Raw genomic sequence first — 121896 nt, forward strand, 5'->3', positions numbered from 1 at the left:
TTTCTATTCTCCCCCTGCAATCTACATGGTCCTCTGACAAAACAAAAACTCTCCATCACTTTGTCATTGTTAATCTTCGGATCAAGCAGCGCCCTAGTTAATTTGTGTTGTATCCTCTCTCAAACCTCAATACGGTTCCCTTATTGTGAAGCTCAATACTGCTCACAATACCTCTAACTGAGGTTTCATGTAGCCTCATTACCTCTTGGCATTTATATTCTATACCTCTGAGATAAAACGCAGAATGAAATTAGTTTTTGCAGCCTTATCAATCAACCTGAGGGAGCTGCCTTTACAAGTTCCTTTCCTCTTCTATCTTTCTGACCCTAGTTCCATTCAGAATATAATTTTACTTAAACAAAATGGACGACCTCGCGTTGATGTTGAATTCCACCTGTCAATTATTTGCCCAATTCCACATGCGGACAGTTTGCACAAATTTCACTTGTATTCCGGTGAGTTTAGAAAGTTCAACAGTTATCTCACCAACATGTTTTGCATGATAAATTCATTCATTAGGCAGATAGAGAAATTACTTCCTCTGGTGAGGGAGTCCAGAACAAAAGGTACGCAGTTTCAAAATTGGCGTGAGATTAGAAAAAAATGACTTTCTGCATCGGGCCAAACCAGAGATGCAAGGTAGGAGGCTGGAGGAAAAAGGATCTGCACTCGACCTGGCAAAACGTGAACCTTGATCTCCCCAAGAGGCCTGCACTGGGATGGTAGCATTTCATTATATTTTTATATGACTTGGCAGACAACTAGAGAGTTACATATCTAAGTTTGTTGATGGCGTTAAGATAGGTGAAATAGCAAATAGTGTAGAGAGAGCAGTATATTTCAAAGCAATATTGAGATCAAGTGAGTGGGCAAAACTGGCAACTCGACTTCAATATGGAAAATTATGGCCACCCACATTGGACCAAGTAAAGATGGGTCAGAGTATTAAATAGTGAAGAGTTAGTGCCAATGGATGAATTAAAAAACATTCTCTATAAGCTACTGGAAAGGTGCCAAAATAATTAAAAGCCTAATCTTATCTTAAGAGCTAAAGTAAAAATGGGACAGAAATTGTTGTGCAGCTGTACAGCGCTCCTATGATACTCCTTTTGGAGTAACATATTCTGCACTGCATCGCAAGGAGGGACTGTCTGTGTGGAGTTTGCACATTCTCCCCATTTCTTTGTGGTTCCCTCTGGGTGCTCCAGTTTCCTCCCACACTCCAAAGATGTGCGGGTTAGGTTGATTGGCCATGCTAAATTACCCCTTAGTGTCAGGGAGACGAGCGGTAAATATGTAGAGTTATGGGGATAGGGCCTGAGTGGGATTATTGTTGGTGCATGCTCAATGGGCTGAATGGCCTCTTTCTGCACTGTAGCGATAAGACCACAGATCCACCAGGGTGATATTGGGATATATGGAATAATTTAAGAGGCTAATATTCATAGACACCATTTGTACCCTTGAGAATATAGAAGATTAAGGGTTTAACTAATTTAAGAATTTGAAAGTGCAGATTGAAAAACTATTTCCCCGAATGAAGGAGTCTTAATCTTAAGATCAGAGCTATACTATTCAGGGGTGATGTTAGAAAGTCCTGACTCAAACAAGGTGTAGTGAAAATCTGGGACTGTCTTCTATCAAGAAGCTTTTGAGGTTAGGTCAATTGAATACTTCAAAGTAAAGTAAAGTAAAATAAAGTTTATTTATTAGTCACAAGTAAGCTTACATTTACGCTGCAATGAAGTTATTGTGAAAATTCCCCAGTCGCCACACTCCGGCACCTGTTCGGAGACTGAGGGAGAATTTAGCATGGCCAATGCAACTAACCAGTACGTCTTTCGGACTGTAGAAGGAAACCAGAGCACCCAGAGGAAACCCACGCAGACACATGGGAAGAACTCCACACAGACTGTGACCCAAGCCAGGAATCAAACCTGGGTCCCTGGCACTGTGCTAACCATTGTGCCACCGTGCCACCCTGGACCTAAATACATAGATTCCGTTTAGACAAGAGCATTGAGGGTTATGGAACCAAGATGGGAAAATAGAATTAAACCAATTAGCACACAGGCTCTGTTAAACAGATCCACGCTGGTTACTGAAATTAAAAGCTAAGACATAGTCGCTTTCTTTACTGGAGAGAGTTTATTGATTTAGGTCACAGGCGACTCTATTCTATCCCCGCCCAGTGTCCCAGTTATTCCCATTTTACTATTTTGGGTTAAACCAATTCAGCCAAATTCAAGAAACTGAAAGGTAAATTCAAGGAGCATCTCCTCAAAGTGGTACTGCATCAAACAAAAAGAAGTTGCAAAAGAAACATTATCTGAAGTTAAAATGTGATTAATAGGGTCAATACTATCCTCATTAGAAAGTATTGCAGTGCAGTGGAAGTATCCCTACAGCTGGACCAGAAGCTTTGGGTTCAACTGCAGTAACACAGAAGAAGTGTTCAACATGGTTCAATGGGTTGATAATCAGCTCGGGAATCGTTCCCCCACTATTAATCTGGAATTTAATCCAGATGAATGCAAAGTGATGCATTTCGGTAGATCTAATTTAAGGGGGAGCTATACAATAAATGGCAGAACCATCAGGAGTATAGACACACAGAGGGACCTGGGTGTACAAGTCCACAGATCCTTAAAGGTGGCAGCACAGGTGGAGAGGGTGGTCAAGAAGGCATATGGCATGCTTGCCTTTATTGGACGGGGCATAGAATATGAAAGTTGGCATATGATGTTGCGGCTGTATAGAACGTTGGTTAGGCCACATTTGGAATACTGCGTCCAGTTCTGGTTGCCACACTACCAGAAGGATGTGGAGGCTTTGGAGAGAGTACAGAAAAGGTTTACCAGGATGTTGCCTGGTATGGAGGGTCTTAGCTATGAGGAGAGATTGGGTAAACTGGGGATGTTCTCCCTGGAAAGACGGAGGATGAGGGGCGACCTAATAGAGGTGTATAAAATTATGAAGGGCATAGATAGGGTGAACAGTGGGAAGCTTTTTCCCAGGTCGGAGGTGACGAACACAAGGGGTCAGAGGTTCAAGGTGAGGGGGGCAAGGTTCAACACAGATGTCAGAGTGGTGGGGGCCTGGAATGCACTGCCAAACAAGGTGATTGAGGATGACAGGCTGGGATCGTTTAAGACTTATCTAGATAGCCATATGAACAGACTGGGAATAGAGGGATACAAACGAATGGTCTAGTTGGGCACATGAGGGGCGCAGGCTTGGAGGGCCGAAGGGCCTGTTCCTGTGCTGTATTGTTCTTTGCTCTTTGTTATTCCCCTAAAGGTAAAAACAGTGCGGGTGTGGAAATATGCTACCCCTGTTTGTAGGTGTGCAAATACCCATCATCTGTTTAACAATGTAATTGCCATTCAACCTTAACAATGTGATTGATAAGACATTCATAAGACAGGCTCAGGGAACTGAAAGTCTTTCTCAAGATCGATAACAATATTAACTAGTTGAACCTTGAGAAAGAGTTTAGTGTGGCCTTGAGCACATCAGTGAGAGATCCTGAGATGAAGCTCAGAAGGGGCAGGGTGAAAGCAGCAATCAGGTATATGTTGATATCTGCAAGTAATGGATATTGTAACTAGTATTACTCCGCATTTGAAATTTCTAACAGTTGCATAAAGGAGATGAAAGAAAGGTTGCAAGTGTGGTGAGCTTACACCTGAGGCAGAGGCTGATGTTTGAAATGGAGACTAATAAACATTAAGATGTTAGACACAGATTTGGTGAGTAAATCCACTGAGCATGTAAGCAGTGAATTGTGTATTATACTTTTTTGTGTGCTAGGTCAGGATGCACTGAAATATTCTATCATGTAGTGAGGGATCGCTGCACCGCCTTGTATGTGAGATCAGAGGATAAAGAGAGGTCCTACCTTCCTCCTCCGTTCCACATAAAAGATCCTGTGGCACGATTGGAATTAGAGCAGGAAGGTTCTCCTTGTGTCTTGGCCAATATTTATTTTGAGCTAACATTACTAAAAGAGACTATTTGGCTATGAATCTCATAACTGGGGTAAAAAATGGTCCCGTCATGATGAGGGAGGGGCTGGAAAATACAGCGAGCCATTAGAAAGCCCATTGACTTCGGCAGGACTGGAAAATCCCATTGGCGGGAGTGACCATAAAATTCCACCCCTGTTTGTCGGTCTTTATTGTGGGCATTGACTGTCACCTTCCCTTGATATTAACTACACTAAACAGTAACTACATGGACAGCACGATGGCACGATGGCACAGTGGTTATCACTGCTGCCTCACAGCGCCAGGGACCCGGGTTCAATTCCGGCCTTGGGTAACTGGCTGTGTGGAGTTTGCATGTTCTCCCCGTGTCTGCGTGGGTTTCCTTCATATGCTCCGGTTTCCTCCCACAGTCCGAAGATGTGTGATTTAGGTTGATTGGCCATGCTGAATTGCCCCTTCGTGTCAGGAGAATTAGCAGGATAAATACGTGGGGTTACGGGGATAGAGTGTGGGTGGGATTGTTGTTGGTGCAAGCTCGATGGGTCAAATGGCTCCTTCTGCACTGTAGGGATTCTATAATTCTATGATACTTCATTGGCTGTAGGATTTGTTGGGATGTCCTGACGTCATGAAATATGCTATATAAATGTAATTGTTTTTGTTTCCTGCCCTTACAGTCCAATGAAATTTTCTCAAAGTATCAGTGACTTCAGATACTCCCATGAAGATATGCCCGTCTACAAGGGCTGTGCGGGTAATTGTGGGAAGTCTGCCCCTGGTGTCAGCTCACTTCCATTGCATTTCTCATCTACATAGAACGCTACTTGCAAAATCTTTCATATTAACATTTCCATGACCATCCTTTTAAGAATGACCATCTGAACCAGCCCTAAAAGTGACAGCGCCACGATCCCCAAAATGTCAGGCAAGTCTTTCACAACGTTTTCTGTTGGAATAAAAGCTGAAAATGCTGGAAATACCCAGCAGATAATGGCAGCGAAGGATCACAGGCCTGAAACCTTTGTCCAAATTTTACACACTGAAATTGGGACGGCAGTAATCCTGATGAACCACAATATCCGGCATGTCGGGTCATGAAACATGCAATCTGTGAAAAGCTATAGACCGCGTGACTCCACTCAAGTTTCCCTGTGGCCTGAAGTGACCCTCAGGTGAAGGAGTTCAGCACAGCTGTGAATTTTAATGCCACAGGTATCGGGTGGACACCCATTTAATTCGATGCTGTCTCAGCGGCAACATAGGGAGGTACGCGGTTCACGAAAGATGAAGCCTCCAGAGAAACTGATGTTCATTTGCAGAAGTGACATTCACACGCTAAAAACACGACTGGTAGTGTACAGCCTCCACCTGGATCAGTGCACCTGCCGCAGCCTGCCCTTAGCAAGCCCTCGACCCTCAGTAGGTTGACTGGGTTACTAGTCCAGTGACAATACCACTACGGCATTGCATCCCCTTTATATGCCCGTAACTAATTCAGGGTTGTAATGTGTCTTCATGACAATGGTCAGGTTTGGCACACTACCTCTGGATCTGCTTCCCTCCCTTGCATTGCGCGCTCTCATCTCCTGCAATCAAAGTGCAAGATTATAATGACGATGATTTTCTCATATGATCTTTCCTCCCCGTGTATGGCCAATGCAAACCCTATCAGCATCATACCCTATCAAACTCTCAGCATTACACTATTGTCAAGGTTGCGCACCAACTAACCCAACTGAGGCTTTCACACCTCTGCCTTCCCCACCTCTTCTAGCCCCAGTGCCATGCAGAGTGGAATGTGTGTGTATCACACATCAGGGCAACACATGAGACAATCCCCTAATGGAACCATCATACAACCTTTCACCTACATCCATCTTCAGACTGGGGACGCACTCATACTTGCAGATCTCATAAGGTTATTGAGTCAATTGTAGCACTGAAACCAGGTTTGTTGGAAGCCCAAAGCTGATCGTATCTGCCACAGGCCAGACTGTTTTGGTCAGGCTGCGAGGTCTCCTCCTCCTGTCAGCATTAGGATCTTTCACTGTCACTTACAGCCTGGACAAGGGCTCACAGGGACTCATCCTCAAACATTAGAAGTTCCTGTGCTGTAATTTTCTTTGTTCTATAGAGGGATTATGATCCCCAGAAGGGTAGGGGGTTTTAGTTAAGTCGGGCAGCATGGTTGGTGCAGGCTTGGAGGGCCGAAGGGCCTGTTCCTGTGCTGTAGTTTTCTTTGTTCTTTGACTGTCCTTCACTTTCTGCCCATCACACCCCCCGCTCCCTTTTCTTGCTATCTATGGAGAGACACAAAGGGTTGACAGCGCAACGTTCTATAGAATCCCTACAGTGCGGAAGGAGACCACTCAGCCCATCGAGTCTGCATCGACAATGATCCCACCCAGATCCTATCCCTGTAACCCATATATTGACCCTGCTAATCCCTCTGACACTAATGGACAATTTAGCATGGCCAATCCACCTAACCCGCATATCTTTGTGGGAGGAAACCAGAGCACTGGAGGAAACCCACGCAGGCATGGGGAGAATGTGCAAACTCCACACAGTGACCTAAGCTGGGAATTGAACCCAGGTCACAGAATCACAGAATATTACAGTCCAGAATAGGCCCTTTGGCCCATCGAGTCTATACCGATGATGAAATGCCCTGACCTGCCCATCTAATCCCACTTGCCAGCACTTGGCTCATAGCCTTGAATGTTATGGCGTGCCAAGTACTCATCCAGGTACTTTTTAAAGGATGTGAGGTATCCCGCCTCCACCACTCTCCCAGGCAGTGCATTCCAGACCCTTCACCATTCTATGAGTAAAAATGTTTTTTCTCAAGTTCCCCCCTAAACCTCCCAACCCCTCACTTGTAACTTGTGTCCCCTCATTACTGACCCTTCAACTAAGGGGTACAGCAGTTCCCCGTACACCCTGTCCATGCCCCTCATAATCTTGAGCACCTTTGACGCTGTGAGGCAGCAGTGCTAACCACTGTGCCACCGTGCCGCCCTCACTGAATATTCTTCAGGGTAATGTTCTCACTTGAGCGACGGAGATTGAGGGGAGACCTGATAGAAGTCTACAAGATTATGAGTGGATAGTCAGAAGCTTTTTCCCAGGGTGGAAGAGTCAATTACTCAGGGCCGTAGGTTTAAGGTGCGAGGGTCAAGGTTTAAAGGAGATGTACGAGGCAGATTTTTTATGCAGAGAGTAGTGGGTGCCTGGAACTCATTGCCGGGGGAGGGAGTGGAAGCAGATACAGTAGTGGCTTTTAAGGGGCATCTTGACAAGGACATGAGTAGGATGGGAATAGAGGGATATGGTCCCCGGAAGGGTAGGGGTTTTAGTTAAGTCGGACAGCATGGTCGGTGCAGGCTTGGAGGGCCGAAGGGCCTGTTCCTGTGCTGTAATTTTCTTTGTTCTTTGTAATGCGTCAGCTGCATTTCAATTATATTTCTTTCCTGACAAAGTCCCACCTGTAAGAACAGTCATACTTGTTTAAAATTGCTGACTTACCCTTTGCAACAATTGAAATCAAATCAGATTCGCCAACACAATGTTCAGATTTGTCAGAACAGACTTTCCTGGTGCAGCTGCCGCAGTCTCTTGCTCAGGGCCCCTTTAAATGAGTGGCCGTGACCTCCATCTCAGTCACACCCTCTTGTGCAGGCTCATTTCTCCTTCATTAGACACCCAGCCCGCCACCCCAGAAGCTGCTGGCTGGCGAACCCGCTGGCCGCCCATTAATTGAACCATTTAAGCCATATTGAGCACCTTTCAAATATACTGTTGAATTACACGGCCCAGCCCCAGATTTAGTAACAGTTAGTGGATCACAGACATGGCGCTCATGAGAGGCCTTTAAGATTATAACAGGTTCTGGTAGGGTAGGCACAGAGATGTTTCCAATTGTGGGCAGGATATCAAGTGATGGTTGTCAGCGAGCCAATCGCTTCCAGAACAGACCCCGCCGTCACCAAGGTGCGTCAAATTTACACCATTAATACCGTGGCTGGAATCTTTCAACCATTAACGCCAGTAGAATCTTCCCAACCTGCTGCAATGAACAGAGATTTGGCTTACCGCCACAGGTGTGAACGGATGGTGAGATCGCATCCTGTTTCTTTGCCCACTGATGCACCACAACATAGATAACATAGAAACTAGAAACAGGAGGAGGCCATTTGACCCTTCGAGCTGCTCTGCCATTCATCATGATCATGGCTGATCATCAAATCCAATATCCTGATCCCGCCTTCCCCCCATATTCCTTGATCTCTTTAGCCCCAAGAGCGATATCAAATTTCTTCTTGAAATCACACAATGGTTTGGCCTCAATTACTTTCTGTGGTAATGAATTCCACACATTCACTGCTCTCGAGGTGAAGAAATTTCTCCTCACCTCAGTTCTATCCTCAAACTATGAGCCCCAGTTCTAGACTCCCCCACCATTGGGAATATTCTCTCTGAATCTACCCTGTCTCACCCTGTTAGAATTTTATAAGTTTCTATGAGATCCCCTCATAATCTCCTAAATTCCAGTGAATACAATTCTAACTGACTTAGTCACTCAGCATATGACAGTCCTGCCATGCCAGGAATCAGACTGGCAAACCTTTGTTGTACTCACTCTATAGCAAGGACATCCTTCCACAGATAAGGGGCCCGATTTTACCAACAATTTGCGCCCATTTTCGGGCGCGAAATCATGGTAAATTCGGGCGTCGGGCCTTTAACACGATCTGCACCCGAATCCGAGCAAATCGCAACTTTACCGACACCCGATTCGGGCGCCGATCCGGTCCGCGCCCGGATCGGGCGGCCCGACGATTTAAATGCATTAGCATGCATTTAAATCGATTTAATGAACCGCGCGCCCAACTCTACCACCAAATCCCACTTTACCTTCTGGTCCGTTCCAGATCCGCGCTGTAAGCGACCTGCAAAATAAAAATCTGAAGCGGTTTTCTATTCTGCAGGGGAACCTCCGAAGCTCTCTCTGCCCTTGTGAAGTCTGTCTGCGGCCACCATCCTTCTCGACCATCCTTCTCAGAGCGCCCCGATATCCAGCCCACGCACCCCCAGCAGTGGCAATCCCTCCACCCCCCTCACCCTGGCAGACCCCCCTGCTAACCAACCCCCCCTCCCCTGGAGGCAGATCCCCCCGACGGGAGGCAGACCCGACCGGCAGAGCACCCCACCCCCTGCTGACCCCCCCCCCCCCCCCCCCCCCCACCCGCGGGATCAGACCCCCCCCCCCACCCCCGGGATCAGACCCCCCCTGGGAGGCAGGCCCCCCTCGGCAGACCACACCCCCAACCTGCAGCTGGTCTCCCTCCACCATCCTTCTCGACCATCTTCAGTCCTTCAAGAGCCTGCAGCACCTTTCTGGCCACAGACTTGGAGCCACGGCTAAAGTGACCGGGCTTCACACCCTTCCGCTGGCGTCCGCCGGAGGGCTCAGATGGATCTCTGGTTGGGGGGGGGGAGGAGGGGGCTCAGATGGATCTCTGGTTGGGGGGCGGAGGAGGGGGCTCAGATGGATCTCTGGTTGGGGGGGGTGGAGGGGGCTCAGATGGATCTCTGGTTGGAGGGGGTCTGCCAAGGGGGGCCTGCCTCCCAGGGGGGTCTGTATTATTAAACTGGCCAAAAGGTAGGTGTCCTGGGTCAAGTGACCGTGCTTCTCCACAAAACTTCAGAAGGGACGTTTATCTAATGTCTGGAATAGGGGGCATAACTCGAAAGACTGAACGCACATATATCACAGCGTGAAAAGCCAGCATTCTTTTAGATGAAATATACAGTCACCGTAGACTTTTCTTCAACTGCAGTAATGACTGAAGTGGCCACCTTAGGACCAGTTGGAAGAGAGCTGACAGCCTCCAGTGTAAAGTGCAGCAAGACATTTCAGAGTCCGGTGAATGGTGAGATTTTTATTTCAGCATCAAAGGCAAAAAAGATAATTTATTGACCAAATTCAGTTGTTCCAGATGTGACTTGACGATTTCCAGGCAGCTGGACAGGGATATTGGTACAGGATGGATCAGTGGGAGCACTGGCTGACAGACTAGTCCATCTTTCGGCACCCACTCATTTTCTGTGTTTAACAACACAGATTTGTGGCATCATGGAAATATTAAAAGTTACTTCTGATCAGCAAGAATGATGCAAATTGCAAATGTAGTTCAATACACGCAGCTGTGTTTATTGCTTCTGAGCGGCTTGCACAAGAACAGGTTATACGTTTAAACTAACAAATAATTGTCATTCTGAGTGAGAAATTTACTCGCAGGTATGATTCTAAGTCAAGGCATCATTTCTACTCCTCAGATCTGCGATCTGACACGGGCGCGCTTTTTTAGATTTTTTTCGAACTGCGCATGCGCAGTTCAGAGCTCCGATCGTTCCGGCAGCGCTAAGGCCCGCCCACTGCGCAGATCGGACTGGAGCCGGTAAAAAGCGTATGGGTGCTCTGGAAAGAGGATTCCAGGCTCGGATCTGTATTACGCCCAGATTCGGCACTTAGACTCAAAATGGTAAAATCGGGCCCAAGGACACTAAAACTGCACACAATACTCCAGGTGTGGCCTCACCAATGCCCCATACAATTGCAGTAAAACATCTCTAACATGCCGAGTCTTTGTGGCACTTTCTATTTTTATTTCAGATTTCCAGCATTTCGATTTTTCATTTAAACCATCGTTGGTTCCCACTGTGGGATTGTTCTAATGTTGTTGTTGGGTTGTTCTAATGTTGTTGTTGGGCTAGGGTGGGATTGGTACACCTGTGGTTGTTACTGTTGTGGCACATCCCAGTCGGGCTCCGCCTCCTGGGAGAAGTATAAGACCCCCTGCTCGGGCGGGACCTCTTCAGTCTGGGATAGTGTGTTAAAGTTCTATTAGTTCCATTGTTAGTTAATAAAAGCCTTCTTTTACCGAAGCTTCGTGCCTCGTGTCCAATTGATGCGCATCAAATAGTGAAAAATGTGAAAATGTAATTCCTTTTTAACAGCATTAATAACTAGATCAACCCAAGGTGACAGATGTCTGACTGGGCCAGTTCTGCATTGTGTTGTAAATCATTAACGTTTCTTAAAGTTCCTGTTACTTATTTAAGCTTCAGACTGTAAGGAAGGATTTATTGTGCCACCATAAAGGCAAAGTGAACAAGTAAAGACAACCTTTTCTGCATTCAACCTTAAAGAGTTATGAGGACATCCTTAATTTTCACGAGTAACTATTTTCCCAAAGAAATACTGCATGCAGCAAAACTAAGAACAGCAAATACATTCATATCACATAAGCAACCTTTGCACTGTCAGACCTCCGACCCGCCCACGGCTGGAATTCTCCAGTCCCACTGCAGTGAATGGAGTGTTGGCTGAGCATCAAATTCTCCATTCTCACTGGCAGCGGGGCAGGAATGAATGAAATCGGAGAATCCCGCCCTTAATATTTGCACAATGTATCTCAAAATATGCATTGATCGCAATTTGAGTTCCAAGCATATCACTGATGAATGTTACCTCGAGCTTTTTTTCTTTTTTTTAAGTGTGATGTTTAAGTGCATTTTTCCACTTAGTGGCTGGAAGTTTACCATCCACCTCCCACGGGAATTGTAGCAGACGGGACACAGACCGTGCAAAGGTCCGTTGACCTCGGGTGGGATTTTCTGACCTTGGGGATGAACGTGGCTGGAAAATCCCACCCTATGTCTGAGCAGCGGAACCCTGACAAAGAGGGAAGGTGTCATAACCTTGTCTAAATAAGTCCTGATTGGATATACTTATGGGGAAAAGTTGAGCAGGCTGGGATTATTTTCTCTTGTAGGTGGGCGGCACGGTGACACAGTGGTTAGCAATGCTGCCTCACAGCGCCAGGGATCCGGGTTCGATTCCCGGCTTGAGTCACTGTCTGTGTGGAATTTGCACGTTCTCCCCATGTCTGCGTAGGTTTCCTCCGGGTGCTCCGGTTTCCTCCCACACTCCAAAGATGTGCGGGTTAGGTTAATTGGCTATGCTAAATTGCCCCTTAGTGTCGGGAGGGGTTAGTAGGGTAAATAAATAGGGTTAAAGTGGGATTGTGGTCGCTCCAGACTCGATACTGTAGGAATCCTATGACCTAGTGGAGGTCTTTAAGATTATAATAGGTTTCGATAGGGTACACACAGAGAAGATGCTTCCACTTGTGGGCAGGACCTAAATGATGGGCCATCAATGTAAAATAGGCATTAGCGCATGTAATAGAGAATTCAAGAGAAACAGCTGTAGCAAAGAGCAATAAAAACATGGCGAATCACATAAATATATTTAAGGGAAATGTGGAGAAATAAATGAGGGATAAAGGAATAGAAGAATATGTCAATGGGATTAGATGAAAAGAGTGTGAGGAGGCTCATGTGGAGCATAATAGACCTGGTGGGCCAAACGGCCTGATTCTCAGCTGTAAATTCTTTGTAATACATTGCAAGGATTTTGGATGCGATCTTACAATTCGCGCCACAGCGAAGATGGAGAGTTTGGCGACAAGCCAAATCCCTGTTTGCTGCAGTGGGATGGGAAAATCCCGCTGGCGTGAACAGTTGGAAAATTTCGGCCTTCATGTGAAACGAATGAGTACAGACTCAGCGCAGTTCCCCTGTGATCACAGGCCACATAGTCTTGTGATTAAATGGCCTCTCTGACTAGTGCCCTGGCTATGATCCATTAACCATGATAAAATCAGGGACTGGGCTGTTTACTTCAATGGTACATGCATCAACACAGCACAGGCCACACGGTGGCACAGTGGTTAGCACTGCTGCTTCACAGCGTCAGAGATCCGGGTTTAATTCCGGCCTCGGGTGACTGTGCGGAGTCTGCATACTCTCCCTGTGTCTGCATGTGTTTCCTCCGGGTGCTCCGGTTTCCTCCCACAATCCAAAAGATGTTAGGTGCATTGGCCATGCTAAATTCTCCTTCAGTGTACCCAAACAGGCGCCGGAATGTGGCGACGAGGGGATTTTCACAGTAATGATTGCAGTGTTAACATAAGCCTACTTGTGACACTCATAATTCAGTTTCAATGCTGGAATGGTAGTGTCTCAAACTCTTGATATGATGCAAAACAAAGGGGGGAAATTTTCACGACCCATCTGTCCTGTTACGATATATCTGTCTGCATTAAGTTAACATGCTGTCAATTACATCAATATTGTGTCACATGCATCTTTCAAAAACAGCTTGTGCACAATGAATTGATCCATCAGCAAATCTTTAAGATTTGTTCAATTTCATCATGGAGTCTGTGGTAATGATTTTTTGTGGTTTCTATTTTTCAATTTTCCAGATTATCCTTCCTGAATTGAGGAAACATAAAGTCACAATGTAAGGAGTCTGTGGAGATGGATCTTTTCCGCAATATTTGTGTTCACAGAAGCAAGCTGCTGACAACTTATTTATTATTGTGCTTCATAGGAGCTATCCTATACTACCCATGGTTCAGATACAAAAACGCACCAGCCAAATATCCCCGACCGTTTGAAAATGTAACCATGAAATTGGAAAATGGAACAAAGAAAGTCGCTGGAATGGAACTAATCCATCCCCCACTCAGGCTCACTCCACCCTCAGATTCCCCACTCAGGATCCCTCCTTCCTCAGACCACCCACTCAGGCCCCCAGTCCCCCTTCTACCCCCTACTCAGCCCCCAGAACCCTCGGACTTCCCACTCATTCACTCACATCAACAGCATGGAAAGTCGCTAATTGGAACTAAATCAAAAGGAATTTGGACATTTAAATCTGATGGGCGACTTGGCAACCAGATGGGGGAGTACGCAACACTGTACGCATTGGCAAAATTGAATGGGCACCAAGCGTACATCTTGCCTGCCATGGCCAATTACCTGTCCCCAATCTTCAAAATTACCCTACCAACCCTCCGTGATGATGAGAGATACATAATGCTATGGAAAGAATATCATCTCAATGACTGGATGGAGGATCAGTACCACAGTATTCCAGGAGATTATGTTATGCTCTCAGGATACCCGTGTTCTTGGACCTTTTATCATCACATCTGAGAAGAAATTCTCCGTGAGTTCACCTTTCATGACTTCATCAAAGACCAGGCCAATGCATTCCTGAGACGCATTGGAGGGGAGCGAAAGAATGTGACATATGTCGGTGTGCATGTTCGAAGGGGCGATTACATACATGTCATGTCAGATATGTGGAAAGGAGTCATAGCTGATAAGAAATATTTAGACACAGCAATGGCTTACTTCCGAAATAAATACAAAAACGTCGCCTTTGCAGTGACGAGTAACGGGATGGATTGGAGTAAACAGAACATTGATAATTCCAAAGGAGACGTTTTCTTTTCAGATGATCCAAAGCAATCCAGTCCGGCTAATGACATTGCTATCCTTGCTCATTGTAACCACACTATAATGACAATAGGGACATTTGGTTATTGGGCTGGTTACCTGGCAGGTGGGGAGACAATTTACCTCGCAAACTTCACTCTGCCCGAATCACCATTTCTAAAGTTATTTAAGTACGAAGCGGCTTTCTTACCTCAGTGGATTGGAATTCCTGCTGACCTCTCACCTCTTCTGGCCAAAAATAATTCAAATTAGCCCAATAGCTACACATCCTATCGTCTTCAAAGCTCATCTGTATGCCATTTGTATTTGATTACTTTTTAAAAGTCCGAAATACCAAATTGTGGGAAGCAAATTCCATCAAAATCACTCAGAAATGTCCACAGAAAGTTCATAAAATGTTAAAGAATTTTGTCAAAGCTTTAGCCTAATATATTTCAATTAATCACAGTTATGCTGTTGATGTGAGTGAATGAGTGGGAAGTCTGTGAGTTCTGGGGGCTGAGTGGGGGATATAAGGGGGGCTGGGGGCTTGAGTGGGTGGTCTGAGGAAGGAGGGGTCCTGAGTGGGGAATCTGAGGAAGAGAGGGCCTGAGTGGGGGATGGATTGGGGGAAGAGGGGCTGAGTGAGGGATATAAGGGGGTGAGGGGAGGAGGGGGCCTGAGTGGGGAATCTGAGGGGGGAGAGGGCCTGAGTGGGGGGTGGATTGGGGGAAGAGAGGCTGAGTGAGGGATATAAGGGGGTGAGGGGGGCCTGAGTGGGTGGTCTGAGAGGGGAGGGGGACCTGAGTGGGATGTCTGAGGGGGGAACACCCCAATCATCAACTTCTGCAAGCTGAGGAATTTCTCTTGACATAAATTTGACTTCATTACCTTTAGTATTTTCTTGATGCTGTTACATTTGTAAAAATGTGAAAGTGCAGAATCTAATTCTCTCAGCATCATTAGCGGCAATCCTATCTTGTGAAAATGGCAAAAAATGGAAGCCTTTGCCTGTTAACTCGAAAAGAGAGCTTCAATTCATAACATTTATCAATCTTTCCTTAATCATTCAAAAGCTAGTCTCGTCACAATTCGCTCCTAAAAATAAGTCATCTTTTATCAATGGTGTCGAAAACTAGCAAAATGGATTATTCATCCAATGCAAATGTAATACAGTACAAGGGGGTTAGAAATCATTGCAGCTATCGTAGCGTAAGTAGCACAATGATGAAGCCTTAAATCACAACGGTAATTTATTGAAGGGAAGTGTGGTGAACCATCGTTGGTTCCCACTGGATAGTGCTGAGCCAGGGGCTGGCCAGTCGGGCTCCGCCTCCTGGGAGAGGTATAAGAGTCCCTGCTCTGGCCGGGACCCCTTCAGTCTGGGATAGTGTACATAAGTTCTGATAGCTTCATTAATAGTAAATAAAAGCCTTCATTTACTGAAGCCTCGAGCCTCATGTCTAAATTGATGTGCATCAGGAAGATAAACTATCGATAAGCAAACTCAGTACAGATAGAGGTCCAGTACTGCCAACTCTCTCCCTGGCTAACACTCAAGGTTCCCTCCAACTAGAATCTGAGCATTAACACCCAATAAATGACTGTGTGCTTCCTCCTGATAGGCTGCAGGATGATTATGTGACGCACAAACACCCCTCATCCTCTGCTTTAAAATGGGCCACGCTCGCAAAGCAGCTATTGTAAAGCCCTGGTTAGACTAACCCGCCCCACACTGGGCGGCAACCCGATAATTATGCAAACCCACTAATTTGGATATTATTAGTGGGTTTAACAAGCCATTCACTCAGCCCGCAGCGGGAACAGCTGCGTGTGGGCCTTACATGTGCTACGGATAAGCGGGGCCAGTGGCGTGCTGGACTCAGAGGATCCAGGGGAGTACTACCAACCCTTTAGAAAATAGGGCAGCCTCCCCCACCACTCATATCGTGGGACATTCCCCCCCCCCTCGCCCCCGCCCTCCACACTGCAGTTCAGGCATGAGGGTAACCCAAGCTCACTCAGCCTGCCTCCCCTCCCCTCAGGCACCCTGCTGAGAGCCCCTCCCCCCCTCATGCACCCCACTGAGGGGCCCTCCCCCCCTCAGGCACCCACTCAGCCCCCCCTGATTCCCCCACCCCCACACTCAGGCCCCCCTCCCTCTTTATATCCCCCACTCAGCCCCCGGTCCCCCTCAGATTCCCCATTTGCAATCCTTCTCCCCTCAGACCTTCCTCTCAGCTGAGTCAGGTTGGGTCATCCTTATGCCTTCATAGTGTGGGACAGTGAGTTGCCTGTTATTTGTGGGTGGTGGTAAGGATGTCCCTCTTTGGTGAGGGGTTGCTGGTCCTCCCCTAGTCAGTGGGGGGAAAGATTGGAATATGGAGTTTGTTCATGAAGTCTATCAGCCATGATCTCACTGTATCATTGAACAAGCTCGATAAATGACATGCTCCTGTTTTTCATAATCATAGAATCCCTTCAGTCTGGTCAGACCCCATTTGGAGTATTGTGAGCAATTTTGGGCCCCATTTCTAAGGAAGGTAATGCTGGCCTTGGAAAGGGTCCAGAGGTGGTTCATAAGAATGATCCCTGGAATGAAGAGCTTGTCGTATGAGGAACAGTTGAGGACGCTGGGTCGGTACTCGATGGAGTTTAGAAGGATGAGGGGGGATCTTATTGAAACTTACAGGGCACTACGAGGCCTGGATAGAGTGGGAGTGGAGAGGGTGTTTCCACTCGTAGGGAAAACTAGAACCCAAGGGCACAACCTCAGGCTAAAGGGACGATCCTTTAAAACAGAGATGAGGAGGTATTTCTTCAGCCAGCGAGTGGTGAATCTGTGGAACTCTTTGCCGCAGAAGGCTGTGGAGGCCAGGTCATTGAGTGTATTTAAGATAGAGATAGATAGGTTTTTGATTAATAAGGGGATCAGGGGTTATGGGGAAAAGGCAGGAGAATGGGGATGAGAAAAATATCAGCCATGATTGAATGGTGGAGTGGACTCGATGGGCTGAGTGGCCTAATTCTGCTCCTATGGTCTTACAGTACAGAATGAGGCCATTCGGCCCATCAAACCTGCACTGACAACAATCCCACTCAGACCTTACTCCCGCAACTCCACACATTTACCCTGCTAACCCCCCTGACACTAAGGGGCAATTTAACATGGCCAATCCACCTAATCTGCACATCTTTGGACTGTGGGAGGAAACCGGAGCACCCAGAGGAAACCCACGCAGACACGGGGAGAAACGTGCAAACTCCACATGGACAGTCACCCGAGGCCAGAATTGATCCCGGATCCCTGGTGCTGTGAGGCAGCAGTGCTCACCACTGTGCCACAGTATTATAAACCAAATAGAAATAAAGATTGGTTAGATTCTATAGCTCCCAATAATTGATAAAACTGTAGTATGAAAGTGCAACAATATCTTCAAAAACTAATGCCAGACAAGAAAACTGCTGTATTTCAAAATTATTCGGAGTACACTATTCATATTTGTAATATCTTTGTGCAGAGAAACTGCATCGCAAATTGCTTATTAAATTAGTTAATATTATTTGGTAATGTATTATGGATATTATTGGCCACGAGTACACATGTTGTGAATCTCCTTCTGGGTGATCCTTCAGAAACCTTTCAATAGATTATCATGAGACTTACAGCGAAATCGTATCAAGAGAATATTTATATTTAGTTTGGATAAAACAACTGAGGAAGTCTCTTCAACATCCACCAGCAGCAGTGAGTCTAAGCCACAACTGTCAAGTTTAAAGTTAAAGCTTATTTATTAGTCACAAGCAAGGCTTACATTAACGCTGCAATGAAGTTACTGTGAAATTCCCCTAGTCGCCACACTCCGGTGCCTGTTTGGGTCAATGCACCTAACCAGCATATCTTTCAGACTGTGGGAGGAAACCGGAGCACCCGGAGGAAACCCATGCAGACACGGGGAGAACGTGCAGGCTCCGCACAGGCAGCGACCAAAACCGGGAATCGAACCCGGGTCCCTGGCACTGTGAAGTCATGACCATATTGGTTGAATCCCATGAGTTACGCAACAAGATCCTTTCCCGCTTACATATCCAATGATTCCAATGGACTGGGGACATTTGCATAACAAATGCTCAAGTCGCACAGGTAGTTATTTTATTATTATTTTGCACAGTGCAGTAAGGTGGAATATCCTGTTTAACAGCCCCCAGCATTCTGAGGTGCAGTATCTGTGAGCCTTGGGCAGTCTTCTGTATTTTCCTGTTCTCCAACTGACTAACATCACCCTTCCCCTCCTTGGCACCCCCTCCCCCACCCCCATTCACCAACAGAATCCACAAAGATATAGATGTGTTGTCAATGTGGGAGACAGCACCAGCTTCCAATCCTCTTGCATAACCTTTGTGGGCGGCACGGTGGCACAGTGGTTAGCACTGCTGCCTCACAGTACCAGGGACCTGGGTTCAATCCTGGCCTTGGGTGACTGTCTGTGTGGAGTTTGCATGTTCTCCCCGTGTCTACATGAGTTTCCTCTAGGTGCTCCAGTTTCCTCCCACACTCCCAAAAATGCGTGGGTTGGGTGGATTGGCCATGCTAAATTGCCCCTTAGTGCCAGAGGGATTAGCAGGGTTACAGGCCTGGGTGGGATTGTTCTCAGTGCAGGCTCGATGGGCTGAATGGCCTCCTTCTGCACTGTGGGGATTCTATTCTACTCTATTCTATTCTATCCTAACCTACTTTATTACTGGACTGCAGTTGAACACTCCGATGGGTTAGAGTGTTGAGGTGAGTGAAGCCTGTATCCAGTTGCACTTTCAGCTTGGCCACACAAAGGAGATAGCTGCACCAGCATAGCTCCAATCATTCATCCTCCCACTCCAGTGAAGAGAGTGCTATTAATTAACCATGAACAAACGCTGTCTGAGATACTCACAACTATGAATAAGAACAACTTGGAAACAATGGTATTGAATACAAATTAATAATTAAATTTGCCTTGTCTGAGATACAAGTTATTCATTTGACACTTGCACCAATGTTGTAAATTTAACCCTCATTTTGATCAAATAAATCATCTTCACCTTAATTCCTGATGAACAGAAATCGTTCCTTACAGTCTGATCATCAGCAGTTAATAATAAGTATCTAAGAAGATAAGTGGGAGCAGTAGCCCATTCAGCCCATCAAGCCTGCTTTACCATTTAGTATGATCAAGGTCGATTAGCTGTCTCAATTCCAGCTTCCCTGACTATCTCGATATCTCTGTATTCCCTCAATTTCCAAAACTTGATTAGCATCTGACTTGAACTTGATCAACGACTGAGCCTTCTCTGGTGAAGAGAATTTCAAACAAAGAATTTCGCAACCCCTTAAGTGAAAACTAATTCTCCTCATCTCAGTCCTAATGGGCCAAGCCCTTATCCTGAAATAATGGCTGAATGTTCCGGCCCTTTCCCGCCTTCCGGATCTTCAGGTCCCACCGATGACGACCCTCCAAGACGGAATCCCCGGCAGTGCGGCCGGCAAGCAACACAAACCGCATTTGATGTTGGTGGGACGGGAATAATATCCCACCGGCCAATGGTGAGCCACATCCATCGTGGAAAACCCGCCATTAGGGGGAGGGGGAGGAATTCCACTCAATGACTTCTATTGACATAGATTCACTTTGAACTGAAGGGATAGATTCTGAAATTAACATTACCAGCAAGACGCAGCACACATGAAATACACTACCCACACCATACAGGCATGTGGGTGACCCAACCCGAAGCCCTACTTAGACCCCCATTCAATTTCCCTCTCCCCTCAGGCCCTCTCCCCCCCTCCCCCCTCAGACTCCCCCTCTACCACTCAGCCCTGCCCTCCCCTCCCCATCAGACACCCCACTCAGCTCCCCTCTGCCCTCAGTTCCCACACCTCTCAACCCCCCACCTCTCAACTCCCCCTCACCTCTCAACCCCCCCACCCCCAGACCGCTCACTCAGGCCCCATTCCCCCTCAGACCGTCCCCACTCAAGAGACCTCCCCCCCCAGTCCCACCCTCTCTACTCAGGTCCCCTCCTCCCTCAGATCCCTGACTCAGGCTCCTTCCCCCTCAGACCCACCCCCTCCCCCACTCAGGCTCCCTCCCCCCCCTCAGCCACCCCACTCACAAGCTCAACTAGGCAGGCATTCTACTTTGTCACAAATAATAACAGCAGTGCAAGACACACTCCCAATAGACAAGCATATAGAATCATAGAATCCTATAGTGTAGAAAGAGGCCATTTAGCCCACTGAGTCTGCACCAACTACACTCCTACCCAGGCCCTATCCCCATAACCCCATGCATTTACCCTACCTAGTCCCCCTGACAGTGAGGGTCAATTTAGCATGGTCAATCCACCTAACTCGCACACCTTTGGGCCATGGGAGGAAACCAGTGCACTTGGAGGAAACCCATGCAGACACGGGGAGAATGTGCAAACTCCACACAGACAGTGACCCAAGTCTGGAATTGAACCTGGGACCCTGGCACTGTGAGGCAGTAGCACTAACCATTGGGCCACTGTGCCTTTTCTATGAAAAGAAGGTGTTGGAAATTGATCTGCAGTTGCCGCCTCGTGGTGACAGTTTTCTTCTAATTAATCCAGGCAGAAATCACTCAAGTTTATACTTCACCCTGCACACTACAGGCAGCATTTAGAGGGTTCGCACACATCTACCCCCATCCCCACCACCCCACCAGAAACAAAGTTGACATAGAAGCGACTCGCTGAACAACAGCTCGCCTCGCAGCCATAATGCACTGCGAGTAGCCTAAGTGGGCTGAGGAAACTTCCGTCCCTCACTGAGGAGGACGTCCCACCCTCAGGAGCTGCTGGCCTACCTGACTGGCTAGCAACTCCAACAGTCCTGGCAAGAGCGCATTCCTAGGCACTGCCTGGTTTGCAAGCAAGCCCAAGGAGAAGGCCCCTAGATATTGGAGACAATTAAGTCCAAGATATTTGGACGGGGAGGGATTGAGAAGTTTAGGGAGGGGGATGGTGGATAGGAGTGATGTGTCTTATAGAGTAAGTGGGTAGGAAGAAAGGGAGGGCGTTATCTTCAGAAGTGTTCTCTCAGTATGCTCCGAAGATCGTATCCCCCTTTCTCTCCACCCTTTCAGAAGATATTTTTATAAATATTTTTATTGAAGATCTTTCATTTTACAAGTTGCTATGTTGCAACACAACCCCAAAATCCAGTACAGCAGCATAAATTGCTTTTTTTTTAATATTTAAGGGGAATGTTGAAAAATTCAACTTTATGCTACAGGAAGTTGGCATGTCTGGCAGGAACGCAGCTCAGATTTTGGGATAGCAAGATAATCATTTCAACCTTGCAAGTGTTTATTTTAAGTTGAACCAATGGACTTTTGTTTACTTAAGTTCCGTTCAATTTCTGAATAGAGTGGGATGGTGCAGGAGGGAGGGTTTCAGATACGTGGACACTTGGGGCTCTTTCTAGGGTATGTGGGACCTCTACAAACAGGATGGTCTGCACTTGAACCAGAGGGGTACCAATATCTTGGGGGGTAAATTCGGGAGGCTCTTCGGGAGGGTTTAAACTAATTCAGCAGGGGGGTGGGTACCTGAATTGTAGCTCCAGTGTACAGGAGGTTGAGAGTAGTGAGGTCATGGATGAGGTTTCAGAGTCGCAGGAGTGTACTGGCAGGCAGGAAGGCAGTTTGAAGTGTGTATACTTCAACGCCAGGAGCATCCGGAATAAGGTGGGTGAGCTTGCAGTGTGGGTTGGTACCTGTGATTTCGATGTTGTGGCCATCTCAGAGTGCAGGGAAGGTGGTAAAAGAGGGGGAGGTGTGGCATTGTTAGTCAAGGACAGTATTACGGTGGCAGAAAGGACATTTGATGAGGACTCGTCTACTGAGGTAGTTTGGGCTGAGGTTAGAAACAGGAAAGGAGAGGTCACCCTGTTGGGAGTTTTTTATAGACCCCGAAAAGTTCCAGAGATGTAGAGGAAAAGATTGCAAAGATGATTCTGGATAGGAGCGAAAGTAACAGGGTAGTTGTTATGGTTTTTAACTTTACAAATATTGACTGGAAAAGCTCTAGTTCGAGTACTTTAGAGTGGTCAGTTTTTGTCCAATGTGTGCAGGAAGGCTTCCTGACGCAGTATATAGATAGACCAACAAGAGGCGAGGCCACATTGGATTTGGTACTGGGTAATGAACCAGGCCAGGTGTTAGATTTGGAGGTAAGTGAGCACTTTGGTGACAGTGACCACAATTCAATTATGTTTACCTTAGCAATGGAAAAGGATAGGTATATACCAAAGGGCAAGAGTTATAGCTGGGGGAAAGGAAATTATGATGTGATTAGGCGAGATTTAGGTGGCATAGGTTGGGGAAGGAAACTGCAGGGGATGGGCACAATTGTAATGTGGAACTTGTTCAACGAACAGCTACTACTCGTCCTTGATAAATATGTACCTGTCAGGCAGGGAGGAAGCAGACGTGTGAGGGAACCGTGGTTTACTAAGGAGGTTGAATTTCTTGTGAAGAGGAAGAAGGAGACTTATGTTAAGATGAGACGTGAAGACTCAGTTAGGGCACTTGAGAGTTACAAGTTAGCCAGGAAGGACCTAAAGAAAGAGTTAAGAAGAGCCAGGAGGGGACATGAGAAGTCTTTGGCAGGTAGAATCAAGGAAAACCCTAAAGCTTTCTATAGGTATGTCAGGAGTAAAAGAATGACTAGGGTAAGATTAGGGCCAGTCAAGGACAGTAGTGGGAAGTTGTGCGTGGAGTCTGAAGAGATAGGAGAGGCACTAAATGAATATTTTTCGTCGGTATTCACACTGGAGAGGGACAGTGTTGTCGAGCGGAGTACTGAGATGCAGGTTGTTGGACTGGATGGGATTGATGTTCATAAGGAGGAGGTGTTAGCAATTCTGGAAAGGGTAAAAATAGAAAAGTCCCCTAGGCCGGATGGGATTTATCCTAGGATTCTCTGGGAGGCTAGAGAGGAGATTGTAGAGCCTTTGGCTTTGATCTTTGTGTCGTCATTGTCTACAGGAACAGTGCCAGAAGACTGGAGGATAGCAAATGTTGTCCCCTTGTTCAAGAAGGGGAGTAGGGACAACCCAGGTAACTATAGACCGGTGAGCCTTACTTCTGTTGTGGGCAAAGTATTGGAAAGGATTATAAGAGATAGGGTTTATAATCACCTGGAAAGGAATAATTTGATTAGAGATAGTCAGCACGGTTTTGTGAAAGGTAGGTCGTGCCTCACAAACCTTATTGAGTTCTTTGAGAAGGTGACCAAAGAGGTGGATGAGGGTAAAGCGGTTGATGTGGTGCATATGGATTTCAGCAAAGCATTTGATAAGGTTCCCCATGGTAAGCTTTTGCAGAAAATACGGACACGTGGGATTGAGGGTGATTTAGTGGTTTGGATCAGGAATTGGCATGCTGTAAGAAAACAGAGGGTGGTGGTTGATGGGAAATGTTCATCCTGGAGTTCAGTTACTAGTGGTGTACCGCAAGGATCTGTTTTGGGGCCACTGCTGTTTGTCATTTTTATAAATGACCTGGATGAGGGCGTAGAAGGATGGGTTAGTAAATTTGCGGATGACACTAAAGTTGGTTCAGTTGTAGACAGTGCGGAGGGAAGTGGCAGGTTACAGAGGGACATAGATAAGCTGCAGAGCTGGGCTGAGAGGTGGCAAATGGAGTTTAATGCGGAAAAGTGTGAGGTGATTCACTTTGGAAGGAGTAGCAGCAATACAGAGTACTGGTAAGATACTTGGTAGTATGGATGAACAGAGGGATCTGGGTGTCCATGTGCATAGACCCTAAAAGTTGGCACCCAGGTTGGTAGGGTTGTTAAGAAGGTGTACGGTGTGTTAGCTTTTACTGGTAGAGGGATTGAGTTTCGGAGCCAGGAGGTCATGCTGCAACTGTACAAACTTTGGTGCGGCCGCATTTGGAGTATTGCGTACAGTTGTGGTCGCCGTATTATAGGCAAGATGTGGAAGTGTTGGAAAGGATGCAGAGGAGATTTACCAGGATGTTGCCTGGTATGGTGAGAAAATCGTATGAGGAAAGGCCGAGGGGCTTGAGGTTGTTTTCATTAGAGAGAAGAAGGTTAAGAGGTGCCTTCATAGAGGCATACAAGATGATCAGAGAATTAGATAGAGTGGATAGTGAGAGCCATTTTCCTCGGATGGTGATGGCTAGCACGAGGGCACATAGCTTTAAATTGAGGGGTGAGAGATATAGGACAGATGTTCGAGGTAGGTTCTTTACTCAGAGAGTAGTAAGGGTGTGGAATGCCCTGCCTACAACAGTAGTGGACTCGTCAACATTAAAAGCACTCAAATGGTTATTGGATCAAAATATGGATGATATTGGAATAGTGCAGATTAGAGGGGCTTTAGATTGGTTCCACTGGTCGGCACAACATCGAGGGCCGAAGGGCCTGTTCTGCGCTGTAACGTTCTATGTTCTATGTTCTATGTTTGACGGGCTCATGTGATGATATGGTTCAAGTGCAGATTAGCTCCCTGGATGGTGTATCAGAGATCATAGAGGTTTACAGCACGGAAACAAACCCTTCAGCCCTACTTGCCCATGCTGCCCTTTTTTTATAACCCACGAAGCTAGCCCCAGTTGCCCGCATCTGGCCCATATCCCTCTATACCCATCTTACCCATGTAACTGTCTAAATGCTTTTTAAAAGACAAAATTGTACCCGTCTCTACTACTACCTCTGGCAGCTTGTTCCAGACACTCACCACCCTCTGTGCGAAAAAATTGCCCCCCTTTTATATCTCTCCCCTCCCACCTTAAACCTATGCCCTTTGGTTTTAGACTCCCCTACCTTTGGGAAAAGATGTTGACTATCTAGCTGATTTATGCACTTCATTATTTTATGGATCTCTACAAAATCACCTCTCAGCCTCCAACACTCCAAGGAAAACTTCTCAGTCCATCCAGCCTCTCCTTATAACTCAAACCATCAAGTCCCGTAGCATCCTAGTAAAGCTTTTCTGCACTCATTCTGGTTTAATAATATCCTTTCTATAATAGGGTGACCATAATTGTACACAGTATTCCAAGTGTGGCCTCACCAATGTCTTGTACATCTTCAACAAGACGCCCCTACTCCTGTATTCAATGTTCTGACCAATGAAGCCAAGCATGTTGAATGCCTTCTCCACCACTCTGTCCACCTGTGACTCCACTTTCAAATAGCTATGAACCTGTACCCTTAGATTTCTTTCTTCTATAACTCTCCCCAGCGCCCTACCATTAACGGAATAAGTCCTGCCCTGGTTCGGTCTACTAAAATGCATCACCTCGCATTTATCTGAATTAATCGCCATCTGTCATTCATCAGCCGACTAGCCCAATTGATCAAGATCCCATTGCAATCCTAGCTAGCCTTATTTACTTTCCACTATGCCACCAAACTTGCTGTCATCTGCAAATGTACTAACCATGCCTCCTAAATTCTCATCCAAATCATTAACATAAATGACAAATAACAGTGGGCCGGGTACCAATCCCCGAGGTACACTGCTGATCATAGACCTCCAGTTTCAAAAACAACCCTCTACAGTCACCCTCTGTCTTCTGTCATCAAGCCAATTTTGTATCCATTTGGCTACCTCACCCTGGATCCTGTGGGATTTAACCTTATGCAGTACCTTGTCAAAGGCCTTGCTAAAGTCCATGTAGACAACATCAACTGCACTGCCCTCATCTACCTTCTTGGTTACCCCTTCAAAAACTCAGTTAAATTTGTAAGACATGATTTTCCACTCACAAAGCCATGCTGATTGTCCCTCATCAATCCATGCCTCTCTAAATGCCTGAAGATCCTGTCTGTCAGAATGCCTTCTAACAACTTACCCACTACGGATGTTAGGCTAACTGGCTAGTAGTTCCCAGACCTTTCCCTGCAGCCCTTCTTAAACAAAGGCACAACATTTGCCACATTCAAATCTTCAGGCACCTCACCTGTGGCTGTCGATGATTCAAATATCTCTGCTAGGGGACCCGCAATTTCCTCCCTAGCCTCCCACAATGTCCTGGGATATATTTCTCGGGGATTTATCTACCTCAATGCGCTTTAAGACTTCCAGCACCTCCTTCTCTGTAATATGTACACTCCTCAAGATATCACTGTTTATTTCCCCAAGTTCCCTAACATCCAGGCCTTTCTCAACAGTAAATACCAATGAGAAATATTCATTTAGGATCTCACCCATCTCTTGTCGATCTGCACACAGATAACCTTGTTGATCTTTAAGAGGCCCTCCTCTCTCCCAATTACTCTTTTGCCCTTTATGTATTTGTAGAAGCTCTTTGGATTCTCCTTTGCCTTATCTGCCAAAGCAATCCCGTGTCCCCTTTTTGTCCTCCTGATTTCTCTCTTAACTCTACTCCTGCACCCTCTATAAACTTCAAGGGATCCACTTGATCCCAGCTGCCTATGCATGTCATGTGCCTCCTTCTTCTTCTTGACCAGGGCCTCAATATCCCAAGTCATCCAGGGTTCCCGACTTCTACCAGCCTTGTCCTTCACTCTAAAAGGAATGTGCTTACCTTGAACTCTGGTTAACACACTTTTGAAAGCCTCCCACTTACCAGCCATTCCTTTGCCTGCCAACAGACTCCCCCAATCAACTTTGGAAAGTTTCTGTCTAATACCATCAGAATTGACCTTGCCCTAATTTAGAATTTTAACTTTTGGATCAGGCCTATCGTTCTCTATAGCTTTCTTAAAACTAATGGAATTATGGTCACTGGTCCCAAAGTGATCCCTCACTAACACTTCTGTCAGCGCCCTTCCTTATTTCCAAAGATGAGGTCAAGTTTTGTCCCCTCTCTAGTCGTGCCATCCACATACTGAATGAGAAATCCCTTCTGAATACACTCAACAAATTTCTCTCCATCCAAGCCTCTAATACTATGGCTGTCCCAGTCAATGTTGGGAAAGTTAAAATCCCCTACGATTACCACACTATTTTCCTTGGAGCTACCTTACATATTTGCTCCTCAATTTCCCGCTGACTATTTGGGGGCCTATAGTACACTCCTATCAAAGTGATCTCCTTATTTCTCAATTCTACCCATATAGACTCAGTGGCTGAACCCTCAGAAATATCTCCTCTCAGCACTGCTGTGATGTTTTCCCGAATCAAATGTGCAACTTCCCCTCTTCTCTTACTTCCTGTTCGATCTTGCTTACAGCATCTGTACCCTGAAACATTGAGCTGCTAGTCCTGTCCCTCTCTTAGCCATGCTTCAGTAATAGCTATAATATCCCAGTCCCATGCATCCATCCATGCCCTCAGTTCATCTGCCTTGCCCGTCAGGCCTCTTGCATTGAAATAAATGCAGTTTAATCGGGACTTCCCTTGCTCTCTGTCTTGCTTTTGCCTGATCTGTCTAGTACTGGGATTACTGACACTGCCTGTACTATTTAATGTGCTCTCTTTAACTTCCGTGCTGTCCTCAAATTTCTCTTCTGCCTCCCTACTGCTTTGTGTCCCACCCCGCTGCCAAACTAGTTTAAACCCCCCTGAGTGGCTCTAAGAAATCTCTCCACCAGGATATTAGTCCCACTCCAGTTCAGGTGTAACCTGTCCCTCTTGAACAGGTCACCCTTTGCTCAGAAGAGATCTCAGTGGCCCACAAATCTAAATCCCTTCCCCCTGCACTACCTCACAAGTCACGCATTCATCTGCCGAATCTTCCTATTCCCATTGTCACTAGTACGTGGCACCGGCAGTAATCCAGAAATTACTATCTTCGAGGTCCTGCATTTTAGCCTTCTGCCTAATTCTCTTTATTCACACTTCAGGACCTCATCCCTTTTCCTACCTTTGTCGTTGGTACCAATATGTACAACGATCTCTGGCTCTATTATACTGCAGTTTTTCATAATCTTCAACTTTGTTCCTTGTGAGTATAATACATATATATATTATATATATAAATACACTGCCATCATCACAAATCATCAATCAACCAAAGACTTAGCAATAGCTATAAACTAATCAATCGATTTACTTGATGAACTAAAATTTATCAACTGACTTGTAACGAAAGATTCAGGTGAAATATATTTATCAACAATTCTATAGGCTGGTTTCTCTGACCTCTCCCGCAGCCGGATTCTCCAGTCCCACTTCAGTGAATAGAGATTTGGCTGAGCGCCAAATCCTCTATCCGCACTGGCAGTGGGGCGTGAATGGCTGAAGAATTCTGACTTACAACTTGACACTTTCAAATAGGTGATCAATCCCAAAGAAGAAATCAATGACCGTGACTCTCACACAAACAGGGAAACTCTCAATTTTCTCCAAGGTGCACTACACCTTCTTTGGGGTCCACTCTGACAAGGAAGTGCTCAACTGCCCAGTTCCAGTCCTGAAAATACTGGGCTGGATTCTCTGACCTCTCCCGCAGCCAGGATTCTCCTGTCCCGCTGCAGTGAACGGAGATTTGGCTGAGCGTCGAATTCATGAACAGCCGTAGAATTCCAGCCACTGGGCAGGATTCTCCGACCTCCCAACTGCATGCGTCTAGGCAGAGGGAAGTGACGCACCATTTACTGGCGGCAGGATTCTCTGGTTCCACTGCTGTCAATTGGGTTTCCCATTGAAGCCACACCACCGGGAAGCCCGCGGGCAGGGGTATGATGTCGGCGGGACCAGTGAATCCCATCACCAGAGAACGGCTGGAGAATCCCAGCCATTATCTCTGTACTGACAGGGCAACTCTTAAATGTTCCTGAAGATCTAAACCAGTTTCTCCTCACTTAGCACATACAAAAACTGTCCCTGCAACCCTTTTTTATATCCTAATCCACCTGAGCCAAGTTGTTGAAAATAGTTAATTGGTGATAACAATGTCAGTGATTGTAAGCATCAACTTCATTGGTTCTAGCTAATTGTAAGCATTGCCTTTACACCTAAAACAATGTTTGTTTTAAACTGTGTTCCTTAGCTCAGTGTCTTTACAGAAGTCCCATGCAGTACATCTGAATCTCAGCAATCAAGGTCGGTATGTTCCTGATGAGGTGGATCCCATGGAGTTCAGAATTTCCTCATATGACAGCATTTTTAATTCTTTCATATCTCAAAACCTAACGCAGGAATATTGGGTGGCACGGTGGCACAGTGGTTAACACTGCTGCCTCACTGCGCTAGGGACCCAGGTTCGATTCTCGGCTTGGGTCGCTGTCTGTGCAGTGTATGCGTGGGTTTCCTCCAATTGCTACGGTTTCCTCCCACAGTCCAAAAGACATGCTAGTTGGATGAATTGGCCATGCTAAGTGTACCTCAATGTACCTGAACAGGCGCCGGAGTGTGCCGACTAGAGGATTTTCACAGTAACTTCATTGCAGTGTTAATATAAGCCTACTTGTGACAGTAATAACATATGTATATGTTAAGAAATATAGAAGTAACCAGAATCTGACTCTATTGACTGCTGATTATTAATTATTTATGTTTCAATTGTAGGTTAATTTGAGGCATTTTCTTCTAATGAAATTACCTGTTGCTACTTCAGAGTGAGTTTGGATTAGCTTTTGTTACAAACTATAACATCAGAGTGGCATCTTAACTGTTCAAACGTGTTATGGCCATGGCAAGTGTGATTTGCTGAGCATATCAAACTCCAAAAGGCTTTGGGGCACAATGGTAGCACCCATGCCTCTGAGCCAGACGATGTGTGTTCGAGTCCCACCCCAGGACTTGATGGCCAAGGAAAGTGCATTCATAACGCAGTCAAAACAGGTTGAGTGTTATAACAATTCCAAGAGTCGACTGTGAAGGAACCATGTTTTTATTGCACGAATGAAAATAAACAATTACCACAAGCCTGTCGTGAATACAACAGGTCCCAAACAGAACTAAAAGGCTATTGGACGCTCTCAGGGTCTTGCTTTATATAGGGCTTGATATACAAGCTGGTGGGCTAATTACCAGTCCCCAGGGAGCTCATGTTCAATGAACCCCACTGGGAGGTAAATTAGTAATTTTCCATACAGATCATGGGGTTATCACAAGTATGAACCTTCAAAATCCTTTCAACATGCCAATGGCAGTCGTGAAGAGCGGGAGAGACTCCTGGTCAGCCATACTTGATATGGAGTGACGCCCCACAAATTATAAGCCTTTAACAACCTGTCCCAGGAAGAAAATTGGATTGGATGGATCACAAATCCCAGAGGGAAACTTGACTCACTTTTTTTTGGTATTGTGTAAATGAGAAGAAAAATATTGATTTTAGCAAGAAATCCACTTTGGGATTTTAAAATTTTAAATTAAAAGGTTTATTAACAAGAAGAAAAGAAAACTTCAGTGCACAAGATTGCAGTTACACTGGTAAAATTAGTCTTACAAACATTCCCCCAAAAGACTCCCTACTTGGTCAGATGTACAAGTAAGCACTTTCCAGGTGACACTCCCTTACGGATGTTTAACTAGTAATATTACCAGAGGTAAAGTTGCTATCAATGTAATAATGGGATGCTGCACAGCCTCTCAAACTCATTTCCACTCTGATGTGGAAATCATAGAAACCCAACAGTGCAGGAGAAGTCATTCGACCTATCAAGTTTGCAGACTCTCTGACAGAGTGTTTTAGCCCTCTTCCCACCCTATTCCTGTAACCTCTTATATTTACCATGGCTAATCCATATAACCTACTCATCTTGGGGCATTAAGGGGCAATTTAGCACAGCCAATCCATCAAACTTGCATACCTTTGGACTGCGGGAGGAAACCAGAGAACTAGCGGAAATGCACACTCCACACAACCAATCAGAATTGAACCCGGGCCACCTGGCACTGTGAGGCAGCAGTGCTAACCACTGTGCCACCGTGCAGAAAGCCTTCAGAAATAAGACTGATTTTCGCAACACAGGACTTTTCGGGTGGGTTTGACTGAATGGCTGATTTAAGCAGTACCTTTTCCTAGATGAGAGCTGTTTCTATCAGGATAACTTCCTCACACAGCCAACTCCTAAGCTCTCCACAATAACTCTAAAATATAAAATACCATTCCCCACCCCCCCTCCCCACATCCCCAACCCCCCCCACCCCCCGCACACCCCCCCTCACACCCCCCCCACACACACCCCCACACACACACCCCCACACGCACACCCCCACACACACACACCCCCACACACACACACCCCCACACACACACACCCACACACCCCCACACACACACACCCCCACACACACACATCCCCACACCCCCCCCCACACACACACACCCCCCCCACACACACACATCCCCACACCCCCCCCACACACACACACCCCCCCCACACACACCCCCCCCACACACACCCCCCACACCCACACCCCCCCCACCGACCCCCCACACCCACACCCCCCCCACCAACCCCCTCCCCCACCACCTCCCCCCAGAATGGAACACTGGTTCAAAGGACATTTTTTGTTAGAAAACTTGGAGAAATAGTCAGAGGACTGCCAATTAGCTTTTAACAACAAAATAAAGCATTTATTAAACATGAAAAGTTTGATTTTAGTATAATACTCCTTTGCTCCCACTTATCTTCACAAATATACACAGATTTTAAGACTAGCACAGGTAACAAAATGTAACTTTTGTTATAAGGTTTTCAGTAAAATATGCAGTCCTTGCAAACCAACAGGCCATCTGTAGTCAAACGCACCCCAATTTGGAACCAAGTGGTAGAGGTCATCCAATTGAACTCCTGATGATTTCTCTTCAAAACCCCCAAGTGATTGTCACACAAGTGTTTCCAACCTTCACTTTCATGAAGACATGCTTTGTTAACTCCTTTCAAACAATGCTTTCCCTCAGCTGTTTTAGCAATGATCCGTCTCCAGTTTTTCCAACTCTCCTTTCAGTATTCCTTTTTTTGAATAGCCAGGAGCTTTCAAACTTTCAGACAGTCTCTCAGGTACTCAGTCCCCAACAGAATACTATTGATTCAAATACTGGAAAATACGGACACTAAACCTTATGATTGCTTCAGATATCTGGCTTTTCTCTAGCTACCTCATCATTTCTGCTCTTCTCAGTTGTGTCTTTAATGAAAAATACCCTGTTCCAATGGTTGTTCCTCTTTTTTCCTTTTTACTTCAATCTCCCCGGAAACTTTTCTTCCTTCTCTGGTTTCTAGAACTAACTGTCCTTTAGCTTCTGGACTTGCTCCTTGCCCATTACTCCATGGTATGTCTTTTCTGTTTTGAGCAGGGTTGTAAGAGCTACTTCCTCTCTCACTGCTAAGCTCCAACTGCCAGGGTTCAACTAAACTAAATTCAAAACTCCTTCTGAACCTTGGCCCTTGGTTACTAAGCAACATCTCAAACCTTCTCCAGGCTTTTGATAACTTTTCAAGCCATAAACTGTCTAAGCACAATACATGCGCAGTTTGAACTGAAGTTAAAAAACCTTCATACATGCAAACACATTTGTCTTGGGTCAAAATCCTGGAACTTCCTCCCTAATGGAATTGTGGGTCAAACCACAGCACATGGACTGCAGCATTTCAAGAAGGAAGCTCACCACCACCTTCGCAAGGGCAACTAAGGATGGGCAATAAATGCTGACCAGCCATCAATGCCTACATCCCATGAATGAATAAAAAAAGTAATGAAACATGCTATATAAATGTAAGAGTTTTTGTTTCTTGCACTTCCTATCCAATGAACTTTTTCCAAAGCATCAGTGACTCCCATGCAGATGTGTTTGTCTACAGGGTAATAGTGAGATGCCTGCCCTTGGTGTAAGCATACCTCCATTGCATCTCTCACCTTCCATATCTGAAAAGCGCAACTGCAATGGAACACCATTGGAAAATCAATGTATCAATACTTTTAGAATGACCATCTGAACCAACCCAGAACTGATGATGAAGCAATACTCAAAATATCAGATAATATCTTTCCAACATGAAGTGATGGTTACAATTATTACAGCAATTAAATTTTGAAATATATGACTAGGTAATCCTATTTTAAAAGCATCAATGATGATTAATTGCTTGAAGGACACTAAAAGTACATCAACCTAAGCTTGAGAACAATTTGCTTCCTTGTCGGGTGTAATTGCCAGCTGTCCTATTGGAACCAGTCTGTGCTCCCACTGTAAATCATTAACACTTCTTAAAGTCACCAACATTCACTTAAGTCTCGATTGCAAGAAATGATGTTATATATTGTGCAACCATAATGGCCATGTGACCACAAATTTCAAAGTCAATGCTTATTGCCATCACCGTCAGTGTGTGAAGAGGATATTCTTAATTTCCCTGTGAAATTATTCTCCCAAAGAAATATTGTGTGCGGCAAAGGCAAGAGCAGCAAAAATGTTGGGATCATATAATTAGCTTTAGTATTTATTCAATTATGCCTCAAAATATGATTCTGTAAAAAAGCAAAGTTACATAAATACAACAATTCTTGTTTTATTTAACCTTTTTCAAGTCTGTTGCTTAGCATAACTTTTTCTAACAAGACTAACAAAGAGATTGGGTGTTGTAAGAACTTAGGCTTAGTTTGGAAGATGAAACTGGTGGAATGGGATCTTGCATCTAACAGACCTTGTACATTTACACTGCTATTAATTTTACAGTCAGCAATAATTGTCTGATTTTGTTTAGTTTCTGTGTCTTAATTGTATTGAAACGTTGCACAATGAACAGTACCCTGATCAATTGGGGGACAGTCTGTGTACAAATTTTCTGTAACTGGTGAGAGAGAGAGGCCAGGGTGTCTGTGCACGGGATGGGCTGTGTAGCAGCAGATAGCTGGCTAAGAGGAAATGAATTGCCTGAGCTTGATCGTATGTTTGAGCCGACAGTATTACAGCAAAATGTTACAGACCATTTGATTTGATTTGATTTGACTTGATTTGACTTGATTTGATTTGATTTGACTTGATTTATTATTGTCACATGTATTGGTATACAGTGAAAAGTATTGTTTCTTGCCCTATACAGACAATGCATACTGTTCATAGAGGAGAAGGAAAGGAGAGAGTGCAGAATATACTGTTATAGTCACAGCTAGGATGTAGAGAATCCTAATCAACTTAATATAAGATAGATCGATTCAAACGTCTGACGACAGCAGGGAAGAAGCTGTTCTTGAGTCAGTTGGTACGTGACCTCAGACTTTTGTATCTTTTTCCCGGCCGAAGAAGGTGGAAGAGAGAATGTCCGGGGTGTGGGGGGTCCTTAATTATGCTGGCTCCTTTTCTGAGGTAGCGGGACGTGTAGACAGGATGGGAGGCTGGTTTGCATGATAGACTGGGCTATGTCCACAACCCTTTGCAGCTTCTTGCGTTCATCAGAGTGCTTGGGGAAAATGACCTGCTAACATTTGTGAAAGAGTTTTGTGACACCTGAGTGAGGGATGGCTGGTATATCTGAGGGAGCCACAGTCCAGTAGCACTTGACAGGGGGCAGCTAGCATTGCTGGGCGATTAAGCTTCGGAGTACTTGTCAGTTTCAGGTGGATAAGGCACGAAAAGAAATTAATACTGAAATCAGAACTGAAATGCCTGCAGTATGGCTTGTTTCTAAATTTAGATGAGGAAAAAGGGGTTCCCAAACAGAAAAAACAGTTAGTGAGTGAGACGCCTCACTCAGCTGAAGAGCCACAATGGAGGACAACAGGAGCTGAACATTCACTTGGGGGCCAAAAGTGTTTCAGCGGACATGGAACAAGTTAGCCGAAGCCAAAAGAGTGACTTAATGAGCCAATGATCTGTTTAGCAGATATCGTCATAGCAGATTTAAATTGGGACCATGGAAGTCCCCAAATTGTCCAAGAGTGAGAATGATGCTTCACTTAGAACATAGAACATAGAACAGTACAGCACAGAACAGGCCCTTTGGCCCACGATGTTGTGCCGAGCTTTATCTGAAACCAAGATCAAGCTATCCCACTCCCTATCATCCTGGTGTGCTCCATGTGCCTATCCAATAACCGCTTAAATGTTCCTAAAGTGTCTGACTCCACTATCACTGCAGGCAGTCCATTCCACACCCCAACCACTCTCTGTGTAAAGAACCTACCTCTGATATCCTTCCTGTATCTCCCACCACGAACCCTATAGTTATGCCCCCTTGTAATAGCTCCATCCACCCGAGGAAATAGTCTTTGAACGTTCACTCCAACTATCCCCTTCATCATTTTATAAACCTCTATTAAGTCTCCCCTCAGCCTCCTCCGCTCCAGAGAGAACAGCACTAGCTCCCTCAACCTTTCCTCATAAGACCTACCCTCCAAACCAGGCAGCATCCTGGTAAATCTCCTCTGCACTCTTTCCAGCACTTCCACATCCTTCTTATAGTGAGGTGACCAGAACTGCACACAATATTCCAAATGTGGTCTCACCAAGCTCCTGTACAGTTGCAGCATAACCCCACGGCTCTTAAACTCCAACCCCCTGTTAATAAAAGCTAACACACTATAGGCCTTCTTCACAGCTCTATCCACTTGAGTGGCAACCTTTAGAGATCTGTGGATATGAACCCCAAGATCTCTCTGTTCCTCCACAGTCTTCAGAACCCTACCTTTGACCCTGTAATCCACATTTAAATTAGTCCTACCAAAATGAATCACCTCACATTTATCAGGGTTAAACTCCATTTGCCATTTTTCAGCCCAGCTTTGCATCCTATCTATGTCTCTTTGCAGCCTACAACAGCCCTCCACCTCATCCACTACTCCACCAATCTTGGTGTCATCAGCAAATTTACTGATCCACCCTTCAGCCCCCTCCTCTAAGTCATTAATAAAAATCACAAAGAGTAGAGGACCAAGCACTGATCCCTGCGGCACTCCGCTAGCAACCTGCCTCCAATCCGAAAATTTTCCATCGACCACCACCCTCTGTCTTCGATCAGACAGCCAGTTACCTATCCAATCGGCCAACTTTCCCTCTATCCCACACCTCCTCACTTTCATCATAAGCCGACCATGGGGGACCTTATCAAACGCCTTACTAAAATCCATGTATATGACATCAACTGCCCTACCTTCATCAACACACTTAGTTACCTCCTTAGTTACCAACTTAGTTGAAAAGCAACAGGAGAGTACGCTAGCAGCTGAACATTCAGCCGAGGGCAGTAGTCGTCCAAAGGGTTTGAAACAACTTATGGGAAAACACATTCCCAAAACAAAAGAGGAAGAGAGGAACAATAAGGGATGCAGGGAGACATGGGTGAGACCCACCTTGTACCTCCTATTATCCAACTAACAAACATAAAAACTATAGCAAAGTTGGATTCCATAAACACAGACCTAAATATAAAATAGCGAGGAGACCTGACAGGGCTGCTCAGTGCATTTAAAAGCCTCTGAAGAGACAAGCCAGGCTGCCACACCGTGGTTCCACTTGCTGTGAATGTGGCAGAGACCCTTCCCATAAGGCAACATCCTTATCACCTGGGCCCAGAAAAGCTGGCCCAGGTTTGGGAGGAAATCAACTTCATGTTTCAGAACCAACTAATGAAGCAGTACAGCAGTAACTGGAGCACCCCAGGTGTGCTTGCACCCTTGGTGGATGCTTTGGGTGGCATGGTGGCACAATGGTTAGAACTGCTGCCTCACAGTGCCAGGGACCCGGGTTCAATTCCCAGCCTCGCGTCACTGTCTGTGTGGAGTTTGCATGTTCTCTCTGTGTCTGCGTGGGTTTCCTCCGGGTGCTCCGGTTTCCTCCCACAGTCCAAAGATGTGCGGGTTAGGTTGATTGGCCAGGGTAAATTGCCCCTTGGTGTCAGGGGGACTAACATGATAAATGCATGGGGTCATGGGGAGAGGGCTTGGATGGGATTGTTGTCAGTGCAGGTTCGATGGACCAAATCGGCTCCTTCTGCACTGTAGGGATTTCTATGATTTTATTTTAAACGGGAGCCCCTACGGGAAGCAAAAAAAAATCAACTCATTAGTCACCAATTGCCTGGCAATCAGATTGATAAATGTGCCTGGGTTCAAGTAGGAACATTCACAGGTTACAAAGGTGAACAAGCAAGAGTTAAGCCTGATGAGAGAAGCCCTGCCCTACAGTTTAAAGAATTTGCATTAATGTTGTGAAAGACACGGAACTGCCCAACAAATAACCAAGAGCAGTTTGATTGTTATTAGCAAACTGAGGGCGAACCACAAAATAGAAAGCAAAGACCCTTTAGACGGCTGGCACGGTAGCACAGTAGATAGCGCTGCTGCTTCACAGCTCCAGGGACCTGGGTTTGATTCCCGGCTTGGGTCACTGTCTGTGTGGAGTTTGCACATTCTCCCCGTGTCTGCGTGGGTTTCCTCCGGGTGCTCCGGTTTCCTCCCACAGTCCAAAGATGTGCGGGTTAGGTTGATTGACCATGCTAAAATTGCCCCTTAGTGTCCTGGGATGCATAGATTAGAGGGATTAGCGGGTAAAATATGGGGGTAGGGCCTGGGTGGGATTGTGGTTGGTGCAGACTCAATGGGCCGAATGGCCTCTTTCTGTACTGTAGGGTTTCTATGATTTCTATGATTTCTATGATTTCTAATACATAATCAGCTTGGGAGAAACACCGAGTTCTGAAATCAATGGGTGAAATTTTATGATTTTTTTGCAGAGTGGCACAGCGGGTGTGAATAACAGGGTGGAAGCTGTTGGCCCCAAGGGCACCTTTCTCCGCCATGCTGTTAGGCTCTTAGTCAAAATAAAGCTAAGAGGTGGGTCCCACAACATCAGAGCCTGCCCTGCCAGCAACTTAGGGCTTTAAAGGATCCGGGTGCCTTTTTGAAAGGGCATCCTGATTTTAGAAATTAAATATAGAACCCCGCCCTCACGCAACCCCCCCACCTCTCATTGTTCCCCACCCACAGAGCCCTCCTCCACCACAGACCACCCCCCCACCTATCACAGAGCCTCTTCCCCATGGACGCAAAACCCAATCCCCAACACAGAATCCTTCACCCCAGAACAACCCCCTACAGAGTATTACCCTCCCTCACAAAACACACCCTCCCACAGAACACCCACCCACACAACGCTCTCCCAAGAACATCACCACTGACCCCAGCAATGCCCGCACAGTGCCAAGGGGCGGTGCTTAAGTAGAGCTGGGGCAGTACCATGTGGTAGTGCCAGGTACTGTCCAGGCATGACACCAACCCCCTCCCCTTCCAAGAGTTGTACTCATCTTTGTGCCTCTGGGAGGTTTTTCTCGCCAAGAGTCCTGGGAATGGGGTCCTGTTGTGATTCACGCCGGTGTGAATACGGAATTTAACAGGGACTATCAGGCATAAAGGTTTGATAATCATACTTCATGTTCCCGATATTTAATATCAGGATATTTGTTATGTCATTGGCTGGAGTTGTTAACAATCACAACAGAAAATCCCACTGATGTTAAATGCGTTTTAGGACTCTCATGGGATTTTCCGATTGTCAACGATCCGACCCATCCCCGAAAATGGGAGGGGAAAATCACCACCCCGCCATATCCTCACTTATGCCTGACTCCAAAAGAGAAAAGATTTTCGAACTCTATTACCCGAATAATCTTTCACGATAAAGAACAGTTTTGAATGTAAACAGGTCACAATGTCCACATTGCAGGAAAAGGCAATGGGTGGAATTTTCCCACCCATGCACACGTGGGGAGAATGTGCAGACTCCGCACAGGCAATGACCCAAGCCGGGAATCAAACCCGGGTCCCTGGCACTGTGAGGCAATGGTACTAACCACTGTGCCAGTGTGCCACTCTACTGTTCCAGCAAACATTCTTACAAACACACACCCATCCAGATTTAGCATAGAAAATAAGAATGTTCATGTAATGCTGGATCTTGCAGCTTTGCAACACCTGCTGCGAATTAGTCCTTTGAATGAAGAATTGAACCTCTGACTTCCCCATTCTGTAGCTCCCAGCACACCTCGAGGTAAAGATAGAGCCACTGCTTGCCTCTCGCGTTCAGCCAGCAAACCGCTGACAGCATAATTTTCACTCCAGAGAGGCAAGAAAGACTGCTTCCAACTAGCCAGCTAGTTAGAATTTCCAATACCAGCAAGAGAGACAAAACACTCTTTGCAGTCTGGAGTCCAACAGCTTCTAACTAAAATCTAAAAGTAACTCTGGATTTCCCTATGAAAGAGAAAAAACCGTCCAAAGCACCTGACCTGCCGAGCAGTCGCAACAATTCAAAAAGGTCATAAACTCCAGGACAGTGCATTAGGCCCAAATTAAAAATGAACAAAAAGCCTATTATATGTCTCCAACAGCAATAAAAGGCAGACAGCTCGGTGCCTCCTTTTAACTACTGAGAACAGGCTTAAAATACATTCCTTAAAGGCACAGTAGCGTCACAATGACTGGTCTAATTTCAACTTCACATTCCTACCTATCCTAATGATGTTTCACCCTCTTGCTTACCAAGAATCTATCACTGCCTTGAAAAAATACTAATAAATAGTAACATAATATACATTTTTCATCCTAACAAACTGAGCTACCTCACATTTTACCATATTTCGCTCTATTTGCTAGATCTTTTCCCATTTGCCTAACATATCCAAATCCTTTTGTAGCCTTCTTATGTCCGCTTCGCAACTTGCTTTCTGATCTATCAACAGATTTAGCAACTTTGCTTAAAGTTTATTTATTAGTGTCACAAGTAGACGTACATTAATACTGCAATGAAGTTACTGTGAAAATCCCCTAGTCGCCACACTCCAGTGCCTGTTCGGGCACACTTAGGGAGAATTTAGCATGGCCAATACACCTAGCCAGTCTTTCGGACTGTGTGGATAGATCCCTATAGATTCCATCTTCCAAATTTTTCACATCAATTGTAAATAATTGAGGACCAGTGCTGATTCCTGCAGCACACCATTCATCACATCTGCTCGAGTAGAATATTTGTGTAATAAGTCTTCAAAAGCAGAAGTCCCTTCACCAAAATCCCTTTATTTACAAGTCTGACAACAGCATACAGAGTGCTTTCAGTTAGCAGCCTACACTAGGAGTCCCAGAGGAACTGATACTCCTAGTTAAATACAAAGCAAGAGGCTCCCTTATTGGCCCATCAATTTGACCTTTAATCAGGGAGTTCATATTCTAACAGGCCAACCTCAATTGATTGATTATAGTCATTTCAATTTGGACCCCACTTATCAACTAGAATAGTTAAATGAGAAGGTCAACCCTGACTCCGAACCCTTTCCCCAAATTCAAGCTGGAAAAGTTCAGAATGCAATTGGAGTTTTAGGAGAGAGAAAGAGAGAGGGAGAAAGGGAAATGGGGAGGCGAGGAGACAAAGAAAGCGAATCACAAGAGAGAGAAAAAGATATACTCAGGAAAGGAAAGGAGAGAAAGTGGGAGTGAAGGATTCCAGGTCTGAAGATTAGAAATGGAGCCAGCAGCTTAAAAGGAGAGAGATGTTAGGCAGTTGGAATCTGCTGTGGAAAACCTCTCACTACCTGGCAATAGTCCAAACTTCCCTACCACAGAACCAACCTTTAAGATTTGCTCCCAAATTTGAAGAAAGCAGCAGAATAGATAAAATGGCAATCAGAAAAAGATATTTGGATCTTTTAATTCAAGGGCACAGCTATCAGGGAGAGCCCAAGTTGACTCCAGATGTGTTCACAAATTATGATCAGATCAAGACTGCCATCCTTATTGCCTATGAATTAGCCCTGGAAACACCATCAGCAAATCCAGAACACTCATAAGACCTACATAGAGTATTACAGCATGAAAAGAGGCCCTTTGGCCCATTGTGTCTGTGCCAGCACCTATCTATTGTAATCCCAGTTGAATGCCTGAAGTAAATTGCGTTTGATCGATGGTTCCACTCTTTAAAAATGCAGCACACCTACCAGGAATTGTATGCGTGATATTGCTGAAGAAATTTGAAAACTGCTTGCCCTCCAACACAGGAATGTAATTGGAAGAGCAGAGAATCCTCATAGCCAGAGATGCAGCCGTCACAGCAGACAGTTCTGACTTCACCCATAGACCTGGAAACACAGATATACCCTGTCTAAACCACCCAACACCTCAACCACCACCCCCAAACCCTTTGGAAAGATGAGGGTGAAACAGACAGGATCGGAGATACCATTGGGAAAGGAAGGTGGAGATATGTGGGCAAGAAGCCCTCCTCAAACTTGAAAAGAGAGCAACCGGAGATATGGGTGCGTTCTCATTATAACAAAATAGGACATTCTGGACCTGGATGCTGGGGGTTGGAAGGGAAGACTATGGGTACTATAGGCCCCCATAATATCAATCCTCAGAAGGATGCTGCTGTAGGTAGTGCAGCAAAGCCAGAAGGGACCATCACGATGGAAACCAGACTTCCTGAGAGAATGACCCTCTGAGTGGACAAGCCTGACAAACTCACAGAGAGCTTTCAAATTCTGTCCTGTCAGGAACATTGTCCCCATACCTGTCTCAGGATGTGAACAAGTCCATTGTACTGCTCCAGGATACAGGGGTCACTCAACCCTTATCATTGGAGGGAAACATCAGCCTATTCCATGGATCCTCCCTCAAAGCCAAGGCACTGATCTGTGGATGTGAGAAAGATACACACGTACATCTCCCTCCATCAGGTTCACTTGCAGTGTATTCTAGTCTCAGGCCTAGTGACAGCAAGAATTGCCCCTGATCTGCCAAGGGCAAAGATAGATTTCCTACTTGGAACTGATTTGGCTGGTAGTAAAGTGTTCATTGGTGTTATCTGATCATAATTTCTGAACACCTCAAGAGTCAACTTCTTTGTTGTTCTGCCTGTTAGTGTATTTATTGCTTCTGTTCACATGAAGTAGCTAGACAAAGTCACAGAGTTGTTCAAAATGATTTATTTTCTAACTATAGCACTCTGAAAGGCCATCAAGGCCAGCCAGAGCACAGAATTCAGGAATACACAAGCAGTTATTATTTCAAATTCGATTGCAAGAAATTAACATAAACCAATTAAGATATAGGAGTTATCCCTATCCATTCGCAGCTATTGATTAAGTTTACATCATGCATAAGATACAGAAATTAAAATCAATCACAATCATTGCACCATTAATTACAATATCCAATCAGTGTGGAGGCTTAATCATGCTTACTGACCTAATTCATCATTGTTACAAGTTATCATTGATGTCCCAATTTGTGTCTGTGTTTGTGGCTATCACTCCCTATTCCCATGTTCAAGTGTCTGATTTCATAAATTCTCTCAGACTAAAGGCCTTGACGCTTATCTGTGCTGACTTTTATAAAGACCTCAGTGTTTTCTCATAGCAGTTCACGTGATTTTTAAACTTGTGTGATTATTAATCTTTTCAGCTACTGTTACGACCAAAGCTGATATTAATGCTGAAATTGAAATTTGTCTTGACGGATCAGAATTGTTTTTGTTTGTATTGTAGGAGTGTAGAGGGATAGCTACTGAACTTAAAAGCACACAACTCCGATGCTATCTTTTTAACTTCAAAGAATTAAAATGTTTATTAAAAGAGAAGATAAAACTTAAACACGCAAGATAAAAGATACACAGTTAGACAATACCTTATGAATTAACCCCCAGAAATATTTAGCCAAAGGTCCACAATGAAGGTATCTTTTTGGCAACGCCCCTAACGGTAATTCTTAACTGCAAAATCCAGAAATGTCACCCAAAATAGAAATAATTGCCTTTAACCACAAACAGAAGTACAACGTCCAACCTTCCAGAACTAAAACATGCGGACGTGATTTTCCAAAGGCAGATTCAAACAAACTGCTTAGAAGAACAAAGTCTTCTCCCGGCCTAAGACTAAGTAGCCTTCTGCAATTAAAAAAAGGGTTCACAGCAGAAACATAGGAGCCGGCCTCCAGTGTGACGTCCCCCACAACAACTCCCTCCTGTTGAAAACTTGTTCTCATCAATACTTCTTTCTTTCATCTTCGTTCTTCATTGTCTTCATAAATTCCTTTAAACTTAGGTTCCCCAAATATCAAAACCTTTCATGTTCCTGTGTTAATTCTATTTTGGATTAATAAAATTTAAAATGTACAGATCTGCTAACTCACAAACCTCCTGACAAATGTGAACATACGGAATGGGAGCAGGGATGGGACAGTCAATCCCCTCGAGCCTGTTTATCTGCTCATCTAGCCCCGATAACCTTTGTTTCTACAGAACCATCGATACCAGTGCTGAAGGGAGCCCTTCGGCCCATCGATTCTGCACTGACTCTCTGAAAGAGTATCTCACCCAGGCCCTCTCCTCCACCCTATGCCCATAACCCTGCACATTTATCATGGATAATCCACCTGACCTACACACCTTTGGACACTAATTCACTGAACCTGCAAATCCTTGGACTGAAGGAGGAAACCGGCGCACCCGAAGGAAACCCACGCAGACACAGGGAGAAGGTGCAAACTCCACACAGCCAGTGACCCAAGGCCGGAATTGAACCTATGTTCCTGGTGCTGTGAGGCAGCAGTGCTAAACACAGTGCCACCGTGCCACCTGTTTCCCTGAACCTAACAGGAGTCTACCTACCTCCACTTTTAAAATATTCTACGATCTCATCTCCACCACCTTCTGAGGTAGAGTTCCAAAGTCACACAACCCACAAAGAAATAAATTCCCCTCATCTCTATCCTGAAAAGGCAATCCTTAATTTAAAAACAATGGCCCCCTTGCTCTGGCCTCACCCACAAGAGGAACCATCCTTTCAACATCCACCTTGTTCAGAACATTCATTATCTTATCTACTTCAATTAAGTTACACCTCACTCTTCTAAACTCCAGAGGAAACAAACCCAGTCTGTCCAAGCTTTCTTCATAAGACAATCCACTCATTCCAGGTATCAACCTGGTAAACCTCCTCTGAACTGCCTCCAATGCAGTTGCATCCTTCCTTAAATAAGGATACCAATACTGCACACAGTTTTCAAGATGTGGTCTCACCAATGCCCTGTATAGCTGAAGCATAACATTCTTACTTTCATGACAAAAACAGAAAATGCTGGAAAATCTCAGCAGGTCTGACAGCATTTGTGGGGAGAGAATAGAAGCATTTTGAGTCTAAATTATCCTTCATCAGAGCTGAGAGCAAAGAGAATCAGCAGAGATTTACACTATTGGCATGGGGGAGGAGGGAAGAGGGGGTGGAATGGGACAGAGAGAATGTAATTGAGGATACAGAAGGCTAAGAAGGTGCTAAAAGTGTCCACTAAGTGAATGGGAGAATGGCAGAACAGAGGTACAGATTGTTAAAGGACTGCCTGAAGAATGTGGCAATTGCCCTTAAGTCAGCGGGGGGGAGGAGGGGGAGGGTTTGGAAAGGAGAGCTGAAATGGAGAATAGAAGTGAAAAAGGATGATAAAATGGATGAGTGAGATGAAATGAAATAAAATAAATGGAATTGGGGTGAAGGTGGAGGAGAGAGCTCATCCTCTGAAGTTGTTGAACTTAATATTCAGTCTAAAAGGCTGTAAAGTGCCCAATTGGAAGATGAGGTGCTGTTCCTCCAGTTTGTGTTGGGGTTCACTCGAACATTGCAAAAGGTCAAGGACTGACATGTGGACAGGAGAGCAGGGTGGGGTGTTGAAGTGGCAAGCGACAGGAAGGTCAGGGTCTTGTTTGCGGATGGACCGAAGGTGTTCAACACTGTGGTCATCCAGTCCGCGTTTGGTCTCTCCGATGTAGAGTAGACCGCATTGGGAGCAGTGAATGCAATAGACCAGATTGAAGGAGGTGCGTGTGAAGCGCTGCTTCATCTGAAGTGGGTGTTTAGGAACTGGGATGGTGAGCAGGGAGGAGGTAGAGGGGCAGGTGTTATACCTTCTACAATTGCATGGGAAGGTGCCGTGGGCAGGGGGTGAGGGGTTGAGTGTGATGGAGGAGTGGACCAGGGTGTCCTGGAGAGAGCAGTCCCTGTGGAATGCTGACAGGGGGAGTGAGGGGAAGAGGTGTTGAGTACTGGCATCGTGCTAGAGTTAGTGGAAATGGAGGAGGATGATCCTTTGAATGCGGAGAGTGGTGGGTGAAAAGTGAGGATAAGGGGGACTGGGGTTGAGAGCAGTGTTGAACGGGGATGGTTGGACGCTGTTGAGAGCTCTGTCAACCACAGTGGGTGGAAAACCACGATTGAGGAAGAAGGTAGACATATCAGCAGCGCAAGTCCCATGAGCTGGGACTTTCTGGCAGCAGAGGCAGCTTGCCATTGGCCGCCAGTGAAATCTCCCAACCCCATCAATTAGCCAAGAAGTTTAAATTTATTTTACCTCATTTGAAAAGATAGATATGAATTTTAATTTGGGGCGGCACGGTAGCACAGTGATTAGCACTGCTGCTTCACAGCGCCAGGGACCCAGGTTCAATTCCCGGCTTGGGTCACTGTCTGTGTGGAGTTTGCATGCTCTCCCCGTGTCTGCATGGGTTTCCTCCGGGTGCTCCAGTTTCCTCCCACATTCTGAAAGACGTGCTGGTTAGATGCATTGACCCGAACAGGCGCCGGAGTGTGGCGACTAGGGGAATTTCACAGTAACTTCATTGCAGTATTAATGTAAGCCTTACTTGTGACTGTTGTAGGGAAAAATCCCTTGTACCAGTGCATTCAAGGAGGTCGAGTCTCAAGGCAAGGTTCAAAGTGTTTTTCTTTATTGTACAATCACTGGGATCCCAGGGAGACCCGCGTAGTCAGCTCAGAAACAGTGGCTTGGCCACGATGATCTCAACAGTTACACATTCGCTCTGGATATTTATAGGAATCCAAATTTGAGCGGAACATTTGCTCATACATTTTTACAATACCTAAAAAGTGGCGGGATTCTTTAATTGCTGCCCTGAAGATTTGGCGGGCAGTTTCGATTCGAACAGATTAACACTAAGAATATGTATCCTATCCGGTCAGGAAGTTCCCTGGTAGACTTTGTCAATTTGCATCTGTATGGTGTGTGTCCATGTTAATGGGACTGCCTGTTCTTGCCCCGGTGTTTTAATGTGTTTCCCATTATCCTCTCGATGTGTCCCCTTATCTAAATCGACCTCTGATGTTTTGTGTCTGTATTCTATGCTTGCGAGATTAGATGTTAATGTCATTTTGTCCTGCTGTGTGTAGGGGGATTTAATCTAATCTTTTATTCTTTTTATACTGGTTTATTAAGTTTCTTTGCCTGCCTTGGCCATTTTATTCCCATAATATTTTATTTACAGTACAGTTGTGCCATATATCCCACTGCCAGGTCTTGACTCGCAGATATCCCGATCTTCTGGCCAAGGGCCGTTTTAAAATGCAGCTTCGTGCTGTTGCTGGGCAGAATAAGGATCTTCCATCGGCTTTGAATTAAAGGTCTCTCAGCTGTGCAGAGGGGGATTTAAACGAATGTCCATTCGGGTGTTCGCCTCTGCATTGTGGGCACGTTATGAATGGTGCCAATCAGTCCAATAAATGAATATGTTTAATGAGGTGAATATTGATGAGATAATAATAAAAGTATGGCTTTGGAAAATGGCCTACTTCATGACTAATAAATAAACTTTAACTTTAATTGGCCAAAAGATGTTTGAACCATAATGTTCCGAAGTGTTCTGTCAGGTACAGCCATGAATGTATATACTAATTTGTCAGAAGAGCAAACGGAAGACTACAAAATGGTTAAAAAGATAATATTAAATGCTTCTGAGCTTGACCCTGAAGCTTATTAGTTTGGCTATTTGTGTTTGCCATTGTTTGCACTGACAGGTAACCTGCTGTGGGGGAGATCATCTTCACCGGGAATAGAAGATCTCACCAGCTAGGCTGGAAAGACACAACCATGGTTTTTATAGTTTAATGGCCACCTCTCCAAATAAGGGTGAGAATGAGGAAGATAAGCTGATGGCTCTATTCCCAGACTTTCATTACTTCCTTAAACAGCTGGACTATAAAATTTAAACCTTGATCAGATTCCATTTGATTCATAATTTGATTAATTCTTCCGCAATTGCCTTTACTATGATTTTCCTTAAGGTCATAGCTTCTGGGAATCTCGTGGGCACATCCACAATGATCAAGAAATACGGATTCCCACTTCTAGTTTGAGGGAGGGGCTCCCACACACTCAGTCAAGACCCTGTTAAAAGGTTCCTCAAATGCTGGACAGGACTTAAGGTTTAATCACTGCTTGAGCTTTTCTATCACTTCACATGTGCAGATAGAATTTAACCATATTGTTATGTAGTTCGAGCCATAAGAAATGTTTTTGTATTTCAGCCTGGGTGTTTCTAACTCCCAGATAGAATCGGATCCCTGCAGTAAAGAAAGAGGTCACTCGGCCCATTGAGTCTGCACCGACTCTCCGAAAGAACATCTTACCCAGGCCCTCCCCTCTGCCCTATCCACATGACCCAGTGCATTTACCAGGGCCAATCCACCTAACCTACACACCTTTGGGCATAAAGCGATAATTTAGCATGACCAATCCACATAACCCGCACATCTTTGGACTGTGGGAGGAAACCGGAGCACCGGGAAGAAACCCACGTAGACACGGAGAGAACGTGCAAACTCCACACAGACAGTCACCCAAGACTGGAATCAAACCCAGGTCCCTGGCACTGTGAGGCAGCAGTGCTAATCACTGTGCCACCGTGCCGTCCAAATGTCCAACCATGGGGATTTTATGAGCCACCCTCAAAATATCATTGCGAAATCCAAGTGGATTCACTTCCTGCTGAACTATAGTCCATTTCTTATCTGCAGGAACTTGAAGTGATCTCCATTTCCTCATTAGTGCACTATCTTTGAGTAATAGCACTGTCTGGTATGTGTTCCGCCTCAGTTTCAGAATAGGCTGTCTATTACAGCTCCTTTAATTCTGGATCCCACTGCTGCCAGACAGGATTTAAGTTTGTGGGCAGCATGGTGACACAGTGATTAGAACTGCTGCCTCACAGCGCCAGGGACCCAGGTTCGATTCCCGGCTTGGGTCGCTGCCTGTGCGGAGTCTGCACGTTCTCCCCGTGTCTGCGTGGGTTTCCTCCGGGTTCTCTAGTTTCCTCCCACAATCCAAAAGATGTGCTGGTTAGGTGCATTGCGCATGCTAAATTCTCCCTCAGTGTACCCAAACAGGTGACAGAGTGTGGCGACTAGGGGATTTTCACAGTAACTTCATTGCAGTAATGTAAGCCTACTTGTGACACTCATAAATAAACTTTTTAAAAATCCTTCTGTTGCAACTCCACCAAATTTGATGAGCTAAACACTTTCTTTCTCACCTTTGTCTCCTGACTGTTCAAAAATTGACCCCGACAATAAAGGTTCAGCATCCTCCCTGCCTTGTTTTTGATTTTTCCTCTTTCTGTCTAATTATGTGAACTTGTTGCCACACAGCTGGGAAAAATCCCAGGATGTTTTTTTTTGTAAAGCTTCTAGAGATTGCTTTTCCAAAGGTTTTCCCACGATTTTATGAGTATTTGAGACATAGCAATATTGCTTCCGAAGATGAACTGATCTAGGGGTACAGGTTCATAGGCCCTTGAAAATGGAGTCACAGGTGGACAGTGTGGTGAAGAAGGCATTCGGCATGCTTGGTTTCATTGGTCAGAACATTGAATAAAGGAGTTGGGATGTCTTGTTGAAGATGTACAAGACATTGGTAAGGCCATACTTGGAATACTGTGTACAGTTCTGGTCACCCGATTATAGAAAGGATATTATTAAACCAGAAAGAGTGCAGAAAAGATTTACTAGGATGCTACTGGGACTTGATGGTTTGAGTTATAAGGAGAGGTTGGATAGACTGAGAAATTTTCTCCCTGGAGCATTAGAGACTTAGGGGTGATCTTATAGAGGCCCATAAAATAATGAGGGGCATAGATCAGCCAGGTAGTTAACATTTTTTCCCAAAGGTAGGGGAGTTTAAAAGCAAAGGGCATAGGTTTAAGATAGAGGGGAGAGATACAAAAGGGTCCAGAGGGGTGATTTTTCATGCAGAGGGTGGTGAGTGTCTGGAACAAGCTGCCAGAGGTAGTAGTAGAGGCGGGTACAATTTTGTCTTTTAACAAGTATTTAGACAGTTAAATGGGTGAGATGAGTATAGAGGGATATGGGCCAAACGCGGGCAATTGGGACTAGCTTATGCGTTTAAAAAAAGGGGGCGGCATGGACAAGTTGGGCCGAAGGGCCTGTTTCCATGCTGTAAACCTCTATGACTCTATCATGACTGTAATGGCTTTAATCAGGCAATTGAGGTGGCCTGTTAGAATGTGAACTCCCTGATTAACGGCTAAATTGATCCCTCATTAATTTGATTTAGTTTATTTGGTTGGCCAAAAACATTGGCCCATCAATTTGGCCCATTCAGGGAGCCTCTTGCTTTTTACCTAACCAGGAGTGTCAGTTCTTCTGGCACTCCAAGTGTAGACTGCTCACTGAAAGCACTCTGTATGCTGTTATCAAACTAGAAAGTAAAGAGATTTTGGTGAAGGGGCTTCTGCCTCCGAGAACTTACTACAATGACATTAGCCGAAGAAAAGAGGTTGAGAAGGCTAGCAGGAATCTGTAGAAGTGCAAGGAGCCAAGAGAGATTCAGAAGTCCTTCAGTCCACAAAAGAGGTCAGGTGACCCTCGGGTGGCCATTTTTTTGCAGCTTTTTGTGTTCAGTTTTTTTAAACTTTGAACTTCAAAATATACTGGGATTCTTATTCTGATTTTTTTTCTAACTAACCAATTTGTGGCGATCACTACTGCAGGAAATTTATAACGACTTGTGCTCCTCAAAAGAATTACAGTGCTAGGGAATGGAGTATCTAATCATTCTGAATGGTCTGCTTCAGGAACTTGGTATCAACGGGCATTCCTGGATCCAGTCAGACGCAGGGTGAAGCTCCACAGATTCCGAATCATCAAGTACCACAGCCGCAACATCAAGAGAACATTCTTTTACATAATAGTGGTATGTTTTTTTTCAATTTCTCACACAAAACCAGCCTTGTGACACACTGACTGAAATAATGGCACTTTGTCTGTAACGCAGAATTGTTTGGTTTGTGCTTGTGGGTCAGTGCATTCCAGGATCCAAATAGTCATGGATGAACCTCCCAGCCAACAGAGGAAACTTTGATCCCATTGGTTGAGGTTGGATGTGAACCTAATTCCCAAAAGAGAATGGCCTTAGTCTAAAGATGTGCAGGTTAGGTAGATTGGCCATGCTAAATTGTCCCCTAGTGTCCCAAGATGTTTAGGTCAGGGGAACTTGTAGGGGAAATATGTGGGGTTATGGGGATAGGGCCTGGGTAAGATGATCTGTTGGAGAGTCGGTGAAAACTTGATGGGCCAAATGGCCTCCTTCTGCACTGTAGGGATTCAATGATTCTATGATTAATCCATTGTATTATCCAAGCCCTCCAACTTGGATCACTTTTACATTCTAATAACAGAACAAAACCAACAATGAATCTGCAATTTGGGCTGCACGGTGGCACAGTGGTTAGCACTGCTGCTTCACAGCGTCCGGGACCCGGGTTCGATTCCTGGCTTGGGTCACTGTCTATGTGGAGTTTGCGCGTTCGCCCCATGTCTACGTGGGTTTCCTCCGGGTGCTCTGGTTTCCTCCCACATTCTCAAAGAATGCTGGTTAGGTGCATTGACCCGAACAGGTGTGAACTGTGCCGACGAGGGGAATTTCACAGTAACTTCATTCCAGTGTGAATGTAAGCCTTACTTGTGACCAATAAAAAAGAACTTCAAACCTTAAATTAAAACACTGGCAAATTCCAAGTTAATTTTTCAACTGCATCCACTCTCAGGACATTTTACCAGCGTGAGGTTAAACGGCAACGAGAACTGAATATAACATGAGGAATGTCAGAGAATGGTTAGAATTGGAAAGCTGTTCCCTCAGCAATTGAGAGAACGAGATTGAATTACACGGAATATACAGCATAGATACATCTTTCCTCATTAATGTTACCCTGTATTACCTTCTCCCACGCTACGTATCTTGCCCCCCCCACCCTACCCCCCCCCCCCCACCCTACCCCCCCGCCCCCCACCCTACCCCCCCCCCCCCCCCCCCCCCCCCCCCCCGCCCCCGCCCCCCACCTTAGTCACAGTCATATTATTCAGCATAACTACTTCCAGTGGTGGCAAGCTTCACATTCTCACCACCCTCTCGGCAGAGAAATATGTCCTGAATTCCGCATTTGATTTCGTATTGACGATAGTGTATTGGTGTTTTGTGGTCTTGCTTTGCCGCCCGATCAGATACATTCACTCTGGGATGGATTTTCGTCCAGGAGCGGGAAGTCGGATATTTCCTACCTTTGTCCAGGAGGAGACCGGCTCCCTATTTTCACGTTGAGGAGGTGGGTATGGCTGGGGCTGCTTTTGCCACCTCTAGAGGCAGGGCTGAGCCAACAGCAGAGGTGGGTGGATGATGAGGCCAGCAGGTTGGAATGCCCAGCTTCATTTACTGGGACATTGGCCTGGTTCAATTTTTAAAAAATATTCGTTCATGGGATGTGGGCATCGCTCGCTGGGCCAGTATTTTTTGCCCATTCCTTAGGGCGGTTAAGAGTCAACCACATTGCTGCGGCTCTGCTCCTCCGTAGGCCAGACCAGGTAAGGTTGAATGACAATGCTAAATTGACCCCAGAGTCAGGGGGATTAGCAGGGTAAATATGTGGGGTTACAGGGATAGGCCCTGTGTCGGATTGTGGTCAGTGCAGATTCGATGGGCTGAATGGCCTCCTTCTGCACTGTAGGGATTCTAAGATGGCTATTTCCTTCTCGAAAGGATATTAGTGAACCGGATGGGTTTTCATGACAATTGAAAATGGTTTCATGATCATCATTGGACTTCTTATTGAATTCAAAATCCACCATCTGCCATGGTGGGATTTGAACCCAGGACCCCAGAGCATTAACATGCATCTCTGGATTACTAGTCCAGCGACAATACCACTACACCACTGCCTCCCCATGATTATTAGGTACTATGGATTTCACTCTTCATCTCCCTCATTCCCTCCAACGCTCATCATGTCCCGTCTATGCCCCCTCATGGCCCCACACTCCATTCATGCCTCCCATATCTCCCCTGCCCTCACCATGCCCCCTCTCATTCACCATGCCCTCTCCATGCCCACTTTCCTTGTATACACACACAACCAATGAGCCATATAATAACACTGGCAAGTTTTTCATATACTCATGAAGTGAAAAATAAAACAGCCATTCTAAAGTAATTTTGAAAAACATGGCCCTCGTAACCTTGTCATAAAACAGTCAATCAAACATAAGCTGTCAAATTCCTATTGAAGAAACATTGAATAACTGTTCAATTCCATTGCAGATTCCATACTAATGGTCTCTTTGCCTTATATTTCAGAATGACCCTCCTGAATTGAGGAAATAAACATGAAACCATGCCACAAAGAGTCTGTTGAGGACGTACCTTTGAGCAGAGTCTGTGCTCCCCAAAAATGGTTCTTTTTAATGTTGCTTTGTAGTTCAGTAACACTAGTTTTCATAACCTACAGCTATCAGATCAGATATTATAACAAAAGTGCCCAAAATCTGCCCTTTTTTAAAAATGCCACCAAGACACAGAAAAGTGAAACAGCGAAAGATTCTGAAAGGGTGAAAATTTCTTCAAAGGGATTTTGGTCGATGAACTCGATTGGGCGACTTGGCAACCAGATGGGGGAGTACGCAACATTGTACGCATTGGCAAAATTGAATGGGCACCAAGCGTACATCTTGCCCGCCATGGCCAATTACCTGTCCCCAGTCTTCAAAATTACCCTCCCAACCCTCCACGACAGTGTGAGACATAGAATTCATTGGAAGGGTTATGGTCTCAATGACTGGATGGAGGATCAGTACCGCAGTATCCCAGAAGATTATGTTATGTTCTCAGGATACCCGTGTTCCTGGACCTTTTATCATCACATCCGAGAAGAAATTCTCCGTGAGTTCACCTTTCATGACTTCATCAAAGACCAGGCCAATGCATTCCTGAGACACATTGGAGGGGAGCGAAAGAATGTGACATATGTCGGTGTGCATGTTCGAAGGGGCGATTACATACATGTCATGCCAAATATTTGGAAAGGAGTCATAGCTGATAAGAAATATTTGGACACTGCAATGGCTTACTTCCGAAATAAATACAAAAACGTCATCTTTGCAGTGACGAGTAACGGGATGGATTGGTGTAAACAGAACATCAACAATTCCAAAGGAGATGTTTTCTTTTCAGATGATCCAAAGCAATCCAGTCCGGCTAATGACTTTGCTATCCTTGCTCATTGTAACCACACCATAATGACAATAGGGACATTTGGTTATTGGGCTGGTTACCTGGCAGGTGGGGAGACAATTTACCTCACAAACTTCACTCTGCCAGAATCGCCCTTTCTAAAGGTATTTAAGTACGAAACAGCTTTCTTACCTCAGTGGATTGGAATTCCTGCTGACCTCTCACCTCTTCTGGCCAAAAATAATTCAAGTTAGCTCTAGTTATTTCCTGTAATCTTCAAATCTGATCAACTTAATTTTATTTGTGGTTTATTACATTGTTCAATCTCAGAAGCGTCCTCTGGAAAATAACTTGCACCAGGATTTAATAAACAATTGTCCAGAAATGTCCGCTGCAAGTTAAAGAATTTATTTTAAGTATACGTTTTGTCACAGTCACTGTCTAAACATATAGATGAAAGGGAAGAAGTGAAGCTGACAGTCATGTGCTTAAGCAAATCTGTACAGTCTGCCCTGCCAGCCCTTCAAAATATTGGGGAAGGAGCCTTAAGCGAGATCAAGGAAGTGATATTGACCGCGGTAGGGTTTAACAAAAGAGATCCTATAGATAGATTAAATAAATGTAGACAGAGGAAAGGGAAACATCAGACTGCCTTTGCCGGTCGTTTATGGATCCACTTCATGGGCGTGTATGGGGAAATAGATCAGATTAGATTAAATGAGGCCGATTCATCCAAATGGGCTCGAACATTAGTCTCGTACACCACAGAGGAAGGCAAGAAAGTCTGCACTAATTTTGACCCTGCACACAATGAAGCATGGGTTCTCCGATGGTTAGCTCGAGTCTGGGAACAGGAAGTTCAGGGACCCCCAATGTCATGGTCAGATAGGGCAGCTTCTGGAATATAAATATGTTGTAGGGATGTATTATTACTGGACATGCCAATACCTGGGCCTTGCTTGACTGTTGAGTGACTGGGGAATTCCTGAAAGATATTGGTCCTGAGTCTGTGACCCATCACGCTTCACTTTAGGATCAACAGGAGGGACTGTGGCCAAATGGGCCACCTAAAATGGCGATTTGCAGAGCACGCTGGGATAATTGGACAAGCACTGAAACAGCAGGCTGCAGCTTAAAAGACAGAGATAAACAGGCTGCAGCTCAGACGACTGAATACACAGGAAACAGGCCATCCCAAAGACAATGGACACTCTCCGATCAAACATACTTGTTTACCAGATAAAGGGGAGCCTTAACCCCTTATTTGGGAGGGAGGTGTGTGACCTACGTGCCTCCAGGCATGGCCGTTGGGTACACACCCAGAGATCGGTGTGGCAGCACCTGATTGGACTCTCATCGATCAGGGTGATCAAGTCCTGATCGATTGATTGACAAGAATCAAGAGACCGCCCAAAAACGACAAAAAACCAAGGAGGGATAAAAGGTGCTGCACAACAGAAGAAGCTCTCTCTCACTCTCTCTAACCCCACGAACGAGCTACAACAACGGTGACCATCGCCAGCAACGACCAGCACGAGGAGAGCCACCACACCTGAGAAAGAAGGAAGACCAGAGCCAGAGTGTCAGACCAGACCAAAGGACCAGACTACGCAGAGGACTACAGAGATCAGCACACAGATAAAGGCCAATATCTGCCTGGGTACTTGCCAGTCACGCAAAAGTTAAGTCAAGGCCTGCAGCCTGGCTTTCCGGCCCTACCAATGTCTTGGATTTTATGGCCTTGCCTGAGGCCAGGAGCTTCTACGTTTCTATGTTTTTTTATTCATTCATGAGATCTGGGCATTGCTGCCGAGGCCAGCATTTATTGCCCATCCTTAATTATCCCTGAGAAGGTGATGGTGAACTATCTTCTTGACTGCTACAGTCCATGTGGTGCAGATAGACCCACGCCTATTAGGAAGGGAGTTCCATGATTTTTACCCAGTGATAGTGAAGGAATGGCAACTTATTTCCAAGTCAGATGCTAGTAGCTTGGAGCAGAAATTCCAGGTGGTGGTGTTCCCATGTATCTGCTATCCCTGTCCTTCTAGATGGCAATGGTCGTAGGTTTGGAAGGTGCTGTCTATGGAGCCTTGGTGAGTTCCTGCAGGGTATCTTGTAGATGGTACACACGGCTGCCACTGTGTATTGGTGGTGGAGGGAGTGTAGCAAACAATCTGATCCCGAATTAATCAAGTCATCTTCACCTTAACATATTCTTGATGAACAGAAAACATTGCTTGCAGTCTGACCACCTGCAGTTGTTCATAGCAACCTCAGAAGATAAGTAGGAGTAGGAGTAGGCCCTTCAGCCTTTGAACCTGCTTCACTTTTTACTATGATCATGTTTGATGTGTTGTCTCAATTGATTTACTATCTCCTCATCCCTTAATTCCCTTAGTCCCTAAAACTTCATTAACATTTGTCTTAAATATAGTAAGAGGTCTCACAACAGCAGGTTAAAGTCCAATAGGTTTGTTTGGCCTCTTTTAAGGTCAAACTAAATAAACAAACTCAAATTAAGTCAGGACAAAGTAAAAGGGGCAGCTCCCCAAAAGGAGGGGGAACAGCCCGAACAAAAATCAAAGTACAAAGGAAACTTAAAGACATCAAATCATAATGTGATTATTAGGGTCGATAATGCACCCCAACCCCTGCGGTGCCCAACGGGCGCGGAAGGCGTCAACCGTGTCTGTGGACACCGCATGCTCCCTCTCCCTCTCCAGGGACACCTATATATGCCCGCTGCCTGGACCTGTAAATGGCGCGTTTCGCCAGGCCCAGGAGCAGGTTCACAAGAAGGTCGCCATCCCGACCCTCCCCTCTCCACACCAGGCAGGTTTATTTGGAATCATGAGCTTTTGGAGCGCTGCTCCTTCATCAGGAGAGTGAAGGTAGGTCCACAAACATGGCGTATACAGGCAAAGATATGAGTGAGTTCATGTCACACCACTTGTAACCCACCATACTGCCTGGGTTTGCAAAATCCTACTAACTGTCCTGGCTTGAGACAATTCACACCTCTTTACCCTGTGATTATCCCTCTCTCCATGCACACTGTTTGCACCTGTAAAGACTTGATTACCTGTAAAGACTCGCATTCCAACCATTCTTCACATTCCAATCTGTAATTATCTTGCAATCGTGTCTTTGTCTATATATGCCGTGTTTGTGGACATACCTCCACTCACCTGATGAAGGAGCAGTGCTCCAAAAGCCCGTGATTCCAAATAAACTGTTGGGCTTTAATCTGGTGTTGTGAGGCTTCTTCCTGTTCCCACCTTAGTCCAATGCCGGCATCGCCACATCATGTCCTGAATATGATCAATGACTGAGCGTCTGCAGCATTCTGCTGTAGAGAATTTCAAAGACTTGCAAGTGAAGAAATGTCTTCTCATCTTAGTCCTAAAGGGGCAAGCCACATCCTGAGACAATGGCTGGGACTTGCCCTCCCCCCCCAACACCACAGCATGTTTTCCAGAGGCAGAGGTAGCTCACATTGGCTGCCGGCGGGATCTTCCAGTCCCACCAAAGTCATTGGCCATTTGCTTGACTTGCTGGCAGAGCCACTGGAGCACCCGCCACGGGGGATCGCCTTTGGCAGTGGCAATCCTATCCCACCCTTAGCTGCCCTTGAACTGGATAGCTTACTATGACATTTCAGAGGGCAGTTAAGAGTCAGCCACACTGACTCACCACATAAGCACAGTGACTACAAGAGCAGGTCAGAGGCTAGGAATACTGCGGCGAGTAACTCACCTCCTGACTCTCCAAAGCCTATCCACCATCTACAAGGCATAAGTCAGGAGTGTGATGGAATACTCCCCACTTGCCTGGATGGGTGCAGCTCCAACAACACTCAAGAGGCTTGACACCATCCAGGAAAAAGCAGCCCACTTGATTGGCATCAAATCTACAAATATTCAATCCCTTTACCATCTATGCTCAGTAGCAGCAGTGTGTACTATCTACAAGATGCACTGCAGCAACTCACCAAAGATCCTTAGACAGCACCTTCCAAACCCACGACCGCTTCCATCTGGAAGGACAAGGGCAGCAGATAAATGGGAACACCACAACCGGCAAGTTCCCCTCCAAGCCACTCACCATCCTGACTTGGAAATATATCGCCGTTTCTTCGCAGTCGCTGGGTCAAGATCCTGGAATTCCCTCCCTAACGGCATCGTGGGTCAATCCACAGAACACGGACTGCAGCGATTCAAGAAGGCAGCTCATCACCACCTTGTCAAGGGCAACTAGGAATGGGCAATAAATGCTGGCCAGCCAGTGACGCCCATGTCCCATGAATAAATAAAAAAAAGCCACACTGTTGTGGGTCTGGAGTCACATGTAGGCCAGACGAGGTAAGGATGGCAAATTTCCTTCCCTGAAGGCACATTAGTAAACCAGATGGGCTTTTCCAACCTATGAAGATAATTTCATGATCGCCATTACCGAGACGAGCTTTCAATTCCAAATTTTATCAATTAAATTTAAATTCTACCAGCTGCCATGGTGGTATTTGAACTCATGTTCTGGAACATTTGCCTGGGTCTCTGAAATACCACTACTGTGACATTACCACTACAGGAAGAGCTGGAAAATCGCGGCTAATGACTTCTCTTGACTTAAATTCATATTGAACTTGAAGGACAATTCTGCAATCCAGTGTTACCAGCGAGAAGCAGCACACATGAAGCACATTGATTGGCTTTTCCATCTGTTAGTTCGAAACTTTAAAGTTAGAATTGATTCATAACAACTTTTAAATAGATTCAGTTTATGAAGCTAACTAATCAAGCATTCTATTTTTGTCACCAACAGTGACAACACTACAATAAATGTTTCCAATATCCAAACAAGTGAAAAGAAATCTAGGATATTGATCTGCAGTTACTGCTGTGTCACAATAACATTTCCCTTATAATTAGTGCTGGCAGCAACCAATCAAGCTTAAATTTCACTCCGCTCAATATTTCAATCAATTCTAGGCTATCTGTTTAATAACATGATGTCGGTACAGTTGCTAAAATGATTATTCACGAACGTTCTGTGTTTATTTCCTGTTTATGTTCTTGACCAAATATGTTATTTAACTAATGTTATATGAGAATTATTGAATGAGTTGGTTGCGATGATCTAGGGTGGAATGGGAAATTCTAACTTATTTGTAATGTAATTTGTAATTTGGGGGGAAATGATGGCGTAGTGTTATAATTCGGATCAGAAACTCCAAAGTGTTTTATAAAGCCTGCCTGGATCATAAGTTTTGAACTGTGAATTTGGCGAGGATAAGCATAAGGTGTTTCCCCTCAGGGATGATTCAACTGACCCACGAGGGAGCTTTATCAAATAAAGTTTATTTAAGAATCTAGTTATCATGTTTAGAAGAGTGAGAGGGGATCTCATAGACTCGCATCTTGTAAAATTCTAGCAGGGTTAGATAGGGTAGATTCACAAAGAATGTTCCCGATGGCAGGGGAGTCCCGAACTAGGGGCCATAGTTTGATGATAAGGGATAAACCTTTTAGGACTGAGGTGAGGAGATATTTCTTCACCCAGAGGGTGGTGAATGTGTGGAATTCACTACCACAGAATGTAGCTGAGGCCAAAACATTGTCTGATTTCAAGAAGAAATTAGATATAGCTCTTGATGCTAAAGGGATCAAGGGTATGGGATAAAGGGAATCAGTGTATTGAGCTGAATGATCAGCCATGATCAAAATGAATGGCAGAGCAGGCTCAAAGGGCTGAATGGCCTACTCCTGCTTCTAGTTTCTATGTTTCTATGTTCCAATCAAACAAAACTTCCCACAGATAAAAAAAACTCTTTCCACAGGTTTAACACAGCAAAGACTAATGCTCATGTAATCCTGGGACTGAGTCCTTTGGATTATTGCTGCAGTTCTCTTGAGGCACTCACAGACAAGCTTGGAGTCAGAACAGCTTCCCAGAACACCAAGGAGAGACTCTGGTCAAGCCACCAACAGCAGATTCTCTACTCCAGGAAGAAAAGAAGCCTTGCTTTCAGCTCACCAGCAGAATTTCCAAAACCAGGGAGAGAGAGAAACACTTCTTTTCAGCTTGATGTCCCTTCTAAACTAAAACTGCTGCTAGACAAAACGGGAAATGAAATCTTAAATTCAGTAGGAGGGATAAAGAACTGTCCAAAACATATCACCTTCCTCCCAACAATGCAGGGTCATTAAAGAACCCAAAGTAAAAATAAGCACCATTTACGTAGCAATAAAAGGATTTCTACAGACAACTCAGCAACACTGAGAGCTGAGAGGTGCAGAGAACATGATTTTTTAAAAATCTCTTAAAGGTACACTAATGTCACTGTTTTGGGCAATATCAGGGATCATGTCTTTTATGTTTTAATTTATATGTCCGTTCATATTTTATTTAACTTCAGTGTAATACATGCAGGGCTACGTAGAGCAAGCCCAGAGAACCAGGCCTCACTGAGGGAGGGAAAGGGTTAACACAGACAGCTAGCGACCTGCTCTGCCGATGGATAATGATTAACGCATGCTATCAACTTCTGATGTACAGGAGATCGTTCTGAATTATCACAACAATGGGAGAACTGGCATTAAGACAGCCAGGCTCTATACAGTCTAGGGAGGGCATAGTCTTTTGTAAAACATGATCACCTCGCAGAAGGGGGGGAACGATTAACACATTATTGTAAATCGGTTGGGCAAATACAACGTTTTGACATTATAATTGGGTAAACGGAACTGTCCAGAGAACTGATTAGCGAAGTTGAACTGAACAATGCAGTCAGCAAAATGAGATTAGAAGAACCATCTTGTTTCCAACTCAAGGAATTAATATGCTAATGTAAACCTTTGTGACTCAACAAAGTATAATAAACTGTACCAATCTACCAGGGTCAGAGAGGACTCGCAGTCAACCTGAGATTTCAGGCTGGAATCGATCTCTCCCTCATGCATGTGGAATAAAAACGTTTCTTGAATTTCGACACGGTCTCCAAGACTCGACTCATTTTATTTCTTTCCTACAGTCACAGTAGTGGTAATGTCACTAAAGTGGTAATTCTGAGGCTCAGGCAAATGTTCTAGGACATGGGTTCAAATCCCATCATGGTAGCTGGTGGAATTTAAATTTAATTGATAAAGTTTGGAATTGAAAGCTCTTCTCAGTAATGGCGATCATGAAACTATCATCATTTGTTGGAAAAGCCCCCCTGGTTCACTAATGTCCCTTTCGGGAAGGAAATCTGCCGTCCTTACCTGGCCTGGTTGACATGTGACTCCAGATCCACAACAGTGTGGTTGACTCTTAACTGCCCTCTGAAATGTTGTAATAAGCTGTGGACTTCAAGGGCAACTAGGGGTGGGAAATGGATGCTGGCCTTGCCAGTGACACCCACATCCCATGAAAGAATATATTTGAATAACTGAATTCATGACTTAATATCTTTGAATTACTGCTACACATTGTGTGGAAACCAATCGTCAAAAAAATTCTGAAGAAATATTAATGTGCCAATAATTAAATCCAAATATATAACTGCTCCTGTGTCGGATAAAACGCTTTGTGGACACCTTTCATTGAATGCTCACTTCTGTGTGTCATACATATGGCAGAAGCTTTCTAACTGGCCAGAACATGATAGCACGGTGGCACAGAGGTTAGCACAGCTGCCTCACAGCGCGAGGGACCCGGGTTCAATTCCGTCCTCGGGTGACTGTCGGTGCGGAGTTTGCACTCTCTGCCCATGTCTGCGTGGGTTTCCTCCAGGGGCTCAGGTTTCTTCCCACCATCCCAAGATGTGCAGGTTAGGGGGATTGGCCATGGTAAAAGTGTGGGGTTATAGGGAGGGTGAGAGGGCAAGATGCCCTTTAGGAGAGTCACTGCCGACTCGATGGGTCAAATGGCCTCTTCTGCACTGTAGGGACTCTATGATTCTATGACGTCAAGCACTCTTTCTGGCTGATTTGATGCACCTCAACCATACAGGAATGCATCACATTCAGCTGTCACTCACCAAAGAATTTACGTTCAATTGCAAGAGGGAACCACCCCCTACTCCAATTAGCTTTACTTAAAGGATCACCCCTTGCAAGTTAGGCCAATTTAAATTAATTTATTTCATTGGAAAGTGTCTGGCAGTTCTGAGGAGCGGTTTGCAAGGATTTGTGGTGAGTTTTTGGGTTTGACACGGAGTGTTGCTGCATCCTCAGCAGAGGATTTGGAGACCTGCCCACACAAAGACTGCAACAGGTCTGGGGCTTCCAGTTGCAGTGTCTCTGGGACTGTGATACTGGGTGTTGGAGCAGGGGTTGCAGGGAGGGGAAGTTTTGCACAGAAGAAAAAGGAGGAGGCAGGGAGAGGTATAAAGTTTATTTATTAGTCACAAGTAAGGCTTACATTAACGCTGCAATGAAGTTACGCTCCAGCACCTGTTCAGGTCAATGCACCTAACCAGCACATCTTTCAGATTGTGGGAGGAAACCAGACCACTCTGAGGAAACCCACGCAGACAAGGGGAGAACATGCAAATTCCACATAGACAAGCCAGGAATCGAACCCAGGTCCCTGGCACTGTGAGGCAGCAGTGCTAACCACTGTGCCACAATGCCGCCTGTATCCGGGATGCCTTCCCTCTGGACATGCTGATAGTGAGCACCTACTCTAACCCTGGTTCCCTTTGGATAGCAGCTCTTCACCATCCATACTCCATCATACCTCACATACCCATCTGTAAAATTCATCTGTAAAATCTCATCACAGCATCTTTACTGAGTGTCTCATAGAAACTAGAAGCTGGAGTAGGCCATTCGGCCCTTCGAGACTGATCCGCCATTCATTATGACCATGGCTTATCATTGACTTCAATATCCTGATTCCCCTTCCTCCCTTGATTCCATTAGCCCCAGGATCTATATCTAATTCCTTCTTGAAATCAGACAACATTTTGGCCTCAGCTACTTTCTGTGGTAGTGAATTCCACAGATTCACCACTCTCTGGGTGAAGGTATTTTCTCTTCACCTCAGTTCTAAAAGGTTTACCTCTTATCCTCAAACTATAACCACTAGTTCTGGACTTCTCTGCCACTTCCACTAGACTCTCTGAGGCAGTACAATCCAGATCCTCACTATGTAAAAAGGTTTTCCTCAACATGCCCTTGATTGTTTTGGCCATTTATCTTAAATCAATGGTTGGTTCTAGGCCTTTCTCCAATGGGAGCAGTTTCACCCTTTCTACTCTGTCATAACCCCTCATGGTTTTGAACACTTCCATCAAATCTCCTGTCAGCTGTCGCTCCTCCAAGGACAAGAGCCACAGCTTCTCCAATCTATCCACCTCTCTGGAGTCCCTGGAACCGGAAGGAGGAGGGAGACCAATGTACTAAATAACTTGGAAATGTGACTTTGGAGTAGACTGGAAAAGATCCACCGAGCAGAAAAGGTAATGAATGATGAAGTGCTGAGGAGAGTAAATAGGCAAAGAAATTTGATGAATACAAAAAGGAATAGGCGGAGAGACTAAGAAAGGCACATCTTAAGAGGAAATGGACTAGTTATGGAGCGAATATTTCATGGAAAAGGTAGAAGAGGAAGGAAGACAATATCAATGTTGGATACTTTGAAAATTGAAGGAAGTTATTGGCAAATGAAAAGACTGGCACAGGTTAGAGATGTTCCTTATGGTTAGATGACTGTCAATGTCTTTGGGGTAGAGAAGACATGACAATGATGATGATAATAACTTCCTTCTTTTGTGCTTTATGTCTCTATTCAAAAAGCCCAGGATCCCAGTCAGATAGGGTGTGAATTTCAGCCCAAGAATGTCATCTCCAGCTGAGGCCTAGCACATCTTGCTGGGCCACAATACATGGCCAGTTTCTTCGATCACATCCCATGTATTGAGCTGTCTTGTGAAGGGCACCTTCAGGGTTCTATGACTGGAGGAGGGGGTAACAAATTAAGAAGGGATGGTTCCATGGAAGGAGTTGAACGCAAAGATGACACTTTTAAACTTGAGTTATTCCCGGACCAGAAATCAGTATAGGCCAATGATCACAGGGGTGATGGATGAATGAGACTTTGGGGGGAGCTTTAGCCAAAACAAACTTGTGGTTATTTGGTGAGGCAAATTACTTTCTTAAAAATCAGAATCCCAGACCAAACCGCCACCTCCACATGGGCCAAGTGATCACATGTACATCGGGATGGCATGGACACAGGAAGTGACATGTCAGTAGCGTGGGAGTTCTCCCCCAGCATGGGGAGACACAAGGTATGTAAGAGCTGCTAAGATTGTCTGCTTTTTAGTCCTTTGTCGTCAGTCAATACGACCTAGCAATGTTTACATGGTGTCAGGAACTGGCCGAGATGTCGCAGGGACTTTACCACTTCGACCTTTGATGAAAACATCACAGATAACTGGAAGTTCGAAAATGAATGGCGCATCTACAGTGGTGTTGGCCTCTCTAATAAATTGAAAAAGGTACAAATGTACACACTGTTAAACTTAACAGGCCTCAAGGAGGTTGAAAAGTTTGAATCCTTTGTTTTCCAAGGGAAGAAAGAGAAAGAGGACTTGGAGATGTTGTTAAAGGAATTTGAACATATATCCATTCCAGTAAAAAATATCATATTGGACAGACACCACTGACAAATAAATTGATGAGTCAATATGGTCTTATACCATGTCTTTAAAAACCTTTACCAAAATTGGTACTGTTCCAGTACCCATGAACCCTTGCCACTCAGCACACTCATTGACAAATTTGTAAGAGATCGCATTGTCTGTGGAATCCATAGCAATGTCATGTGTAAACAGTTGCTTTGAGAGAAGATTCTGACACTAGAATCTGACATCAGTATCTACATGCCAAACAAACAGCCAGAATGAAGCACCAAAGAGTTAAGGCGGGAAAGGGACGTTTTTGTGGTGCAGAACACGCCCTGCTCGGCAGCCATCACTTACAGAACACAAGTAAGTACTTCGCAATTAATTAACGTGGTAAATGGAACCACTTTGCTCAATGTTGTCACAGCAACCTGTTTCTGCCGTGAGCCATAGTGCTCCTCCAGTTTTCAGAACGTGAACAGGTGAATGAGCTGGAGCTCATTCTACTTTCTCAGGAGACTAAGGAAATTTGGCATGTCAGCTACGACTCTCACCAACGTTTACAGATGGACCATAGAAAGCATTCTTTCTGGTTGTATCACAGCTTGGTATGGCTCCTGCTCTGCCCAAGACCGCAAAAAACTACAAAAGGTCGTGAATGTAGTCCAATCCATCACGCAAACCAGTCTCCTACCCATTGACTGTCTACATTTCCCGCTGCCTCGGCAAAGCAGCCAGCATAATTAAGGACCCCACACACCCTGGACATACTCTCTTCCACCTTCTGTCGGGAAAAAGATACAAAAGTCTGAGGTCACATACCAATCGGCTCAAGAACAGCTTCTTCCCTGCTGCCGTCAGACTTTTGAATGGACCTACCTCGCATTAAGTTGATCTTTCTCTACATCCTAGCTATGACTGTAACACTCTCTCCTTTCCTTCTCTATGAACGGTATGCTCTGTCTGTACAGCGCACAAGAAACAATACTTTTCACTGGAGGCTAATACATGTGACAATAATAAATCAAATCAGCTCAGTCAGAGAAACCAAAGCACTGAGCCTCTCACAACACTCTATTGTGAGAGTGTCGACTCCATCACCGGGCAAGGTGAAATCCTTGCTATGTTAAACATTGCACACAGCAATGCAAAACTCAAAGCCAAGATCGACACTGGAACAAAGTGCCCAAATGCTGTTGGAAAGCGGTATGTATGCTTCACCAGATTCCACCAAAGTAAATCTTGTGGCAGACAGTGAGGACAAACCATCCGTAAGGAAGGTGTGGCCACTCTCCATTGCAAGCAGGGTAACTTCCTGTTTCATGTGATTGACCAGGATACAAAACCATTTGTTGGGTCTCCAGGGCAGCATCACACTGGGGATAATCCACCTTGGTCCAGACCTACACATTCTGCTGCACCAGGCTGCAGAGATGCTAGAATACAAAGATCTGTTTAATTGCAATATTTTTGGGTGACTCAGTGACGCCAAGTCTGTGCTCCAAGAAGAATGGCCCTTGTGGTGGATGAAGCAGAAAGTAGTTGACAAACTGAATCGAAAGACAAGACTGGGTGTCATAGCCCATAGGTGAGGCTACAGAGTGGGTTTCAATGATGGTAACTGCAGTAAAGTCAAGATCTGGATCGACTCAATTCACCTAAACAAGGCACTGCTGAGACCTGATCATCTCATGAGGTTGAGGAGGTTATAGCTGATATGCTCAATGCTAAGGTTTTCAGCAGCATGGATGTGAAGTGCAGATTTTGGCAAATCCTGTTGGATGAAGAATCCATGAAATTCATTCCATTCATGCCCCCGGTGGGCGGATACCAGTCCCTCTACATTCCCTATGGGATTCCCCACTGGTAGTGAGATTTTCCATGATGTGGAGATGCTGGCGTTGAACTGGGGTAAACACAGTAAGAAGTCTCACAGCACCAGGTTAAAGTCCAATAGGTTTATTACCTGTTGGACTTTAACCTGGTGTTGTGAGACTTCTTACAGTGAGATTTTCCAACAGGGAGTGGAACAACTCTCCACAGGACAACTCGGCAAAATCATTGTCAGTGACATCTTGGTCTGGGGTCATACAATGCAAGAACATGATTCACGTTTGTGTTTGGCCCTTGACAAAATTAGGGCCATGCAGTTGAAACTCAACCCTGCTGAGTGCAGATTCAGGGTCAGTCAGGTTTCCAATGTGGGCCACCTGCTCACAGCCAATGGTGTGAAACCAAATACAGACGAGAAATGGCCGAATAATAAACCATTCCGAAGGACAAGCAGGCCTTGCAGTCTTTCGTTGGTATGACGAACTTCATCCAAAATCATCCCTTGCTCCAGTGAGATGACCGGACCCCTCTGTCAGCTCCTCCACCAACATGTGGATGGTGTTGTCAGGAGGACCATCTCACTGCATTCAACAAACTCAAACAGGCACTCTCAGCCTTTCCATTGCTACAGCAGTTCGACATTCGAGCACCTGAACTCTAATAAGCAGACGTCTCCCAGTACCTCAGTGCAGGCTGTATCCCGAATGGCAGACCACTAGCCAGTGGGATTTTCCCATCCCGCTGCAGTGAACGGAGATTTGGCTGGGTGCCAAGTTCTCCAACCTAGCTGAATTGGGAACATGGCATGAATGGCTGGTAAGATCATGCCCAGTATATTTCCCTAACCTTGGAAAACTTGACATCGACATCCAAAGGAGGGCTGATGATCGAAAGGTACCGCCAACTACGGGATCCAACTTCTCTGCCAGGCAACCCCCGAAATCAGGCATCGATGTCTACCAATGTCCCCTCCTTCTTCCACATGCACTCCAAGCCTTTAATCCCTCCCAGGCCTATGACATCCTAACACTGAGATGCCTGACCTTACCTCCCTCCCCCCAACCAAAACCAGGCCTCACATCCTGTTCCCTGGCCTACGACCTTCCTCATATGGGGAGGAGGTGGCATCGTGGTATAGTCAGTGGATGATTAATCCAGAGAACCAGGATAATGCTTTGGGGACCTGGATTTGAATCCCAAGTCATTCAGTTCAAGGGAAATTAGGGATTGCCAATAAATGCTGGCCTCGCCAGTGACACCCAAAATAATAAAAAAAACTCGAGATTCACATGGCATGCTTGCCTTCATCGGCTGGGGCATCAAGTACAAAAGTTGGCAAATTATGTTGCAGTTACATAAAACATTGGTTAGGCTACATTTGGAATACTGTGTCCAATCCTGGTCACTATACTGCCAGAAGGACATGGAGGCTTTGAAGGGAGTACAGAAAAGGTTTACCAGGACCTTGCCTGATATGGAGGGTATTAGCTATGAGAAGAGATTGAATAAACTGGGATTGTCCTCCCTGGAAAGACAGAGGTTGAGGGGCGACTGGATAGAAGTTTATAAAATTATGAGGGGGATAGATAAGGTGAATGGTTGGAAGCATTTTCCCAGGGCAGAAAGGACAATTACAAGAGGGCACAAGTTCAAGGTAAGGGGGGAAATGTTCAGTAGAGATGTGCGAGGGAAGGTTTTTACATAGAGGTTGGTGGGGGCCTGGAATGCCCTGCCAAATGAGGCGGTTGAGGCAGACACATTAGTGACATTTAAGGCTTATCTGGATAGACATATGAACAAGTGGGGAATAGCGGGATAGAGGCGGTTGGTCTAGATAGGAAAACGTGATCGGTGCAGGTTTTGTGGGCCAAAGGGCCTGTTCCTGTACTGTACTGCTCTTTGTTCTTTGCTTGTTTATTCCACTGCAATTTTTTTTGTTAACAAAACACTAGTTATTTTCAATTAAACCTCAGATGTTTCAGCCTTTGGGAAGATTCCTTTCTTTAACTATGGTTTGCAGAATAAAGAACACATGACTCTGCCTTCATTCCCTTATCTCCCTCCAATTGGCCCTTGCCCATAATCTTTTTTTGACTTTGACTCCTTGTTGCACTGCTGTCAGTTGTTGGTTTATTCAGTCAGCATGTTGCTCTTTCTCCTTCCTATACTTCTTCTACTTTTAGTTCCTTTAGCTTACTTTTTTCTCAACTCAAGCACAAACCCTTTTGCTGTTGACAACAGGAAACCTCCCCAACCTTTGGTAGTGGACAAAGATGCCAGGAACAAAATCCTTAAGCGAGGTATGGCATTATTTAATTACGACTGGAATCTTGTTTAGTTGTGGCAACTTGCAGGTTATGAAATAAGAATAAAACTTTTTGTGACGGACTTAAGACCTTAATGAAAAGTACTCTGTGCTATAATTATGACAAAACCATAACATTTTATCTTAGAAGGTTGAGGGGAGATCTTATAGAGACATATAAGATAATGAAGGGGCTAGACAGGGTAGAAGCAGCGAGGTTATTTCCACTTACAATGGAAACAAGAACTAGGGGGCATAGCCTCAAAATACGGGGGAGTCAATTTAGAACAGAGTTGAGGAGGAACTTCTTCTCCCAGAGGGTAGTGAATCTTTGGAATTCTCTGCCCAATGAAGCAGTAGAGGCTACCTCGTTAAATGATGTTTAAGTCACAGATAGAAAGATTTTTAACCATTAAGGGAATTAAGGGTTATGGGGAGCGGGGGGGTAAGTGGAACTGAACCCACTATCAGATCAGCCATGATCTTATTGAATGGCGGAGCAGGCTTGAGGGGCTAGATGGCCTACTCCTGCTCCTATTTCTTATGTCCTTATGCTCAGATAATTGATGCTTAGAATTTTTTTTTTAGCTTGATGAATTATTCTCCGATAGGTTTACAGTTTTTGATTGAATAGAGTACAGAGCTGGTTGTAATGCTGTAGTAAGCACAGTCAGGACTCAACTGATCTCTGACCTCATTGTCTCAACAACGTTAGGAATTTTCATGTCAACGTTTCCGTTTTAGCATGCTTTAACTCTTCACTTGGTGCAGAACTGAAGCAAAGGGCTCCAAATCTAACTCGCCCTGAAACTAGGAAGGCCAAAGTGTTGGAGCTAGGATTGAGGCCTTGTGGGGAAAGGAGTAGGGACTAGCGGTCGGAATTGAAGGCAGCCTAAGAGGTTGAATTGGGATAGGAAACAGGTGGACCATTGAGTGTGGCTTCAATCAAAAGCTGGGAACATTGATTGAATATGGGGTGAAGATCAGGATGAATATTCTTGCTCCTCCAGGCTCCACAATCTGCCAAAGAAAAATAAAAAATCTACTTGCGTGTCACAAACTGTTCCCAAGAGTTCATCTAATTGAGTGTATCTCTCATTTGTGCTAAATTGGGCGGCACGGTAGCACAGTGATTAGCACAGTTGCCTCACAGCGCCAGGGACCCGGGTGCGATTCCGATCTTGGGTGACTGTCTGTGTGGAGTTTCCACATTCTCCCCGTGTCTGCGTGGTTTTCTTTTGGGTGCTCTGGTTTCCTCCCACACTCCAAAGATGCCCGGGTTACGTTGATTAGCCATGCTAAATTACCCCTTAGTGTCAGGGGGGAACTGGTAGGGTAAATATGTGGGGTTACGGGAATAGGGTCAAGGTGGGATTGTTGGTGTAGGCTGAACATCCTCATTCTGCACTGTAGGGATTCTATGATACCTCTGGGCAAACCAATCTTAAAGTGGGGGTGGAGGGGTCTCGAGCAGGAGATAGGACCCTTATTTGCAAGTGCAACTTCCCGAACTCCTCTTCAGATGTTCATTTTCAACACCTATTTTCTTGTTCTGCAATTTCTTGCAATTTTGGAATCAGATGAAGATTGATGTTTATTTTTAAGTTTTGGAATTTGACCGACAATAAAATTCACACACTGCAATCTTTGGACTGAAGTAAAAAAATCCACTCTCATTGTTTAGTAGTGTGGGAGCTGAATCTTGCTGAACAATGAGTTAGTTATCTTCCTTAGGACGTCTTCCTTATCCCAAATGGGACCTAGGGCCGCAACAGTGCTCCTCCATTGGGCCTGTCTTGTGCTGTTGCTTGTTCCTGAATATTTCCCATGTTAAGTCCCATCTCTTCCAATTCAGTCACCACAATCTCCATCATGTTGTTTATGACCTGCCCTGGTCTGTGGTAACTTGTGCTGTGGTTAGCATTGCTGCCTCGCAGCGCCAGGGACCCGGGTTCAATTCCAGCCTCGGGTCACTGTCTGCGTGATGTTGGCACCTTCTCCCCATTTCTGTGTGGGTTTCCTCCAGGTGCTCCAGTTTCCTCCCACAGTCCAAAGATGTGCAGGTTATGTTGATTGGCCGTGATAAATTGACGCTAGGTTCAGGAGGATTAGCAGGGTAAATGTGTGGGGTTACGGGAGTAGGGCCTGGGAGGGATTGTGGTCGATACAGACTCGATGGGCCGAATGGCCTCCTTCTGTACTGTAGGGATTCTATGATTCTCTGATAGATGGTGCAGACATTCCATGCTCCAAGACAGACTTGATTTAGGCCTCAATAATGTCTTTATCGAGCTCCTGACCTCCCTGGCTGGGCTTTCATCTGAAGCTGTAGTATTGCCGACACGTTGGCCTAAGATCCTAATTGGGTGGCATGGTGGCACAGTGGTTAGCATTGCCGCCTCACAGCGCAAGGAACCCCGGTTCAATACCGGCTTCAGGTGACTGTCTTGTGTGGAGTTTGCATGTTCTCCCCGTGTCTGCGTGGGTTTTCTCCGGGTGCTCCGGTTTCCTCCCACACCCCAAAGGTTTGCCATGCTAAATTGCCCTTTAGTGTCAGGGGGATTAGCAGGGTAAATACGTGGGGTTACTGCAGTGGTTCCCAAAGGGTGCGGCGCGCCACACTGGTGCGGCGAGAGAGGATGGCAAGTGTGGCGGGAAGATTCAAGGACAATCAATCAATAAAAAATTCGGTGTGGCGCGAGCAAATTTTTATTCCGAAAGTGCGGCTCAGTGAAAAAAGTTTGGGAACCACTGGGTTACGGTAATAGGGCCTGGGTGGGAATGTTGTCAGTGCAGGTTCAATGGACCGAATGGCCTCCTTCTGCACTGTAGGGATTCTATGATTCTATGATTGGGCCCCTACATGTTGCTATGGCATTTGTCACAGTTTCTGTAACTTGATGCTGTTTTATGTGTTGAAGTTGTTGGCCTCACGCCCAACCTCCAATCTGGAAGACTAAGTACTGAGTTAATCTGGCCTCTCACCTGCAATCTACCCGGCATTGTTAAACTTGAGAAGGGCCTAAACCCCACTTCTGTAGCTCCCAGGATCTCCAGCACACAGCACACTGTGTGATCACAGCACACAGTGAAGACTCAACATAGAAGCATGGTGTTCACGATTTTATGTGGGGTTACGGGAATAGGGCATGGGATGCTCTGTTGGAGTGTCGTTGCAGACTCGATGAGCTGAATGGCCTTCTTCTGCGCTGTACGGATTCTATGATGCTAATCTTCCATTCATCAGAATATTTACAAGAATACCATTCGGAAAGGGAACAACCATTTATACCGCACACTGAGAGTGCTGATCAGTTGGCAAGTGAATGCTGATTGGTAGATATGTTGCCATGGAGCATGCACCAGGGAACAGTTAACTATTGTAAATTTGATTCAAATTCAAATTCAAATCGCCACGAGGAATGAACCAGGAAATGTCTATCCCCTGAGATTTTATTTAGTTGAAAAAAGTACATTGCTCGGATGTACACCTCCTGTCTGTAAAGGACAGGGCCCTGAGTGTGATGTGGGGATAGAGGTAGCTTCTAGAAGTAGTACATTCCCACTCTCCCACCCCTCAAACTATTCAGCCCCCTGTTCTCACCTCGTATCCAGATATATGTATTTCCAGCTGGATAGAAATAGGGGGAGAGTTACATTTGATTTTTTTCCACTCCTTAGTTACACTGCTCCATTCAAGGATTCTGAGACCAACCACAATTGGAATGGTGGTGTAGGGTCCATTCATTCCTCAGAATAGACGGAGACAGCACTGATACGTTGAATTTCTTTTATTGAGCATAATTTAAAATTAACACATTACAGAGAGTGAAAAAAGTGGGAGGGAGAGAGCGAGATATACTGGCAAAAGCCTGTATTGTACTGGTCTCAAAAACAGACTTGACCCAAACTGAAAAGATAGGGTTGAATACAGAATTATAAGTTTTCCATTATCTCGTATTGAAATTGTTTGGTACAGGTTGTCTCTAATTTTCATAAACAATTTGCAGCTGTGGCCATGAAAGGTTTTATTTTTGCTTCTGAGAAAGCCTGTTTCTGTTCCAGCATTGTAATTTCAAAGAATGCAGTCAATCTTTCAAGCTAATCCCAGCATGCCTGCTGAGTTTAAAATGTGGTCGAGTTAACTTTAAAAGCTTAGCATTTAAATGTAGTTGTATGGGCGGAAATGTCTTAAAATGAAGTCTTTGCATTAATGAAGCAAACACAGCTAAGCATACATAGGATCCCTCAGGTGGCATAGTAGTGATTGTAGACTGAGTGGTCATGTTATGACATGGTCACTTAAAAGGCCATGTGTCAGAAGCATGGCAGCTCTCCCCAGAGCGAACAGCAGAGCAAAAGAATGTTATAGCTGCTGAGCTTGTGAATAAACTATTGTTGTTTTTGTAAGTCCTTGATCACCAGTCTTTGGGAACCCAGAGGCCTGAACTAATCGTCTGGTCACGAGTTCAAATCATTCTATGGGTTGATCAAATTTAAATTCAATTAATTATTAATCTGGAATTAATCTCAATCACATAACCACCAGATTATTGGTAAAACCCAATTTGGCTCACTAGAACAAAGAACAAAGAACAGTACAGCACAGGAACAGGCCCTTCAGCCCTCCAAGCCTGCGCCAATCACATTGTCCTATCTAGACCAACTGCTTGTATCCCACTATTCCCCGTGTGTTCATGTGTCTATCCAGCCAAGTCTTAAATGTCGCTAAAGTGTCTGCCTCAACCACCTCACTTGGCAGTGCATTCCAGGCCCCCAGCACCCTCTGTGTAAAAGGCTTCCCCCACACATCTCCATTGAACCTTTCCCCCCTTACCTTGAACTTGTGCCCCCTTGTAATTGTAATTTCTGCCCTGGGAAAAAATTTCCAACTGTTCACCCTATCTATGCCCCCCGTAATTTTCAAAACTTCTATCTCTCAACTGCCCTCCAACGACAACTAGGGATGGATAATAAATGCTGGTCAGCCAGCAACGCCCATGTCCCACAAATGAATAAAGAAAAACACCCTTCAAGAAGGAAATTTGCTATCCTTGCCTAGTCTGGCCTACATGTGGCTCCAGACCCACAACAATGTGCTTGACTCTTAACCACTCTCCAAAATGGCCTAACAATCCATTCAATTGTATCAAACCACTACAGAAAAGTACAAAACTGTAGGTATACCTAAACCAGTTGAACTGCAGTTCAAGAAGTTGGATAACTATCGCTTTCCCAAGGTCAATTAGGACTGGGTAATAAAGGCTGGCCTAGCCAACGATGCCCATGTCCCATGAAAGGTTTTGGGAACCTTGGATGGAATGTTACTCACTCAAGTAATGGGAAAGCCTTATCATTAATCAGCAAAAATACTAAAACTTTACAATCTTCTTGATGTTGTTAAGGCAATTCTCTGCGATGAATCCCAAATGAGGGAAGACCTGCTGCAGGTGAGATTGATATATGATGCTGAATGATCAGTAAGCTTCAACTCATTACAAATTCTTCATCACGATATAGATTGCTTTGTGTTTAATTAAATACCAATTTACTGGGGCTCTAACTGCAAATCATATGTCTCCTGGGAATGACCGAGTTTATACTAAATACCTCTGACATTCATCATCCAATCTGCTTTTACTCCTGTATCTGAATTAAATACCCTGAGCATCAGCTTACTCAACAACATGCTGCAGCTGGAAGAACATTATATGGTTGAGACTGACATCTTTCAACTTTTAAATATCAGGAAACTTTGGGGAGAGTTTCCACAGTGTGCACCACAGGCATTTCTTTCATTCATTCATGGGACATGGGCATCGCTGGCTGGGCCAGCACTTATTGTCCATCCCTAGTTGCCCTTGGAGGGCAATTGAGAGTCAACCACATTGCTGTGGCTCTGGAGTCACATGTAGGCCAGACCAGGTAAGGATGGCAGGTTTCCTTCCCTAAAGGACATTAATGAACCAGATGGGTTTTTCCGAAAATTGACTGTGATTTCATGGTCGTCAGTCGATTCTTAATTCCAGGATTTTTTTTTACTGAATTCAAATTCCACCACCTGCTGAGGCTGGATTCGAACCCAGGTTCCCAGAACATTAGCTGAGTTTCTAGGTTAATAGTCTAGCGATAATACCATCGCCTCTCTGTTTAGTTCAAGGTAAAGTTTGTACAACAAGTATTGTCACCAGTACTAAATATTCTACCTTTACCTCGTCTTCTTAGGTTTTGCCACGAGCAAGGTGCCGGAATGTCTTGATGCCATTGTGATTGGCAGTGGAATTGGAGGACTGGCAGTGGCTGCGGTTCTGGCCAAAGCTGGCAAACGTGTTCTGGTGCTGGAGCAGCATGACCAGGCTGGAGGCTGCTGCCACACGTTCAGTGAAAACGGGTTTGAGTTTGATGTTGGTAAGACATTTCTAATGTGTGTATTGTTAACTGCCACGTGAGAGAGGATAAAAATTATTCCCCTATTCTCCCACTCCGGGTCTGACCGTAACAGCGTTTTTCTGTGAATTTAGAGAGAGTGTGCTTTGCCAATTCTGTGGGAGTCCCAGTCCTTCCTTTTTCCAATTACAAATAATTAATCAGATAGGTTTTCTTAGGCTAGACAAAGAGCAAGGTACATTTATTGAAGCAATTTCTGAAAACAACTCGATAGATTGCAATCAGCATTCATATAACATCTGCATTCATTTGGTCCCAGACACACATCAGTGTGGCAGAGTAAGCAGATAGGCTTCAAGGATTTGTACAGTTGTCAAAAAATAAAACATATATGGTTAGCTGTTCCTTGGCTGGACTTGGCGCAATGATTTCACATTGTGGCCGTTTTGTTCACTTGTCTTCCTGGCTGCAGTTGCATGGAGCAGACTTCAATGTTTTGTTCCCATAGGTCTTGGTTCACAGTAAGTTTCACTTCTCAGGGTGGTTACTTTGTAAAACTGGGTTGTGGTAAACCAATGTTAGCTTATTGCCTGTGTGTGTGACATGCCTGGACACATCCCTGCCGGCCCTACCCGAGACTCCTCCGCTCCCCCACTGGTCCAGGTATAAAGGCGACTGCTCCCCACCCCCCTGCAGGTACTGAAACCCGACAAATTCGAATTGGACCCTCAAGCTGTAGGAGCCTCTAACAGCATCGGTCACTGGCTGCGCTGTTTCGAAACTTTCCTCACCTCCTCCTCCGTCGTCCGGACTGAAACCAACAAGCTACACGTGCTCCACGCCCGGGTAAGCGATCAAGTATTCTCGATGATTAGAGACGCTGAAACTTACAAGGATGTGATCGAACTTTTAAAAGGCCAGTACAACAAACAGTCTAATGAAATCTACGCCAGACATCTTCTGGCTACTCGCAAACAACAGCCAGGAGAATCAGGTGATGAATTCCTGCATGCGCTGCGAGCACTTGGCAGGGCCTGCAACTGCAAGACCGTAACGGCCGCCCAAAACACTGAGGACTTCATCAGAGATGCCTATGTCACGGGTATCAGGTCAAACTATATCCGACAACGACTGCTGGAACAGGGTGGGCTGGGCCTACAAAAGACTGTGGCGCTTGCCGACTCGTTAGAGGTGGCCTTCCGTAATCTCGAGGCCTACACCCCCGACCACAGGGACGCATCGTGGACACCGCGGCTGCCACCACCTCTGTACTCGGGAGGGCTGCAGGCCTATGCCACGCCACGTCCCACCAATGACCCGACCGCTGCGGCAGTCTCCAGAGGCCCGAAGTGCTACTTCTGCGGCCTGGGGAAGCACCCCCGACAACGCTGCCCGGCGAAGGATGCGATCTGCTCTGGGTGTGAAAAGAAGGGCCATTACGTGAAGGTATGCAGAGCAAAATCGACCTCCAAGCCCAGTAGCGCCACGTGCGACCCACGGGGGCCGCCATCTTGGGTGCCGGTAGCCGCGTGTGAGCCATGCAGGCCGCCATCTTGGACGCCATCAGCCACGTGAGGGCCGTGCGGGCCGCCATCTTGGACGCCATCAGCCGTGTGTGGGCCGTGCGGGCCGCCATCTTGGACGCCATCAGCCGTGTGTGAGCTGTGCGGGCCGGATGCCATCAGCTGTGTGTGACCCACGGGGGCCGCCATCTTGGACGCCATCAGCCGCGTGCGACTACTCGCAAAATCCAACGGTGGCTTCGATTACGCTCGACCAATCCAGGCCTCACCAACTCGCCAGGTCCATGATGGACATCAAGGTAAACGGTCGCATTACAAACTGTTTATTTGACTGTGGAGTACGGAGAGCTTTATTCACCCAAACACAGTGAGTCGCTACGCCCTTTCAGTACTGCCAGTGAAGCAAACGATCTCCATGGCTTCAAAGTCCCACTCGGTGGATGTCCTCGGGTACTGCGTGGCGACCCTGACTGTACGGGGCACAGTGTACAAAAATTTCAGGCTCCTTGTGCTGCCACAACTCTGCGCTGCCGTACTCCTGGGGCTAGATTTCCTGAGTCACCTTAAGAGCGTCACCATGGAGTATAATGGGCCTTTTCCCCCGCTCTCCATTTGCAATCGGCAGTTCTTAGATCGCCCACCGCGCACCACCTGCAGCCTCTCGACCCTTAAAGTCGCTTCCCCCCCCCTCACTGTTTGAAAATCTCACTCCCGATTGCAAGCCCATCGCCACCAAGAGCAGACGGTACAGTGCTGGAGACAGGGCTTTTATCAGGTCCGAAGTGCAACGGCTCCTAGGGGAGGGGATCATTGAGGCCAATACCAGCCCCTGGAGAGCCCAGGTGGTAGTTGTTAAAACTGGGGCGAAACATCGCATGGTCATTGACTACAGTCAGACCATTAACCGATACACGCAGCTGGACGCGTACCCCCTTCCCCGCATATCTGACATGGTTAATCAGATTGCGCAATATCGGGTGTTCTCCACCATCGACTTAAAATCTGCATACCACCAGCTCCCTATCCGCCCAGAGGACCGTCAATATACTGCCTTCGAGGCGGGTGGCTGCCTCTATCACTTCCTTAGGGTCCCCTTCAGCGTCACCAACGGGGTCTCGGTTTTCCAGCGTGAGATGGACGAAATGGTAGACCAGAACGGGCTGCGGGCCACCTTCCCGTACCTGGATAACGTCACCATCTGCGGCCATGATCAGCAGGACCACGACGCCAACCTCCACAAATTCCTCCACACCGCCACACTCCTAAATCTGATCTATAATAAAGGAGAAGTGCGTATTCCGCACACGCCGCCTCGCCATCCTTGGTTGTGTAGTGGAAAATGGGGTAATCGGTCCCGATCCCGACTGCATGCGTCCCCTCCTGGAACTCCCCCTCCCCACCAGCCTCAAAGCACTGAGGAGATGCCTGGACTTCTTCTTCTCGTATTACGCCCAGTGGGTCCCCAATTATGCGGATAAAGCCTGTCCGCTCATCAAATCCATCTCTTTTCCCCTGATGGCAGAGGCCCACCTGGCCCTCAACCACATCAAAGCAGACATCGCAAAGGCCACGATGCACGCTGTAGACGAATCCATCCCGTTCCAGGTGGAGAGCGATGCATCTGACTTCGCCCTAGCCGCCACCCTTAACCAGGCAGGCAGACCCGTGGCCTTCTTCTCACGAACCCTCCAAGGCCCCGAAATTCGACACTGCTCTGTCGAAAAGGAAGCCCAAGCCATAGTGGAAGCTGTACGGCACTGGTGCCACTACTTAGCTGGTAAACGATTCACCCTACTCACGGACCAATGGTCAGTTGCACTCATGTTTAATAACACGCAGCGGGGCAAGATCAAAAATGATAAGATATTGAGGTGGAGAATTGAGCTCTCCACCTACAATTATGACATCTTATACTGGCCCGGGAAGCTCAATGAGCCCCCAGACGCCCTGTCCCGGGGAAGATGTGCCAGCGCACAAATAGCCCAATTGCAGACTCTCCACAACGACCTCTGCCACCCGGGGGTCACCAGGTTTTTTCACTTCATTAAAGCCCGTAACCTGCCCTACTCCATTGAGGAAGTCAGGTCTATAACCAGACACTGCCAGATCTGCGCAGAATGCAAGCCGCACTTCTATCGGCCTAAGCGTCGACTTCAAAGGCCCCCTCCCCTCTTCTGACCGCAACATATACTTCCTCAAGGTCATTGACGAATATTCACGTTTCCCCTTCGCTATTCCCTGCCCGGATATGACCTCGGCCACAGTCGTCAGGGCCCTGCACAGCCTCTTCACCCTGTTCGGTTTCCCTAGCTATATCCATAGCGACCGGGGATCCTCCTTTATGAGTGATGAGCTGCGACAGTACCTGCTCTCCAAAGGCATAGCCTCGGGTAGGACCACCAGCTACAACCCCAGGGGGAACGGACAGGTAGAGAGGGAGAACGCGACAGTCTGGAAGGCCGTTTTACTAGCTCTGAGATCTGAAGGTCTTCCAGTCACCCGCTGGCAAAAGGTCCTTCCTGATGCACTACACTCAATTAGATCACTCCTTTGCACAGCTACCAGTGCTACCCCTCATGAAAGAATGTTTGTTTTCTCCAGGAAGTCCTCCTCGGGGACCGTCATGGCTGACGTCCCCAGGCCCTGTCCTGCTCCAGAAGCACGTGAGGACCCATAAGTCGGACCCCCTGGTCGAAAGGGTCCAACTCCTCCACGCCAACCCCCAATACGCCTATGTGGCGTACCCCGACGGGCGGGAGGACACGGTCTCTATTCGAGACCTGGCACCCGCAGGTGCCCCAGGGACCACTACGACCCACAACCCCACACCCACAACCCCCAACGTTGTCCATACAGCACCAGGGCCACAGCACGCTCCCCTAGTTCCCGTATACAGCACGCCTGAGCCCCAGGAGCCGCCACCACACACCCGACAATCTGAAGGGACGACAGACGACGCGAGCGACTACGACCTGGCGCCTGATCCAACACCACGGCCACCTGAACCGACACCGCAACCGGCACTACGGCGGTCGCAGCGGCAGATCAAGCCCCCAGAGAGACTAAATTTGTAATTCTGTAAATATCGTTCCACCCACCTCACCCCCGCCGACTCTTTTTTAAAAACAGGGGGTGAATGTGGTAAACCACTGTTAACTTATTGCCTGTGTGTGTGACATGCCTGGACACATCCCTGCCGGCCCTGCCCAGGACTCCTCCCCCCGCTGGTCCACTTATAAAGGCGACTGCTCCCCACCCCCCTGCCTCAGTCTGGACCAGTTCATCGGCATGGGTGTGCTCCAAGTCTTTTGCTAATAAAAGCCTATTTGTTCTTGCACACAAACTAGTCTTTGCTCGATTGATGGTGCATCATGGGTGCAATACCTCTGAGAGAGAGAGAGACATAAAGGGGACAAACCTTCCGATAGCCCATTCAATACAGCATTGTTTTTCTATCCTCTCCCTCCTGTTTGGTAAGCAATCCTTAAAGTGCCATGCTGGCTGTATATTCCAGAAAAATGTTATTATTTAATGCCTGTTGCAGTTATTGTTTCAGAACAGAAATTGTAGTTTGATCTCAGAAACATTTGAAAAATTTCAGGATGGTGTGAAACCAACAGGAGATAAGATTTTTCAAGCTCCCCAGAGGGTTAAGTGTCTGTGTTTTTTTAATCTCATTTGATGAAGGTGCAACTGTGTGTATTGTCCCAGTCTGGCAGTTTCTATTGCCTTTAGTAGGTTTCTGTTTTTTCACAATCCAGCCAGAAAAAAAAAGTAATTATATCTCAAAAAGACAACTTCATAACAGTGTATGAAACTCTCAGAATCCTCTGCAGTCACTTTTGTTCTTGGTGTCCTCATGCATCAGTCGCTGCAAGTAAGTGGGCAGGTGCAGCAGGCAGTAAAGAAGGCAAATGGTATATTGGTCTTCATAGTGAGAGGATTTAAGCATAGGAATAGGGATGTTTTGCTGCAATTGTGTAGGGCGTTGGTGAGGCCGCACCTGGAGTATTGTGTGCAGTTTTGGTGTCCTTATCTGAAGAAGGATGTCCTTGCTATAGAGGGAGTACAGCGAAGGTTTACCAGGCTGATTCCTGGGATGGCAGGTCTGTCATATGAGGAGAAACTACGTCGGGAAGGATTATATTCACTGGAGTTTAGAAGAGTGAAAGGGGATCTCGTAGAAATTAATAAAATTCTAACAGATTAAGCCAGGGTAGATTCAGAAAGAATGTTTCTGATGGTGGGAGAGTCCAGAACTAAGGGGATACAGTATGCGGAAAAGGGGTAAACCTTTTGGAACTGAGGTGAGGAGAAATGTCTTCACCTCGAGAGTGATGAATGTGTGGAATTCTCTACCACAGAAAGTAGTTGAAGCCAAACCATTGTGTGATTTCAAGAAGAAATTGGATATAGCTCTTGGGACTAAGGGGATTAAGGGGTATGGGAGGGAAGGCAGGATCAGGATATTGAATTTGATGATCAGCTATGATCATTTTGAGTGGCGGAGCAAGCTCGATGGGCTGAATGGCCTCCTCCTGCTTCTAGTTTCTATTTTTCTATGTTTCCCCCTGGCTATTTGCTTGTGAAAATAGTTTCTGCATATCTAACCTCCAGCTCTCTATCTGTTGTTCTCATATTTGCTTTACTTGAAGATTAGTCTCTGCCATTTAATCAAAAGATGAGCAGCTTTAGTTCTGTGATTTAGTAATAGTCTTGTCCTATATTTGAGGAACGTGCACAATCAAAGTTCTTTTAGGTGGAATAAAACACGCCCAAAAAACCTCGCAGATGGAAGAACGGACAATGAGCGACAGTAGAAGAGGAGAAATGACTGGACACAATTGAGAAGATGGGATTTGAAGGGGCTTTTGAAGGAAGACGTTCAGTAATAAATTCAAAAGACTAAGATCAAGATAGCTATAAAATAAACCTCCACAAAAGGAGGATTGGGATGCACAGAAGGCCAAGGTGAAAGGACAACAGGGCTGCGAGAGGGGCCGGAGGTGGTTGCTGTGATGGAAACAAATAAGGTCATCAAGGGATGTGAAAACTAGAAAAAATAAACTGAAATGTCACAAGACATAAGCAGAGGTAGAAGACTAGATGTGGATGCCAACAGCAGAATTCTAGAGCAGCAAGGGCTTGTGTAGGATAAGGGTAAATGGCAGTGAAAGCATTAAATCCTGAGATTAAAATATGGATAACAGTTCAATGGATTTAGAGATAGATAGTGCGTGAGAATGAATTAGCAGGTAACATATAAAAAGGAAGCCGAAGGGTGTTTGATAAAATAGACTTGCTAGCAAAATTGACGTCCATGGATTTAAAGAGGCCAGTGCAGCGTGGATACAGAATTGGACAAGACAAAAAGCTCAACGTACGAATGAACAGTTGTTTTTTCAGACTGGAGTGAAGTATCTAAGGATAATCCCTAGGATCACTGCCCTTCTTGCTATATATTGATGACCTAAATTGAGAAGATGGGATTTGAAGAGGCTTTTGAAGGCAAAGGCCTTCAGGAATAAATTAAGGTAGCTATAAAATAAGCCTCCACAAAAGGAGGAAGGGATGCACAGAAGGCCAAGGTCAAAAGACAACAGGACTGAGAGTGGGGCTGGAATAGTTGCAGATTACAGTTCGCACTGCTGCCTCAAAGCTCCAGGGACCCGGGTTTGATTCCCGGCTTGGGTCATTGTCTGTGCGGAGTCTGCACGTTCTCCCCGTGTCTGCGTGGGTTTCCTCTGGGTGCTCCGGTTTCCTCCCAAAGTCCAAAGATGTGCAGCTTAGGTTGATTGTCCATGCTAAATTGACCCTTAGTGTCCCGGGATGCATAGGTTAGAGGGAGTAACGGGTGAATACGTGGGATTACGGGGATAGGGCCTGAGTGGGATTGTTGTCGGTGTTGACTCGATGGGCCGAATGGCCTCCTTCTGACTGCAGGGATTCTACGATTCTATACAGGAAGTTGAGAAATGTAGGGATTGGTGAGGCGGACAGTGACAGCTATAATTAATTAAGGATTTGATAGGATGGACTTTCTTATTTTAGTCTATAGATTGCATCAGGCAAATTTTACTATTGGTCAAAATTCAAAATCTAAAAATGAGCACTATTTTTCACAACACAGAAAATGCTGGAAAATCTCAGCAGCTCTGACAGCATCTGTGGAGAGAGAATGGAGCCATGTTTTGAATCTGGATGATTCTTCATCAGAGCTGAAGGCAAAGAAAATAGGGTGATATTTATACTGTTAGGGTGAAGGCGGGGAGGTGGAATTGACAAAGATGTCACAGACAAAAAGACAAAGGGGATGTAAACGGTGATGATCATGGCTAAGAGAGGAGCTGAGATTTAAAACGGTGAAACAATTAAACGATGGAAGAAATGAACGTTTAAAAAAATAAAAAGCATATTTATAAATGAGATAAAATGAAATATAACAAAATGATAGGAAATGGGGTGAGGTGGAGCAGAGCTCTGCAGGTGTTGAAGTCAATGCTATTTTATTTCTTAATTAGTATCACAAGTCGGCTTACATTAACACTGCAGAGAAGTTGTTGTGAAAATCCCCTAGCCGTCACACTCCGGCTCCTGTTCGGATGCACTGAGGGAGGATTTAGCATGGCCAGTGCATCTAACCAGCATGTCTTTCGGATTGTGGGAATTAAACTGGAGCACCCGGAGGAAAGCCCACGCAGACAGGGGGAGAACGTGCAGACTGTGCACAGATGGTGACCCGAGCCAGGAATCGATCCTGGGCCCCTGGTGCTGTGAGGCAGCAATGCAATGTTAAGGCTGCAAAGTGCCTAATCGGAAGATGAGGTGCTGTTCCACCAGTTTGCTTTGGGTTTCACTGGAACATTGCAACAGGCCATGGGCAGACATGTGGATATGGGAGCAGGATGGTGTGCTGAAATGGAAAACGACAGGAAGGTCTGGATCCTGTTTGCGGATGGACCAAAGTTGTTCTTATTTATTTAGATAAAAATTTGTTAAAATGTAATTTCATCCATCGTTTCATTTTTCCACCTTCTTTCAAATTTTGCTTTCAATGCCCCCCTGACCCCCACGATGATCTTCCCTCCCCCACTCCACTAGGGCCATCTGTTACATGTCTCAGGTTGTCCTTTGACACTTTGCTTACCTTTGCTCTGCCATTTAAACATTCTGATCTCTTCATGGCTGCTATCAGCTCCCTTCTTCGCCATGATCAACACCATATACATCCCCTTTGTCTTTTTGTCTATGACATCTTTGTCAATTCCCCCCCTCCACCCCTTACCCTAACAGTATAAATATCACTCTATATCCTCTTGTCTTTAGCTCTGACAAAGGGACATCCAGACTCAAAACGTTTGGCTCTATTCTCTCTCCACAGGTGCTGTCAGACCTGCTGAGATTTTCCAGCATTTTCCGTTTTTATTTCAGATTCCAACATCCGCAGTAATTTGCTTTTAGCATTAATTTTTAGTTGATTTCAAAGCCACAAGATTCATGTCAATGGCAGGCAAGAAGCATTTTATAATGTTTAGTTGTTAAACCACACTGCAAATTTCAGGAGTGGTGCAATGAGCAGTCACATGGCAGATGCAATTTAATACCGAGAAGGGTAAAATGATATCCGTTGACAAGAATGAGGAGAGCCAATATAAACTGAATAACTCTGTCAGAGACAGAATGTATGTGCTCTCTTACTGATCATAATCAGAATGGTTTGTATGGAAAGAGGTTCTCTTGCCGCTGGAGTGTGTATTCCAATTAAATAGTTCAGCATCAAGTTTTCCTGAGTTTAAAATGAAGAGGGTTATTTATTCTCACACACTGAACCCGAATTAAGGCAATATCTAATGTTCAGTCTCGCTCACATGCACACACAGTGGCCGGAATTTTGCTGCCTCATCTGCCCTGGAATCGGAATTCTCTGCTGGCCTCGGACGGGATTTTATGAGCCTCACCCGAGCGAGGTCATAAAATTCCGGCTAGTAACTTCATTACAGCGTTAATGTAAGCTTACTTATGACACTAATAAATATAAACAAATACACAGATGTGCATGTGCGCGTGCGTGCACACACACACACACACACACACACACACACACACACACACACACACATAAATTTGATGTAAATAAGGATGGTGCATCTTACAAATTACAGCTAATTCTGTCTCTGATTTAGGATTTCTGGGGCGGGATTTTCCAGCCACAATTTCCCCAAAACCGGAGAATCCCACCTGAGTTTCAATGGACCTTTTATGGTCCGACCCCACCTGCTATGATTCCCGTGGTGGGTGGAACGGGAAAATTCTGGTCCTGGTCTTCTATGTGACAGATCTGTGGTTTCTTGCATGGATTGGATGACTTACAATTGAAGAGAGGGTTTTGTAAAGCAAAGGGCTCACAGCAGTTATGAGATTTCTTGTAGTTGGATATTGAGGAGTTTTCTTTTCAGGTGAACTTTGAAGCTGGAATAGGTTAAATACTTTGGCAGCTTGATGAATGCAGCTAGTTTCAGAGTCTGGTTCTGAGACTGACTGGTGGCTGATGGTTTTCATGGATTTGCATTGTCCTAGGATAATAAGGGTGCAGTCCCTGAAACCAGTTTCAGTGACATAACCATTGAGTTAACAATTCTGGGACTCACCCAGCTTAATTTGGATGGAGTAGGCCATCGTAATACAGTGGGCGGCACGGTAGCACAGTGGTTAACACTGCTGCTTCACAGCTCCAGGGACCTGGGTTCGATTCCCGGCTTGGGTCACTGTCTGTGTGGAGTTTGCACATTCTCCTCGTGTCTGTGTGGGTTTCCTCCGGGGGCTCCGGTTTCCTCACACAGTCCAAAGATGTGCGGGTTAGGTTGATTGGCCATGTTAAAATTGCCCCTTAGTGTCCTGAGATGCATAGGTTAGAGGGATTAGTGGGTAAAATATGTAGGGATATGGGAGTAGGGTCTGGGTGGGATTGTGATCGGTGCAGACTCGATGGGCCGAATGGCCTCTTTCTGTGCTGTAGGGTTTCTATGATTTCTGTTCTATGATTGGGAAGTTGCCATTGAGGTTCAATCTTCCCTTTCATCCAACTGCAAACTTGGAGACAGGAGGTCTGAAAACTCGATTATCGTTCGGTGGCCAATTCTTAAACAATGAGATGTGTAAGTTCCACAAATGGCTGTGAGGTACACTCCATCTATTCATATTTAATTAGGTAATTGCCAGAGACTTGATACTGTCTGTCGTCAAAATGCCAACAGTCATGTGACTTGCAGCAGCCACATTAACAGCTTGTTTGTGTCCAATTTTGAAAAGTGTTGACTGAAAGTTCAGATGAGCAGCATTTTGCTCATTCGCTTACATTTTCCCCAATCTCCATGGACAGCTTTGGACCCACTGGACACAAGACTGTGCTTATAGCTAAGTCATTGTTTAGCATTGTTAAGCTTGCTATTGCCCCAACCATCACTATTCCAGTGACCAACTTACTCTGCAGATAAATTTTAACACAGTAAGGAGTCTCACAACACCAGGTTAAAGTCCAACAGGTTTATTTGGTAGCAAACGCCACTAGCTTTCGGAGCGCTGCTCCTTCGTCAGGTGGAGTGGAAATTGAGATTTCCATGAAGGAGCAGCGCTCCGAAAGCTAGTGGCGTTTGCTACCAAATAAACCTGTTGGACTTTAACCTGGTGTTGTTAGACTCCTTACTGTGTTTACCCCAGCCCAACGCCGGCATTTCCACATGATAAATTTTAACTCAGGTTGCTTTCAAAGCATTTGCCAGTAAGCCCTTTAATCAACACTGCAGTATTTGTTCTGCTTACAGATGTCACCACGAAAATTTATTGCTTTTCTCGGGGCCGGGGAAACAAAAGGAGTCAGTTTACTTTGCGTAATCTACTCTCCTAGATATACCAGTCATCCCTGGTTACGGTTGAATTCAGGTTTGTTATACCTCATGGCGACAAGCACTGTCCTGATTGAGCCTCTGTCTAAGCAGTATTCACATAGAGAAAATTGACTTATTTTTCCTCCCAGTTGATCTTTTCATTCTTGTCTCCACAAATTGTGAAGGAAAATCATAACATGCCTTTCGATACACATTATGTCGGCCTTTGATTCATTATCTCCTGGGGCAATGTATTGTGAGCAAGACTAAAAATGATGTATTTCCTGGGCAAACAACAGATGATTAATGTGTTTATCAAGCGGGGCCCATCTCCTGTTTCAATATTCTTCTTACACAACCCTTGCCAACAAAAGACGTTCTCATTTCTGAGGAAGCTCTTCCTTTCCAAATGCTAAATATGTTGAAGCATCGTTGAAATGAACAGTTTAACCATCTCATTATGTTTCATCACAGTGCAAATCGGTAAGCCATGTACAAGTCAAAAGGAACAAAAAGCATAACTATATGCGACTGAACCAAATCCTAATCCTATGTGTTTACCTGTGTAAGGGGAGGTCTAATCAGGGTGTTCAAAATCATGGATTTTCATAGGTGGCAATTTTTACAGAGACAGTCAACTCCAGTCATCCTTGGTGGGCACCAAAATGGCAGGAAAAGGGTCAGGAATCCGGCACATGGCATTGTAATTTTTACTGTAGTCCACCTCTGTTCCCATCCTTGCTGGATTCACAGGTTCAATCACTGGGAATCCGAGAAGCTCGGACTCTTTGTTCTTTATGGTGTAAAACTTGATGCCAGAAAGTATGACTTTTGATCCAAACCTCCGGTGTTTCCAGGTATCCATTACGTTGGGCAAATGCATGAATGCGGACTTCTGAGAGTAATCATGGACCAGATCACTGAGGGACAGCTGGAATGGATTCGAATGGATGATCAGTACGATACCATCATCCTGGGTAAAGACGAGGACTGTCGGAAATATCAGCTCCACAGAGGGAAGCGAGAGTTTCTCGATGCTTTAAAGAGGCAGTTTCCTCAAGAGGAGCAAGCAATAGAGAAATTTATGGAACTTGTAAAGGTAATTTTATCCAACAGATATGGTGGGAGATCCAATTAGGGATGAATAACATTTTGCTTAAAGTAGAATCATAGAATCCCTACAGTGCAGAAGGAGGCCATTTGGCCCATCAAGTCTGCACCGACCACAATCCCATCCAGGCCCTATCCCCAAAACCCCACGTATTTACCCTAGCTAGTCCCCCTGACACTAATGGGCAATTTAGCATGGCCAATCATGTGTCACCCCAAGTGGGTGAAGTTTGAGATTTAAAAGGCCTACTAAGTGAATCAAGTTTAGGACATGGTGGCACATTTCAATGCAAAAGGCCTGACGGGCAAGACAAATTAACTCAGGGCATGGGTGGGTACATGGGACTGGGATATAAAGCAGCCAGCATAATCAAGGGCCCCAGACATACTCTCTTCCACCTTCTTCCATTGGGAAAAAGATATAAATGTCTGAGATCACCAACCGACTCAAGAACAGCTTCTTCCCTGCTGCCATCAGACTTTTGAATGGACCCACCTGATATCAAGTTGATCTTTCTCTACACCCTGTCTTAGACTGTGACACCACATTCTGCACTCTCTCTTTTCCTATTCCCCTTTGTACTCTATGAACGGTATGCTTTGTATAGCGCACAAGAAGCAATACTTTTCACCATATACCTATACGTGTGACCATACTAAATCAAATCAAATAAAATCAACTTCACTTTCCACACAATCTCAGATCTTTGGCCGTTCCCAGCAGAGAGAACAACTTTGCCCCAAAGGCCAGCAACACAGAGTCACCAACCTTCAGCTGCCTTCTCAAATCCTCAGGGCTCCTCTCGTGCTCATTTGGCTCAAAGTCTGCTCCTTGAAGCTCTTTCTTGATTTCAGAGCCTGTTACTCGGCTCATTTCTTCACCAATCTCACTCAAGGGAATTATTTGTGTCCCTTGGCTTGTCCGTTACCCAGGACTCGCATTTGGGAGCTCTCCTTGTCCTTCTCCCGTGTCCTGCTCCTGGGACACCAGCACTTGTGCAACCATTTCCCAGGGGCCTACACAGGAGGACCGAGGTCCATCAGGAATCAAAATTCCCCAGCTCTGAGTTAACAAAGATGTGTTCAGATCTCATCATCAGTTGAGTTTGGTATTAAGACGCACCAAGATATTACTAAATAAAAACATAAAATACTGGATAAAAGCAGCACGGTGACACAGTGGTTAGCACTGCTGCCTCACAATGCCAGGGACCCAAGTTCAATTCTGGCCTTGGGTCACTGTCTGTGTGGAGTTTGCACATTCTCCTCGTGTCTATGTGGGTTTCCTCCGGGTGCCCCAGTTTCCTCGCACACCCCAAAGATGTGCAGGTTAGGTGGATTGGCCATGCTAAATTGTCCCTTAGTGTCCTACGTTGGATAGTCTACGAGGATTAGTGTGGTAAATATGTGGGGTTACGGGGATAGGACCTGGGTCAGATACTCTGTCAAAGAGTCAGTGCATTCCCGATGGGCTGAATGGTCTCCTTCTGCACTGTCGCGATTCTATGATCTCACTTTCATTGAAGTAACTTAAACAAATCTATAAAAACTAAATGGTGCAAACATTTTCTGCGATTTTATCATTTATATTCTGTTTTCCAAAATTATTTAGTTTCAAATGCAGTCAGAAAACAGGTTTGATCCGTCCATCATTCATCCTGAAGATAGCCCTTTGCCGCCATCTGGTGGTCACTCACTATCTTGCAGGATTTCTTAAAAGAAACTTTAGTTGATGGTATATTTTGCTGGTTGTTTCAGAATGCAACATTAAATATAACTACATATACACAATAACTATATATGCAAACATTCACATTTCATATTGTTTGGCATAACATTGCCATTTAAGCCACTATAAGTGATTTATTTCAAAATATTTATGCTGTTTGCAACATGCGCAATTGTGCAAATCAGGAAACTCCTTCAAGCTATATTCATGCACAGTCAAGTAGTTTCACAACACCAGGTTAAAGTCCAGCAGGTTTATTTGATGGCACGAGCTTTCGGAGCACCGCTCCTTCATCAGGTGAGTGCAGGATTTGTTTCACAAACAGGGCATATATAGACACAAACTCAATTACAAGATAATGGTTTGGAATGCGAGTCTAAACAGGTAATCAAGTCTTTACAGGGACAGACAATGTGAGTGGAGAGAGGGTGAAGCACAGGTTAAAGAGATGTGTATTGTCTCCAGCCAGGACAAGAGATGTGTACTGTCTCCAGCCGGGACAGTTAGTGAGATTTTGCAAGCCCAGGCAAGTCGTGGGGGTTACAGATAGTGTGACATGAACCCAAGATAGAATCCCTACAATGCAGAAGGAGGCCATTTGGCCCATCGAGTCTGCACCGACCACAATCCCACCGAGGCCCTACCCCCACATATTTACCCGCTAAGGCCTCTAACCTATGCATCTCAGGATTCTGGGGGAAAATTTTTAACATGGCCAATCAACCTAACCCACACATCTTTGGACTGTGGGAGGAAACCGGTTCACCCGGAGGAAACCCACGCAGACACGAGGAGAATGTGCAAACTCCACACAGATCACGAAGATCCTGGTTGAGACCGTCCTCATGTGTGCGGAACTTGGCTATCAGTCTCTGCTCAGCAACTCTGCGTTGCCGTGTGTCGTGAAGGCTGCCTTGACTTGCCCGAAGATCAGAGGCTGAATGCCCGTGACTGCTGAAGTGTTCCCCAACAGGAAGAGAACACTCCTGCCTGGTGATTGTCGAGCGGTGTTCATTCATCCGTTGTCGTAGCGTCTGCATGGTCTCCCCAATGTACCATGCCTCGGGACATCCTTTCCTGCAGTGGATCAGGTAGACAATGTTGGCCGAGTCGCAAGAGGATGTATTGTGTACCTGGTGGATGGTGTTCTCACATGAGATGATGGCATCCGTGTCGATGATCCGGCACGTCTTGCAGAGGTTGCTGTGGCAGGGTTGTGTGGTGTTGTGGTCACTGTTCTCCTGAAGGCTGGGTAGTTTGCTGCGTACAATTGCCTGTTTGAGGTTGCGCGGTTGTTTGAAGGCAAGTAGTGGGGGTGTGGGGATGGCCTTGGCGAGATGTTTGTCTTCATCGATGACATGTTGAAGGCTCTGGAGAAGATGTCGTAGCTTCTCTGTTCCGGGGATAACCACGGATAACCTCACAATGCTCCACTTCTCCAGCTTCCACCCTAAACATGTTAAAGAAACCATCCCCCACAGACAAGCCTTCCAGATACACAGGATCTGCTCAGATGAGGAGGATTACAACAGACACCTCCAGATGCTGAAAGATGCCCTCGTAAGTACAGGATATGGTGCTCAACTCATCGATCAACAGTTTCGACGCGCCACAGCGAAAAACCGCACCAACCTCAGAAGACAAACACGGGACATGGCGGACAGAGTACCCTTCGTCGTCCAGTACTTCCCCGGAGCGGAGAAGCTACGACATCTTCTCTGGAGACTTCAACATGTCATCGATGAAGACGAACATCTCGAACAATTCTTAATTCCAGATTTCTTTTTATTGAACTCAAATTCCACCATCTGCCGTGGCGGGATTTGAACCCGGGTCCCCAGAATATTAGCTGAGCTTCTGGATTAATAGTCTGGTGATGATGCCACTAGGCCATCACCTCTCATTATTACCCATCCTTAATTGCCCTCGAGAAGGTGGTGGCGAGCCGTCTTCTTGAACCGCTGCACTGGTGTGTCGGTACACCCACAGTGCTGTTGGGAAGGGAGTTCCAGGATTTTGACCCAGCTTCAGTGAGGGAATGGTGATACAGGGCGTGGGTTTACCTGCCATTGAGGCCATGCTCCCGTTGCAGCGAGGTTGGAGAATTTGGCAGCCAGCTAACTCTCCGTTCACTGCGGCGGGACGGAAACATTGGTGGTATGATTCCAGCCATAGTTTCCAAGTCAGGTTGGCGTGTGGCTTGGAGGAGAAGTTGCAGATGATGGGGCTTTCATGCATCAACATGTTCTTTTCGGGTTTGGAAGGTGCTGCCTCAAGCACAATGGGGGTTTTCAAAGCTGTAAAAGAATGCTGATGTTAAGTTTACCCCTTTAAAAGAAATGTGACCTTCAGACTGCTTTTTTGAAAGAATACTCTGAGACGTGAAAATGATACATGAAGGACAGACATATTCTATTCCGCGACTTGTTCAAATTGACAGCTAAAAGAAGCTTGACTTCGGAACAGTGAGGGTATTGCAATTGCACATTCTTTTGGTAACTATTTGAGGAAAAGACCTTTTTAAAATATAGAATTATAGAATCCCTACAGTGCAGAAGGAGGCCATTCGGCCCATTGAGTCTGCACTGACCACAATCCTACCCAGGCCCTATACGCATAACCCCATTCATTTACCTTAGCCAGTCCCCCTGACACCAAGGGGCAATTTAGCATGGCCAAGCCATCTAACCCACACATCTTTGGACTGTGGGAGGAAATTGGAGCACCCGGAGGAAACCCACGCAGACACGGGGAGAATGTGCAAACTCCACACACAGACTGTGACCCAAGCCAGGAATCGAACCCGGGTCCCTGGCGCTGTGAGGGAGCAGTGCTAACCACTGTGCCACCGTGCTGCCCCATCATAAAATGTTCTTTGTAAATCTTTGTAAATCAGTTGAGAGAACACCAAATGGGAACACTGTTGATTGATTTTACAGCGAGTTTCGAAACAAGTACCTCTGATGGCTGTACTGAAAATGATCCCCTTCCCAGTTGCCAAATTCCTCATCAACACCGGCCTTATCCACTGGATCTCCACCATATTTAAGCTGGCGAGCAGAAGCCTTACGGAGGTCATTAATGAAATAACAGAGAACCGGGATCTCCGAGCAGTCTTTTCTTACATGTTTACCGGTAAGAGGAACATTTTTATTTCCTTCGATACTCTTCTCTCCTACTTCCACAGGCAAAACGCCAGCTAAGACCCATATTCAAATGTCTTTCAGCTGCCGATTCAGTTGACGAGCTATGTATTTCAATGTTCCTTGTTTTTATCGTCATTGTCGATGTTTTTATTTGGGGCAGCCATTAAAGAATATTGCTGCACAATTTCATTTGGATTTACTGCTGAAAGTCTCAGAAATGTCCGGGATGATTCTCCCAAAAGTGCTGAATTGGCGGGAATACTGTTCCAGATCATGAGTGTTCTGTCAGTTCAGCTTCTCACCTGAATCTCCGCACTCTGTGCACTGCAGAGGTCCCAGGCGAGAATCTCATTAAAAACCCAGGGGGCTATTCACGCCAGAGTTTGATAGTTCTGGAACTCTGCGCATGCGCAGTGGCCCCAAATTGTCAGTCTCCCCGTTTGCTGACCAGCTCGATCGCTGGCCAGCCCGGGACCCCCACAGCAATTCCCGGGCCAGCCCTGACCTCCACCCCCCCCCCCCCCCCCCCCCCCCAAGCCCGGAGCACCCAAATTCCCAGGCCTGACCCCCCAGCAGTGGCGATGCCCCCCCACCCCCTCCCCCGGGGTCAGACACCTCCGGAGGCAGGCCCCCCCCCCCCAGCTCCCCCCCCCCCCTCTCCCCCCGCCCCAGCCCGCCCCAATCGCTGGTCTCCCTCCATCCCAGACCGATCCCAATGCAGAGTGGCAGCGGGAACCCCCAGCCCCATCACTCACCCCCTAGGCCCCATCACTCACCCCCTTCCCCCGCCCTCTTGGTACTGCCCCATACCCGATGGGCAGTGCCAAGGTGCCCCTGGGCATGGGCACTTTGCGTCTTGGGCAGTGCTGGGGACACAGGCTGGCACTGCCAGGGTGCCCATGCCCAGGGGGCACCACCCCCCCACCGCTCAACCCCCTGGCGGACCCTGATTGTCCCCCCTTTCATTCCGGTGGGGTCTCCTGCTAGTTCCTCGAAGGTGAGGAGCCAGTCGGAACCCCGTCGGAATGAAGTACTCCTGGCAAGGGTGGGAGATTCAATCGGGACTGAAAGGTTCCGATTATTAACTAATATGCATATTTAAAATACATTCAGAAAAGATTTAAATGACTTGCCTGCCTTCCCACTGGTTTCCAGTGTGGTCTGGTCTGCGACTGTTCACCTGCTCTGGGAGATGTGCATGCGTTCCCGAAGCATGCGTAAATCCCTGTTCAAGGCTGCAGACGTGCGTCTCACACCGCAACCTGACAGAAAAGTTGCGGGTCGCAATGGGAGAATCGCGGCCATCGTATCTTTTCCATCGCCCAAGTACTTTGGATGGGATTTTCAGGCCCTTCCCACCGGCAGGACTTTCCAGTCCTGCTGTGGCGGGTACCCCGACAGCAGGGCAAGCAAGCAACACAAATCGCCATTGACTTCAATAGGATAAGGGCCAGTTTCCATGCTGTGAACCTCTATGACTCTATGATAAGGAGATCCCACTGGTGAGCCACCTCCACCGCCGGAAAGCACGCCATGGGTGGGAATGGAAAATAGGCCTTTGTTTCATCGCAGTTTCTTCCTGCTTACGATCCTGGTTTGTAAGTGATTAATGCAAGAAGCTCAACACCATCCCAGATAAAGCCATCCACTTAATCCCCAACTCATTCACCAACCTTCACCATCCCTTCTCACCATCGTTGGCGCTATCTCCAAGATGCACTGCAGCATTTTGCCAAAACCGCTTTAACCAACATTTTATTGTCCATCTGGACTAGTTGCTCCACAGAAGTTATTGGTGAACCACCTTCTTGAATCACTGCAGTCCATGGTGCTCCCATCATGTTGTTCATTAAGAGTTCCAGAATTTTGTCCCAGCAATAGCAAAGCAACAATGACACATTTTCAAGTCAAAATGGCGTGTGACACAGAGGGGGGGAAGCTGTAGCAGTGGTGATCCTGTACACCAAGATTCTACCCTCCTAACTGGTAGAGATCACGGGTTTTAGAGGTCCCTGTTGAAGGAATCTTGGGGAGTTATTACAGTGAAGCTTCTAGATAGTATCCACCATACCAACTTCACACCAATATTGGAGATATTGAACTGGCTGCTGATCAAACGGACATGCGTTATCCTGGATGGTGTTGAGCTTCTTCAGTTTTTTGGAGCTGCACTCACCCAGGCAAGAGGAGAGTATTCCATCCTGACTTGCGCCTTGGACAGTCTTTGGAGAGTCAGGAGGTGAGTTGCTTTCTGCAGAATTCCCAACCTCTGATCTGACCTGGGAGCCACAGTATTTATGTGGCTAGTCCAATTCAATTTCTGGTCAATGATAACCCCCCCAGGATGCTGATAGTGGGGGATTTGACAGTGCTAATCCCACTGACTCAAGGGAGATGGTTAAATTCACTCATCTTGGCTATGGTCATTGCAATAATAGACTCATAGAATCTCTACAATGCAGAAGAAGGCCATTTGGCCTATCAAGTCTGCACTGGCTCTCTCTGACAGAGCACCTTACCCAGACCCTATCCCCATAACCCCATGTATTCACCCCGTTAATTCCCCCTAACCCCTACACACCTTGGGATGCTAAGGGCAATTGACTATGGCCAATCAATCTAACCTGCACATCTTTGGAGTGTGGGAGGAAACCAGAGCACCGAGAGGAAACCCACGCAGACATGGGGAGAACATGCAAACCCCACACAGGCAGTTACCCAAGCCGGGAATCGAACCCGGGTCCCTAGCACTGTGAGGCAGCAGTGCTAACCACTGTGCTACCATGTCATCCCATGACGTGCAAGTTCAATAAGCTGAAACAGCGCACAATTTAACACAGGATTGCATGGAAGCCATTATGAAATGTTGATCACAGAAACATGGAAATGACTGCATGAGTAATGTATAGATGGTATAAATAATTGTTCTTTATTATATTGTAATTGGCCTAAAAAGACATGTACAGGAGTGTTTGAAAATTAAAAAAATAAAATTCTGTTTGGTCCATTAGGTGTTGCTCCCAAAGATACCAGCTTCGTTATGAATGCACTATTGGTCCATCACTATAAGCGTGGAGCGTGGTATCCAAAAGGAGGGGCCAGCGAGATCGCCTTCCATATTGTCCCAGTCATCCAGAGGGCTGGTGGGGCAGTTCTTGTGCGTGCACCTGTTCAACGGATATTGGTAAACAAAAATGGGGAAGCCTTTGGTGAGTTTAAATTTCACAAAGCTTTTCTTTGCTATATCCTCAATTCATGGAAACATAAAAAATAGGAGGAGTAGCCCATTCGGCCCTTCATGCCTACTCTGTCATTCATTTTGATCAAATTCAATATCCTGATCCCTCCTCCCCGCCCCCGCCCCCTACCATATCCCTTGGTCCCTTTAGCCCCAAGAGCTATATCTAATTTCTTCTTGAAATCACACAACATTTTGGCCTCAACTACATTCTGTGGTAGTAAATTCCACACATTCACCACCCTCTGGGTGAAGAAATTTCTCCTCACCTCAGTTCTAAAAGGTTTACCCCTTATCCTCAAACTATGACCCCTGGTTCTGGACTCCCCCACTATTGGGAACGTTTTTTCTGAATCTACCCTGTCTAACCCTGTTAGAATTTTATAAATTTCTATGAGATCCCCTTTTACTCCAGTGAATATAATCCTAACCGATTTAATCTCTCCTCACATGACAGACCTGCCATCCCAGGAATCAGCCTGCTAAACCTTTGCTGTACTCCCTCTACAGCAGTATGTGGGCATATGCATGGCAGATGCAGTATAATGTGGATAAATGTGAGGTTATCCACTTTGGTAGCAATAATAGGAAGACAGATTATTACTTGCTCAGATAAGGACACCAGAACTGCACATAATACTCCAAGTGTGGCCTCACCAACACCCTATACAATTGCAGCAAAGCATCCCTATCCCTATACTCAAATCCTCTCGCTATGAAGGCCAACATACCATTTGCCTTTTTTACTGCCTGCTGTACCTGCGTGTTTACTTTCTGTAACTAATGCATGAAGTCTCCAAGGTTTCGCTGAATATCCACCTCTCTCAATTTACACCCATTCGAGTAATAATCTGTTTTCCTATTATTGCTACCAAAGTGGAAAACCTCACAAGATGAGGAAGCAGGCTGCACCTCAAGATGGAAACATTCTCTCTCCAACCCTTTAACTTCAAAATTCCCTCAGCAGAAGGGCCACTATTGTGGAGGGAAAATCCCTTCACAGGTCGGCCTGAGGCTGGAGCTAAAGCCAGGCATGGGGCAAGGGCATCAAAACCTGTCTGGGGCACTGGTCCCCACCTCCACTGGGAGCCCTTCCTGCCCTAACTACCCCCACCCCCCTCCCCTCTCAACACAGAGTTCATCTGTTCCCCAGCACCTGTGAGGACCTCAGGGCCAAATAGAAGCTTTCATTCAGCCTCTTAATAGGCCTTTACAGGGCCCTAATTGGTTACCTGGTGTTGATTGGAAATTGGCCCATGGACAGATGATACCATCAAATTGGAATGCCAGTTGACAGCACAAAACTCCATGCCCCCTACCACCCTTCCTCTTCAACCCAATCAGGGCCTAAAAATTCAGGCCCCATTAAACTCATGGTCCCAGTTTAACTAACGGTTGAAGCAATTCATCCTGACAAGATTGAAGTTTGTTCGCATCAACAATCTAGCTAATTTGTGTCAGGAATTTTGAGCGAATGAAGTTTGGAAATGGGAACTCCCAGGCTATTCATCACTTGAAAGCCCAAACATTTAATTTTAGGAGAAATAGGATAAACTCAACGGCCGGAATTTTACCGCCCCACCCACCACGGAAATCGGAGCGGGCGAGGGGCGGATCATGGAAAGGTCTGTTGACCTCCGGTGGGATTTTATGGTTCCAGGATGAGCAAGGCTGTAAAATCCCACCCAATGCGTTTGCTTAAATATTTTTTATGACGTGGATTGGGTGCACTTGAAACTTCTTCATGGTAAAACATTGATATTTCTCCTTGTAGGAGTGTCTGTAAATAAAGGACAGGAGGAGGTGTATATATTCGCCCCTACAGTGATTTCTGATGCTGGAATATTCAACACTTACGAACATCTTTTACCAAAAGAAATTCAAGCTCAACCTGGTAGGAGCTTTATCAAATAGACAACATATCTTATTGGTATGAACTTCAGGAGTGTTCCTGCATTAACACCATTGATATATTATAGCTTCAAGCACACAGGATTGTTAAATAACTGATCTTTATTGGCCGTGTATCGCTGGTTATAAATAACACCCTGTTCCTGTGTCTCAATGAGAATCTTATACGACTTCATTGGGAAAGAGCTGTGTCAGTATTATTGAAGATACCAAGACAGATTACAATACCTCTGTGACTTAAGATGCCACATGTTATTTTGAAATTTACTCATTCACTGGATGACAGACGAGGGCATTGCTGGCTGGACAACATTTATGGGGCGACCAGACCCATTTCATTGGGCATTTAAGAGTCAACCACGTTGCTGTCTGTCTGGAGTCACATGTAGGCCAGACAAGGTCAGATCTGACAGATATTAGTGAACCAGATGTTTTTCACAACAATCATAGAATCATAGAATCCCTACAGTGCAGAAGGAGGCCATTCAGTCCATTGAGTCTGCACCGACTCTCCAGAAGGGCATCTTATCCGGGCCCATCTCCTGCCCTATTCCCGTAACCCCACGCATATTTCCTGTTGATCCCCCCAGCCACACACGGTGGCTGGTACAGTAGCACAGTGGTTAGCACTGCTGCCTCACAGTGCCAGGGACCCGGGTTTGATTCCCGGCTTTCGTCACTGTGCGGAGTCTACATGTTCTCCCCGTGTCTGCATGGGTTTCCTCTGGGTGTTCGGTTTCCTCCCACAATCCAAAAGACGTGCTGGTTAGGTGCACTGGCCATGCTAAATTCTCCCTCAGTGTACCCGAACAGGTGCTGGAGTGTGGAAACTAGGGGAATTTCAGAGTAACTTCATTGCAGTGTGAATGTAAGTCTACTTGTGACACTAATAAATAAACTTTAAACATCTGTGGAATCTAAGGGGCAATTTAGCATGGCCAATTCACTTAACCTGCACATCTTGGGCTGTGGGAGGAAACCGGAGCACCGAAGGAAACCCAGGCAGGCACAGGGAGAATGTACTAACTCCACACAGACAGTCATCCAAGAGCAGGATTGAACCCAGGTCCCTGACGCTGTGAGGCAGCAGTGCTAACCATTGTGCCATCCCATGGTTTTATCATCATCATTCGACTTTTATTGAATATTATTGAAAGCATCTTTTTATTGAATTCAAATTTCACCATCTGCTATGGTGGAATTTGAATTCAGGTCCCTCCCCAGAGCATTTTCCTGGGTCACTGGATTGTTAGTCCAGTGACAATTACACTACACCACTACTTCCCCAATTTCTCCCATTCTTTACATAAATAGGTGAAATGTGTATGGTTTGCCATGAGTTAGCACAGAGCTGTGATAATACTGACCAGTATTTCTTTCCATGCAGCCATTCGATCCCAGCTTGACATGGTCCAGCACAGCATGGGATCACTTCTTGTCTTCGTTGGTCTCAAAGGTACAACAGAAGACTTAGGATTGAAGACAACCAATTACTGGATTTATCGAAGCAACAACCTGGATGAGCTGTAAGTCAATCTCAATACCGTCAGTTAAATGTTACACAAGGTGAGGGGGCGCGCCAGTGATGGCGAATGGAATATATTTCTGCTGTTGTAGATTGAGGCATACAAATCGACCTTTAAAGCCTTGGAAAATCCCTCCAAAAATGGGGGTCAACTTATATTCAGTATAACATGTGACCTATTGATGTTGGTGTTTGGTGGTCGCCATATTGAACTGTGAAGAAAAATAACACCAGTCATTCCAATTTTAAAAGTGACATAATTATTGAATAAATTAATTCTACAAACATGCCTTTAACCACAATTAAAACATTATAAAAACAGTCAAATTCATTGGCATTCAACACAAAGCATTCATCAAATTCATCCTGAGTCACTTTGAATCATAGAATACCTACATTACAGAAGGAGGCCATTTGGCCCATCAAGACTACACTGACAACAATCTCACCCAGACTCTAACCCCATAACCCCACGTATTCCCCTAGTTCCCCTGAACTAAGGGTCAACTTAGCACGGCCAATCAACCTAACCCGTACATCTTTGGAGTGTGGGAGGAAACCAGAGCACCTGGAGAAAACCCACACAGCCATGGGGAGAAGGTGCAAACTCCGCACAGTCACCCAAGGCCGGAACTGAACCTGGGGGTCCCTGGCGCTGTGGGGAGGCGGTGCTAACCACTGTGCCACTGTACCAGCCTTTGGCCATGGCATTATCATAAGAATCTCATTCTGGATCAGATTTCAGTTTCAGAATCAATCCTCCACAACAAATCACCTTCCTCTCCATCCATTCAATTGGATATTTGACATTGCTTGAGTGATCTGATGATAATTTGTGCTTTAATAGCATTACGCCATTTGATGAGTAAGCTGCACAAAACACCAATTTGTGGAGTGCTCATATTTCCACTCTTTGTGAAGATTCTTTTCTCCATCAACCACCCACCTATTCCGTTTGGTGCGAACATGACACTTGAATGGCTTGTTGAGGCACACAATGAAAATCCCCTAGTCACCACACGCTCTGACACCTGTTCAGGTACACCGAGGGAAAATTTAGCATGGCCAATGCACCTAACCAGCACATCTTACTGACTGTGAGAGGAAACGGGAGCACCCGGAGGAAACCCACATAGACACGGGGAGAATGTGCAGACTCCACACAGACAGTGACCCAGCCAGGAATCGAACCCAGGTCCCTGGTGCTGTGAGGCAGCAGTGCTAACCACTGTGCCATCGTGCCGCTCTTTATCTGTAGCCTTTAGCTTGAATCCAGTACTTCATGCTTTTTGCTGGAGAACCCATTTCTGTTTGTTGTTCATCTGCTCTGTGTGGCCATGTCTTAAACTCCCATGCATCTTCTTGGACCACTACCCCTATTGCTTGTTTACTCCCATGCGCCAATTTATATGGCAAATAAAATAAGCATTTCCAAGTGAAAACATGAGGTGAGCTCCCAATTAAAGTATAGTATATCTTAACAGAAAAGTGGCACCTGCGTTAACTCCAGGTGTAGGCTTCAATGAATTCTGGCACTAAAAGAATGGGGTCATCTTATCTGACAGGTCAATTTATTTTTGCCATGATCTATGAGGAGGTGATGGCCTAGTGGTATTATCGCTAAACTATTAATCCAGAAACTCAGCTAATGTTCTGGGGACAGGGATTCGAATCCTTCCACAGCAGGTGTTGGAATTTGAAAGCAACGTAAAATATCTGGAATTAAGAATCTACTGATGACCATGAAATCATGGTCAATTGTCGGAAAAGCTCATCTGGTTCACTAATGTCCTTTAGGGAAGGAAATCTGCAGTCCTTACCTGGTCTGGCCTACATGTGACTCCAGAGCCACAGCAATGTGGTTGATCTCAACTTCCCTCGGGCAACTAGGGATGGGCAATAAATGCTGGTAAGCCAGCGACGCCCATGTCCTACAAATGAATTTTTTAAAAATTGCACCCAATGTTGCCATCAAAATGCCCAGATCAGTTAAAGCATGGCTTGTACAGAAAAAGTTTTGCCATTATACCCCCAGCTCCAGTAGAGTAATCATCACTTTCAGTTTCAGTTTCAAAATCCATGACTGCTGAGATATGAGCAGTTCTATATACAGATAATGCACATCCAGTACAGACTGGGTAAGATTAGCACTCACCCCATTCACTCGCCATCTTTATAATCCCGAGAGTTAGGAGATATCCATCCCCATCAGCTTCTCTTGAACCAAATTTCCACTGTGAAAGGATCCTTCAAATCCTTTGCATCAAGTCACATTTTCCTTCAATCCACTTGTGTTACCAGCTTGGATTGCCTTGCTTTCTTCCTTTATTGGTGTTTCATTATTTGAATCAGACTGTTTCTAATTTTTTTGTTCCTCATCCAACCTTCTTCATCCACCGTGGGCAACATGGTGGCACAGTGATTAGCACTGCTGCCTCACAGCTCCAGGGACCTGGGTTCTATTTCCGGCTTGGGTCACTGTCTGCGTGGGGTTTGCATGTTCTCCCCGTGTCTGCGTGTGTTTCCTGTGGGTGTTCTGGTTTCCACTCACAGTCCTAAGATGTGCGGGTTAGGTTGATTGGCCATGTTAAATTAACCCTAGTGACAGGGGATGTGTAGGTTAGAGGGATTAGCGAGGTAAATATGTGGGGTTACGCGGATAGGGCCTGGGTGGGATTGTTGTCGATGTAGGCTCGTTGGGCCAATTGGCCTCCTTCTGCACTATAGGGATTCTATGATTCTTTTGGGTCCTGCTTCAATTATATTATTTTCCACCACTCTTTTTCTTGATATACCAAGTTAATTCAAGGTCCAGTTCCATATCTGAGAGAGAAGTTAACCAAGCCATTAAATCTGTAGTGTGCCCAACAAAAAAAAATCCAACAGAGAAAGTGGTGATGTCATGTCACTATAGACCTAAGACAGGTCCAGACTAATTTTAAGAATGGAGGCTCAACAATATATTCTCAAATATAACCATAAATCTAATGCACAGTCTTGGCGAGGACTAATGATGTGGATGTAATCAGTCAAAGGGTAATATCAGAGAATCACAGAATTGTTACGGTGCGATAGGAGGCCATTTGGCCCATTGCGTCTGCAGCATGCCCTCCAAACGGCCATTATGATTTAGTGCCATTCTCCTGCCTTTTCCCCCTAACCCTGCACATTGTTTCTGTTCAAATATTCATCAAATGCTCTCTTGAATGCCTTGATTGAACCTGCCTCCACCACGCTTCCAGGTAGTGCATTTCAGACCTGAACAACTCGCGGTGTGAAAAAGCTTTTTCTCACATCACATTTGCTTCCTTTGCAAATCTCCTTAAATCTGTGCTGTCTCATTCTCAATCCTTTTATGAAGGGGAACAGTTTCTCCCTCCCTATCTGTCCAGCCCCCGCATGATTTTGAACACCTCCATCAAAACTCCACTTAACCTTCTTCTCTCCGAGGAGAACAATCCCAGTCTCTCCGATCTATCCTCATAACTGAAGTTTCTCATCCCTGGAACCATTTTTGTAAACCTCTTCTGCACGCTCTCCAATGAGTCCAATTCCTTCCTAAAGTGTGGCACTCAGAACTATACCCAGTATTTCAGCTGAAATCTAACTGGTATCTTATACAAGTTCAGCATAACCTCCTTGCTCTTGTACTCCTTTTGATATATATGATCAAATTATATAACAAGTGGATGCATATGTCCCACTGATTGATCTTCATGTTGACTGCAGCAATATTAAAGTAAAGTTATTAGTCACAAGTAGGCTTACATTAACACTGCAATGAGGTTACTGTGAAATTCCCCTAGTCGCCACACTCCAGCGCCTGTTCGGGTCAATGCACCTAACCAGCACATCTTTCAGAACGCGGGAGGAAACTGGAGCACCCGGAGGAAACCCACGCAGACACGGGGAGAACGTGCAAACTCCACACAGACAGTGACCCAAGCCGGGAATCGAACCCGGGTCCCTGGTGCTGTGAAGCAGCAGTGCTAACCACTGTGCCACTATGCCACCCCAAAACAAATCTGCATACATTATGAATTCACCTCAATTATTATTTGTCAATTGCAGCGATAGTGCTTCAGGATAAATAAGTTCTTACGGGACACGACACAGTAGCTTTCCATCAGCTGCAGGCTAATCAATTAATAGTTAATTAACAATTGGACATTTGCCTTGTAGCCTCTTTCCAATTAGACTTAAGCAATGTCCATTGGTAATAAAATCAATACCCAGCCCTTATTAGGAAAGAAGTAATAGTGAATTGAAGAAAATGTGTGTCAGACTTGCTCATGTCAGCATTGTTACTAACCTTTCTGAATATCAGAAAACGTTCCAAAAATCATTCTTCTAAAAGCTGGGGAGGGAACTTAAGGGAATGGGTGTCTGGGGAGAATAACTGCTGCATGTGTTTCCTTCAGCTAAGTGCTTTGTTTCAGAATGAACTACACAATTTCTGCAACCAGAGAGGAATTTATGGAATCAATTCCAATGTTATTTGTTACCTTTCCATCAGCGAAGGATTTCACCTGGAAGGAGCGATATCCAGGTAACAACAGATTTCACCCAGAATGCCCAAAATCATTATGTCGTCAGCCAACTTATTATTAAATTTGTGTTGTAGGTTTTTTTCATGGCGCAATATTTTTATAGTCGTGAAAGATAAACATTTCATTTCCTGTTGTTTTGTCCCTTTCTCCTTCCTGGATTGGACTTCTGTTGAGGTACAGTACCACTGATGCCTTTTTCCTGCATATAGCTTCAGAAGAAGTTCAATTTTGCGCTCAGAGGTAGTGAACTGTAGTTGGTAAATTATCAGAGCAAATACACCACCATCTAAGTAGTTTAATTAACAAAGGATCTAAACAGTATGCCATGTTCAATTAGCTGCTTGTCTGTCTGCTTGAGCGGTACTGCTACAGGTTGTTCTTCATGAACTTACTCAAGTGCCTATAAGCCTACACAGCGAGGCTCAGCAAGCTATTTGAAAGTGGAGGACATCACAATTGAGCTAGAATGTTCCCCATATCCATAAAAGCTGTAGATGTTACCAGATAGCTATCAAGGGCAGGACTCCTAGTTATGTTATTTCCCTAGTTCAGCATCTCTGAGGCTAACTCGAGTGATCCCTTGGCACCCTGGATGGTATTCGCTCATTTAACACAAGTTTGTAACTCAAACCTGGGACCTAATGATCACGATGGCACAGTGGTTCGCACTGCTGCCTTACAGCACCAGGGACTCAGGTTTAATTCCAGCCTTGGATGACCGTGTGGAGTTTGCACGTTCTCTCCGTGTCAGCGTGGGTTTCCTCTGGCTGCTCCGGTTTCCTCCCACAGTCCAAAGATGTGCAAGCTAGCTGGATTGACCATGCTAAATTGTCCCTTAGTGTCCCAAGATGTGTAGGTTAGATGGATTAGTCATGGGAAATGTATGGAGTTACAGGGATAGGACAGGATGGATCTGGGTAAGATGCGCTGTCATAGAGTCGGTGCAGACTCAGTGGGCTGAATGGCCTCCTTCTGTGCTGTGGGGATTCCATGAAATGGCTCACTTACACAAATACTTCACCAAGTGCGCATTGTTGTATTGATCTTTAGGCATATTTTTCAAAAGTAGAGTGCTGTATGTTAATGGAACATATGCAGTACTTCAAGGTTAACAAGGTTTGGGCCCAACCCATTGAATCTTTCCTCATAAGGTATCCCCTTCATCACAGGAATCAGTCAAGTGAACCTTTTCTGAACTGCTTCTAATGCAATTATAGGAGAACAATGCTGTATACAGTCCAAATGTGGTCTCACCACTGCCCTGTACATGTTCCTACTTTTATACTTGATTCAATTGCTGCACCTGCATTCCTACTTTTTGTGATTCATGTACCAAGACACCCAGATCCCTCCGTACCAAAAAACCATAAAACCATAAGACATAGGAGCAGAATTAGGCCACTTGGCCCATTGAGTCCACTCTGCCATTCAATCATGGCTGATATTTTCTCATCCCCATTCCCCTGCCTTTTTCCCTTAACCCCTGATCCCTTGAGTTTTTTGAGTATCACTGAGTTTTTGTTAAATTTTTTACTCCATCCTTGAAGTTACAAAGCCAATGCTCAGAGTGGATCGGGCAAACCCAAATCCATTCCTTGCTTGTACCAAAAACCAAATTCAAATTTCAATTGAATCCAATTCATTGTTTTTACACAGTGGGTGGTGGGTGCCTGGAACTCGCTGCCGGGGGAGGTAGTGGAAGCAGATACAATAGTGAGTTTTAAGGGGCGTCTGGACAAATACAGGAATAGGATGGGAATAGAGGGATATGATTCCCGCAAGAGTACGTGATTTTAGTTCAGTCTGGCAGCATGGTTGGTGCAGGCTTGGAGGGCCAGAGGGCCTGGGTGTTGTAATTTTCTTTGTTCTTTGTTCTTCTTTACAAGAGAGACAAACAAGATCCAAGCTGACAAGATGAGGCATTGAACCCCATCTTGGGCTTGATCTGACGTTTGATCTTAGCCAAAAGGACGAGAAGTAATCGAGTTCTGTACCCTCTCTCCATTCAAATAATATACTGCTCTTCTATTCTTCCTGCCTATCAGGCAAGTTCCCATTTTCCCATATTATACTCCATCTGTCAATTTTTTGCCCATTCACGTCACCTCTCTAAATCCCTCTCTCTGCTCTTTATGGCCTCTTGACTTATTTTCTTCTCTGTCTTTGCATCATGAGCAACTTTAGCTGCCATATCTTCAAACTCTCCATCCTAATCCTGGATATCAATTGTAAATAGCTGAAGAAGTGGCGTACTGGTATTGTTGCTGGACTAGTAATCCAGAGGCCCAGGCTAATGCTCTGGGGACCAGGTTCAAATCCCACCACCGCAGATGGTGGAATTTGAATTCAATAAAAATCAGGAATTCGAAGTCTAAAGATGACCATGAAACCATTGTCAATTGTTGTAAAAACCCATCTGGTTCACGAATGTCCTTTAGGGAAGGAAATCTGCAGTCCTTACATGGTCTGGCCTACATTTGACCCCAGATCCACAGCAAAGAGGCTGACTCTCAAAATGTCCTCAGAGATGGGCAATAAATGCTCACCCAGCCAGCGGTGCCCACGTCCCATGAACGAATATTTTTTAAAACCCCAGCACCGATCCCTGTGGTACATCACTAGTAACAGTTTGCCACCGGCTCACCCAGAGAACCAAAATGTCCTTTCCCAGGCACACACAAATCAGCCCCTTTAAATTATCATGTATGCTTGTCCACGCAAAAAAAAAATAATGGGGTCATTGTGATGTTGGTGTACCTTTAAGAATATTTTTAAATTCATGCTCACAGCCTCACATGTCATTGTTGGGAGGAGAAAAGAAAACTGTGGGCAGGTCAGGTGACAGAGATTTCATTTTCAGTTTCCATTTGGAACTGCAGGTTTGAGCTTTTAGTTTTAGAAGGGACAGCAAGCAAAAAAGAAGTGTTTTCCCTCTCTCCCTGTTGTTTTGAAAATTCTGTTGGTTAGCTGAAAAGAAGATCCTGTTTTCCTGAAGGGGGAAACCTGCTGTTATTGGGAGCTGGACCAGAGTCTGTTCTGGTGTTTTGGGAAGCTGTCTTGTCTTCAAACTGTACTGAGCCTCAAAAGCATTTGACTGCAGGATTCAACTAATGACCTCGATCCCAGTATCATGTGAGCATTAGTCTGTGCAGTGTTAAACCTGTGAACAGGGTTTTTGTCTATGGGTTTGGTTTGATTGGAACATTGTAGGGATCTTTGTTAAGGATTATGATGATTTTGTTAAGGATTATCATGATTATCATGATTCTTTGTTTCTTGTTTGTAATTGATAACAGTACTTGCTAACATTCTTACTACACATGTTAGCTATATTCTGAAATAAATTTGTTTGATAAAAGCTCCCTAGTGGGTCACTTGAATCATACCTGAAGTGAAACATTTCATGCTTATCCTAGCGAAATTCAAAATACAAAATTAATGATTCAGGCAGGCTCCATGAAACACTTTGGAGTTTCGAACCCGAACCATAACACCATGTACTTAAAGAAATTGCCCACACAGTGAAAAATGGAAACTGAGGAGATATTCGCCAAAAACCTTCGGCCTCATCCATGGCTGAGATTCTTCTGAATCGTTGCAGTGAAAGGAGTTTTGGCTGAGTGCCAAATTCTCTGTTCTTGCTGGGGCAGGTACGGACAAGATTGGAGCATCCTGCCTACTGCTTTAGCATGCATAATAGGGCTTCGAAAGTGTAGCTTTGGTCAAGATAATTGAAATTTCAACAGACATTATTAATAAGCTTCTGCATAATATTCTCATAATAATGACAGCACAAACCATAGGTGCACATTTGCCACGCTCCTGCTGCAGGGACGTCGACGAACTTAGCACCCAGCCAAATCTCCGTTCACTGAAGTGGGATGGGAAAATCCCACCAGCGTGAACAGCCATAACATTCCAGCCCATGTCTTGGGAGCTAGAAAGAGCAATGTGCTTGACTTTCAACTGCCCTCGGGCAACCAGGGATGAGCAATAAATGCTGGCCAGCCAGCGACATCCATGTCCCATGAATGAATAAAAAAAGGTTATTGGCTGCAATGTCCTCGCTGTCTTTAGTTTGGAGACATATTCTGTTTGTCGCATTTGATCTTAATCTTAATTAAGGTGCTTTTAGTCAAAATTGCATCTACAGTTACCACCAAACCTTAGTTGGATTCACTGCAACCAAACACAACTAATTAATACTTGCACTGTTTCAAGTCAAATGTGATTTTGCAGGAGAAGGGGGAAGAGATGTATAAGTTGATAAAAAGACATGTTCAGGCCTGATGTCAGAAAGCACTTCTTCACACAAAGTAATTACAACCTAGAAAAGTCTTGCAGAGAGGATAAGAGCATCTAAATCCCTGGAGTCGTTCAAGGTGCCGATGGTTGAGGCAGGTTTTTATGGTAGTGAGCGGGATGGATTGAATGGCTGCACATCTGTGCTCATCTTTGTGTATTAAGCCAACAAGTTATGAAGGGTGGACCTGAGACTTTCAAAGGTGAGGGATTGTCTCGGCAGCATAGCTGGAAACATTACAACATTGCTTGTGATTGAAAGGCAATTGTTGGAATTGTGAAGCACTTCAGAACTTCATTTTACACTGTTGTGGAGCAGATTATTAAACAAAATAATCTCAGGGGACCCAGTATAGAACAGTCCTTTATTGGCCAACCCGTTAGGAGAGCACATCCTTGAAGAAGGGTCTCGAAGGCACTCTACCCAGCTGACGAACCATGCAATATTTATACATTGTAAGTCATGTAGGCAAGGCATTATTTACAGTTCAACATCTGGTTTTAGGTTTTACATTAAACAATTTACAGATGTCCACAAGGCAGAGTGTCTTCTATCCCGAGAATGGTCTATCTTTCTTATGTCTCGTCGGCTCCTCATGGACTCTTCACAAATGCTTGTTGCTACCAGGCACACTAGCGGGCTGTTCACCCAAATAAAACTAAGATATCTTTGTTTATGTATCCGCATGTTCTTTTTCCCTGATTGTGGAATTTACTTAAACTTTCTAACTGTTTTACATAGATCCTCTACTCCTTTGTGATCCCTTAATAACACCTACTCACTATTTGCCAGCAGAAATTGTTGTAATAAACCATATTCATTATTTCCCTCTTAACAACACCACCTGAGTAGTTGAAGACAATCTGAAGAGGGGAAGAATAGTAATCAGAGGAAAGGTCACAATCAGATTAGAAAAGGTCGGATTTGTTTTTACAATTCAAACGAGAATATTATTACTTATTATCTATGTAAGAGAGAAAAGTTAGTGCCTCTCTAAATGAACCTCACTTCTTTCAGCCAATCTTTCTGTCGTGTGCAGAGTTGAAAATATCTTTAGTCTTTAATGTCATTCTTTAATCTTTGACATTTCCGAAGACACCAATTTGCAATAGCAAATGTCATCATTCGAAAATGTGAGGCAGCTTTTGTTCAAATCATCTTTGTGAGGCATCTGTTGCAGACAGTTGATCCACCGAATTATTTTACATGCAAACATGAGGTCATCTAAAACTCAGCTGCTTGAATCTTAATTCACGCTAATTCCCGTTCCGCTATCAACCATGTGCTCATTGACCTTCATTGGCTCAAGCAGTTTCATGATTTTAAAATTCTCACCGCTGTTTTCAAGTCCCTCCATTGCCTTACCCTTCCCTAGTTCCTCAAACCCCGTGTTAAGGGCCAGACTAGAAACTCCAAGGTATATTATGCAGTTAAACTGGACCTCAACTTTTGCATTTGATTTTGGCATTAGTGTGAGCAGATGGTGTTTCACTCCAGGTATGATGCAAGTGACCCACTAGGAAGCTTTTATCAAAACAAACTTTATTTAAGAACACAGTTAGAATATAACAAAAGAATTAGCATAACTTTTACCAATTAAAATACTTATGCCGGAATTCTATTGCCTCACGCCCGCCACGGAATTAGAGCGGGCAAGGGGCAGACAAAGGAAATGTTGGTTTACCTCGGGCAGGAATTTCTGGTCTTGCTCGAGTGAGGCCATAAAACCCCACCCTTAGACATGGCAAAGTATAATCCTTAGCAGCTAGCTATCTCTGTTGTTCCAATTTAAAGGAATACCACATAGACATACACCCTTCTTCAGAATTAGTTAGCATAATAACAAGTCTGCTCACGTGATGCTGGATTTTCAGCTTTTTAATATTTCTGGACAAAGCTCTTGATGGCAATTTTCAGAGAAGAATATATCCCCAAAACAGCAAAACCTCAGAGAGGTAAACTTCGTCTCTGGTAGCTTCCAGTCTCCGGACATCAAAGAAGGGAAAAGACAGACACTGCTCTCTCTGGACTTAGAAAGCTAAGCTTCAATATTCTGCGTAAGCGCAGCTTTCCCATCACATGACCAAACCTGCCAATCATCCCAATCAAACCCCACTCTGCAAAATCCCAGGGGAAAACAGCAGAATAGCTTTAGTTCAGATTAAAACCAACATTCTAGCCAATAGAAACAATGTTGCCACTGCAGCAACAATACAGGGTGCCGGTAGACACAATCGAGTGGGATTGTCAGGCCGCACTCACCCCAGGGCCGGAAAATCCCACCTGAGGTAAACGGGCCTTAGCAGGGTCTGTGTACCACCAGCTACAATTCCCGTGGCGGGCAAGACGGGAATTTTCCGCACAATGGCTCAGATAAAATGGAAGAGTCTGCTTGAAAAATCCTGTGCAGAAACATACTAAAATACATTTCTTAAAGGTATAGTATCGTCACACCCATCGCCTTCTGAAACATCTGCGCTCCTCTAATTCTGGCCTCTTGAACATCCCCAATTTTAATCACACCACCATTAGTGTCAGTGCCTTCAATCTTTAGGCTCTAAGCTCTGGATTTCTCTCCCCACACCTCTCTGCCCTCTTCACTTTGCATTTCCCCTTTATAAGACACTCTTCAAAACCTTCATCTTTGATCATGTCTTTTGTTCGTTAACCCAGTATCGCCTTAGGTGGCTCAGTGTCATATTTTATTTTATAAGATGTTAAGATTGTTTTGAGATGTTTAGTGGTGATATAAATATATATTGTTGTTTCCAATGATCAGGAAATTCCTGTATGACTATTCTAACCATGGCACGCTATGAGTGGTTCGAGGACTGGAAAGACAGAAAAGTAAAGAACAGAGGAACGGATTATGAGAATTTGAAAATGGCTATTGCCAGAAAGCTAATAAACTGGGCCTTAGATATATTTCCACAGCTCAAGGATAAGGTATCACTGAACCTATACAGTAAATATTTATTTTTAGTAACTGGTTGCTCAAATCCTTTGAAACAATAATGAAGACTAATGTCAACATCCTTGGGGTTAGCATTGACCAGAAACTCATCTGGGCTCGCTACATAAACACAGTGGCTACAAGAGCAGGTCAGAGGCTACGAATACTGCAGTGAGTAACTCACGTCCTGACTCCCCAAAGCCTATCCACCATCTGCAAGGCAAAGTCAGGAATGTGATGGAATACTCCCCACTTGCCTGGATGAGTGCAGCTCCAACAATAGTCAGGAAGCTTGACACCATCCAGGACAAAGCAACCCACTTGATTGGCAGCACATCCACTCCCTCAACCACTGACGCTCAGTAGCAGCAGTGTGCACTATCTACAAGATGCACTGCAGCAATTCGCCAAGGATCCTTAGAGAGCACATTCCAAACCCATGACCACTTCCATTTAGGAGGACAAGGGCAGCAGATACATGGGAACACCACTACCTGCAAGTTCCCCTCCAAGCCACTCACCATCCTGACTTGGAAATATATTGCCATTCCTTCGCAGTCACTGGGTCAAAATCCTGGAATTCCCTCCCTAATGGCATTGGGGATCAACCCACAGCACATGGACCGCAGCAGTTCACCATCACCTTCTCAAGGGCAACTAGGGATGGGCAATAAATGCTGGCCTAACCAGAGATGCCCATGTCCCACAAATCAATAAAAAATAATAGAAATCTGGTCAATCAATTCTGGTTGTCAACCAGCGTTCATGACTGACGACCCTTTTTGGGAAGCTTTACCTGTTCCATATATTGTTTTGAGACCTTGGGGAAAATGTAATGCTCCCATCAGGGATTGATGGTCAAAGGGCTGTAGGTCCGTGAATTAGGGCTGAGGTAGTGTGGTCCTCTCTCTGCCCTGCACTCACTTTCAAATACTGGGTGCACAGAATCTCTGAATAGGTTCTTCCTCTCTATCATGGGATGAATCACAGAATCCTACAGTGCAGAAGGAGGCCATTTGGCCCATCGAGTCTGCACTGACCACAATCCCACCCAGCCCCTATCCCCATAACCCCATGCATTTACCCTAGCTAGGCCCCTGACACGAAGGGGCAATTTAGCATGGCCAATCCACCTAACCCGCACATCTTTGGACTGTGGGAGGAAACCGGAGCACCCGGAGGAAACCCACGCAGAAATGGGGAGAACGTGCAAACTCCATACATGCAGTGACCCAAGCCGGGAATTGAACCCGGGTGTCTGGCACTGTGAGGCAGCAATGCTAACCACTGTGCCACCGTGCTGCCCTATATGATTGAGATGCCAAACTAAGGGGTTCTTGGAGCAAAGAAATTGGGGAAAGTGCAAACAAAAATAATTGGATTTCTGGGACTGAAACTTGTAAGACTACAGGAATACTTGCATCCTAACATGTAATTCTGGTGTGTTGGATAATGCAGAATAGACAGAAGGAATAAATGGATGGAATCTACCACTAGTAACTGTGTCAGAAGCAAAGTGAAAATAATCCCCTTGATAAAGTTTGAATAGTCAAGGAGGAAAATGTTATTTTTTTCCAATTGTTTATAAGCAGTACCGTTGGCATCAATGATTAGATTTTCCACTTGCCATTGCTTTTCTCTCCTGGGATTCTCCCATTTTTACCCTCAGTGCTCCCACTAGCGTGAAAACAGGAGAGTTTATTGTTGGCACTGGGAATATCAGTCAGGATGGATTCACCTTCCCAATGAATGCAAATTTATGCATCCCGTGAATCACGCCAGTCAGCCCTGCTGTTCAGAGCTCAGTATATCCTTAAAGGGCGTCGGATCTCTGTGTTCGCAGACAGGACCCCCTCCCCCCACCCCCAAAACATGGATATGGTGCCTCCCACTACTGGCCAGAGGAGCCCCGCCAACCCCTCAGCATAGAGGAGAATTCCACCCCCCGCACCCCAACCATCCATATAACAGGTCACCCTCCCACACCACACCACGCAGGCATGTGGGTGACCTGACTTCACCCCATCCCCCAGGCAACCCCCTCAGTCTCTCCCTCAGTCCCCCTCTGGCCCCCACTCAGATCCCTCTTTGGACTCTGCGCCTAGGCAGTACCAACTACCCTCTGGTACTTTCACCCTAGCGCCTTAGTCCCCAGTGGAGAGGTGGGGGGAGGAGGTAGGACCAGTGGCCATTTGCCATTTTGTCACTGCCAGGCTGCTGATGAAGATTCACACAAGGACCCTGGGGGTTGGGTGGGCTCGGGCTTAAGGTTGATCTGGGCACAGCCCCCTGGGAGTGGGGTCCCGTGACTGGAATGCCACTTCTATCTCTGGCAGACCTAAAGATCACCACTGGCATAGTGATTTCAGGCAGCTCTCTGCTCAACATCTCCATTCCATCTGTGAAAGCGCTGAAGTGGCCTGGTCACTTTCATCTCCATGCCCCCCCGATCTCCTGCCAGGTTTTTAAGTCACAACAGCAATCCATTCCACATCAGGGTTTTCCTTTCTTTATCTCACAAGCTGCAGATGTCAAGTCCTCTGACAGTGAGGAGATGTCAATTTAATTGGGGGGATTGCCTTCTCCACAGCTCTCCACCCAGCCCCATTCTATTCACACAGCTATTATTTGAAGTATCTGAGCCTTCCGAGAAAGCTGAAATCCTTTGAAGCTTCTCTATTCCATTGAAAGCCTTTGATCTCATTCAATTTCACAGTGCAGTCCTTTGAAATAGACTTTGATTGACAGCTTAATGGTTTCCTACTCAGCCTCCAGTCAGCTGTATTTATTTATCTTTCACTTCACAGTTGAATACATCTGAAACATCCTCCATTGTTCCTAACTGCAACATTTATAAAGATTCTAAGTCTGATTGACAGCTGATTTATTTATTTATTAGTGTCACAAGTCACCTTACATTAACACTGCAATGAATTTACTGTGAAAATCCCCTAGTCGCCACACTCCAGCGCCTGTTCGGGTACACTGAGGGAGAATTTAGCATGGCCAATGCACTTAACCAGCACGTCTTTCGGACTTTGGGAGGAACCCAGAGCACCCGAAGGAAACCCACGCAAACGTGGGGAGAACGTGCAAACTCCACACAAACAGTGACCCAAGCCATGGATTGAACCCAGGTCCCTGGCACTGTGAGGCAGCAGTTCTAACCATTGAGCCACCGTGCCGTTGTGGTTTATTCAAAGCGAATAAGTGGTCTGTGAAAGAGGAAGTGAAACCACTTTTAAAAGGGGGATAAATTAAAATTTTGAATTTACCACAAGATGATCAGATGTTCGTAAAAATGCCCAAGCCACTTTTCTCAGTAATTTGATTCATCAAAGTTTAAGGGAGCAGAGTAAAACTAACAGTATCTGAACGGCTGCCCGCTTTGAACCCCAAACAATTTTATTTTACATTGAAGTAATTGGAAAGAGTCTGACAATGTTGGGAAGTCGCAATCTCCTTCTTTTGTAGTAAATTGTCTTAGAGCACAGTCAACGAAAGTCCACTCTTAAGATAATTACCCAAATGAGAATGTGCCTTTAAAGAGGAAATATTGATACCCTAACTAGTAGCAATGTGACAGAATGTCAGATTATGCCTGACAACCCATGTAATCAAGTCAATTGTATTGCGAGAGGTAACTGTGTATGTGTGAAAATCCTAGATTGTGTACATTGAAGTTGCAACCCCGCTCACTAATCAATACTACCTTGCTGCTCCTCGTGGAGAGATGTTTGGCGCAGACCAGAATCTTGCCCGGTTCACCCCTGAAGTTGTGGCCACTATCAGAGCAAAGACTCCTGTGAAAAACCTCTACCTAACAGGTAAGCAGTTCACTGAATGACTTGTTGAAGGGATGCCAAGGAGGGCTACCATTAATGCAAAGAGCTCCTCGCACTTACAGTTTAAATAGCAAAAATAAACCAAACAAGAAGAACTTAGTTAAGCACTTCTTCCTTTTTTGGAACCCGTCAATTGTCGGAGAAACCCATCTGGTTCACCAAAGTTCTTTTGGGAAGGAAATCTTCCATCCTTACCTGGTCTGGCCTACAAGTGACTGCAGAGCCACAGCAATATGGTTGACACTCAAACTGCCCTCTGAAATTGCCTAGCATGCCACTCAGTTCAAGGGCGGCTAAATATTGGCCAGCCAGTGACGCCCATGTCCCACGAATGAATAAAAAAACTGCCATGTTCCTTAGATTGTCCTCTGACACTCTGCATCTTTGTTCTGCCATTCATAACATTCCAATCTCTAAATCAGGGGTCTCCAAATTACGGCCCATGGGCCACATCCGGCTCGCAGTGGGCTAACATCTGGCCCGCAGCCAGTGGGGCGGGACAGGATTCCCGCTGCCGAAAACACTCCCGCGTCCGGAACTCAGCCGCTGACTCAGGATCCGGACGCGGGAACGGAAGCCACAGGCCGGACATTTGCTGCCGCTCGGCGCGGTGTCTGATGGACCCATGGGAATCCCTGCCCTCTTTACCGGCCTATTGTCCAATCAGAGCTGCCATCCCGTGACTGACAGTTCATTAAACGAATCAGCAATTGAGACATCTGTTCTCCAATTGCCGCTCTGCATTGACTGAGTGACAGCTGCTTTATCCAATCCGTAAGCTCCATCTGTCTGAAATGAACGAGAACAATGACAATGATGGCGGCAATTCAGACCAATTCAGTTATGGAAGGAAAAAAGAAAAGTGGACAGTGAGTGCCGCCTGTTTAATGAAGAATGGGGTGTAAAGTACTTCTTTGTACAAGCAGATGATAAAGCCTTGTGTGTCATATGCAACAAAACTGTTGCAGTTTTGAAGGAGTACAATGTTACGTCGGCACTATGAGACCAAACATGAATCAGGTTATTCCCAATTCACAGGAACACAGCATTTGGAAAAATTTGAATCAATGCAACGCAGGTTGATTTCCCAACAAGCTTTTTTTACGCAGAAGATAACTGAAAATGAAGCTTTAACCAGGGCCAGTTACAAACTAACTTATGTGTTGGCTAAAAGAGGAAAGCTATTCACCGATGGAGATCTCATCAAAGAGTGTATAATGGAAGCAGTGGACGAGTTATGCCCAGAAAAAGCAAATCTGTTCAAAATCATCAGTCTTGCGCCAAATACTGTTGCTCGTAGAATTGAGGATATAGGAAACAATATATTTCATCAAATTGCAGACAAAGCAAGAAATTTTCAGTTGTATTCTCTCGCACTTGATGAATCGACTGATGTGTGTGACACATCACAACTCTGAGTATTCATCCGTGGCGTCGACAGTGAATTTAATGTGACACAAGAATTAGCATCAGTGCATAGCATGCACAGCACAGTAACTGGAGAAGACATCTTCAAAGAATTGCAAAAAACTGTGTTAGAATATAACCTGGAGTGAAATAAACTGCAATGCGTGACAATTGATGGAGGAAAGAACATGTCTGGGGTGAAGAAAGGTTTGGTTGGACAAATCACAAAAGCTTGTGAGGTTGGTGGATTCTCAAAGCCCATGTTTCTGCATTGCATTATCCATCAACAAGCATTGTGCGGAAAATATGTGGATATGTCTTGCGTTCTGAAACCTGTTGTTTCAACAGTGAATTTCATTCGATCTCACGGGCTTAAGCATCGCCAGTTCATTTATAAAACTAATTTTTTTTCTTTGGCCCCCGAAAATGTGTAAAATATACGATGTGGCCCTTGTACTGAAAATTTGGAGACCTCTGCTCTAAATGGACTCTCTTAGCACCATTCTCAGCCTTTATCATAGAATCCTACAGTGCAGAAGGAGGCCATTCAGCCCATTGAGTCTCCACCAACCACAATCCCACCTAGGCCCTATCCCCGCAACCCCGTACGTTTAGCTAGTCCCCCTGACACTAAGGGGCAACTTATCATTACCATTTACATTCCCTTTGTCCAGTTACAACCGCCTCCAAACCACCACCCGCTCCCCCCCCCTCACCCCCCCCACCCCACCCCATCCTCATAGTATAAATCTTGTCCTATTTTCTTGTCTTTAGCTCTGATGAGGGGCCATCCAGATGTGAAACATTAGCTCTATTCTCTCTCCACAGATGCTGCCCGACCTGCTGAGGTTTTCCAGCATTTTCTGTTTTTGTTTCAGATTCACAGTGTTTTGCTGAGATTTCTCAATGAGCTTGCCTCTCTCTGAACCTCCGCTGCCCACGGCTCTCCTTTCATACTTTGAGGCCTGACACAAGCAATACTTGGCCAAGACTAACTGTTCTTGGCAAGAAAAAGTGCAGTGTAAATTCTAATTTATTGCTTGTAATTTGTTTCTCTTCAGTCTCAGCCCTGCTTCAAGATTTCAGCCACTTTCACAAAGACACGCTCATTGGCCTGAGAGAAACCAATTTCCTCAGGCTGCTGATTTAATAGATTTTGATAGGAAAGGGGTCACGGATCCACTAAACCATTCTGATGTTTGCAATTATTCACACTGCCAGGGCCCTGTGTCATCAACAACTCTTCGACAAACATTAGCATGGCATGCTCCAGTTCTTCCCTGGCCATTTCCGTTGTAACAGGGCGTTTTAAATGCTTAGTTTAAAATGTTACTGGATTTAATTTAAAACGTTACCGAATTTTTATATAAAAATTCCTAACTGAAATTCCCAAAGCTTCTTGAGCAGCTTCCCAACCCCTCATTACTTCATTTATGGAGCATTTCCCACAAATTGTGGTCAGTAACATTTTCTTATCCTCATGTACTCTCTTACAGGTCAGGATGTTTTCTCCAATGGTTTAGCTGGAGCCATGCACGGAGGCCTCATCTCTGCCTCTGCCATCTTGGGTCGAATTCTGTATGTGGACCTTCTCTCCCTTAAAAGAAGACTTAAGAAAAAGCAACTTAAAAAAGTGATGTGAAACACTGACGGCAGGTTTTTATGGCACCTTGGGTTGCAAAGTGACGGAAGATTGTCCTGCACTTGACTTACTATTGACAAATTATGATGCCTATTCATTTCTAATGCCTTTTCTCTGTTGGAGCACATTTCTGTTTTGTGGAGGTGGAGGGGTGTATTCCGGCAACAGACGCTGAAGACTAAAGTATCATCAAAATTCAAGCTGTATGATGTTCATAGAATCATAGAATCCCTACAGTACGGAAGGAGGCCATCCGGCCCATCGAGTCTGCCACAATCTCACCTAGGCCCTATTCCCGTAACCTCACATATTTACCCTGCTAGTCCCCCTGACACTAGGGTCAATTTAGCATGGCCAATCAACCTAACCTGCACATCTTTGGACTGTGGGAGGAAACCGGAGCACCCGGAGGAAACCCACGCAGACACGGGGAAAACATGCAGGTTCCACACAGACAGTGACCCAAGGTCAGAAAAGAACCTGGGCGTCCCTGGCACTGTGAGGCAGCAGTGCTAACCATTGTGCCACCATGCCACCCCATAATAAGATAGAATTGTGCTCTTAATGCTCTGTTTGATGTGATTTATTATTGTCACATGTATTAGTATACAGGGAAAAGTATTGTTTCTTGCGCGCTATACAGACAAAGCATACCGTATATAGAGAAGGAAAAGAGAGGGGGCAGAATATAGTGTTACAGCCTTAGCTAGGGTGTAAAGGAAGATCAGAGAAAGTTTAAAGAATAGTCTCCAGAAATCAGAGAGAAATCAGTCAGATAAACTGTCCCAGTTGATCATTTGTTGAATCAAGGGCTGCTTTGAATCCCAGCACAATTCACAAGATCTTTCATCCTTTTAATGTTGTTAAATTAATACTGTACTGTTTCATAGGAGCAAACAGGAGGCCACATGCAGAACTTGCTACAATCCTGCATTGTCTTCCTTTAGACATCCCAGGAAAGAAATGTCTGATTCATCTCTCTTGCTGTCTCTAGAGGTTAGATTGGATCAGTCAATTTTGATTGATCAGATAATCCTGTTTGCATTATTTTCCACCCCCTTTCATCCCATTTGAGAGAAATAATAATGAGCTTCCCATTTGAAGGGCCATTATGACATTCTAAGAACAAAGAACAATACTGCACAGGAACAGACCCTTCGGCCCACCAAGCCTGTGCTGATTCCTAATCCTTATTTAGACCAATTTGTTGTCCATGTGCGGTTTCTATCCCTTTGTTCACCTCCCATTCATATGTCCATCAAGATACGCCTTGAACGTTGCTAATGTGCCTGCTTCCACCACCTCCATTGGCAGTGTGTTCCAGGCACCCAGCACCTTGTGTGAAAATCTTTTCCCCTCACGTCACCCCTAAACTTACCACCTCTCACCTTAAACCTGTGCCCTCCTGTGGTTGAAAGGCTCCTTTTTAGCCTTTGCTTGTCTGAGTAGAATGCTCACCAGAAGAGGCAGTGACTCTATCTGCAGTGGATGACATTGAGATTGATACCCAGGTTCACAATGTAAAGAGTCAAATAACCAGAACGGTGGAAATGAGCTCTGACCCTTTACAGGAATATAAAGCATCCTTGTCAGTTATAGCTGAGGCAAATGGCAAGGCATAAATCTCCTGATCTTGGCATTTGCTAGAAAGTAACTAAACTTCTGGAACTTCAGCGAAACTCAAAATGTGAGCTTAAGTGTTCCCTCCTTTAGAAATCTCTATGACTGCTCTTTGAAACCTGGACTATGGGTTGCTGTGACATTAGTGTACCTTTAAGAAATGTATCTTTAATCCTGTTCTCTGCAATTGCAAGCAGATCTTTTCAGTTCTCTTTTTTTCTCATTGTTGCCGGGCCATTGCTAGAAGTCCTTTTATTGCTACTTCAATGGCTTAAATGGGGTTTTGTTTATTTTTACTCTGGGATCTTTTATGACCTTGCATTGTGACGGGGAAGATTGATTGACAAGTCAAAGTCAGTTCCTCCCCAGGAAAAAAATCCAAGGATTCATCTTCAGTTTTAGCTGAGAAGGGAGTGGACATCAGACTGAAAGCAGTGTTTCTCTCTCTCCCTGATTTTGGAAATTCTGCTGTTAGCTGGAAGCAAGGTTATTGGTCTTCCTGGAGTGTAAAATCTGCCGTTGGTGGTTGGCTTGGCTAGAGTCTCTCTCTGTGGTGTTTTGGGAAGCTTACTCCAAGCTTGTCTGTGTGTGCCTCAAGGGAACTACAGTATTCAACCAAAGGACTAAATTCCAGTATCAGGTGAGCATTAGTCTTTTCTGTGTTAAACCTGTGGCAAAGGTTCTGTTTATGGGATTTGTTTGGTTGGAACCATGTTTAGAGTCATAGAGTCATAGAGGTTTACAGCATGGAAACAGGCCCTGCGGCCCAACTTGTCCATGCTGCCCTTTTTTTTAAACCCCTAAGCTAGTCCCAATTGCTCACATTTGGCCCATATCCCTCTATACCAATCTTACCCATGTGACTGTCTAAACGCTTTTTAAAAGACAAAATTGTACCTGCCTCTACCACTACCTCTGGCAGCTCGTTCCAGACACTCACCACCCTCTGTGTGAAAAAATGCCCCTCTGGACCCTTTTGTATCTCTCCCCTCTCACCCTAAACCTATGCCCTCCAGTTTTAGACTCCCCTAACTTTGGGAAAAGACATTGGCTATCTAGCTGATCTATGCCCCTCATTATTTTATACACCTCTATAAGATCACCCCTCAGCCTCCTACGCTCTAGAGAAAAAAGTCCCAGTCTATCCAGCCTCTCCTTATAACTCAAACCATCAAGTCCTGGTAACATAAAACAATGGCGCCCAATGTGGGGCTGTTAAGATTTATACATGATTGTTTTTTCTTGTTTGTAACTGGTAAACGTGATTGCTCATTTTCTTTCTGTACATGTTAAATATATTCTTAAATAAAGTTTGTTTGATAAAAGCTCCCTACTGGGTAATTTGAATCATGCCTGAAGTGAAACATCTCATGCTTACACTAGCCAAATTCAAATAGCAAAACCTATGATCCGGGCGGACTTCATAAAACACTTTGGAGTTTGTGACCTGAATTATAACAGTTGCTGAAAGGCATATTTGATAGAATTCATGTCAATCCAAAGTCTGGAGCCATAAATTAGTATTATCAATGTTGTGTTTCCTTTGCTTTGCTTCCTTTGCTGGCTGCACAGCGGCACAGTGGTTAGCACTGCTGCCTCATAGTGCCAGGGACCGGGGTTCAATCCCTCGCATGGGTCACAGTTTTTGTGGAGTTTGCATGTTCTCCCCATGTTTGCGTGGATTTCCTTTGGGTGCTCTGGGTTCCTCCCACAGTCCACTTAGGTCACTGTTTGTGCGGAGTTTGCATGTTCTCCCCATGTCTGCGTGCGTTTCCTCCAGATGCTCCGGTTTCCTCCCACAGTCCAAAGATATGCAGGTTAGGTGGATTGGCCTTGCTACATTGACCCTTAGTGTCAGGGGGACTAGCTAGAGTAAAAATGTATGGGGTTATGGGGATAGGGCCTGGGTGGGATTGTGGTCGGTACAGACTTGATGGGCCAAATGGCCTCCTTCTCCACTGTAGGGATTCTATGATTATGATGGAATTTAAATTCCAAGTGGCTCCAATTTACTCAATTACTCCTTCTGTGTCTGTGTGATAGTTTCTGATAACCATTAACACTCTTTCTATCTGACTGTGCAGTGGTCTCACTCTTTCTCTCTCTCTCTCTCTTGCACTCTCTCTTTCTGCCTATCTGAGAATCTGTTTTCCCTCTCTATGATGAGCTTGTTCTCTCTCCCTTTCTCTTGATAAATTTACATGTTGTCCTGCGATAGAGTTTCAGAAACTGTTGATGTATTGTCAAAATGAATGTCCAGTCTATCAGACCAGGTAATTGCCTGGTGTAGAATGTAGATCCACTGATGTGGAGGGTAAAAGAAGCAAGGCAAAAGACTCAAATGTGAAAGCTTTGCAGGGTTGTAATTGTCCCAGAAAATTTATGGTGTATTCACATTATTTTATGCAACATTACCCTTGCATTATACACATTTAATCTAGATTTTATTATTTAAGATGAGTGTTTATGCATTCTTAGATAATTTACAAACAATAAAGACTGAATAACTAAGAATTCTATTGATAATTAATTGAGAAATGGTCAAACACTTTGTGAAGTTCATTTAGAAGAGTGACAGTAAATACGGAATCTCCCAACTTAACGTTGTGATGAGGTGAAACAGTACAGACTGCACATTGGGGTTGTTCCTTCTTTAATTTCCTTATAGTGTCAGTACTGGGATGAGGAAACTTCTAACAGCTCAGCATCGCCACCATTGGGAAGTTATTGGTATTGCAACTTTTAAAAACTTCAGTAAAAATAATTCGTCAAGTTTACCGT

The 121896-nt window shown here is 45.3% G+C and overlaps 2 protein-coding genes and 1 pseudogene across 2 annotated transcripts; all 3 read left to right on the top strand.

Annotated features, from left to right (window-relative positions):
• Positions 1-13382: 13382 nt before the first annotated feature.
• LOC144500276 (galactoside alpha-(1,2)-fucosyltransferase 2-like) lies at positions 13383-14639 on the top strand (annotated as a pseudogene).
• A 35489-nt stretch (positions 14640-50128) lies between these two features.
• LOC144500277 (galactoside alpha-(1,2)-fucosyltransferase 2-like) lies at positions 50129-53846 on the top strand. The gene is made up of 2 exons (XM_078222953.1): positions 50129-50208; positions 52841-53846. Exons 1-2 carry the CDS (start codon positions 50129-50131, stop codon positions 53844-53846), a joined length of 1086 nt encoding a protein of 361 aa, XP_078079079.1.
• Positions 53847-68180: 14334 nt separating this feature from the next.
• LOC144500278 (all-trans-retinol 13,14-reductase-like) lies at positions 68181-117495 on the top strand. The gene is made up of 11 exons (XM_078222954.1): positions 68181-68337; positions 74568-74750; positions 86994-87235; positions 91915-92110; positions 95133-95330; positions 97134-97253; positions 98658-98796; positions 103235-103344; positions 110428-110594; positions 114269-114428; positions 117350-117495. The coding sequence occupies exons 1-11, from the start codon at positions 68181-68183 to the stop codon at positions 117493-117495; spliced, it is 1818 nt and encodes a 605-aa protein (XP_078079080.1).
• The last annotated feature ends 4401 nt before the right edge of the window (positions 117496-121896 follow it).

The sequence above is a fragment of the Mustelus asterias genome, chromosome 11 (genome assembly GCF_964213995.1).
Source record: "Mustelus asterias chromosome 11, sMusAst1.hap1.1, whole genome shotgun sequence".
Taxonomy (NCBI): Eukaryota; Metazoa; Chordata; class Chondrichthyes; order Carcharhiniformes; family Triakidae; genus Mustelus; species Mustelus asterias.

What these genes read in the sequence shown, in the direction of transcription:
- LOC144500277 (XM_078222953.1), top strand. Translation starts at nt 50,129, where the DNA reads ATGGAGTATCTAATCATTCTGAATGGTCTGCTTCAGGAACTTGGTATC. An exon ending in TGGATCCAGTCAGACGCAGG is followed by an intron (nt 50,209 to 52,840) that starts GTGAAGCTCCAC and finishes GTTGCTTTGTAG; the next exon opens with TTCAGTAACACTAGTTTTCA.
- LOC144500278 (XM_078222954.1), top strand. Translation starts at nt 68,181, where the DNA reads ATGTTGCTCTTTCTCCTTCCTATACTTCTTCTACTTTTAGTTCCTTTA. An exon ending in AATTTATGGAACTTGTAAAG is followed by an intron (nt 87,236 to 91,914) that starts GTAATTTTATCC and finishes TTGATTTTACAG; the next exon opens with CGAGTTTCGAAACAAGTACC. An exon ending in CAAAAATGGGGAAGCCTTTG is followed by an intron (nt 95,331 to 97,133) that starts GTGAGTTTAAAT and finishes TTCTCCTTGTAG; the next exon opens with GAGTGTCTGTAAATAAAGGA.